Here is a 143066-nt window from a genome sequence, read left to right on the forward strand (position 1 = left end):
GAGCAGATACTGCTTACTGCGACGCATCAGGCGCTCGTTTTTTGTCCGATCAGTGTAACTGCTGCCATCTGTCAGGTACTTGATGAAAGGTACTCTCCAGTCAGGCTCATTAGTGGTCGAAGGTGGCTCGGTGGTGCTTGACGCTAGAACTGTAGCCACCAATAGCTGGTCTGGAGGCTTGTCGACCGTGGAATCTTCCTCTTTGATGGAAGGCGTGAGCAGGTCTTGAACGAATACGCCATGTGGGACTTTGGCTTGAGATGATCCTAACTTTGACAGTGCATCTGCTGCTTGATTTTTGTCCCGGACCATGTGTGTGTACTCGATGCCATAGAACTTGCCTTCCAGCTTTCTGATCGATTTGCAGTATGCATCCATCTTTTCGCTGGTCATGTCCTAGTCCTTATTGAGCTAGTTGATGACCAGAGCCGAGTCTCCGTAGACATACAGACATTTAACACCGAGCTCGACCACAATGCGCAAACCATGTAGGCATGCTTCGTACTCGGCGGCGTTATTAGATGCTGGGAAATAAATCCTAAGGACGTACCGGAGCTGCTCCTTAGATGGTGATACGAAAAGAACTCCTGCTCCTACACCGTCGATGTTGAGAGAGCCGTCGAAGTACATCTTCCAATACTCATCGGGCCCCTAAGAGGCAGGCGTGCTTAAGTCTGTCCACTCGACGATGAAATCGATGAGTGCCTGAGACTTGCTTGTAGTATGGCTTGCAAATTCCAAGGAGAAAGGGCATAGCTCCATTGCCCATTTGACGATGCGCCCGTTCGCATCCTTGTTGCGAATAATGTCTCCCAGAGGGTACTCGGTCATGACCACCACATGATATCCGTCGAAGTAATGTTTCAACTTTCGGGATGTTATCAGTATGGCGTAGATCAGTTTCTGAATCTGTGGGTACCTGGTCTTGGATTCATTGAGTACCTCACTGATGAAATAGATTGGTCACTGTACCTTGTAGGCGTGGCCAGCCTCGTCGCGCTCGACCACCATGGTAGTGGAGACCACCCGATTAGTTGTCGCAATGTAAAGTAGGAGAGTTTCATCTTCTTTGGGAGCAGCGAGGACCGGAGGTGATGTAAGGTATTGTTTCAGCTGTGTGAAGGCAGCGTCTGCTTCCTTCGACCACTCAAACTTTTCAGATGCTTTGAGCAGCTTGAAAAACGGTAGTCCTTTTTCTCCTAATCTTGATATGAAACGACTGAGAGCAGCCATGCATCTGGTAAGCTTCTGGACATCCTTCACCTATTTGGGCGGCTTCATGTCTAAGATAGCTTTGACTTTCTCTGGGTTAGGGCGTATGCCGTCATAACTGACAATGTTGCCAAGCAGTATACCAGAAGGAACACCAAAGATGCACTTCTTTGGGTATAATTTCCATTGGAATGTATTAAGGGCTGCAAAGGTGCGTTCCAGGTTGTCAACAAGGGTATGTGCTTCCTTGGTTTTAACAACTACATCATCAACATAAGCCTCGATGAGGTCGTCTTTTATCTCATCTTTGAGGCAGGCCTGTATGGCGTGTTGGTAGGTAGCCCTGGCGTTCTTGAGCCCAAACGACATGGTCGTGTAGCAGTAGGCGCCGAAGGGCGTGATAAAAGATGTCTTGATCTGATCGTCCTTTTTAAGAGCGATCTGGTGATAACCAGAGTAGCAATCAAGAAAGGAAAGCAGCTCACAACCGGCGGTTGAATCTATGACCTCGTCTATGCGAGGTAAGCCGAAGGGGTCCTTAGGGCAATGTTTGTTGAGATCAGTGTAATTAATGCACATTCTCCATTCGTTATTCTTTTTGCGTATAAGAACCGGGTTGGCTAACCACTCTGGATGATACACTTCTTTGATAAATCCGACTACCAAAAGCCATGTAACTTCTACCCTAATCGCCTCCTTCTTGTCACGAGCGAACCGTCGTAGCTTCTGCTTGATAGGTTTGGCCTTGCCGTTGACATTCAAGGAGTGCTCGATCAAGTTCCGAGGTACACCGGGCATGTCAGTAGGTTTCCATGCGAACACATCCACGTTGCTCCTCAAGAACCTGATGAGCGTGTCTTCCTATTTGGGATCCAGGTTGGCCCCGATAAGGGCCGTCTTGCTGGGATCACCGTCGACCAGCTAGATCACCTTGTGTTCCTTGGACTTGATGTTCTTGCGTGGAGCCTCGAGCTCTAGGATCTCTAGGTGGTCAGCTGTGGTCTTCTTGGCATCGAGCATGGTCTCAGCCATGCGAATAGAGAGGTCGTGAGCCTCTGCTATTTTGAAGCTATCGTCCTCATAGGTATAAGCTACGTATACGTTGCCCCTGAGAGTTAGAACTCCTTTCTCAGTAGGCATCTTAAGCACCAAATACCTGTAATGAGGTACGGCCATGAACTTGGTAAGCGATGGTTGACTAAGGATAGCATGGTAGGTGTCGTCGAAGTCAGCGACCACAAAGTTAACGTAGTCGGTGCAGAAGTGGTCCGAGGTCCCAAACTGCATAGGTAGCGTGATTTGCCCAAGAGGTGTAGAGCTCTGTCCAGGGAGAACACCCCAGAACTATGCCTCATATGGCTTGAGATTCGCCTGGGTTATCTTTAGGGCTAGCAGACTGTTCTTGAATAGTATATCGATGGAGCTGCCACCATCAATCAGCACTCTGTCGAACTAAACCTTGTTGATACAAGGATCGAGGACCAGGGGAAAATGTCCTGGTTCAGGTATTGCGGCCCATTGGTCCTTTCTACTGAAGGAGATCTCACGGTGAGACCAAGGAGGGAGCCGCGGATCGGTGATGAGGTTGTCGGTGTTGGCCACGTTCAAGCAAGCGCGGGCGAGCAGCTTACATTCTCGTTTGGTCTCGATGGACACTTTGCCTCCAATGATGGTGTGCACGCGATCGGTTGGCTTGACGTACTTGTGACAAGGATCTGCGTCTTCATCATCGTTGTCCTCGTTGCGCTCTTCCCCTGCGTCGTTAGGCTTGTCGGATGTATCCGAAGCCTGTTGATGCGTGTAGATAGACTTGAGAACGCGGCAATTCTCCGTGGTATGGTTTTACTTGGGATGGAGCTGGCAGGGCCCTTTCAATGCTTTGGCGTAGTCTTCTTCATAGTTACGACGTCCGCCACCTTTTTTAACGGTGTTGACCTTGCCGTCGTCTTCCCGAGCATGCTTGCCCCTGTAATCGTCACGGTGGTTACGCCGCTGATTACGTTGGTCGTGGGAGTCGTTGCGCTGGTTGCGGCGGTCAAAATTATCGTTCCGACCACGGTTGCCGTGGTAGTCGTCGTGGTGTGGGGGGTGGTCGAAGCGTGGAACCCTTGCTGCTTCTTCGATAATTATATTTTTAGCGTCGTCGATGTCTGCATATTTCTTAGCAGTGGCCAGGAGCGCTGTGACTGATTCAGGTCTCTTGCGGAGGAGCTTGTCCCTTAGGGCGTCGTGGAAGCGGAGGCCAGTGATGAAAGCCTCGATTGCCTCGTTGTCGGAGATCGATGGGACCTTGATGCGCATCTCCAAGAAACGCTGGACGTACTCGCATAGTGGCTCATCTTTCCGATCTCGAATCCACTGCAGATCATATTTGTTTCCCGGTTGCTCGCAAGTAGCAATGAAGTTGTCGATGAAAGCTTGCTTGAGCTCCTACCAAGAATCAAAGTAGTTCGCCGACAAGCTGACCAGCCATTGGTGGCCTGCATGGCCGACGGCGACTGGGAAGTAATTGGACATGATGTGCTCGTTAGCCATGGCTGATCTACACGCGGTTTCATAGAGCATAACCCATAATTCGGGGTTCTCCTTGCCATCGTACTTTTGAAGCTTCTCGAGCTTGAAGTTCTTGGGCCATATGACTTAGCGAAGGTGAGAAGTAAACTGCTTCAAACTCGGAGGGTCGTGTGTAGTATCGTATTCCATACGGCGATGACTTTCGTGGGATGCACGATCGTGGGCTCTCTGGTTGATGCGATCGCGCAGATCGCGTTCTCTAAGGTAATGGCAGAGATCGTTATTGCCATCACAGCGATCCCGGATGCCACCCTAGTTAACCCTGCGACCACGGATATCACGGCGATTGTCACGGTTATCTTGGCAGTTGTCGTCCCGGTAGTTGCGGCGGTTGTCGTCCCGACCACCATCATGGCCACCATTTCTGCCTTGACGGTTGTCTGAGGGGTCATCGTTGCGTGAGCCACGTTGGTTGAGTGGCTGTGAGCGACTTGAGTACTGGCGGCTGTGGCTTGACTCGACTGAGACGGATGGAGCCCGGGCTTGATTTACAATCTCTGCAGTCTGAGCCATAGCAGCCGTTAGATAAGCTTGTATATCATCGCGAACTGCCTGGGTTTTCAGGGTATTGGGTAGTCGTTGCATTGTCGCCATAGCAACAACTACGTTGGCGCTTGGAGTCCTGAAGACCTGTTTGTCCCCCACCCTATCAAAGGCATTGTTGAGGTCGCGTGGCTAGACCCTTATGCGTCGTGCCTCCTCTTCTGCTTCGGCTTCGATTTGTCGGCGATTAAATCAGTCGATATTGTGTGCTTTGCGTGTAAGCCTTTCTTGTTCTGTTTCGCCAACTGCCGGTGGTTTGTCATTACTGACAACATTGATCAAGTCCCCTCGCCTTGGAGGGAAAGACGGGAATTGTGGGAACCCTGGGGCGTGGTCTGGGATATCCATATCGTATTCAACGCCTTCATCATCATAATGCTGGAGCTCGGTGTGGACGGAGGCATTAGATGCGATGCCAGACAAGGAGCTAGAGCCACCCTCTTGGACTGTGTGGACGGATTCTTCTTGATAATCCTCAATCCGAACCATGTTGATGAAGTTGCGCAGGCCGTAGGGCTGTGCCTGGTAGTTCTCCATTGAGGCTTCGTACTCGGAGAGCTAGAGACCCATCGCGGAGGCTGGCCGGTGACGAGCGGAGTGCCCTTCAGGAGTAGATGTGACCACGAGATCCGTACCGAGTTGTGCAGGACGACTGGCCTAAGCTGGTCGGGTAGATCTGTTGTGGGTAGCGGTTACCTACTCGTTAGGTTGACTTTGAATTAAACTTACCAGAGCTAGGGTTTCAGCAAGTTTGGTGTCGACCCGATCGATGGAGTCGAGCAGGTCGGTGTTGTCGATCTGCTTCCCTTTGTAGCGAGGAAGCGGACGACCAATTGTCGACGTGGCTGAAGATGATGCGGGCGTGGTCGGAGCCAGATCTATCATGGTCGGAGGCAGATCCACCATGGTCGGAGCCGTATCCACCGTGGTCGAAGCTGTAGCCGATGCAGGTGAAGCAGTGGTCGATGCAGATTGAATCCGCGCCTCCTTCGTGATCATGGTGATGAAGTCGTCGAAGCCGGTGGTCCAGGTGATCTGGCCGACGGTGAACGTGAGGCCGTTCGGCGTAGCCATGGAGCCAGAGATGATGACCATCTTGTTCGCTTGGAGAGCAGTACGCACACCCCCTACCTGGCGCGCCACTGTCGATGAAATATGGTCGGCAGTCTACCTAGGGGTATGCCCAAGGTAGTAGATTGTCGGTAGACAGATGCGCAAGCCACAAATAAGATGGTGACGCAAGACAGACATGAGGTTTTATCCAGGTTCGGCCACCGCGAAGGCGTAATACCTACGTCCTGCGTCTGATTGTTTTGCTGTATGTCAATAAGAGATGTTTTTTAGAGAAGTCCCCTACCCGCCTTATATAGTCCGGGGGCAGGGTTACAGATCTGGAAACTAATCCTAGCCAGTTACAATTGCCATGTGTGGCCGGATAAGTATTCCTATTCTAACCGACCAGAATCTTGCTCGATCTCCAAATCTGTCTTGATTCCTTGCGTGAGATTCCGAATAGATCGGCCAGGCTGCGCATCATCTTCTAGTGGACCGGACCCCCTGATCCGGGCCGGCCCAAGCCTAGCCGTAAGGGTATAGGGGTTAATACCCCCACACCAGTCATAGATTCCCAATGAAGACCAGTGTCGGGTTCATAAACCTAGAGTCCCCAATGGACCTGCCCCCCTATAAAACCTGGCCCAGCAGGCGGTGCAACGACAACACGCGCCTGGGCCGGCCCAGATATATAATGACAGGCCGAGACAAACGATCTGGTCTCCAACCAGAAGGCCTAGCCAAGGTGGGACCGCAGTCCGACTCCGACCTCCTTCTCTGACCGAGGATATGCCAGACCTCTGCTCGTTGCTCTTTCCCGACCGACACGGTCGGGACCGACCGGGAACGACCGACCGGGGACGCACCGCTCGGTGTGGGCCCAGGGAGCAGGCGGAGCAGATAAGGTGAGGCGCTCAAGTAAACCACAATACCGAGGACTGTACCCTGCCATGCCCTACGTACCTGCAGGACGGTGCCATCGGGGCATGTCAGGCGAACGCGGTAGAGCCTGCCAGACGCGTCAGAGTATAAACAGTATTGTGGGCGTTGTCGTTTGCCGTACTAGGCGAACATGGTAGAGCCTACCAGACATGTCTGAACATAAACAGTATTGTGGGCCCCAACGGCCATCCCGTACCTGATGGTGTGGGCAACAAGACTAGACAACACACGTATACTCTCTCTCTCTTTTTCTGACTTGTAAGGCCATTCTCTTCAACTATAAAAGGGGATGAGCACTCTCCTAAAAGCCCCCCAAAGACTGGTCGACTTGACAGCTCAATAGCTCTAGGACTTGACAGCTACACAGTCTATACGCTCTCAACAGCTGATAAGCTCGGATACACAAAGCATACGTTTCAATACTTAGTGCACGTTTGAGCATCTGTCACTCTCTTCCACTCGGTTCAGAGTCTGACCGGGCCTCTAACACCCCATTTCTCATTCCTTACTCGTTTGTAACCCCACAGCAAATTTCGAGCACCTGGGCTTAGGAATAAAGTCACCGACCGACCTCAACTAGACGTAGGGCATGTTGTCTGAACCAGTATAAATCCTGTGTTATTGAGTGCTAGGCCACGTCCGATCATAACGCACGGCAAATTTATAAATATTTACGTGTTGGTCACTTTTCGCACCGACAACCAGAAATAGATCATTTTGAATAAAAAAATTCATTTTGTATTAATAAACTGTTTCTATATGTTACTTTTTTAGCGAGTTTCTATAAGTTACTAAGTTCATAGTAAGTTGGGTTATGAAATTGTGTGCCGAGAGCGGGTTGAACGTACAGCCTAGGTACTGCGAGCGCTACCACCAAGCTATGAGCTCGTTGCCAAACTTAATGTAATTTAGCTTAAGGACAAATATAATCCTTATTGTTTTCTGCGGACAGAGGACGTACGGCAGAGATTAACACTGGGTCAAACAAATGAACCATCATGAATAATGCATGATCCATCCATGCGCCATATGGCTGCACACTATACGACCGCACCGGCGATATATACGATTAGTTAATAAAATATACTACATACTCCAGCTATTTACTAGTACTCGCGCTTGCATCTGCATTCATGCTAGCTAAATATATAATTTGTTGCACGCCATGTCCAGAGACTCCACCACATGCAAGCATGATGCTGACCTGACCAGCATCATTTGCCTTGGCGTGTCAAGAGTCTATAGCTAGTTTCCTTGTGCAAGTTACATTACATTACTTAATTTCTATGCATGATCATTTTTTCATGAAAGTCTCTTGTATGATCATTACTTGTTTAACTAGTAAATTAGTCTCTTAGTTATATATTCTTGTATTACTTAAAAAAAACATCTACACGGCCGGCCACAAAATTATATTAAAGAAAACATCGATCGCACACTAGACATGTTGTTAACTATTGTTTGATGTTGCTTAGGGCACGTACAACCCATATGGACGTCTTAGCTTGCTATCTGTAAGTTCATTTCACCTTACACTTATACAATTAAACTTACGATAAATTGTCCATCTCAGTGTCTACAATCGGTTTAATGTTTTGTATATAGCTATGGTCAACCATAAATGTAATTTCTATATATCATTGTGTTGATTCTTGGTACAAAACAGATCAAACACAAATAATATGAACATAACTGCAATAAGATCAGCATGATTGCAATATATACCTAAGCAACAACATTCACGCTCTAAGGCCCTGTTTGGATAGGATTTTAAGTCATTTGACGATGGTTGGCGGCGAGAATCACGAAGAATCGAGCCAAACAGTTTATAGTGCCGACGATTCCTTCAACCGCCCGTGGCCCAACCACCGGGAGTTTTAACGAGGACCTCGATTTTACGTATCGCAGCTCCTCAGCTGCGGTACCACTACCGCACCATGCGGTCCGAAGGATCGAATCTAAACAGGGCCTAAAAACAGTAAATATTAATTCATGCTGTTGGATGCATGCATAACATTATTTAGTTTAAGCATCTTGTAGCAAGTAAAACATGAAGTGAAATGGCATGTAGTCTAGTAGTTACAAGAGTCTCAATAGCACCTAAGGGCCTTGGTTCAACTCTCCGTGAGAGCGAATATTCCTGGATTTAACGGCATTATGCTTCTCAGTGGTAGGTGACGTTCCCGTCGACAGCGAGGCACCTATGGTGACTTCGTCAATATCGTCTCGAGGATTTGTCGGCCCGGTCTTCGAGGGTGTTCATATGGGTAGGGCTTGAGTGCCTGCATTTATAGAGTGAGTGTGCGTACGTTGTGAGTATCTGTAAACGTAAAGATTAGTGCTACTACATTAAGATAACATTGTTCATTCTCTCGATGCTTGTGCAAGGCTGAGCTAAGGCAGTCGAGGCTCGCGTGCTCCTGCCAGCGGACACAGCCTAGGGGCCATGGGGTTCGCGACTGCTGCTGCGGGGAGAGGGTGGCGGCGCCACAGGGGAGGAGGGTCTCCATGGGAGAATGGGATGAACCCTCCTCCACTGAGCGGGTTCGGGAGCTTTTTGTAACTTTCTGCATTCGTGGCTTGATGGGTGATAGATTTGCGAAGACCTCAACAGAGAACGGTTGACGACATCGCTTGTTTGCCAAATGTAGTGGTTATCGGGCTATCGGGCGACGTGGCCCTATCTCCATGGTTCGCAATGTTTCATGCAAGTTGGTGTTAAGAAGATTATTTACCTTGAGTGCTTCTCCCACCCTGACCCACTGACTCAGATAGATGCATGGATACCAAACAAGACCTAGGCCTTGTTTAGATTGGGGTTAGGAATCAATATTTGGCACTGTAGCACGTTCGTTTGTATTTGACAATTATTGTCCAATCATGGCCTAACTAGGCTCAAAAGATTCGTCTCGTAATTTACAATCAAACTGTGTAATTAGTTATTTTTTATCTACATTTAATACTCCATGCATGTGTCCAAAGATTTGATGTGATGGAGAGAGAGTGAAAAAACTTGCAATCTAAACAAGGCCCTAACAAGAAGGGGGAAAGACGTTGCCAGAATAGGTGATCGACACACATCCACATCGACATCAACCGTCGAGTCGACAAAGATCCATCACATGCATGTTGTTGACATTCCACACATGATTGTTTTCGTATGTTTAGAGCGTGTTTAGGGTGTATTTGGTTGAGCTGTGGCTGTGGGAAAAAGTTGTTGTAGGCTGTGAGCTGTGAGAAAGCTGCTGTGGGCTGTGGGCTGTAGAAAAGCTGAAAGCTGTTTGGTTAAACAAGTATAAAATATACCTTCTATCTTTATCTCTCTTGAAACAACTATAGAAGAGCTTTTTATTCCACCAATTTTGAAAAACAGAAAGCCAAAAGCCAAAAGCAGGGTCAAACCAGCTTTCAAAATTGTACTACGAAAAAGCAACTGCTTCTGAAAAAGTCGCCTGAAAAAGCAGCCACTTTGGTTGGGCTTTTGGCTTTTGGGGCCAAAAGCCCAACCAAACGGACCCTTAGTTGTCTGAATTTGGGAATTTGGGCTACTGTAGCATTTTCGTTTTTATTTGTCAAATAATGTTCAATCGTGGACTAATTAGGCTCAAAACGTTCGTCTCGCAATTTTCAACCAAACTGTGTAATTAGTTTTTTTCGTCTACATTTAATGCTCTATGCACGTACCGCAAGATTCGATGTGATGAGTACTGTAGCATTTTTTTTGGAAGTTAGGGTGGAAACTAAACACGCGCTTAGTTGATAGATGCATCCATGCATGCAATGGACCAGTCAGTCACCAGTGCCTTTATTCATTCACACAAACGGACATACTCTCTCGCTCCCTAAATATCTGTCATTTCTGTCATTTTCGTTTCCCGATAAACAACTTTAACTAAGGCCTTATTTAGATTTAACCCTAAAACTTTACATCATATCCCATTAAATATTTGGACACATGCATAAAGGCCCTGTTTGTTTGTCTTATAATCCATATTTTTCAGCTTATCTTTTTAGCCGAAACAGTGTTTCAGCTTGTTTTTTCAGCGAAGCAAACGGGGCCAAAGTATTAAATATAGACTTAAAAAATAACTAATTGCACAGATTGTGACTACTTTACGAGACAAATCTTTTAAGCCTAATTAGTCCATGATTTGACAATAAAGTGCTACAGTAACACATATGCTAATGACAGATTAATTAAGCTTAATAAATTCGTCTCACGGTTTACTGACGGATTCTATAATTTGTTTTTTATTAGTATTCGAACACCCCATTTAACATCCGATGTGGCACTCAAAACTTTACAGCCTGGATCTAAACAAGGCCTAAATATATATTGAAATATTAATATTTATGATACATAATTAGTATTATTGGATAGATATTTGAATCTATTTTTTAATAAATTTATTTGGAGATAGAAATGTTGCACGTATTTTATATAAATCGAGTCAAAGTTATCAGTGATAAGTGTCGCGGAAATGCATATGTTGCGTTAAATTTGTGGTCATACAAAAAGGGATCGAGTTCGGAACGATGATATACATGATAGATTAGGGGAAGCACCAATTGAAGAAAAGCTTGTCCAACACCGGTTGAGATGGTTTGGACATGTCCAACGGAATTTCCACGAGACGGGATAGTAACGTGAAGAGAGACAGAGGAATCCTAAGCCAGAATAGTAACGTGAAGAGAGACAGAGGAAGATCAAAATTGACTTAGGTAGAGGCAATGAAAGAAGACTCTGAAAGGATAGAATATATCAAAGACTTAGTTTTAGATATGAGTGCTGGTAAAATAACTATTCACTTAGCATATCATAACTTGTTTAGGAAAGACTTTATTTTTGTTGTTGGTGTTGTCGAGTCAAAGTTATCGACATGGAATTCGTGACCGACAGAGGGAGTACATACACATCCACGCCGCACAGATGGCACACCAGCTCATCTGCATATGGATCAGGTGGAGAGGCTGCGCTGAGCATGCATCACCATCACCATGGGTCATGGCTTCGTTTTGTTTGCTCTCCTTGCACTGGGGAAGTGGGGAGTAGTGTCTGGCGCTGGGGAGCAAACATTTTGTTGTGGTGGGATGGCCGGGCTCGATCCCTCCGGATGCCATTTGTTCTCCATCTCTTTGCTGCCGCTGCCGGCTGTACTGCATGCCGCTGCCGTCCAACGCCATGCGGGCAGTCCAAGCGAGGAGCCAGAAGCCAGCAGGCAGCGACGGGTCAAACTTGACACCACGAGGCATGCATATATGCAAGGCCATGTAAGCACTAGTCCTATTGTTAGAGAGAGAGAGTGTGATAGATTGAGGAGGCAGAAGAAGCCAACTCAGGCTCATAGCCTCATACACGACGACGACGTACGGCAGCCGTGTCTACATGCTGAGCTGTGCTGTACTGCCAGGAGATTTTCAGCTGGCTGGCTGGCTGGTCTCCGGATTGTAATAATTATTATTATTTATATACTAGGCCTCGTTTAGATTGTGAATAATTTCAACCCGATGAATAGTAGCACTTTCGTCTTATTTGGTAAATATTGTCCAATCGTGGACCAACTAAGCTCAAAAGATTCATCTCGTGATTTCGAACTAAACTGTACAATTAGTTATTTTTTTTATCTATATTTAATGCTCCATGCAAGCGGCTAAAAATTGATGTGATGGAGAGAGAGTGAAAAAACTTGGAATTTAGAAGTGATCTAAACAAGGCCCTAGTAGCTGATGAAACAACACAGCCAGCTTCTCCTTATGATCAGTTCAACTGTACACGTAAGTTCGCGTGAATGATGACGGTGATCGATTCTGATTCACGGTGGGTGGGAGAATTTTTTGTTTGAATTTTTTTGGCACCGCCTGCAGCATCCGCCGTCCTCCGTCCTCCGTCCTCCGTCCTCGTCTCCGCTGCTGCAATCAGCAACCTCCATGTGATGTGCGCGAGGCCGCGTCGCGTCCTTCCTCGCCAACCCAAATCCGCGTCCCTGCCTTGCTTGCTCTCGCTCCCTCGCTTGCTGCTTCCTGTGGACTTCGTCTTCCAGCTTCCACTCTTCCACCCCCATTGTCTGTCCCCCACTCGGACGGACGGAGCTCACCAAACCACCTCCCCAAGCCCGTCCCCACGGCTGCCTACTAGTACTAGTACCCGGCGCTTCCCCTTCCGCTTCATTCATTTGCCACCGCCGCTCTCCCCTCCTCCTCGTCCCTTCGCTCCGTCCTTCCTACCGCTACTAGCTACTTCATTCAACTCCATTCCGTCCGTCCTTCACGGAGGAGGAAGGAGCTCGAGCTCACAGATTCCGACTCCACTCGCATCGCATCGGATGGTAAGAACCACAGCCCTCTGCTTCCTCCTGCTATGGCTTCCTCCCTCCCTGCTTCTCCGCCATCTGAATCTGTGTGCGACCCGCGCCGCTGCTTCTTGCTTTGAATCTTGGTCCGGGGATTCCGGCCTGATTTCTCGGTCCCTGTCGGATTTGCTTTCCATCCTTTCGCAATTAGCAAGGAAGAAAAATAAAGTTGCCATCTTTTCCCCCCACTTCCCCAGCAAAATCTGCCATTTTTGACTGACTGACTAATACTATTTGGTTGAGTTGATTGATTGATGCTCCTCCATTGCATCCGTCCCTGACGCTTCCGGTTCCTTCCCTCCTCCGCAGATCAGCCGCCATCACTGACGGATCCGTAGTTCGATCCAGCACCGTGCCCGGATCGGCCGCCATGGCCTCCAACGGCGGCGGCGGCGGGGGGCTCCGCCACAGCAACAGCAGCCGCCTGTCGCGGATGTCCTACTCCGGCGGCGGGGGCGACGACGCCCGCGCGCAGGCGGCCGTCCCCGGCGACCGTCCCATGGTCACCTTCGCCCGCCGCACGCACTCGGGCCGCTACGTGAGCTACTCCCGCGACGACCTCGACAGCGACCTCGGCATCGGCGGCGACATGTCGCCCGACCGCGAGGAGCAGCAGTACGCGAGCTACCACGTGCACATCCCGGCGACGCCCGACAACCAGCCCATGGACCCGGCCATCTCGGCGCGCGTGGAGGAGCAGTACGTCTCCAACTCGCTCTTCACGGGCGGCTTCAACAGCGTCACGCGCGCGCACCTCATGGACAAGGTCATCGACTCGGAGGCCTCCCACCCGCAGATGGCGGGAGCCAAGGGATCCTCCTGCGCCGTCAACGGATGCGACGCCAAGGTCATGAGCGACGAGCGCGGCGACGACATACTCCCCTGCGAGTGCGACTTCAAGATCTGCGCCGAGTGCTTCGCGGACGCCGTCAAGAACGCTGGCGCCGTCTGCCCGGGATGCAAGGAGCCCTACAAGAATACGGAGCTCGAGGACGTCGTCGGTGCCGCCGATGCTAATGCCGGGGCAGGTAGGCCCACGCTGTCGCTGCCCCCGCCGCCTGGCGCCGCCGCGTCCAGGATGGAGAGGCGGTTATCCATTATGCGCTCCCAGAAGGCCATGACCAGGAGCCAGACCGGAGACTGGGATCACAACCGCTGGCTCTTTGAGACCAAGGGGACGTATGGCTATGGCAATGCCATCTGGCCCAAGGAGAATGAGGTGGACGCCGGAGGCGTTGGCGGAGGCGGCCTCGGTGGAGGAGGAGCTGATGGCCAGCCGGCCGAGTTCACCACCAAGCCATGGAGACCGCTCACTCGGAAGCTTCCCATCCCTGCTGCCATACTCAGCCCATACAGGTAAATGCATTCCTTTTCCTACCTGACTGAAGTTTGTTTGTCTTTCTTTTTTCAATCGTTATTGCTGATCGGATTCATTATTCATGTGCACACACAAGGCTGGTTTGAATTTGAAATGCATTGTTCTATTTCTGATCCACTTGGTGGTTTTTATTTGCGTTCATATATAAAAAATGTTCCACCCTGATTCGGAGTCAAACTTTGGTTAGACCTGGTTGTGTAGATTAGCCCCCGTTGTTGTGATCTTTTGAACAAACTAGCAGGTTAGGTGAGTTGTTAGATGCTTAGATCTGTCCTGTACTTCTGATCTCTACCATGTTCCAAACATGTGAACTTAATAATGGTTACTACTACATTCAGACTTTTTTTTTTGTATGTATTTGCTGTTCAAATTGCAGAATGCTTCCCAACTTGTGCATTTTTATTACATCCTACTTCATCACATAGTCCAGACATCGTTTGGTTCTATCTAGCAAAATAGACGTGCAAATGTTTGTAGTAACAATGTCCTGTAGATTAACCTTGATGGTTCTGGTGCTTCCTGCAGGCTTCTCATTCTTATCCGCATGGCCGTCCTTGCTCTGTTCCTTATGTGGAGAATTAAGCACAAGAATGAGGATGCAATTTGGCTCTGGGGCATGTCTGTTGTCTGTGAACTCTGGTTTGGCTTTTCATGGCTACTTGACCAGCTGCCAAAGCTGTGCCCTGTGAACCGAGCAACCGACCTTGCTGTCCTGAAAGACAAGTTTGAGACCCCAACGCCGTCGAACCCTACTGGACGATCAGATTTACCAGGGCTTGATATATTTGTGTCCACTGCTGATCCAGAGAAAGAACCTCCACTGGTCACAGCAAACACCATCCTGTCCATCCTTGCTGCTGACTACCCTGTGGAGAAGCTTTCTTGCTATGTTTCTGATGATGGAGGGGCTCTCCTGACTTTTGAAGCCATGGCTGAAGCTGCTAGCTTTGCTAATATGTGGGTTCCTTTCTGTCGCAAGCACAACATTGAGCCTCGCAATCCTGAAAGCTACTTCAATCTTAAGAAGGACCCATACAAGAACAAGGTTCGCCAGGATTTTGTCAAGGACAGGAGGAGGGTTAAGAGGGAGTATGATGAGTTCAAGGTCAGGATCAATGCGCTGCCTGACTCGATACGCCGACGCTCTGATGCGTACCATGCCAGGGAGGAAATCAAGGCTATGAAGAGGCAGCGAGAGACTGCCCTTGATGATGCAGTGGAGCCTGTTAAGATCCCTAAAGCCACCTGGATGGCTGATGGCACTCACTGGCCTGGTACCTGGATTCAACCTTCTGCTGAGCATACCCGTGGTGATCATGCTGGAATAATTCAGGTATATATGCATTAGATGTTCTAATTCTACTCTGTTGCTTCTTCTGTACATAAAGAAAAACAGGCACCTAATTCATCGTTTTTCTGTGTTACAGGTGATGCTGAAACCTCCCAGTGATGATCCCTTGTATGGCAGCATTGGTGATGAAGGCAGACCTCTTGATTTCACTGAGGTCGACATCCGTTTGCCAATGTTGGTCTATGTGTCCCGAGAGAAGCGCCCTGGTTATGACCACAACAAGAAGGCTGGTGCGATGAATGCCCTAGTCCGTTCATCTGCTGTCATGTCAAATGGCCCCTTCATCCTCAACCTTGACTGTGATCACTATGTCTACAACTCGCAAGCTTTCCGTGAAGGCATGTGCTTCATGATGGACCGTGGTGGCGACCGTATTGGTTATGTTCAGTTCCCGCAGCGGTTTGAGGGCATTGATCCATCAGATCGCTATGCTAACCACAACACTGTCTTCTTTGATGTCAACATGCGCGCACTGGATGGTATCATGGGACCAGTCTATGTCGGCACTGGCTGTCTTTTCCGCCGTGTTGCCCTATATGGATTTGACCCTCCGCGCTCCAAGGAACATGGTGGCTGCTGCAGCTGTTGCTTCCCCCAGAGACGCAAGATCAAAGCTTCAGCTGCTGCACCGGAGGAGACCCGGGCTCTAAGAATGGCAGACTTTGATGAGGATGAAATGAACATGTCATCATTCCCCAAGAAGTTTGGTAACTCGAACTTCCTCATCAATTCCATTCCAATTGCTGAATTCCAAGGGCGCCCGCTAGCTGATCACCCTGGTGTCAAGAATGGCCGTCCTCCGGGTGCTCTCACTGTTCCCCGTGACCTTCTGGATGCATCCACAGTGGCTGAGGCCATCAGTGTCATCTCATGCTGGTACGAAGACAAGACTGAGTGGGGCCACCGTGTTGGTTGGATCTACGGCTCAGTCACAGAGGATGTGGTCACTGGGTACCGGATGCACAACCGTGGTTGGAAGTCGGTGTACTGTGTCACCAAGCGTGACGCCTTCCGCGGCACCGCACCCATCAATCTGACTGACCGTCTCCACCAGGTGCTCCGGTGGGCTACTGGTTCGGTGGAAATCTTCTTCTCCCGCAACAATGCTCTGCTCGCAAGCCGCAGGATGAAGTTCCTCCAGAGGATCGCCTACCTGAACGTTGGCATCTACCCATTCACGTCCATCTTCCTGATCGTCTACTGCTTCCTGCCGGCGCTGTCCCTGTTCTCGGGGCAGTTCATCGTGAAGACTCTCAACGTGGCATTCCTGACGTACCTGCTGGGGATCACGCTGATGCTGTGCCTGCTGGCAGTGCTGGAGATCAAGTGGTCGGGGATCAGCCTGGAGGAGTGGTGGCGGAACGAGCAGTTCTGGCTGATCGGCGGCACGAGCGCGCACCTCGCGGCTGTGCTGCAGGGCCTCCTGAAGGTGGTGGCAGGCATCGAGATCTCCTTCACCCTGACATCCAAGTCCGGAGGCGACGACGTGGACGACGAGTTCGCGGACCTGTACATCGTCAAGTGGACGTCGCTGATGATCCCGCCCATCGTGATCATGATGGTGAACCTGATCGCCATCGCGGTGGGCTTCAGCCGCACCATCTACAGCGAGATCCCGCAGTGGAGCAAGCTGCTGGGCGGCGTCTTCTTCAGCTTCTGGGTGCTGGCGCACCTGTACCCGTTCGCCAAGGGCCTGATGGGGCGCAGGGGCCGCACGCCAACCATCGTCTTCGTCTGGGCAGGACTCCTCTCCATCACCATCTCGCTGCTGTGGGTCGCCATCAACCCGCCGTCGTCGAACCAGCAGATTGGTGGATCGTTCACCTTCCCATGAAGCTCTCTCGGCCAATGCTGGATTCGTTGTTGCATGGAATGGAATGGAATTCTTGCTTTGTACCCAGCTCCAGCAGCGTTTCATCCTCAGACTCAGAGCTGCTGCGCTGCTGGGGAAAGGGGGATTCTGACTGTCGAAGTGGCTAGGGCCTTTTTGTCGAAGCTGATACTGTTATGATGAGCTATAGTAGTTCTTTTGTTCTTTTATTGTTGCTATATATAATATATATGTTCAGGTCTGAGAACTGGTTCTGTTGGACCGTTAAACGAGCACGAATTTCCAGTATTTTGGATGTTGCATGCAAGCCTTTGAAATGTCTCATGCTGGGTGATGTCTGATGTGCTGGGATGCATTACCTCTCGTTGGAGATATATAATATAGGTAGTGTAAAAGGTAGTAGTTGAAGAAGACAGTGAAACTAAGCGTGTAGGATTTTGGCGTTCGCTGGGTCTGCCCGCAAGACCTGGCAACTGGCGTTCCACGCGTTGCCTGACCGGCCTCCACATGGAGTCGTCTCGTCTCGTGCACCGCCATGAAAAGGGAAGAAGAGGTCAGATAGCTCGGGCTGTTTCTGTCGATGACCCATTCATGGTGGTACCGAGCCATGGAGGTTTCCAAGGCGATATGTGCCTGCTGTCATTTGTTATGCCTGCTATGATGATGCCAACAGCGACTGCTTTCTTGACGCGTATGCGTAGCAGGTAGATGCAAGTTGCCAAGGCTATTGTGGTCAGCAACTCTTTTTTTTTCTTTTTGTATTTTTACATTTTCTTCTGGAGAGGAACGCATTCTCATTTTATTTCCCCCTTTGTTATTCTTTACTATTCCGTAGACTAATCAATTAATCAATCATCCACGCAAAATGAATGCTTAGGCCATATTCGCTTTGAACTTATCTGCAGCTATTTTTCAGCGAAGAAACATTGTTTTCCTCTCACAACAAATCAGCATCAGCATTAGCCAAATTTCAGCGAGCGAGCGGGCTTATATTAAATTCGTCATGGAATGTATTATTATAATGTATTACTGTAGAATGTATATCTATTTAGTTGTCATAAATATTGGTACTTTTTTTTAAGATAATAGAAAGATATCCTGCTTCATCCTTCTTTAGAGGGAAAATATTGGTAATTATTTTTTGTAAAGTGAGTGTACCTTTAAATATTTTCACTAGGTATAGAAATATAGAATTAGAATTGTATTCTTTTCATTCAGAAGGTAGTATGTGCTAGGTGAATGACGAGCTTAATTAATTACTCTATCCATTCCAAATTATAAGTCATTTCAAGAATTTTGGAGAGTCAAAGTATCTTAAGTTTGATCAAAATTATAAAAAAAATTACAAAGATTTATAATATCACATAGGTACATTATGAAAATATAATTGATGAAGAATCTAATGATACTTAGTTGGTATCATAAGTATTATTATCTTATCATATAAAGTTGATCAAACTTGATATCCTTTGACTCTCCAAGATTTTTGGAATGACTTATAATTTAGGATGTTATAATTTAGGATGGAGGGAGTACTTAACTAAAAAATGATGAGTCCATATTACCTCCTCAACTATGACAAAAGTCTTTAGGTCTCCCACAACTATAAAAAAAACTTTTGTATCTTGTAATGCGGGCCTCTTTCGTTCTACGGGCTCGCTAGGGCCCGGACGGAGCCGTTTTCCATGCCGTTTCGCGCGTCCACGCGGGGCCCGCGCCTCACCAGCATCGAGAAAGAAGGGGGGATGGGGTGGCGGATGCCCAGCCGACGCCGGGGAAGAGGAGCAGGAGAAGACACCGAGGCGAGGTAGCAGAAAGCGAGGAGGGAGATGCAATACCTTATCTACTTTTAAAATATCCAAATGCAACACATGCAACATACTTCTAAAGGCAGATGAAACACTTGAAACATGCATATGAAACACTTACAAAAACACATAAAAACACTTGTAATGTATGTATGAAACATATGCAACATCCAAAATAACAACACTTGCAACATACGTTAGGAAAAAAGATGAAACATCGGGACACTGAAGCTTGCAACATACATGTACGACAATTGCAACATAAGCAGCATCCCGATCTACTTTTGCAACATCCGCATGAAACACTTGCAACATACCTCTGAAACACTTGAAACGTACGATTGCAACATGCGCTTTCAACGTAATGTCACATTTCTGCTTGAACGAATGGAGGCTTGTCGTTGCGGAGCTCGACGGCAGCACATGGAGCTCCGGTGTGGGCAACTCGCCAGCAGATAGAGCGCGGCCGCGGCAGGAGGCACGAGTCCGGCGGGGGCAGCGCACAAATCTCACGCAGCCCGCCACATGGAGCTCCGCCCTATCTGGATCTAACCCCAGCAGCGGTCTCTCGGCACTCACTATCGGCTCACTCCGGTGACGGTGAGACAGAAGGGTAGGAGGAGACGGGGTGGCAGCGCCGCGGGCGGTGCGGGCGGTGGTATGCGCCTTGTGGCACGCATCGCGGGCTGGGCAGTCCGGTCTGTCTGGACAAACGCCCTGTAGAAAAGTCCGGACAGACGCCCTGTAGAAAGTATTACCGTTCCTTCTAATAACTTGGTTCCGACAACGGTTTGTGCCACACTCTACTTCTGATCCGACTTAGCAGTAATAATGATGTAGTTTGGTTGACATCTTGATTGACAGTACAGTGTTATACCGACTTGGCAAGAATCATCGTTCAGAACTTCAGAGGGGAAAAACAAGAAGAAAAAAAAGGCAAAAAAAACCAAACCAACCATCGAAACTGGGTCCCACGTGCCAGTTCTTCTCAGCGTCTCCCTCCTGTAGTCTATAGAGACGCGGACTGCTAACGCACCCATTCCTTAGCCACTGACAACCTGGCCCAAACAAAGCAGTGGGTCCCACCGCCAGTGAGACGAAGGCCTCGCCCTTCTCCTCCTCCCCTCGTCGCTCCTCTCACTTTCCTTCCATCTCATCCGTTCACGGAGCTCGGTGGAGACCGTGGCGGCGCAGGACTATGCTCCAGCCCCACCTCCACCGCTGCCCCCAGCTTCTCCTAGTCCTGCCACCGCCGCGGCCCGCCGCTGCGTGCCGCCAGTCGGCCACCGCCTCCTCGCGGGGCCTCAGGAGCCCGCTCGCCGTCTTCTCCGTCCCCGTGGCCCGCGCTCCAGGCCCTCCTCGGTTAGCGGCGGCGGCGCGCGAGGAGCAGTGGGGGCACGTCGCGGCGGGTGATGACGACGGTGGCGAGGCGGACCTCGGGGAGGCACTCGCCAGGACGCGGGAGCTCGTCGAGTGCGCCATGTTCGCGGCCATCGCGGGGCTCGCCTACTTCCTCAGCAATTCCCTCGCCATTGAGGTTGCTCTGCCCTGCTCTGCTCCCCTTCCTTTCTTCCGCCTGCCGTCTGCATGTCGCGTTGTTACAATACTTAGCAAATGAAATACCTTGCCGGCCATTCGGCACAAATGTCATCGGACTGAACTGACAATAGGAAACGTTGAACGAGGATTGGGGGAGGGGTTTGCTTGTTCTGTGGTTACAATGTTTTCATGCTTAGCTCTGTTACATAAGAACCATTCATCCAGCAAATGTTACTGCCGTGCTGGTACTTGGGGTCTGATACGTCCTTCTATAATTGCTGTTCAAGATTCTTTACATGGAACGTACTAACTGATTCGATGTCAAATGATCGGCATATGTAATTTAGAAGCTCATATGCTTGTGCAACCAAGCCTCCTCTTTAGAGTTTTGTATCTAGCATGGGAGTCAGATATGTGTGTTTGTTGTGTGTGCGTGTGTGGTGGGTGAGGGGGAGGCGCGGAGATGAGACATCCAAGGATGAAGGATGGTGTGAGTAGTGAGTAGATACCTGTGAGCAGAGACATGAGAGAAGGGATGCATGCAGGAGTTGATTGCAATCCTATGCCTACGAAGCAAACTTATTCTTTTGTTTTATGCCGATGCAGAATTATTTCAGTTGCTTTTTCCCATTGCCGATACTCATTTCCTCATTAAGATGGGGACTAGAAGCCGGCAGGAAAACTATGGTAAGTCCAATTAAATTGTTCATTTTTTTCCCTTTTGCCAAATTTATATAGCTGTTTCTTGAAATGCCTCACCAGGTGGCCACTGTTTTACTGCTATTCACATTATCTGGCCCTGTAAAAGCATCAACTTATCTGGTATGTAAAGTTCTGCCTTATGAGTAAGTAGGATCAGTGCCAACTGTGTGGTTAAAATATCTAAGACTTTTTAACTATTGTCATATTTCCATGTTAACCATCAGTGCTGCTGTTGACTTGGGTGCTTTATTGGCAAAACCAACAATGAAATGAATAATAGCATTCCATTCAAGGAAAACAATTAGACAACGCTCTGTAAAAGATCATACTAGATTACATGTTTCCAGCAGTAACAGTTGGTTTATCTATCACCTAGTGGCAGTATCTCTTATACCATTGCAGTTATGATTTGTGTAGTCAATTTGTCCTTAACGTATGTTACATTTTAACTGCATGTGAGATTTAAAGAATATAATGATTCTGCACTCAGGCTGAATTGCACTCCTTGCACTTTTTTGCAGCTTATGCATGGAGTAGTTGGTCTCATCATGGGTACTGTTTGGAGGTGAGAAGTACAGAGGTTAAATATTGAAGCTTCTGCTTTCTCCATTGGCTTCTTTCACCAGCAAGCGATGACATTCTTTCCTCTATCATCAGATTGGAGACCAATTGGATTGTTTCCATCCTCATCTGCTCCATTGTAAATTCTCTATCTTTGTTTTAGTTATCTTGCTGACCCATATATAGATTATATATGGCATTTCAAACGTCATGACCTCTGGGTACAAACCTGTAACCTCACTACGAAATTTTTCAGTAGAGTTATTCAGGCATAAATTTACGGTTCTACATAAAAAACAGTAAGCTTAATGCATTGTTATAGTTGTGAATCTTATTAAACTTGGTGTTAGGTTCTTGTCATATCATTGCAAGGCCTTTTTAAAATGAGGAGTAGGTCCTTAAACTTGTCCCTGGATGTGATCAAGGTCCTCTTCAACACAAGGTCTATTGCTCATTACCATGAACATGCTTACACAGCATTGCTCAAGAACTGCCAAATCATCACAAACATATGAATGTAAATGCTAATTGTGGACATTAGGACCTCACACTTAACAACTTTAGGGGACCCAAGTCTGCATTTTAGGATTTAGGAATTTGGATGATACTTTGGGACAAGTTTAAGGACCACATTGATTTTACTCTTTAAAACAGAACCAAACCTTATAGTTTCATCAAGTGAAGTTGCAATTACATCTCATTCAAGGCCTACACGTGGCCACCTTTCTTTGTTTTAACTTAATTTCTCATTTGAGAATATGAACAGTGAAACTTTACAATTGTGTAAGGGTCGTGGTGGCCTGGTGGGAACTGATAATAGATGTCGGTACAAAAGTTCATGAGTCAATAAAGGAGAACTGGAGAAGGGTCAAAATTATATAAAAATTGCTGAGCATTGAGTAGAAATAAACTGCTACTTTTTAGAGCGTAAGAAATAAATTGATATTACCAGCCAGTTCCCCTTACCAGTTTCATAAGATCAAAGTCTGATTTTCTTAGGAAATTTAGTCAAGTGACCTCTGAAGTTGCATCGATCTATGTTTTTGTTGTACAGCATGGAACAAACTGAGTCTAATACTATAATCTGTCTTGTAGGTCCGTGCCCTGGGAGCTTGTGGTTATGTGCTAGTGTCATCGTTTCTGATAAGAGAAAATATTCTTGCATTGGTACCTGTACTCCCTTATTCAACATTAAGAGTAGATGGGAGAAAAAATGAATTGGTTTATTCAGTAACTTGTATTTAATTTCAGATAACGGTTAACATTCATGCTTCGTTGACATATATCCTGACGGCAGCTGGTGTGAACACTATTCCTTCCATGGATGCAATATATGTACTCTTTGGGACACTGGTAATTCCTGACCCGATAAGCTGGGCTTGTTAAACGTGCTGTTTTGAGCTTTTAACTCTCTTTTTTCTATTGCAGCTTCTACTTAATTGTGCGTTCTTCATCTTCCTCCTGCATATAATGTACACGGTATTCCTGATGAAGCTTGGGATAAAGTCGTCACTGAGACCACCGAGATGGCTGGACAAAGTGATATGAATTTAGGAGTAGGGCATCGTAGTCACTGTTTTTACTACTGATTTGTAGACGGAAGCTTTCTGTACGACCGACGGAACCTGGAAAATGAGCTCTGTTGTTTAACCTTTCTGGGTACATGATTCTTGTCGCCCCTACGTATACTGGATCTGTAAATATAGAGTGCGTGCATTTCTCTGTTCTGGATTTCCGAACACGGAGAGCGGATCGGCTTTCTAGTGTCTAGAAGATATAGAAAAGTCGTCGGAGGGTAGAAAAATACAAAGAGCCAATCGATGATTTAGAGAATAAGTTTAAAAGAAGAGTCTTGGAGATGCTCTTACTCGTAATCCATTAAAGATCTAATTGTTAAGGCAAATGCAAGTGATAGAATTCTTAGCTCCAGCTCTATTGTGTATTAACCGCCAGCTCAATTCTGTTTTACCCGCTTAGCTAGCTAGGAGCGATTCTTAATCTGGACTTAAGCCATAAGCGCTGCCAAATGGCCCCTAAATCCAAAGGGACATGCTGGCCGGATAGGATTCCGTTGGATGGCCGTTTCTCACGCGCGTCTGCACAGCCTGTCAATGTCCGCATGTGCATCGCGCCATCGTCACGTCCGTACGACTAGCTCGCAATCCGCCCCATCCGCCTCGATTTGACCATGCCCGCATGCGCATCGCGCTGTCGTCGCGTTCGTACGACTCGCTCGCGATCCACCCTATCCGCGGATTCGACCTGCCCCTATCTGATCACCCTGCCCCCATCCATTTGCCCTGCCCCGTCATGCACCCGACCGTCGGCCCCCAGCACGCTGCGTGCCACGTCTGCCGCCCACCAGATCGCCGCGCCCATTCCCCCATGCCACCATCACTCCCCCGCGCCCCTGACTCTCCGAACAGCATGAAACACATGCAACATGAAACACTTGAATGCAACATACATCTGAAACAGATGAAATATCTGGAATATACACTTGTAACAACATCCAGATAGAACACGTGCAACATGAAACACTTGCTGTGACAGAAGACTAGAACAGATGAAACATTTGGAACATACCATTGCAACATATGTGTGAAACATATGCAACATCTGGATCAAAACGCTTGCAACATACGTCTAGAACAGATGAAACAGTTTGAACAAACTCTTGCAACATGTCTCTGAAATACTTGCAACATATGCAACATTCCCGATCTACTTTTGCAACATCCATATGAAACAACTGCAACATACCTCTGAAACGCCTGAAACACTTGAAACACATATTTACAACATAGGGGAGGGGGAGCGCTGGTGCCGGTCAATTCCGATCGTCGGGGTGGGAGTCGGCCACGAGTTGAGTATCGAGCAGGCGACGCGCGCAATGGGAGGGGGTGAGAGGCGCGCCGACAGGGCGTGAGCGAGCGGTGGCGGATGGGGCACGCGGCAGCAGCGAGGGGAGTGCGTGTCCGTGTTCAGGACGGGGCAGCCGCATGGTGCTGCGACAGGGGAGGAGGAAGCGGAAGGGATAAGGATGGGTGATGTTTTAATAAACTCGCGGTCATAGCGAGCAAGTGGCGGGGTAAAAACGCAAGCAACGAGGCGGTGGCCTGCCAAAGCGTCCCATGATTTACAAGCTGTTCAGCTGATGGTTTTTCGACTGATAAGCCGGTTGATGATGTTTTATTGTGAGAGAAAAATATTGTACCATGGCTGATAAGTTCAAATGAACAGGACGTTAATTGTGTCGAACTTAAGATGCATAGCATTAACCGAGCGTCATGAATCTCTAATAATATAATATTGACATTTGACAGTGTCCCATGAAAAAAATGATAGTAATAGCAAATATAAAATCAGGAAGAATTAAAATCAAATACAAAATCAGGAAGAATAGAAAGAAAAAAAAGAATGAAGCCAGAAGAACGGCCCAGCCCAGGAAGAAACACGATACTACGGTACAGAGAAAAGAGAAAACCCCCGTCCCCCTCTGCCGAAACAGCCTCTGACCGCCGCCCGAGCCCGACGCCAGCTGCCCAGGTCTTCGCCGGCGACGAGCACCCACCAACTAGGCACTGCCGAAGGTATGCCCACCCCTTCCCTTGCTGCTGTGCGAAATCAACCACCCACACCCTCACTCGTGCTACTTGCTTACCTCCATGTCTTCGGATCTGATCTGATTGCCGGAGTATCCATGTAAAATTATGCCTACGAACTCCGATTTGCCTGCGAAAGTTGTTGATCCAAGCGAACTGATCTGATTATGACTTGCTCCTTTCTGGCTAGCGTCAAGTGGGAGAAGACGAGGGGATTCCAAGATGCCGAGGGCCACCAGCGATGCGAAGCTTCTGATCCAGTCCCTTGGCAAGGCGTATGCTGCCACACCAACAAATTTGAAGGTAGCCTCATTCGATTCGATCTCCCCTTCTCCCATTTCCCCTGCGGTCGTCCGCAGTCCCCTCTAACTCTGCCGTGTGGTGATACATCTGCAGATTATTGACCTCTACGTGGTTTTTGCGGTTGCCACTGCCCTTATTCAGGTATAAGTGTTTTTAACACTTATGTCTTCTTCTTATGTGCAAACATCTTGTTCAAATTGGTTTGAAATCCTCGAAATATGGTTAGGAAAGTTTATCTGAATAGCCTGGAGTGTATACTGTCCCACACCAGCCGATATTCCTTCCTCTGTGGTTTTCGATTTTCAACAACAACAAAGCCTAATATGGGGGACGCCAAAACACATTGCCTGGTTATTTGGTTGTGATATAGCAGTGGGTAGGTAGGTAGGCATCAGATACATGCACAAGAAATCTTATGAACAGGCTGCGCTGCTAAAGCTATCAACTGATATACTGTGTATGTAATTCTCAGTTGTTAGCTACAAGCTGTCAAACTTGCAAATTTATGCTATACATGGCTGCTGGGAACCTGATTACGTGGATAGTGTAGCACTGTACCTTTGAACTTTTGCAAACTCTGTATGCTCTTGAGTGTTTGGTTGGATAGATGAACTAATCACTAGTCATTTTCTTAAATTGTGGAACTTATTGTCCTCAAGCATGAACAAGTCATATTATGCCCTTTCTTTGTCAACTGTACATTCTTATTCAGTTTGTAACTCTTCACAGTTACTGGTTACAACAAAGCAGCCAGCTTACAAATCTCAGCTCTACCTAGCTGTTGGCAACCTGATTTTGTGGATGTTCTAGCACTGTATTTGTCATTGTGACTTTTGCAAACTGTATGTTCTTCAGTGGTTGATTGGGCAACTTGTTAGCTGTCATTTTCTGAAAACCATGGAATTTATTGTCCTCGAGCATGATTCTTAGGTTTAAGGACAGGCTATGTTTGTGCACTTGTATTGTGAACTGAACATTTTTATTTGGTTGGTAACTCTTCTCTTGAGTTGTTTCTGCAACATAGCTAGTAGCCCTTGGCATGCTAATACAAGCGAAACGCCACTTATTACTGGTATGCTATTAATGTGGATAAACAGGTTGCTTACATGGGATTGGTTGGGTCATTTCCCTTCAACTCCTTCCTCTCAGGAGTCCTTTCATGCATAGGAACTGCAGTTCTTGCTGGTAGGAGCTTCTTACCCTCGGTGGCCCTTTTACCTTGGTTGCATGATACGAGCTAACTGTCACATGGTCTTTTACCTTTTTCATTCAGTTTGCCTCCGCATTCAAGTGAACAAAGACAACAAAGAATTTAAGGTGTCACTTTGTTGTTTCATCTTCATATGCTAGGATCCGTTCTACTTTGAAAATCTGGCATGACGACATATGCCAAAACTTTTCCTGCAGGATCTGCCCCCAGAAAGGGCCTTTGCTGACTTCGTCCTGTGCAATCTAGTGCTCCACCTGGTGATCATGAACTTCCTCGGATAAGCAACTGCCGCACTATGTGTGGTTAGGATTCTGTAGCCCCAGATTGTGGTCGCTGATCGTCGCGTTTAAATGTTTGGAACTGTCGTAATGTCGGATATACATATGATCTGTTGAAGGATTACCTATGTAAGCTCAGTATTCCTGGAGGAACTATTAGTCAAATGTGATTTACCACAGGCATTTTCTTAATTTGAAGACATACTTCGTTTTCACTGAGGTATGTATTCTACAGATAAGCAATTGCTTGAAATTGGCGAGATACACACGTTCTGTCAGCATATACCATATAGGGGGCATGCGTTTTCCATTTCTAAGGCCTGAGTTTGACCCAGGGATCTTCCTTTTTGTTCCACAAAAAAAGTGAAATTTAGAAAAAGATGTAACTCAGACACTCAGGTAGGTTAAAGCATGAGAATGGTGAACTTTGCAGAGTAGGAAGGAACAGAAGTGCTATAGCCTGAGATAGACTCTGAATTTCTCTTTTGAGGAAACAGTTCAAGACAGAAAGGAGGAAGAAAATCACACGAAGTTGTCTGGACATGAACTAATGAGTTAGACTTTGAATTTCTTGTCTGAAACTCTGAATCAATGCAGCTACTGCTAGGAATAACCTTCATGGGCCAAAATTTTATGCGTTGCTGTCACGATTCTTGTTTAAATGGAACTAATAGGAGCGTCGTTCTGAAAGTACATACGCTTATTGTCCCTGAGCTCCGTTGCAGGCCCGCAAACAAGATTGAGAGTATTTGTGATGTGATTGGCAATCAAGATAACAAGAATCGGCAATCAAGATCCAGCAATTCCGATGCACAGACACAGACAGCAGAAAAAAGGAGGGGTAAAAGAATTTGAATCGACTCATCAGATCCAGATCATATCATAAAACAGAAGGAACAAACAAAACTTGGCGTAATTGGAAAGAAAACATGTAAAGAATGCGAGAACATTCAGATTCTCTCTCTTTCACCATCTACACGGGACACAGGAAGAGGATACCAGACCGACGACCGCTTGTGGCCTTGACCAGTCCGACCGGGAAGGAAGTTGAGACTCTTCCCCCAATTGATCAACAATTTCCAGAGCTGAAACCGGCCATCACGAAATGTACTGTCTCTTGTTCATTCCATCTGTACAACACGGGCGAGGCCGGTGCGCCATAGGTTCTCACCAGAGCTGCTGGGTCTTCTCCCTGATCATGTTCGAGATAGGTTGCCAGCCCACCATCCACGGCTTCCTGCTCGTGGGGACAGCAAAGTTGAGCTCGAACATCTCCTTGCTGATGTTGCCGCCCTCGCAGAAGCCCACCAGCCGGGCCACCAGGTCCGCGCTCTCCTCAATGTGTGCCGGGTCGTTGGGGTCCGTCCAGAGCTTGTTCACCAGCTGCAGCTTCCGCTGCTTCGCATCCAGGGGGACCTGCCACTTGATGAAGAGGCGCTCCCGCTCTTCGTCTGTTAGCCTTGATCCCATCCTTCTCGCTAGAAATTCGCGTTCGTTCCTCAATGCCTTCATACTGCGACATACAAAACACTGTTATACTAGCTAATGAACACAGCAATGCTTCACTATCTGAAAGGTATGTAAACACACTGTTTTCCTTTTTTCTTTTGGTTATATACTCTTCACTTCTTCAGCATTATTTTTTTTCTTAATGCTGGAACTACAATCAGTGAAACTCAGAGAACACAAGCAGCATTTTAGTTAGACACTATTGACTAGTTATTGAGTACCTGGAGACAAGTGAAACTGCAGGGTCATCAACAGCACCAGGGCTTGCATCACCGACCTCAGCAAAGTGTTGTTGCAACCATACCAGCCTTCTTACTTCAACTTCGATGTATATCTGATCAGCCTTGTCACCCTTGAATAACAGGTAGAACTGGGTCCTATGTATGATCGATACATGGCACTGATCCCACAGATGAATAATGCACTGCATCTGCTCCTTGAATAATCTGTCCCATGAATCAGGACCATCCTGTAGAGGCCCAGAATTATCCTCTCCATTCGACTTGCCTTCATTAGATTCCAACTCCAGGACCTGTAAAATAAAGTAATTGAACATATTTTAGTAGCAGGAAAGCAGACATTTCGTTTTGGAAGAAAGATCAAGTGAGTTCAAAACCTGGCAGACTAGCAGCTGCTTTTGGTACTGAAGTTTTGCAACTCGCTCCTTCAGTTCAGTCACGTAAGCCCTGATGCTCCTAACGTTTTCCTCTGCAGCATTTTGGAACATCCTCTGCATCTTTTTCATATTGACTGAACTGGTGCGCCTGTAGCGTGGTGTCTCATCACGAGATGATATATCTCCATCTTCACTCTTGGTGGGAGTAGCCTTTTCTGAACCCTCAACAGACATAGTGTCACCCTCTGGGGCCCTGTTCTCAACTTCTGATTCTGAAGGCCTACTAGAAGAATGGGGAGAGCAGGGTGCTCTGAGAAGATTTCCTCTGTTGATATTGTTGCTCACACCCAGAGGAAGAAGAAGCCTCTTCTTCTTCTTTGATCTGTTTGACTTTGGGGTAGTCTCATTACACGGCATGGCAACATTTGGAAGTGACATCACCAATCTGTCAATAGACCGTTGCACATTTTCTAACTTCGCCTCAAGTTTGGCAATATCATTGTCTTGCATATGAAGTCTAGAAATCTCATCTTTCAAATCAGATCCATTTCCTTCATCCGTAATCATCTCCACGTCTCTGTTCTCAGACCTAACAGATTGCATCTCCCTGATTTCTGCCTGAAGTTTAGCGATGGTTTCCGCAGCATTCTGGTTGCCATGCTTGTGGCATTCAACTTCTTTGTGAAGTACTTCAATGGCGCGGTTTGCTTCAACCTCAAGCTGTTGTTGTAGCTGCTCCAGCTTGCGGATTTCATGCTTCAACATAAATGGAGCAGTAGATGATTGCCTAATCGAGCTCCTCATCATCTTAATTTTGTTACTTGGCTCTAGTGATCCTGAAAATGTAAGGCACTTTCGTGTTTTTTGTGGCGAGTCAAAGGGATTCCACCCCTGCAAGAGTAAAGTGCAACCCAAAGGGTTAGTTAATGGTAATGAAGAGAAGTTCGGGACAAACAAAAGGCAGATTATTACTGGCTGGTGATCAATCTTCTTCTTCCGCAGTTCTTCGAGCTCTGACTGTGCAGTATCTCGCTGTTTCCTGAGCTCCTCTATTTCAATTTCCATCTACACAATTCATTGATTAGGTCATGTAAAACATGGTAATGATTTCAAGCATTTAGTGAACTCTTGAAAGTTAAAAGTGGACATGAAACCTTGGTCAGAGACTTTACCTGTCTAATCTTCCTGTCCTTTTCCATTATGAGGATATCAGAAGAGGAGCCACGGTCAGGGGTCCTCAGCTCTGATTCTAGCCTAGCAAGTTCTGTCTGAAGGTGCTTCACCAATTGCTTATCTGATATAACCTGCATGGGACATGTATTGTTGAGTTGTACATTGATGTATCTCAACAATTATTAAGGCACAAAGAAATGTTGTCTCAGTCACGACTCATGCCCTTACCATATTAACTTTTGCAGTATTTGTGACCTCCTTTGCACAGGTTGCAAAGAATAGAGTATTTCTAGATTGTTCTACATGTGTCAGAGCTGGGCTCATGGTACAGATAATTGCTGTTCTTGCATTTCCACCCAAAGAAAGCTGTAAAATGCGTGTCAGCTTTGAGTCCCGGTAGGGTATGTGTCCACTTCTTTTCCCCGAACTGCAATTGAAGTTTACAGTTAAGTTTCAATTACAAATAATGATGGATATTTGTCGCTTGAATTTTCTATTAAAACCTAGAAACAATGCATGTCTCTCTAGCTCATATAATCTGAATGCTTACAGCTTGCATTTCATCAAGTGTATGAATCGCAAAATAAGACTCGGGCAATTTTTCTGCAAGTAGGAATTTTGATATATGATTTTGTAATGCAGAATAGGAGAACACTCAAGAACACTGAGAGTCCTTTAAACCACACAGTAAGGTATTATCTATTTTTTCTACATGAAAAAATTCATGAAGGACTGGAAGCCACTCTCAATCAATTGCACTGATGCCAGATACATGTCATCTAGCTTCAGGGAGACCATACAAGCACTACAATTTCATTTATTAAGTGGACTACATTTCTACATCGTTGACAACCCACTGATACAAATAAGCTAATGAAACAACATATTTGTGGAACATTTATTTTAATGTGACAAATGCTTTAATGTGTGAGATATCCTATTTTGAAAACTGAATATAGCAACCATCTTTAATCGCCCATTTATCCAACACCAAACCAAAAGTTACGATCGTTGAAGGTCAAACTAGAACAAAATTTAATATAGCAGCAAAGCAATCAATTTGAGAATAAGTCATCTTAGAAGCTTTTGTTTAGCAAGATGAATTCATGGACCAGACATGTGCAAGTACTTGTTAGTCTTGGATTAACTTTTTAATGTGTCCACTACACATTTCAAAAGCCTTTATCCTCCAGTTTTGACTTTTAGTGATTTACGCCAAACAATTAAGGTAGACATTCCTAAAAAAGGAAAAAATTGCACTACCACGAGATGCAAACAGAACACCAGTGTGTTTCATACATGCTGACTGATTTGCTCAAAATGGTAAATGGCCAATGAGGATATGGCATCTCAGCAGAATGCATTTCATCTGATACATTTTCTTTAGCACATCGTCCATGTGTACTCACCTATGAATTTACTATGAGCTAAGTTACCAGCAATTAACTTGTACAAATCAAACAGGTAATAACTAGAACTAAGGCTAATGTAACAATAAACTAATACAGTTAATGAAGAGTTCATCTGATGCATTTCATTAGCAGAAATCTTAAATGTCACAATTTCTAGATGAATGCAGAGAACAGGTACTAAATAAACCTGACTGAGGCTTCTTACACACAAGTAGAACTTGAGTTTTGAATTTTACCTTAGCTTTCTGATGACAGTAGTCAAAGTCAACAGGCTGCGATTTATATGGCAACCCTCTTTCAACCTTGCACCTATGGCATGTGTTTGTGCAGCTCGTTCACTTCCAGCAAGGTCAACAAAGTTCTGCAAGCAAAGGAAGCAATTATTGAAATTATGAATATCAGCATTGCCAATGTACACATCCTTTGAGGATATAATGCTTACCAGGTTAGCAACGAAAGATTTAACACATCCTGAAACTTCACGGAGCCTGCTCTCGAGTGTCTGGATAAAGATATACACCACAAAAGATTAATACTTTCCTCACCATGTTTTTCCTGGAATGACTCAATGCAAACAGGATACGTACCAGCCTAATGATTTGGTGGGAACGTGAACTAGTGTCATTTAGTGCAGTCTCCCCAACCTGTCTTTGGTCTGCAATCATTTGAAAGGTTGTTAAAGTGATTAGCACTATTCATTTCTTCTTTTTTTGACAGCACTTAGTATTTACCTTCACAAATGCTGATTAGATGCCTCAGATGTTGGCTGTCCTTAGCAATTTCTTCTTGCAACTTCTCCACAATGGTTCCTTTCTGTCAAACAGAAAATATTTTCATTTAGTTCACTATAAGATCATAATTTTCTTGGGCCATTGTAATAACTGAAAAAGTTGTAAACAAACCTCAGGATCATCTAACAACCGAAGGGGAGCAGAGTCAGGTCGTAGAAGATCCTTCACAATCTCATTGTAAATTTCCATAGCGGATATTTTGATCACAAATTCCCTCTCAGGAGTCTAAACAAGAACAATTATGAGTTATAACACTTACATGCATCTTAGAAAGCAATATACCATAGCAGGAAAAAAGCAATGACTTCCTCAGATTTATGAAACTCACATTATCTATGTGTCTATAAATATCACTAACAGCACTCTCTGTAACGCCTCTCATCGTGAATGTTTTACCACTGCTGGTTTGCCCATATGCAAAAATGGTGGCTGCAAAACAAACACAAGGTAAGGGGTCACTTGCAGATGATCACTCCACTACCACAAATGTACAAACTGAGCATTAACCTACCATTAATGCCTGTCAATGCAGACATTGCAACATCCTTAGCTCCCTCTTCATAGACCACGTCTGTTTGGCAAGCTGGGCCAAACACTTTATCTGGAAGGAAAGGAATACAAAGACATCGATCAGTTGCAAACAGATTTTCTTGAGTTGCATTGCTCATGAACTGATCAAGCCACGCTACCAAAAGTGTAAGACATCGGTGCAGCTCGGTCCTGCGTGGAGCCCTTGTACAAGATTGTCTGGCTATCAGCGCATTCCCATGCCACATCATCCTTCACAGCCAGCTCCTTCTTGCTTAGTGGCCTCACCCTCACTGTAACAAAAATCTTCTCCTCCTTGGCCCTTGAACTGCCACCAGGAGTTGACATCGGTGTGTGCTCACCCTTTGATGCAGGGGTGCTTGGCGGTCTTGACGCGCCCATCTTTTTTTTTATTCCTCGCTTTATAATCTAAAAAAAAGATTTCAGGAATTGAATAAAAACTGGAAGTCTTGTCACAAGATTCTTGCTGAAAGAAGACACTGGATGTACCAAAATGCAACAACGGTCGAGTGTAATTTATTATATGCAATCACTTGAATATAGAACAAATTGCAGCATTCATCATAAACCGAATTGCTGGCAAACTAGTAAAGACATTTTCTAAAATGCCTTAACTTCGAATCCAAACAAACAAATGTTTAGTTTCTAGCAGCAGAAATAAACTACAGACGTTAGTAGTATTTTACAGGGATCTAAGCATCAACTTTCGAAATTTGAAATGCTGCAAAAGTTGACACCCAGCATGTTATGGAAAGAAAATACAGCTCTAGTTTCCACTGATTCATGCAAGCACAGACAAAGCAATTCCCATGTAAGCATAAATCCGTACTAAATTTAATGGTCGTGTCATGTCACGAGCAGCATTCGTTCTAGACTCCGCTGGACGCAGGCGAGGAATTGCTGATTCCAGGATCTCGCAATCCCCCCCACAACGGAATCTGCATCTCAAATTCGAGATGATGTCCGATCCGAACCCTTGTCAAAAGGGGGGGAGCAAACAAAACCAGTCGGCACTGAGACACCAGGGGACGCGTGGATGCTAGTAGCGAGTGGATCGGATTTATCAGCATAATATGGAAACCCGATCCGAAGAACTCGAGCTAACGAAAATACGAAATCCTGGAAGCGAGCAGCCACGGATAAACAAACTACCTTCCTTTCTAGAACGAATCCACCCAGAACGGAGCAAACCGGTTTCCTAATCTACCGCGCCACTGGGGAAACCGGGGGGCGCACTTGCCTGCCGGTCCGCGCGGACGCTGCCCGTGCCCGGCGGTCCGCGCCTCCGCGCCACAGCACAGGATCAGATCGGGCCCACCCACCCAGACCCAGCCGGGCGCGACACGCCGTCAACTCCGCCGCGCGGGGAGTGGGGAGGTGGCGAGCAGCAACCGCAGCCGCAACCGCCGCGCGCCGCGCAAGGAAACGAGGAGACGGAAGAGAGGAGGGAGGGAGGGAGCATGTACAGTACCGCGGAGAAGGCAGCCACGGCCGGGGAAGGAGGAGGAGCGCGATCCGGCCCAGCCGAGCAGGAGCAGTCGTCCCCGGGTGCGCGCACCCGAGGCGGAGCAGGGAGCCTCTCCTAGGAGGCAGGCGGTCGGGGAGCCCAGCCCAAGCGCCGGTGCGCGTGCACGTGCGAGGGAGGAGGAATCGCCCGCCCGGTCGCTCGCTTGCTTCGTAGTAGGATAGGAATAGGAGTATGATTTTTGAATTTCTCCGGCGGAGACGGAGACGGAGACGGAGACGGAGACGGAGGAGAGCGGAGAGCAGCGAGAGAAGGGGAGGGGGAGTGAAAAATGATAAATGAAGGGAGCGGCTGTGTGTGTGTGTTGGCGTGGAGCGAGCAACGGCTAGTTTTGGAAGGCGTTAACCAAAGCCCCCACTAGCTACGCCCACTAGCCATTTGTTTTTTTTCCCTCCCACTTATTTATGTCTCTCGTCAACACTAGAGACTCACTCAAACCACACTGCCAACCCAGCACAGCTGCACAGGGAAGAATGGTCCTTCGGCGACTGTGTGGCTGCAGGTGGGGCCATCAAGCAACTGAGCTTGGCTAGTGAAACAAGAGGAGGGTGGTGGTAGTAGTCATTAAATGCAAATTTCCACCGCTAATCTTGGTAAATAAATGGAGACATGGATATGATTTTATGTATTATATTAAACTAATATATTTGAATTGTGGTGGTTCTAATTGTTTTGCAGACTATGCTCGAGATATACACGAAAATATATTAACGGAGCATATGCGATTATGGTGCAAAGATGCACTCGACATGGAATCCAATCGTCACCAGTAAAAACAATCCCAAAATACTTCCTCCATCCAAACTAGAAGATGTTTTGTATTTTCTAGATACATAGATTTTGCTATAAACTTAGATGTAGACTTATCTAGATATATATTTAAAGTGATATATATATATCTAGAAAGCCAAAACACCTTTTAATTTGGAAAGGACGTAGTACCAAATTTGACTCTACCATGTCTAAGAGATTTGGACTTTGGGCTCAAATAACTTGAAGTCCCAAAAAATTTGCGACACGGGCCGGATACACGAGCTAAGGCTCGCGTCCCAAACACAAGTTGATTGACCCTCAATTCTGAACCAATTAAGGGCTCCTTATTGATCATAGGGCCCAAGGAAACTTGGGGCATAGCGGAGGCCTTAGGATGCTCTTGGCCCAAAACTGACGAGCTTCATGGAAACACAGAGAAAAAGATCGTGACATGTTGGATTGATGATGGTTTCATCTAATGACTCGGATTATCTTTAGTTGGATTCAAGAGCTTACCATTCTAGGATAACAACAAAATTAATTGCTAACAAGGCGAGCATGTAGAATCCAAGCGTTTATGTGTCGATGTGTCATCCTCACAATCTTCTTCTTGTTACTATTATATAGCATCACATGATTTCTCTTGATAGACATAATTTGAATCTAGGGCTTCCATATTCGGGCACTTCCAATGGCCACCTCTAAACTGGTATTAGATACCACGTGGAGAGAGGTCAACATTTTTTGAACTAGTGGAAAGAGAAGAGTGTGTGTCCCAATATACAAGAGGTAGGCCTGATAATGGGTTGGGTTGAAATAGGTTTGATGGGTTGGGTTCTCAAGTGGGAATAAGTTGATTTACTTTGTGGGTTTGGGTTGAAATAGGTTTATTGGGTGGGGTAGGGAAGAGAGTTAATTTTTTATGGGTTAAATTAGGTATGCGGTGGATTTTAACCCATTAGCTGACCTAACGAAAGGCACAACTCATCTATATCTCTCATGAAGGAGAGATTGTCAGGAGAGAGAATATAAAGAACAACTTATATGTAGGACATACAAGATAAGATGATATCTGAATGTCAGTAGCTGATTTTTACTATTGGAGATGCCCTTAGCACTATAATCATCACTCAATTAGTCAATTTGGAGCCATGGTCATTTGAGCCTTAGTGTTGCAATGCCATCGATATCAGTGGTCATATATACTTGTCATTGAGATTGTCTTTCTCATTGATATTGCATCTGTCTCGGTGATAATGGCTCACCGCTTTTCTATTTTTTTCCTGATCCTCTTTGGTTATCTTCCATCAAATATGTGAGGTGTTATATTCTCCTGATCAACATCACATTACGTTTTGTTACATCTTTAACGACTAACGCCATTGTTCTCCAACGTAATAATGCAAGCATGCAACCCATTACATTGCGCTGCTACGGAGTTCAAAAATAATGTTGGTCAATCCAGCTATCTACGTCATTTGGAAGAGGGGGGGAGGGAGAGTGACAGAGATAGAGATATATACACAGAGAGAGAGAGAATAGGTTACATTGCCTATTTTCATTTATTTTTCAATCCAGCTATCTTTGAAATGCATGTGTGCAATGAACTTATATACTCTTGACTAAATATGTTGTCTTCTTTTGTTGATATTGAGCTTCATTTTTCTAATAAATGGTAGATGCAAGAAGTAGAAAACCATGATTGGCAATGTATGTAATTTATAAATAAGTACAGGGCATTTTTGGTTATTTTTACCATGATGGCAGTGGCAATTTATAAATAAGGTATAGAGATATCTTGTATTAATTTTTTTTGTAATGCCAGTGATGCATAATTTTGGTTTTTTCCCTTTATTAACATGGTAATTTTTAGGCCTTATTAAGAGCAAGTAGAGCTTTTTTTTTTTCTTTAGCCAAATACAAAAATAACATATGCTCAAACCAAGACCCAGTCGAACTTTTAAAGCTTTGACCATCAATTGCTTTCATAATATATGCTCAATCCAGGGAGAGGTTTACTTTCATGATTCGTACAATTCATTGCACACTCCAAGTTTGTAACTAGGGGTGGATATCGAGCCAAGGACACTTTTTTTCGAGCTTTTTTTAACCATATTTTCTAATAAAAGCAGCGGTAAATTTTGCTTCTAAACACCATTAGAAAAAGGTCTGTTTTTAGGAAAGTTTGTAACCATAATGTTGCTTCTAAATAACCATAAGATCATTTTAGAAGAAAAACAGTAGAAAGTTTCCCTTCGCTAAAGAATAGTTATGAATGCAGGGATGCCCTCTGTCAATCAAATTGTTTTCCCATCTCCTGTATCCACCAAGAGTCAGTCAACTCCATAGCGGCATTAGTTCTATTTGATTAAAAAAGAAACTCTAAATTCACTTGATTTCACTCACTGAAGGTTGTGGTTGGAAGCAATCTGAAATCCACTTCGGCAAAGCATTTTATGCACTGACCTTTGATTGACATTTGTGATTTGAAACTAGAGCAAATGAAGGGGTTTGTATTGCCCATGAGATGCAGTCACAGGTCTATTGCATTTGCATAACACTACAACAGCATTGCTCCCTTACCATCACAACTTCCTTGTTAACTCCGGGCCAACCTATCAAGAAGACTAGCCCCTGCAGCCCTCTAGTAATACACCTGAAGAAAATCTGGATACAAAAGAAACAAATATGCTTGTTTAAAAAAAAATACATTAGTAGTACTAATATCGCGGAACAAGTTCACAAGAATCATTCATATACCAGAGTAGTGTTTAGTCAGCCATCAATTCAATACCGAAAAATCATTCATGTGATACATCGTGGGTATAAGAAGATAACACTCAAATACCTACAAGTTTCATCATGCTACCTAAGAAACTACATGAAGAAGAAGGATCATAAACATGAGCAATGCCCAGCTAGAGTTGGCAAATCAGACGCAGCCTCACACCATTTAAAAAAGGGCAGACCCAGTGCCGGAGGCTCCCACATGAGTGGGGTCTGAGGAAGGGAAAAACCGAGGCAAACCTTCCCCCCGCAAAATCTGCGGAGAGGCTGCTTCGAACCCGCGACCTGGTGACTCAGCGAGACGGCTCTCACCACTGCACCAGCCTCACACCATTTGACATGGCAAAACAAACCAACAGCCTCCCTCTGCTATTTATGTGCTATATGCACAGCCGATCCTATCAACTAAAACACCTGCAATAACCTTTTACACCACAACCAGATCATTCCCATGGTTCGATGCTTGGATGCGCAGCAACTCAGGAGGCAATGATGCAGGATCCAGTTCCCAGCAATCCCCAGGAGGCAGAGCCGATCCCTCGCCCTTGGGCAACTTCCAGGCCGGTATCTGATGCGAAAGCGCCCCAAGATCACCCTTGTGCAGGAAGTGGACAGCATGGCTTCCGACATCCCGGCGTGTGAAGATGCTCATGAAGCCTTCCACCTTCTCCAGGTACCCGAAGCTGGCACCATACCGATCATTGTAGCTGCTGAGCATCACCACAATGTCATACTTTGTCCTCCCGGCATCGTCACCATGGAGCGCCCAAACCGAGCCCTTCCAGGGATAAACCCGGTACACCGCCCTCGCCACCCTCTCACATACCAGAAGGTGGGAGAAGACGTTCACTGAATCCACGGTCTCTGCTCTCCCAACCTTGAACTGACCGCATGGCTTCCCCTCCTCGCCATCCAGCCACCGTATCTGCACGCGGAATTGGGCGCCTCGCTGGACCCCATCCACCAGCGCATAGTGCCGTGGCATGCCGTCGGCGTCGGCGTACAAAGCCCAGAGCTGGCCTCTCTTGAAGCACCTCTCGCCGCGGTCGGCGTCGAAGTTGTAGAAGTCAGAGTCCTCCACGGCCATCAGGTCCGAATGGTTGTTCTCCGCCTCAGCCTCCTCGGCGGCGTCCTCCTCCTCCTCATCTAACACCACCAAGTCTCGGGAAGAGCTCTCCGGAGCCTTTGCGCCCCTCCTCTTCTTGGCGAGATGGAGCTGCATCTCGGCGAGCGTCATCTCCAGCTTGTCCGACTTCTTCGCCGCCGCCGCCGGCCGCCGAGGCGAAGGCAAACAGGCAGGGCGTTCGGCCTCCGGCGGAGGTGGGACCTCGACGGCGAGGAAGGTCCGGCGGCAGGAGGGGCAGATGAGGCGGTATCCCACATACTTGCGCTCGAACTCGTGGAGGCGGCGGCATCCAGCGCAGGCGGTCCAGAAGGTCCCGGGGGGCGGGGCGGTGAGCGCCTCGTAGGCCTCGGTGGCGCGGCAGAGCGCCTCCTCGGCGGCGTCGGAGGAGGAGGGGTAGGCGGCGGCGTAGTCGGGGCCGACGCGGAGGGACTTGACGAGCGACTTGAAGTGGCGGCGGAGCTCGGAGGCGGAGAGCGGCGAGGCGTCGGGGTCGTCGGGCTCGGGCAGCAGGAGCGCGGCGTGGTGGGAGGAGGCGTTGGCGAGGAGCACGTTGGCGGCGGTGACCACCACCGAGGCTCGGGGGCAGGATGGGTACAGGCGGGCGGCGCGGAGGGCGTGCCTGCGCGCGGCCCGGAGCCGGCCCGCAGAGAGCTCCGACTCGGCCAGCGCCAGGAGGTGCTCGGCCTCGGCCGCGGATTTGGGCCCCGATGCCGCGTCGGCGCGCGGCGCGGGAGGTTCGCCGGCTGTCATCGGTGGGGAGGGTCGCCGGCGGTGGGTTTTGGTGGGTGGGCTGTTCAGTGAGAGGAATGGGCTTTTCGGTGCTTGGAGTTTGGGCCTTGATCAAAACAGTGAGTTTCTTGCCTGCTGCCTAGGGCAGTCCCAATGGTGCATTGATGATGGTTTCTATCCTCATTAAATGGCTTGTCACGTAGGCAAAATGCTGACATGGTAACGTAATTAATGAAGAAAGAGAGCAAAAATCATAGAAATAGTTTCTTCACGAAGAAATCAGGTCTACTCTTGACCCAATGCACCAAGAAACCATGAAATCGCTATTGGGGAGAAACCACCAGTTTCTAGGGAGCTCGTGTCGCACTCCCATTGGAGGAAGAAGATAGAGTTGGAAGAGAGAAAGAGAAAATAATTATTACTCATAGAAACCATGGGTTGAAAAACAATGTTTTTTTTTTGTGCGACATCCTATGTTATAGAAACTACCAGTTTCTTTCATTGGGACTGTCCTTAACATAAGCCTACGAGCTTTTAAAGTAAAGAAATATGTTTGGAAAAAAATTTAATTTATCTCCGCCAACTATCATGGCCGGCTAATCAGCCTGTTCGGGAGGCCGTATCGTATCGTGAATTATTTACTGCTGGCTGGTTTGGTGTGAGAGAAAAATACTATTTTCAGCTAGAAATTTACGATCATTTACGAGCAAGCGAACATGCTGAATTTTGCTCCCTGATGTACGGAACCAGTGTTTTTGCAGCCTGAACGATTTTGATGGTGACTCTGGTGATGTGACGCTACCGTACTAAGTTGGAAATTTAAGGAGGTAAATCGGACAGGAAATATTTTACAAAAAAGTATCCACAAATTCATTTAAAATAAATTTTAAAATTTTATCCAAATATATTTTTACTTGAAAAAAAGTAATGCAATTAAAAATCCTAAAATCTAGTTTATAATCTTAAGAATTCATAGAAATTTTGTTTTTGCTCGAAAAATTACGAAACTCATTTTGGGTAGTTTAAATGGGTAGTCCAAGTTTGAACAAAATAAGCGATGATGTCAGCCTGACATTGCAAGGTTGGCAAGCCGCGTTGCCCATATTTTGTGAAAGAAAAAAAAAAGAACAAACTCATTTGGTGACATCAAAGTGGTAGATTATGCATATGATAAGGCATATGTAGGGTATAGAACTGTAAGGTCGGGTGTTTGGATAATCCAATCGACGTTGTAATTAGTTGGTCACATGGGCTGGTTTTGCCCACAGCTCATGGATTGTCATTGTAGCTTGTAGAACTGTGTAGAACAAGTCTCAAGGATGATAGCCAATGCAAGCAAGGATCACTGCCCGGTGCAAGCGAAGCAGCAGCAGGTCCTCGTCGTCGAATGGCCGGCCGCGCGTGCCCCACCCACATCTCGACCCTCGATGCGTCCAGTCATCTCATCCACAGCCACGCCCTGTCCGCGCCTGTGCGTGCTCGCGTCTGACCGACCGGTCGCGCTGTGCTGTGCTTCGGCCTCGGCGCACCTGCTCGCCAACCACACGCTTGCCCCGTTAGAAAGTCGCGTCACCCAGCGGCCCCGCGCCCTCGCTTGTCGCTTCTACCACAGCGGCAGCCGCGAATTCTCCCGGTGCCTGCTGCTGCTGCCTGTGGGAAGAAGGATGTGGGAAGAAAAAAGGAAGAATACCAGGTTCCAGGTGGGGAAGCACAAGTTCACATGGTAGGAATCTTTTAGTGTCTAGTAATTTACTACTGCTAAGTTTTGTTACAACGTTTAGCTATTCTACCGTCCAGCAATGATAATAATGTTATATAGTTGCACATGCTATGTTTGCAAAGAAATATATTATGAACCTTTATTATACAGTGGCGGTACACAGTAATGAAGGCTGATAAAACTTTGCACTAACCAACAAAAGCAGTGGGTACTGTTTCAGTTTCAGTGCCATTTTTCTTACAGAACCCCTCTTTGAACAAGGAAAAATATATAAAACCCTAATGCAAAGAAAAACTTGTACTCCTAGAGAATAGTACATTTGTGGTGCAGGAAGCTGGATCGACTCGAACATTTCTTGGAGGACATTGTCCCTATCATAAACTCTTCTTAGGAAATAGTATAGATCTATGTGGAGCAATTTTTACAGTCTCTGCAAATCACTGGACATGGGTGGTCTTCCTATCAGTACCTTCCCTTAAGCCACCACCCATTCTCTGAAGGAACAGAGAGCAGCATGACTCACCAGCCTTGCAGGACAGTGGCAAAGGTTCCAGTCCACATGGGGTGAATGCAAATGCTGTAATGACAATGTGAGGTTGAAAGGTATCCACTCACTTGATCAATTAAATTTGCATCGCGATAGCAGGCTGAGGAAAGCTTCCCGTGCAGGCATGGAAAGCAATCATTGGAGATCCATATGCATCAGAGCTTCTGCCGAACTCATTCATGTCCTGTGTTGTGCCGCCGTGCACCTTGCCAATATGAAAGGCCCTTGTCACGGAAGACATGATCTCGGGCAGCAGGGCAAAGCCAGGCATGGACAAGTTATATCACCTCCAATAGAATCACTTGAAACTATGTGGTGATGGTGAGACAATGTAACCGATCATCTCTGCATCCAACAAATATGCGTCCACCGACCATCAAGGGAGAAGAGAATATGTCCCCTGGAAGATCAATGGACGCCACTCCTTGGACCAACTCCTCAGATTTAACACCTTCACCAGCTTGCTCCTGATTGTACCTAGCATCAGCTCTAATCCCGATGACATGGACCTTCCCGGAACTCGTGCAGATACAAGCAAATCTGAAGAGAAAAGGCAGCCATGTCATTTCCTTAACATCTAATAGCTAATGACTATGCTACGAGTAAGTTCGGTACCTCTCAGATGGTCCAGATGACTCTGATGTTAACAGCTCATCAACAAAAGCGGATGCAGTAATTGGATCCCCAGCCTTGTATACCCAAAGAAGGGCGCCAGAAACCTGCAGTAATTATATTAAGAGTTTATGCTACTAAGTTGTAAATGAAAAAATCACTTCACATAATCGATTTCTACCAAAATGCAAGAAAGGGAACCATTTTTGCATCTCTCATCAACTACTTGAATATCATTGTGAAAAACTGTCATTCTTATAGGACCTAACCAAACTTAATTTAAATTGCTAGGTAATACTCACTGTGAAGATAACCTTTTTTCTAACAGTTATTTAACAAGTACCATAGGCACAGCTTAATTGGCTAAGACTTACGAATGTTTTTGAAAACTATTACCGGCAAGGGCCAAGTTAACATCTGATAAGTAGTGCTACATATCTTTTAACAAAAACAATTACTACAAATTAAAATTTGGAGGCACCTTGTTAAAAAACATAGACTGGCAACACAAAGCAAACTCTTAAGCATGCATGATTGATTAGTCACTAAATTAAATGGTACAATGAAATCAAACTTACAGTATCGAAAGAGTATAAATTGCCATCACGGGAAGGTATAAGCACCTGCCAGTGACATAATGCGTAAGATTTTCTTAGTTTCCTCCAAACTGGGAGCACATTAAGTTATCGATGTACTCAAGCACAAGCGTACCTGATGAGGGAGGGTGGGTGACAAACATGCACCAGCAAAAATAGGACCACCAACAGTTGCCTGGATTTTTAATAGCAAGTTATGCATTTGGACACTAATAAATATGTTGAGACTGCACTACACAAGAAAAACTGGATCAAATGTATAACATCAGAGTGAAAAATGTGCATTTTTGCTCTCTTATTGAAACAATGTCATATAGGGCCAAACTAGTGCAGATTCTAAGCATCAATAGCTCTTTCTTTCTTACTCAACTATGCATATGCATTTCCTTTGCTACAAAAACAAGGTACAGAAGAAAAATTACCTTCCAAACAACAGAGCCTTGTGAGTTCAATGCCATAACTAGGCCATTCACTAAGCAACAAATAACTGCATGTAGCAAGTGAGATAATCAGCACAGCACATATAAAAGGAAAAGGTATGTAGCAAACCCTATATTGGCCCAGGTTGGCATGAGCCAAGAGGTATAAAATAAGATGGCATCTATATTCAAATTTTGTTATTATGCCATGCTTTTATATAGAGACTGATCAAATAAGATGTGATTGAGGGTAACTGTACCTACAATCATTGACCCTGCCACCTTAAACACGATGGCATATAACCAGCAAATGATGAATGGTTAGCACGGAGTTACACTATGGTATTCAATGTAACATGCATATTGAACCAAAGTATGACTTACTTTTGAAATATAACAGTATATGTATGTATATCCATATTCCAGATTATCCACATCAAATGGCTGGAGAAATACCTTTTCCACTTTGATAATCTATGGCGAGAGAACCAAAAATTGGTGCACCAGCTTCGTATTGCCAAAGAACTCTGAAGGATGGTTCCTGCTCCACCAAAAGAAACCAGTGAGACTCTAAACATTCAAATTCAATATTGAAAAGTTATTAGTGCATTCATTTATCAAGTTTTGCTCAAAAGTAAGGACATCCATGGAACCACAATTGAGAAATTAAAAAAAAGTGTGCTTTAGACATTTAAATTTCCCAAAGTAGATATTAAAATCACCTTAAATAATACTGCAGTCACAAGGCCACTTGTAGATGCGACATAGATTATGTTTTGTGCCTGCAAGGAGGTAATATAGATGACACAAAATTAATAGAGCCCATCTGTATATATATCTAATAAAATGATTTTTGTGAACCGGTGATGATACCATGTCAATAGCAGGAGAACCATAAATGCTTCCACCACAAGAAATTTTGTAGGTGCAGCAGTGATCTTTGTAATTTAATGCATACAAGTAATGGTCATAAGAGCCACACCTGCAAAATGTACACAGCACTGTTATTAATATAAAGATTTCTGATGCAGAAAATTAGAGTCATCTTTTGTGCACATGTTATGTTACATCTCTGATAGAAGAGGTCAAATTGGATAGAACATTGGTATCCACTGAAAACTAAAATTTTATATCGTGCGAACAAATATGTTTTCACCAAAAAGGATATATATACATACATACTATAGAAGACATGATGAATAATGCTCTTGTATAGCGGATGAAAGTAAAGAGGAAAAATATTACGGAGGTACCATATTAAGTTCCTCATCTTGTCCACAACTGGTTGCATTTTTACCTGAAAGGAGATACCCTAATTGAGACATGAGATGGTAACAGTATGGTTCGTTGTAAACATGAACATCTTTAAGGTGTTCTTCCTAAGTAAGTAGTAATCTTAACGTACCATTATACATATCTTATGTAATCAAAATAATCATACATAACCTTTGTAGCAGGTCAAATGTGTGATCAACACACACTCAAATCAGTCAGAGAACTATAACCATTTCAACAATCCAACGTGAACATAAATGAGAGAAATTCTCTGAAAACAGACAGGTTTCCAAGGTAAAGTACCTCCCCGTCAGTTTGAAAGGTCCAGGATAGTTTTCCCGTAGCTATATCAAGGAAGTAAATTTTCCCTTTATAGCATCCAACAACAACCTGTATGGAATATATGTGTGAACTGGATGCCAGAGTGTTTTAAAAATTAGTTATAATCTTTTCTTTGGGTGAAGTTCAAGAGTTGCTGTTACCTCCGAGAAATCACCAGTTATAGTGGCAGAACACTCAATACGACCTTCCAATTTGACACTCCACCTCACTGAACCACTGCAAATCCAATAGGAAACCAGTTCTAAGATATTCACACACCAGATGGTACTAATTTTCTCATCAAATATAATTTAAACAAATTACTGATAGAATAAGCTTAAATAAAAAAAATATATAGCATGAGGTACATTTGACTGTCCTAGTTTCAAAATTCATAGTAAATCAGAAAATCAAAAGAAGCATAGAATTCCATGTAACAGGCAATACTCACCTATAACCATCAATGCAAAGAAACAAATATGAATGAGAACCAATAAAGATGGTCATCATCCCATTGCTTATGACAAGCAAAGGTGAGGCATCAACACATGAATCCAGAAGAATGCCCCAAAGTTTCATGAGGTAACCCTTTTTGTTGTATGGAACATATGAGCAAATATCTTCAAGTTGAAGCATCCCTTCATAACCATGCATAAATCTATTGCAACGGCCAATAGACCACACCTTTTGTAAGTGAAAATTTAGTATCCATGGACTGCCACTGGAAATTTCATCATTTGAGCATATATCTGGGCACAGTTTTTTTGCTTGGTACGTATCGTAAGCCATACTTTTGCTAAGCTGGCCATCTGTTTCATTTATATGATTCCCTGCAAAGTGATCGTATGCACCCTCTTTACTTATCTGCCCTTGGCCATGAAAGTTATTGTCCAAATACTCAGAAACTGGATCAAAGGAATTTGATATGCTTGCAGATTTTCTCAACCTCTTTCTGTTGTGAAACTCCGGAGTTGGAGGAACTACATGACTGCGCTCCTCAAGTAAAGCATGAAAAAGTTTAGAAGGGGTGGTATAAATATAAAGTAATCTCATGTCAATCTCCAATTTGTGGGCCACATGAGCTGCAGTAATTGAGTTACCACCCAAGGTGAAGAAATCATCATACTCAGAAACTTCATCAACCAGTAGGGCATCAGAAAATGCCTATTTCAGAATAAGAATTATATCAATAACTCATTAACAAATAATATGCACAAAAACAATTAACTGGAACTAAACAGAAGAATTAAATAAGTTCCTCAGGAGAAAGGGTAATAATACAATATAGCAACAGTAATCAAGGATAAGTACAGACTTTTTTTATAACTTGCATAAGAGGATCAACTGGACTGCTTTCTGGCTCAATTTCACAAGGCTCCAATGCACAATCCAAGCTAGATAACTTGACATAGTCAATCTTTCCTGACGAAGTCAAAGGTAATGATTTCATGGGGATAAAAAGCCTTGGGACCATAGCTAGTGGAAGCTTCATGATGAGCCAATTTCGAAGTGGTGCAATGATATCTTGGGAAGAATTTAATCCACTGTAACCCTGAGTATATTTCGGAAGTTGATCATTACTCTTCAGCACCACGTATGCCTTAAAATCCAGAGATCCATTACTTTGAAAAGTAACAGCAGCGTCACTGACATCAGGATGTTCCCTCAATGTGGATTCTACCTCCTCCAGTGAGAAACGCTGCCCATAAATTTTAACAATACGGTCCTTTCTCCCAAGGAAAATAAGTTCGCCTGTCTTTATGCGTCGGGCAAAGTCACCTGTTCTGTAGTATGCTAAAATTTCACTGCCTTCAGGGCAGTTACTTGTCATGGGATCAGCTAAATATCCAGTAAACAAGCATGCTCCACTGACAGAGATTTCACCTTCATCTGCTAGTCCATCGTCTGTGACAAGAGAAACCTCACAATTTGAGATAGGAAATCCAATTGGTATACTGTTTAGTTTTTCTCGCTCCAAAATTGTAGGCAAATCTTTGCAATCAAAGAATGCACAGTCACCAGAAACCTGAAATATAAGTGCATCTGCAAACTCTTAAAATTGTTCTTGCAATATGATGGTATGATTCTGTGAACATGTAGTCTAATACAACAACAACAACAAAGCCTTTAAGTCCCAAACAAGTTGGGGTAGGCTAGAGTTGAAACCCAACAGAAACAATCAAGGTTCAGGCACGTGAATAGCTGTCTTCCAAGCACTCCTATCTAAGGCTAAGTCTTTAGGTATATTCCATCCTTTCAAGTCTCCTTTTATTGCCTCTACCCAAGTCAACTTCGGTCTTCCTCTGCCTCTCTTCACGTTACTATCCTGACTTAGGATTCCACTACGCACCGGTGCATCTGGAGGTCTCCGTTGCACATGTCCAAACCATCTCAACCGGTGTTGGACAAGCTTTTCTTCAATTGGCGCTACCCCTAATCTCTCACGTATATCATCGTTCCGAACTCGATCCCTTCTTGTATGACCGCAAATCCAACGCAACATACGCATTTCCGCGACACTTAGCTGTTGAATATGTCGTCTTTTCGTAGGCCAACATTCTGCACCATACAACATAGCAGAACATGTAGTCTAATAAAACTATGAAAATAAATTTCATTAAAACTAGATACTAGTGTTTTTAACGAAAATATTTATTACTGATTGACTTGTCAATCTAGACATGTTCTCATATTGGACTATTAGTAGTCTACTTGGAAAGTGGAAGTATCTTGTCCAAAATCACACAGATTTGTAAATGTAAGGGGCAAAATGGTTAATGGATGTAGTACTAAAACAAAACAAATAACCAAAGCACTCCTGGTCATAAGCCTAAAATTACAAGAAGATACTGCAAAAATGTATTTCATTAATAGTGATATTAAATAGAATCACCTCTGTTGTTCCATACAGATTTATGATAGTAGCCTCTGGCAGAACTTCATAGACTCTCTTCCACAGCGATACAGACAGAACTTCCCCACTAAATATTAGGATCTTAAGTGGGTTACAGCCATCAGAAAAATTTTCCGCCAGGGTAGGTAGTATTATCTCCATAAGTGATGGAACCAAAGTCATCCTTGATATCCGGTAAACCTAAGATGAACGAGTAAGGTGTGAATACAATGTCAATACGATGCCTAAAAGAATAAAGAGCTAGTTAGCATTATAATAAACAGTCATTATTCTTTGTACCAACCTAGTCAACAAACATGCTACAAGAATGTGTATCCTCACTTTCATTTTAGTTTAGAGCATTAAATGGAAATTCCAGATCTCAAAGGCAGCAATATTAGCAAAGTTCCTGTGAAAGACTATCCTTCTATACGCGTCAACGTAACAAAGACATGTAGGTATGCTAAGCATTGCATGAGACATTTTGTAACAAACCTAAATGGCGCAGAAAGCAGTATTTTCTTTTTGTTTCCCTAATATTTCCATAAAAATCATATCAGTGTCTCATTAGGATAAAGATCCATGTAACCTTAATCAAGTTGGCCAAGGATGCTGGATTAGCTCTCCACTCACTGGGAGGAGGAATGACAAGTGGTGTGCAAGTCAACACCGCAGAAAGGAACTCCTGTAGATGGTCAACAAAGCTGACCGATGTCTTAAACAACAACACATCATCTGAACACAAAGGATTCCTTCTTTGCATCCACAAAAAGCGATTCAGAAGACCTAGGCATGGTATCAAAAGAAACAAGTCTTCATAAGGTGGCTGCTCAAATCAAACCTAGGCATGCCATGGAAAACAAATAAACCCTATGCTCTGAGACATACAACTTCACCGCTGGTCACAAATATTATGTACTATAAATTTCTGGTATGTATATCTGTACCTGGTCCAACCAGACAATATGCTAGAACTTTTAGTACAATTGACTGAACAAGACATTGTTACCATAAGACAATCATGAATTCATGACTGAACAATAGTCGACTTATAATTTCAAGGTCTGATTAACAATAAACAATTAGAAACATAGTGGGACCAATTGATTCACGATGTCAAAATCACAACAGTGAGAAAGGGGTAAGGTATCTCAACATCTGCACAAGATTATACACTCTGCATATCTCAAGCAACCAGGCCCCAACAACAAAGGCACAGCTTACCTTTCTCGGTGCCGCAAACACCCTTCGGTTTTCCGGTAGAACCAGAGGTGAACATCACGTAGCAGAACTTCCGGCGCCACTCTCGCTCGCACGGCCAGGCAAGGTCCTCCCCGGCATCCCCACCGTTTTCATCCTGAAACCACCGCCGGATGCCACCGTCCAAGTGCAGAACACGGCAGGCGCTGCTCTCAAACAGCGTGGCTCCTCGCGAACCAACTGATGACACGACGAGCGCCGCGTTGGACGCCGAGACGGCCGACAAGACCCTCTCCTCCGGCCACGACGGGTCCAGCGGGAGGAACGCCGCGCCGCACCTGAGCACCGCGAGGACGGCGGCGACGTACTCCACCGACGGCGAGGCGTACACCCCGACAATCCTCGGCACCACGGCGCCAGCGGCCCGAAACCCTAGCGTTCGTTCCGAATTCGTCCCCGTCAGTCAGACACGAGACAACCGAGCGGGCACCGCGGTTGATTGACGCACCTGGGCCATGCTCGCGGTCGTGGCGGGTGTCGGTGGGGGTGCCGCCGAGCGCGGCGGCGATGCGGCGGGAGAGGGAGCCGACGGCGGCGAGGAGGTCGCCGCAGGTGAAGCGGCGCTCCTCGCCGTCGCTGCCTGAGGCCGCCGCGTGGATAACGGCGAGGCGGCCGGGTTCCCGGCGAGCGGCGCGCTCGAACACGTGCGAGATGCAGCACGGCCCCGCCGCCGCCTCCGCCATTCCGCAGCTGAAGGATTGGGGTTGGGGAACCGGCTTTTGAAACAGCGCAGCTGCACGAGCGGACCAAGCGCCTCTGCTGCTTCTATGCTTCGGAAAATACGCCTTCTACTTTGGTTAACGTACCAGAGACTTCGATCGGTGCTGGAGTAATGAGGCGCGCCACAGCCCACACCCTTCCGCTGCTGAGCAGGCTCCATTGCCAAAGCCCAAAGCTGAAGATGCTTTAGCTCCTCTGTTGCAGGCTTGATCAGTGCTCATCAACGGTCCAGATAATTCAACATTGTTTAGAGAGGGGAAGAAAACACTATTCGGCTTGTTACTTTGCAGCTGTCAATTTCCTCGGACATTTTGAGAGCATTTTGTTAACTTAACTCTTTCGCTGAGTCTGTAATAATATGCAAATCATTCAGACTTTTTCTAAACTCTGTACATTATCTTTGGAGTATAATGCATCGATCAAACAGAGAGGAGCAAAACAGAGGATACACCGAAGAACAGTGCGTTGTAAATTATCATATGCAAGTTGTAGACAGAAATAGATCGAATGGAGATGCGTGCAAATCAAATTATCCACAACATAGATACAGCTGTTCAGATGCTAGTCAAGGATTACTTAGGAAAAAAGTCTGTTATCAGGGTGAAGGAAATCAATAAACATAATAATAACGTCAAAATGCTTTATCCGTATAATAACAAACTTACTAACATGCCTGCAAAGAATGTTATCCAGATTCCAGAACCGACGGCATGAAGGAGTAGTGGAAGAACAGTGTTTTCGTAAGGCAAGATTGATCGACGAACAAAGCACGTCAAAATGCTTTCATTTATTCATATAACGAACTTATAAAGATCAATACAGAAGTTCCAAGAAACATCATTGCTCTCCATTCCAACCGCTTACACGGAAAGAACAGAAACAAATTCAACTTCCTGACCCAAATTAAGCACTGAGCGCGAAAAATCAAATTTAACCACAGTACCTCCCCTACAAGTAGTACATTACCGATTACTCAACACTGCGCAGCAATCAATCAAAGATGATGAAAATAGGAAAACCATGTCAACGTGGTGCCATGGCAAGCCATCCGTGGAGCAACTCAGTTCTTGGAGATGTTGCGCGCAATCTTGAACCACTCAGTGTGGAAAGAACCAGGCATGTCAACCCTCTCGTAGGTGTGAGCCCCGAAGTAGTCCCTCTGGGCCTGCACCAGGTTGGCAGGCAGCCTGTCCCTCCGGTAGGAGTCGAAGTAGGCCAGGCTAGCGGACATGCCCGGGGTGCTGACGCCATTGTGGATGGCAAGGCAGACCACCCTACGCCATGCCACTTGCCTGTCCATGATCTCCTGTGCGAACTCAGGGTCCACGAGAAGGTTGGCGAGGTCGGGGTTCCTATCGTAGGCCTTCTTGATGCGGTCGAGGAAGATGGCACGGATGATGCACCCGCCCTTCCAGATCCTGGCTAGCTCGCCGAGGTTGAGTCCCCACCCTTTCTCTGAGCTCTTGGCCTTGATGATGTTCATGCCCTGCGCGTAGCTGCAGATCTTGGAGGCATAGAGGGCCTGCCTCACGTCTTCGATCAGCTGTGCCTTGTCCACTGGTAGGCCAGTGGAGTAATCCCCTTGGAAGATTTTGGAAGCCTCGACCCGCTCGTCCTTCAGTCCGCTCAGGAACCTGGAGTCCAAGGAAGCCTCAATTGTAGGAGCAGCCACTGATAGCTCAGCAGCCTGCTGTACTGTCCATTTCCCTGTTCCTTTCATCCCGGTCTTGTCCAGGACTTTGTCGACCAAATAGCCGTCACCCTGCTCGTCCTTGATGCCAAATATGTCAGCCGTGATCTCAATCAAGAAACTAAGGAGCTCACCCTTGTTCCATTCAGAGAACACCTGGTGCAGCTCACTGTTGGTGAGCTTACCGACTGACTTGAGCACATCATATGCCTCAGAAATCAGCTGCATATCACCATACTCAATTCCATTGTGAACCATCTTGACAAAGTTGCCTGATCCACCTTTGCCAATATACGTGACACATGGGCCACTGTCAGGGACCTGAGCAGCCACCTTGAGAACAATGTCTTCAATGTACTTGTAAGCCTCAAATGAGCCTCCAGGCATCAAGGACGGGCCGTTGCGGGCACCCTCCTCTCCTCCAGAGACACCCATTCCAAGGTAGAGGAGGCCACGCTCCTCCATGGCCTTCTCCCTCCTCTCAGTGTTCTCATACCACTCGTTCCCTCCATCAATGATACAGTCGCCCTGCTCCAAGTGAGCTGCGAGCGTCGCAATGGTCTGGTCAACTGGTGCACCGGCCTTGACAAGCATGATGACGACACGCGGCTTCTGAATGGAGTTCACAAAGGACGCGGGGTCATGGAAGCCGTACACAGGAAGGTTTCCTTCTGCCTTGGCACGCTGCACGGTCTCATCAACCTTGGAGGTTGTCCTGTTGTAGACAGAGATGGGGAAGCCTTTCTCCGCAATGTTGAGGGCAAGGTTCTGGCCCATGACCGCAAGGCCAGCAAGACCAATTCTTGTGAGCGCCATCTCCTACACTGAAAAAATGCAGCAGACACATCAGGCATTGCAAAGTTTAGTCTGTGGAGATCTCACTCACCTCGAAAGGCTGAAAAAAAAAATTGCATGCATGTTAATTAAATGAAATCTTCAGAGGCCCAATGACATTGACCGTAACATAAATGATAAGGAGGAGGAAGCTTAAATACTCATTTGTTGGAAACAAATAACCGAGAAACTAAGACAGGAAATAGATTGAAAAAGTAGCCAGCATGACAGAAACAACTGTGTTTTTTGTTTCATTTTAAGCATATGGACTCATTGTGGTGTTAAATTTACTCCCAACAGCAACATAATTCGAAAGGAACTCGGCAAGTAGGACATCATACATGTTAAATCTTCAGAGACCCAATGACATTGACTGTGCATATAAGCGACAAGGACGAAGAAGCTTGAATACTCATTTGTCGGAAACAAAATACTGAGAAACTATGAAGACAGTAAAAAAAGATGGTAAATAACAAGCATGACGGAAATGACTGTATTCAGTAAAAAATGATGGTAAATAACAAGCATGACGGAAATGACTGTATTTGTTTTTTTCCTTAAGCGTATGGACAAACTGTGGTGGCAAACTGGCAAAGTTACTGCCACCAGCAACAAAGTTTAAAAGTAACCCGTCAGGTAAAGGACAACAAACTTTTAGCATATGCAAACGACATGAACCTGGTAGGATCCTGAAAACAAAATCTATTTTGAAGTACGAAGGATATGTGATCGATGAGGTGAATACATAAGCGTAGGATCAGGATCAAGATCATATACTGACCTGCGAGTTACAGGCTACATATAGGTCTATAGGATTACATTACAGCGCCTATTAACAACCAACCAGCTCATGAAACCATCTGAATTTCGCTGATACAAAGCAACTGAATACACATCACTGCTAGGCTAAAAAGAAAGTCGTAATTCGGGGGAGAAGAGAGCAAGAGGGCAAGGTAATGCCCTAATGCGTCTCTGTCCCCTGGCTGAGTTCACCGACTTGCTTCCATGGATCTGGAGCGGCAGGCAGCAGAACCGCCAGCGCAATCATCGCGATCGCTACACGAATTCAACCGGCCGGCCCCCTCCAGTCCCCATCATCTATCGGGAACACAAGAGAATACGACACCCCAAAAAAAAGGACAAAAAATCTCCGCGCGGTGGAACTGAAATCTGGGGATGACGGAGCAGCAGGCGGCAGCGAGACAGATGGATACGGAGCTGGGATCGGGCAGGCGGCAAACCAAGAGATCGGGAGGCGAAGGATCCGGAGCCTCACCTCTGGTGTTGCTGGCGTGCTGCCTTCCTCCGCCTGGGCGCCGCTGGGCGGTGTGAATCGCGCTGCCGATGCAGATGCGGAGTTGAATTGGCGATGCCACCACCACCGTCCACCTACCTCCCTTTCACTCGCCCAGTCACCTTCCCTCCCCCCGCTTAAATATCTTTCGCCAACCGGCCAGGGAAGAAGGTCCCTTTCGCCCTCGCGGTCGCGGAGCAGCCGCTTGGCGGCTTGGGGGTGGTTGTTGACGAGCAGGGGCAAGGGGCAGCCACGCCGACGGGTGGGCCCCCGCGTGGTCGCCTGCCCATCTCAAACCCGTCCCGTCCTCGCCCGTCGGCGGCCGCCGCCGAAGCAGCAGCCCGTGGTGATGGTGGGTTGGTTGGGTAGTTGGTGAGGCTGACGCGGTGGGCCCATCCCCCACCTGACCTTCCACTTACGCCCGGGGGCCCACGTCACGGCGGCTTCGATTCGTCTTGGAGCGTTTAGACGCCGTCAGCGTGAGGTCACGTGCATGTCATTATTTTGCGAGACAACTTGGTAATTAGTAGTAGTGCATCTGCATTATCGCACATCGGTTGAATCAATTGATTGACGATGGAGGATTACGGCGTCTTTGAAGAGTTCCACCTCCTGATTTTTTTATTTTGCGATCCTCCTGATCCTTGATTTTAGTTACTTGATTTTGTAATGAGGTGGATTTGCTGGAAGAACAAGCGTGAAGTGAATCTACAGTGAGAATTGATAGGGAGCAACGAGGGGCGTTTTTTAGCTATCAAATTTCAGCGCAAATGAAGAAATAATTTGTGTCTAATCCCTGTCAAAAATCTATATGGTTCGTTGTTTATTGGTTGAGCAGGAATGGTTTTCATAGAAAAAACTGCTCCAAACAACACTGACAAACGAAATGACCGGATTCCCGTTTTGATTCGAGACGCAGATCGATGAGAATGGTTTGGGCCAGATTTGAGAACACGTGTGCATGGTACTACTCAGTATTCACCGTACAAGTACAACTGATCGGCTCCGGTATACATTTGCACAGCATGTGAAGATCGTTGTGTTTCCAATTAAAAAAAGCGGTAATGCTTACGCTCGTCTATCAGGACGATTTCTCCATTAAAAAAAGTGGATGCATGTTCGCCCGTCACTACTATATCCACCGTGTCTAACTTCACCATGTCCGACTTCACTGCACTCGTCTTCCTCACCTATGCCCAGGCTTCGTGACCGTCGTCCTCCATCCTCGGTAGCTCCGGCGCCCGGTCTGCCATGGGTCTGGCCGGCGCAAGCTTCCATCGGTCGAATCGGGAGGTTTGCAGTGGCTGGTGACCCTCCTCCGCCCCGGCCGTCGCAACCTCCCATCTCCCCCACAGTCATTGTCGTCCTCCTGCTCACGCGCTTGTCTTCCTTGCCTCCACCCGCGCTTCGTGGTCGTCATCCTCCATCCTCAGCAGCTTCGGCCCCAGGGCCCGCCGCCGGCTTGGCTGACATGACCTCCCTTCGATCGGATCGGGAGGTCTGCAGCCGTCGATGGCTCTCATCCGCCCCGACCGGCGCGACCTCCCATCTCCCCCGCAGCCATCGTCATCCTCCTGCTCGCACGGTTCTCTTCCTTGCCTCCGCCCGTGCTTCATGGTCGTCATCCTCCATCCTCGCTAGCTTCGGCGCCAGGTCCGCCGTCGGCTTGGCCAACGTTGTACACCCATGGTGTTACGAGTTTGCTTAACACTGAGATTTAGGTCCGAGAAGGATTAGCCTAACAAGTTTCTAGGTTTTAAAAATTTATAACGCACGTGAGGCGAAAAACAATTTCTAGGAACAATGATCAAACATAACTTGTATTTAGTACTTAAATAAAAATTGAAGTACAAGTTTAGTAGATGGAAAATGCAACTTTAACTTTTGGAAAATAGATGTTGTTAACTAATGTTTTGGGAGCTCAAAAATCAAATTTGATGTTAAGGTAAGCTCTTTTCGTTAAGTCGGCAAACACTTGAACTATTGTTAAAATACCATTTTTGGTGAATTATATTGAGCAAAATAGTTAAATGGTGCTTAAATATTTTGCTCCTACGGGTTAGTATAAGGTATGGACTATTGCATGAAGTATTTGTTGGTTGAAGTTAACAAGGTTTAGATCTATTAAAAATTGCGACAAAAGAGTTAATGGTTACTTAGCCTCAATTGAAATCCTTAACTTTTCTAAGTATGGAAAAGTAGTAAGACAATGCTATTTAGGCATTTAATTTTTAACAAAAAAATGTTTAAACACAAGTTGCATATTTTGGTATTGTTGATTGCATCAAAGTGAGTGCTTGAGCATGGCATAGATCGACATTGTGTTGGATGTCACGTTGTCCGCTCTAAAATTGCCCTAACTTCACTAGAACGCGCTGTGAACCCTGATTCGATGCTCGGTTCGCGAACCGGCGTTCAGCATGACGAACTTCTGTTGGCACCTCTCTATCTCCCTCGATGCTCACTCTCCGGCCATGCTCGTTGCTCAGACGAGAAGCACTTAGTGGCTACTACAATCTTGAACTCTTGTTTTAATCTCAATTGGGCTCTAAGCGGTTGGTTTTGACACTTTAAAATTCGTGCTTCGCACGTGGTTCAGCCGTTCAGGCCCGGGGACACGGTCACCGCGTCCGATGTCGCGCCATCGCGGGCTACCTGCACCACTGACGGCCGCTGCTACCACGCGTTGCGCCGCGCGTTGGTTGGCGTACTCTATGGCCGTGGCCGCTGTCCCGCTGATCAGCCGAGTGGCGTCGGCTGCCCGCCGGGACAGGCGTGGCCGCATTCGTTCTCCGCCATGCGCGGGACGCTGCCGACCGTGGCGCTGTCCAAGCGCACCTATAGGGCTGCGTCTTGTCCTCTTGTTGTTTTGGTTACTGTAGCACTCGCCCTCAGCCGCACAACCCACCTACCGAACCCAAGCTCGACGTCGTACGTAGTTATTGCATCGCGACGCCGTGCTGCTGCGTGCGCGTGGCTGCACGCGGCACACCTCTTAGCTCTGTCTAGCGCTAACCGACGCGCTGCCTATCCTTTGCTCGAGCTGTCATATCCCCACGCTGCCGTGTCTCGTCGGGTCGTGGCCGAACCATCTCTACCGGGGCCACTTCCTGCGATGTGACGATGGCAGTGCACCGCTCTCCCTCTCCCTTTCTTAATCACCAGCCTGAGACTTCCCAGTCCAATTCCTCGCACCGGTGGGTAGCTTAGCAAGTTAGCTAGGTGTCGCATTCTCATCAAGCCCAGCCATGGTCTGTCAATGATCAATTTTGGTTTCTCCTCGCCGCCGGTCATGTGCGCCGCCATGACTAGAGGGTTGGGGGTAAGGCAGGTAGGAGTGGTAGCAGTTCAATTGCTCATAAACCTGAGCTCATCTTGACTCCCTCTATCCGGTGCTCGCACTATTTTGGCTAGGGTACTCGTCGTCGGTGGGGTGACGCGACGGTGTCCATCGTAGAGCGCCGCCGCCTCGCTCGGTCGCACGTGGCTAGACCGTCGCAACGCTCCCCTGCTTCAACTGTCAGTAGGGCGTACACCATGGTGAGCCACTAATGCTTATCCGCCACTTGTACTCTACCAAGCATACGCAGGTTCATCAGAACAGTCGCGCCGCCGCCGCGGATAGCCGCTCACCGCTGCAGCCCACGACAGTACGCCTCCGAGTCCCTAACCGCCACCCATCCTTGCACGTTTAGCTGTAAATGGTGGTCGGCCCCTTACTTCCGTCGTAGCAAGCCTAGTTTTCCCGGTGTAACCGCCGTTGCCGCCGGTGTGCCACGCCGCCATGTGCGGGTATGCCGAGGACCGCTCCATTGCAAAGGCAACACATTCCAGGGTCTTTAATGCAAAGCGTGAGTTTGTAGTAATAGTGTTTTGTTGCTCCACGTGATTTATCCAAAAACCCGAGCCCTCTTTTGCAAAAACACGAACGCACGTGGGCGTCCCGGCCTTGGGCCATGCTAGGTCGTCGCGGCGCACACGCAACCCGCGCTGGGCCAAAATGGGTTGCTGTCGGTCCTTTTTCCTTTTCTAAGCATTTTCTAATTTAGTTTCTAAGGTAAACTTGTAAATTCAATATAAAATTATGTAGTTAACCAAAAATTATGAAATCAATTTTGTTAAGTTCCTAAAATCATAATCTATCTGCTAGTATATTTTGTTCCCATAGTCTTATAATATTTTTCAGAGTTATCTAATTAATTTGAGATGCTTAATATTGTAAAATATAAACTTGTAGGAATTTTTGTGATAAATTGGTGATAGTGTTGGCTCTAAAACTTTCACGGTAAATCCCTAACATTATTAGTTGCTCACTGTAATTTTTGTAGCTCCATAATAATTAGTTTGCTAGGTAGCTTAATGAGCCCTAGTTCGAAAATATATGTTTAATCAATACTTGACGACGTAGAGACGTAGACTAGTACGTTAGTCATTTAAGCTAGCTCATTAGCTTGCGGAGCGTAATCGTATTTCTAAGAGTTGCGGTTACCATTGATTAATTACGCCTCTATGTTGTATCCACATATATCATAATAGGAACAACGATGGATCATGGAGTCGACAGAGGTAGCAGAAAATATGGTGCCTTGATGATCATGTCACCCTGATGGAATGCTAACTTTTGGTTATATCTTACCCAGACAAGCCCCGGTGCATAACCCTTATTATTCTGCACTTTATCTTATACTTGTGCATTAAGTTTTAAGGAGTTGAATGAAAACCACTTGCATATATATATATATCCTTATCCTATGAGTCCTACTAGTATGTTAGGATCGTGTAGATTGCTATGTTATAGGATTCGGTAGAAGTCAAGTGATTACCTGTCACTCGCGAGAGATAGGAAAGATATTATTGTTGTTATTATATTATTGCCACATGGAATATATATGAATAATAATTGAAGACCAGGCGGAATGATACTTTGGATCTGGACTTGGTTAGGCATTCGAGCGAGGCTCTGATTGCACTTGTTCTGCCTGTGTCGATCGAGGACCGCCCGTTGTTGTAGATGGTAGTCAGGTCACAAACTTATTATTCTGAGCACATACTTGCTTATGGGAGCGGGAAAGCTTGTTGCTCTCTTATCGTGGGTTCCGGCTCTTTCTGGACCGACTGATTGGAGGCGGGATGGTGAAGGTCTAAGCACCACACTGAGTCCAGGACTTAGGAGTGGGGGCTTGGAGTTCAAGTTTGGACGAGGACCTAGACCCCTTGATAGGAGAGTGGTGGGTTGGTCTTGCTTATGCCTGGGGTACAAGCATGTGTTTCGGGGTACCCAGCTGTGATACATTGGTTCACGAATCGTCGTGTGATATGATACGACTTGGCTATGGTCTAGCATCGTAGTAAGAACTGGAACTTGAAAGGTGATAAAATGATTCTAATTGTTTACCACCTGCTTGAAAGTAGCATAGGTGCTTACATAGAATGGTTAGTTAATGGACTAATGATGACTGCTAATAAAAATGGAATATAAGGACACACATTTAGTAATGCTTCCTGCAGCTGCAATAACCCACAAGCCAAATAAGCCTTGCATATCCTTGGAGTCCTTTAATTTCTTCCTGTCAGGTAAGTCTTGCTAAGTACAATCGAGTACTCATGGTTTTATTCCCCCTGTTACAGGTGATCAAAGGATTTATAGAGCTGACCCTTGTGTGTGGAAACCTCCTAGTGGACTCAGAGAGAATTCCTTTCATGCTACGACCATAGTGTTTATTTATAACCCTCACGAAAGGTTTTTTATAAGAAAAGATGTAAAATCTGCTAGCATCTCTTGTATTTCAATGACCACTATATTAATGCTCCAACATGTCATTAAATTAAACTTGTTTCCTCTGTAACTCTGATAACATTATTATAATAAATTGAGGTAATATTCGGGTACTGTAATAAAGTGATGTAAGAAATGACTTTAGAATGTTGTAAGCTTTATTCTTGCATTTATGATCCTGATGAAAAAATGTGGATTTTCAAGTTCTCCCTAGGGGTGTGCTCGATGGAACTGCGTAGTTTAGTGTCCTCTCTTGAGTACTTAGTGTCTAATAGAAGATAAGTACTTCTGGGAGGCATTAGATTAGGCGGTTCTGCCACAAACGTGACCTCCCATCGGTAGTCGTTCACCATCCTCGAGCGCCGGCTGGCCAGAGCCGGTAGTTCCCCCGCTCCGCGCGGCGTTGTATGGAAGAAGGGTGAAAACACATGTTGCAAGTCTATGTTTCAATTGTTTTAGATGTTTCATAGGTATGTTGCAAGTGTTTCATGTGGATATTGCAAAAGTAGATCAGCATGTTGCATATGTTGCAATGTTTATACACGTATGTTGCTGTCGGTACGGGACCCACAGGATACCCCGCAAGGAAGGAAGAAGACCTAGTCCAATTAGGATTCTCCTCCTATAATCTTAGTAGTAGTATTACTCTGTAATCCTACTAGGAACTCTCATTGTAAACCGACTAGGTTTCTGGCCTCCTGACTATATAAAGGAGGGAAAGGCACCTTGGATCGGGGTTGAACAGAACAACTACACAACACAACACTCCATAATCAATCCAACGCAAAGGCTAACGCCGACTGGACATAGGGTTATTACTCGATCCACGATCGAGGGCCTGAACTAGGATAAATCGACTGTCTTTTGCGTTAACCATCGAGTTCTGCATACGCCGAAGCCCGAACATACTACCTTGGGTACCCTCGTGGTAGACTATCGGTGGTCAAACATCGACAGCTGGCGCACCGGTGATCCCACAAAAACGGCAACTATCAGTGCCCACCTATCGGCAAAATAGGAACTCGCGCTCACCAACTTTCTTCGGGACAACAAGGATATCTTCGCTTGGAAGCCGGCCGACATGCCAGGGGTCCCAAGAGAGTTGGCTGAGCACGGAATTGATATCAATGAAGACTCCAAGCCTGTAAAGCAACGACTACGACGATTCTCTCCCGACAAGAAGGCAGCAATTAAAAAGGAAATTACAAAACTAATGGCAGCTGGATTCATCAGGGAAATTCTCCATCCAGATTGGCTAGCAAATCCAGTTCTGGTACAGAAAAAGAACACAGACGAGTGGCGCATGTGTGTTGACTACACAGATCTCAACAAACACTGCCCAAAAGATCCGTTCGGGCTACCACGCATTGATCAGATAGTTGATTCAACAGCAGGATCTGCCCTATTATCTTTTCTTGATTGCTATTTCGGGTATCACCAGATCGCATTAAAAGAACAAGACCAAAGCAAGACATCTTTCATCACTCCGTTCGGCACCTACTGCTATAAGACAATGTCGTTTGGACTTAAGAATGCTGGAGCCAGCGAAAACGTAGAAGCATACGTGGACGACGTGGTCGTAAAAACAAAGAACCCAGATACACTGATTGAAGACTTAAAACAAACCTTCGAGAACCTAAAGAGGTGGAGGTGGAAATTAAACCCAAACAAGTGTGTATTCGGAGTTCCCTCAGGACAACTACTCGGTTTCTTAGTCAGTCATCGTGGAATCGAAGCAAGCACCAAGCAAATTCGAGCAATAACCGAGATGGGCTCTCCTCGAAACATCAAAGAAGTACAAAAACTAACAGGCTGCATGGCGGCACTCAACCGTTTCATATCAAGACTCGGCGAAAAAGGGCTGCCTTTCTTTAAACTACTAAAGAAGATAGACAAGTTCGAGTGGACAGAAGAAGCCAATGAAGCTTTCAAGAAACTTAAGGCATACCTCACCTCCTCACCAGTCCTCACGCCTCCAAAGAAAGACGAAGACATGATGCTATACATTGCAGCAACTACTACTGTAGTCAGCACGACAATAGTAGTGGAAAGAGAAGAAGAAGGGCGCGTATATAAAGTACAACACCCAGTATACTATATCAGCGAAGTGCTATCAGAATCAAAAATCTGGTATCCGCATGTGCAAAAACTACTCTACGCCCTACTGATTACTTCACGCAAGCTTCGTTACTACTTTGAGAGCCACAAGATTACCGTGGTGACAGATTTCCCACTAGGAGACATCTTATGCAACAAAGACGTAACAGGACGCATATCCAAGTGGGCGGTTGAGCTCGGTGCTCTCCACATCGGTTTCACCCCGCGGAAAGCAATTAAATCTCAAGCCCTTGCTGATTTTGTTACCGAATGGACAGAAATCCAACAACCCGTATCAAGCGCTATCCTTGATCATTGGAAGATGTACTTTGATGGATCACTTAAGCTAGGAGGAGCAGGCGCAGGCGTCCTCCTAATTTCACCAGATGGAAGACAACTAAAGTATGTCCTTCAGATATTATGGCAAGCCACCAACAACGAAGCAGAATATGAAGCCCTCATACACGGGCTAAGAGTGGCTATTACACTCGGAATCAAGCGACTACTCGTATACGGCGATTCGGCAGTAGTCATCAACCAAGTCAACAAAGATTGGGATTGCACCAAAGAAAACATGGGTGCTTACTGTGCTGAAATCCGAAAACTCGAAAAACACTTCCAAGGACTAGAAATTCTACATGTCTTGCGGGATTCCAACATTGCAGCAGATGTTCTTGCCAAGCTTGGATCCGATAGGGCAGAGGTCCCACCCGGCGTATTCATAGAGGAGTTATCAGTTCCTTCTATCAAACAACCCGGTGAGACAACCACAGAACTCACAGCCAAAGGCAACCAGATTCTGGTGATCAACACATCATGGACATAGGTTTTTATTGATTACATCAAAGAAAATAAGTTGCCAGCGGAAAAACAGCAAGCCACACAAGTCGTCCGTAGAAGCAAGAATTATGTCCTAGTAGGAGACAAGCTATACAGAAGAGCCACATCATCAGGAGTACTCCTAAAATGTGTCTCATTTGAAGAAGGCAAACAAATCCTAGACGAAATACACTCAGGCTGTTGTGGAAATCACGCCGCTTCAAGAACACTAGTCAACAAAGCATTCCGCATGGGTTTCTACTGGCCAACCGCTTTGAAAGACGCAGAAGAACTCATCAGAAGATGCAAAAGTTGTCAGATGTTCGCAAGACAAGCTCATGTGCCAGCCCACAACCTCATCTGCATTCCACCCGCTTGGCCTTTCTCCTGCTGGGGGCTGGATCAAGTGGGACCTCTCAAGAAAGCAAAGGGCGGTTTCGAGTACATCTTTGTAGCAATCGACAAGTTCACCAAGTGGATCGAATACAAACCACTCGCAAAATACAGTGCAGCCAAAGCAGTCGAGTTCATCCAAGATATTATGCACCGCTTCGGCATACCAAATCAAATCATCACAGATTTGGGTTCTCCCTTCACAGCTATAGAATTCAAAAGTTGGGCACAGGATTGTGGCTTCAGTATAGATTACGCATCAGTCGCACATCCAGAAGCCAACGGACAGGTAGAAAGGGCCAATGGACTCATACTAGCCGGATAAAAACCAAGATTGTATGAAGAACTAGTAGACTATAGGTCAAAATGGATCGAAGAATTACCCAAAGTTGTATGGGGGCTAAGGACTCAAATAAGCAGAGCCACCGGATACTCACCTTTCTTCCTGGTATACGGATCAGAAGCCGTACTACCCATAGACCTGATCTGGATGTCACCAAGGATAGAACAATACGACGAAGGAGAAGCAGAACACATCCGAAGATTAGAACTCGACAGCACAGAAGAAGTCAGAGTAAATGCTACCGTGCAATCAGTAAAATACCTACAAGGACTAAGGCGCCACTACAACAAGAATACTCAGTCTCGATCATTACAAGTCGGAGACTTAGCACTAAGAAGAATACAAAAAACCGACAGGCACCACAAACTACTCAGTCCATGGGAAGGTCCTTTTATCATCGCAAAAGTCATCGGACCAGGCACATACAAGCTCATAACTGAAGACGGAAAAGAAGTCGACAATACATGGCACATCAGTCAGCTACGAAGATTCTACGCATAAAAATAACTCAAGGGAGAATATGTATACAAGACACAAGAGATCAACGTTAATGATCAACAAAGATACCGTAGTGTACCATTGTAACACATCAATATTCATGATCAATAAAGATGATTATTTCTTGACAAACATATATCCCATGGCTCTATCCTAGTTGTCTCTTAAAAAGCAAAATGGTTGAAAATACGCCTGAGCATCCCGGCCGAGAGCAAAATAGCTGAAAAAACGCTTGAGCCCGCCGATGAGGGTAGCTAACAAGCTAACACCCAAAATAAAATGCAAAATGGCTGAAAAGACGCCTGAGCATCCTGGCCGAGAGCAAAATAGCTGAAAAAACGCTTGAGCCCACCGATGAGGGTAGCTAACAAGCTGACACCCGAAATAAAATGCAAAATAGCTGAAAATACGCCTGAGCATCCCGGCCGAGAGCAAAATAGCTGAAAAGACGCTTGAGCCCGCCGATGAGGGTAGCTAACAAGCTAACACCCGAAATAAAATGCAAAATGGCTGAAAAGACGCCTGAGCATCTCGGCCGAGAGCAAAATAGCTGAAAAGACGCTTGAGCCCGCCGATGAGGGTAGCTAAACAAGCTAACACCCGAAATAATATGCAAAATAGCTGAAAAGACGCCTGAGCATCCCAGCCGAGAGCAAAATAGTTGGAAAGACACTTGAGCCCGCCGATGAGGGTAGCTAACAAGCTAACACCCGAAATAAAATACAAAATGGCTGAAAATACGCCTGAGCATCCCGATCGAGAGCAAAATAGTTGAAAAGACACTTGAGCCCGCCGATGAGGGTAGCTAACAAGCTAGAACCCAAAATAAAATCAAAACGACCGAAACTAAGCTTGGGCATAGACCAGAGCAATATCACGAGCAAGACCCTCCAGCTACTTGTACCAAATAGCAAGAGGCTCGGAGGCTACACTAGAGATACCCAAGAACGCAAAGATCTACATATAACCAGTTGTTTACAGGACACAAGACAAGGCCAGACAAGCACTCGACAGATCAAGAAAGGTCGTCAACACGAGTTGTTTACTTAAACAGAAAAGTACTCGACAAATCATCCGAGGGATAGGTAGGGCATTCAGGCAAAGAAGACATCAACAAAAAGGACCTTCATTCAAAAAAGAAGTATAATGTCATATTACAAGGCACGGGCATAAAAGTCAAATACATCAAGCTTCATCATCAGGAGAAGGGAGGACGATATTAAGATTATCTACTATCCTACTAGCTAAATCTTCAACTTCAGGCTCCATCCTCTCAACAGCATCGATGTATTCTTGACTATCAGATTCCTCTGCTATCTTGGACAAAGGAACCGCTGGAGCAAGAACCCGGACTTGGGCCAGAACATTCTTGGTACACAGTTGAGCGCACCTCTTCACGAACTCTTGGAAACGAGTTGGAATTCGAGGAATCAACTGAGCCCAAGATTGCCCATCATCCGCTGGAGTTCGAAGAACGTCGGCCACTGAACGAAAGGATTTCCACAAAGCCTTCCAGTTTTTAGTAGCCATCGTCAACCTGCCAGACAAGTCTTCAATGGTTTTCTGAGCCTGCACAAGATCTCTATCAGCTCCACGCCTGATCAACTTAGCAAGCACAAGTTCCTCTTCAGCATGAGTAATTACCTCCTCAGCCTTGTTGTGACTTGTACGAACAAGAGTCTTCATTTCTTCAACGCCCTCCGAGAGTTTTTGCTTTTCGACCCGGAGAGCTGGACGAAGCGGCATATAACAAGTCAGCAGAAAGGAAAAGTTTGAATACAAAAAGAAACAGAAATAACCCTCAATACCATTGCACTCTTTCTTCACGGCCTCCAAGTCTTTCACGGCCTCCGAGTTCTTTCGAGCCTCCTGAAGAGCAGCATCCCTCTGCTTCTCGATTTCAACAGCCCGGGCACGAAGAGATTTTTCTTCATCCTAATGCGTTTGACGCTCAGCCTCTAGCTCAGCCTGGAGGAGATCAAGATCAGCTTTCAGGGTGCTCACCTCTAAAGACAACTTTTTCTCGTTTTTAGACAAGAAAAAGAAGCCGATATGATCATGAGAGAAGGACTGAGCAAAAAGATACAAAGAAAAACAAAGAATAAGGACCAAAGAAAAGCAAACATCCAAAGAAGGAACGATGAAAGAGCTTACCTGGAGCTTTTCTCCAGAAGAAGTCGCAAGGGATGACAAGTCTCCCCAGGCAGCAGTTAATTCCGATAACCGATGAGTGGCATCGAACTGCTGCACCACATCATCAGTAAAAGGAGGACCACCGGAGGCAAGAGAAGGAGAAGGAGAGCCCGACCAAGGTGAAGAAGAAACGACCAGAACGACCTCCCGGGAAGCCGAGGCCAATCCCTCAGAAGGACCCGACGCAATGGCCACGGTCACCTCCAAGGTGGCCAAGTCTGCAGCAGCACCATCGCTAGAGAGCTTTGTAGCCCCCGTAGCCACTTCACCAGCAGTACGCTGTGAGTCCTGAGGCTCGGTACTCGGTGGCACGGTGGAGGGCTGAGAAGAAGTCAACGAAGAAGCGAGAGAAGACGAAGGACTAAAAATAGATAAAAGAAATCGCCGATGAGAACCAGGAAAAAGGAGAACAGAAGCAAAAGGATGAAGCCAGAATCTACTCACCCGGCCACCTTCTTCCTCGCAAAGCCAAAAGAAGACCTCGCAGGGGGGACCACGGTGGCAAAAACGTCCCCACCACTTGGCGACAGGAGCGGTATAGCCGATACCGGAGCCCCAGAAGAAGCCAGGGCTGGAGCCACAGAAAAACTCAACGCCGGAGGTGCGGAAGAGCTCGGTACCATGGCTACCAAAGAACTCAACACCAGAGTTTCAGAAGAAGCCGGCGCGGGAGCCACAGAAGAACTCGTACCCGATGTCCGGTTACTTCAAAAAAAAATCAAGACTGAAAGTCAAGACAACGAGGAGAAATTCAAATGGAAGGGGAATATGAAAACAACTCACCGCCGCATGATGAGAGGCACTTCATCATCCTCTTCCCCCTCGGTCTCAACCAAGGCCACCAGACCACCCGCTAAAAAAAGAATAAAAGTACTCGGTTCAAGATAAAAACAAGAAAACAAAGAGACAAAGAGTATTAAATATGCTCACCTAAGAGCATGCTAGCTACAATTGGAGTACCTGGAAGAGTACTTGGCTTGCGAGACTTCTTGGAAGCAGGCAGGCCAGATGAAGACCCATCCATTCGCCCCCTCTTCAAGACACTACGTGGACCACGGGGGACTAGACGAGGAACATATTCTTCATATACATCAACAAATCCAGAAGAAACTCCAGGAAGCGCTGTGGAGATTGGGAACTTACTGGTTGCGGAAGCTCCAGCAAGTTTCTCCCTAGTTTTCACCACGGCAGGGAGAACATCAAGAGGGATCGGGTCAACAAAGTTGCGCCCAAACTCCTACGAAAAAGAATAAAACAACAAGACAGGGAAAAGTTAAACAAAAATGGATACAGCAAGAGTACATAAACAAAGAGATAAACAACTTATAGCTAGAGACGGGTTGTTGGTAGAGAACTCGGAGACAGTAAGTGGGACAACGCTTGCTCCTTTCAGCATCTTCTGGAGATGCTCGAGTACCTCCTCATCGGTCAGCTCAAGAGCTAGGACCATGCGTGAAGGATCCTCAGCCCCAGAGTACTCGAAGCCAAGGTGGTCCCGCTCCTTCAAAGGCTGAACTCGACGACGAAGGAAACTCGAGACAATACCGAAACCGGTTAAACCCTACTGTTTCAGCATACTAATCCTATCAAGGAGTGGCTAGATTGCCTGGACCTCAGCGGGCGACACATGGTTCTTATCCCATCGGTCATTAACCACGAGACTAGATCTAGAGTGGACAGCAAGGGAAGGGATCAGATTGGCGACATAAAACCAGTTGGCACGCCAATCCCTTATAGAATCGACCAGGTCATAGTCAAAGAACTTGCTCTTAAGACCCTGGCGAAATTGAATCCCACAACCACCAAGAATGCTGGTTTCTTCACGGCGGGGTTGGGGTTTCAGGCGAAAGAAGTAATGAAACAGAGAAAGAGAAGGGGAAATTCCAAGGAAAGCTTCGCAAAGATGAACAAAAATAGAAAGGTGAAGAACTGCATTAGGAGCGAGATGGTTCAAGCAAATCCCAAAATAGCTGAGAAATTGATGAAGAAAAACAGAGGCGGGAAGGCAAAGTCCAGCGCGAATGAAAGAGACAAAAAGAACGATCTCACCGGGACCTAGAGCAGGAACCCGATGCTCGCCTAGAACTCTCCATTCAGCGAAAGCCTTGCTCTGGATCAAGCCGTCGCTGACAAGCTCGCAGAGCTGCTCTTCGGTGGTTGTCGGAGTCGGCCAAGACTTCTGGGTGGCCCTCATGGCAACAAACTCCTGATTCACGATCACGGAGAGTGACGACTCCTCATCCACGAAAGAAGACTGGGACTTACTTGCGGTTTTCTTCTTACCCATGTACTAACGGAGGCAAAAAGCAATTAGGGGAAAAGAAAGCCTAGATGGCGGCGCTAAAGACGGCGGCAACAATGGCGACGGCGAATGACTGAAGGCTAGGGTTTGAAGGCAAGAGAAAGGCAGTGAAGAAAAAGAAGATGAAGGGTCTTTAAATAGATTTTACAGCGTTAAAAACGGCCCACCAGGCCCGTTAAAGCACCATGTGAGAACGCAATGGTCCATTTACCGACACAGCTAAAATGACGGAGGGCACAAATCCACACAACGGTACAATTCAACGGGCAGATTTCAGACTTATCCATCCAACACTACTGTGGAGCTATCAGATAACTGCAAGAACAACCCGACAACAAAGAAGAAAAGAAGTGCAACTTCACAAGGAACATAAGAACTCGGTTCTTACGAGAAGAACTCGGGAATATCATGAGCAACCAGAACTACAGCAAAAAAGTAAATAACAACTCAGAAGACAAAGATTCTTTCCATTACAAGCGACTTCAAAAATAGAAGATTACAAATCTTACAAGACCCAATGTACTCGGTACCACGAAAAGCAAAGTAGCAAAGAAGAACACGGACACAGCTGGGCTCTGGAACGACTATGTGTCCCAAATTGCTACTCGGAAGGACAAACCGCCATCGGCTACACTGTTTTCTTCAAAGGACGGACGCAGTGCATCCAAGGCGAAAATCAGCAGCACGGCAGGACAACATGGAGCAGAGAAGGCCGGCAGGCATCTGTCTACCCAAGACCGATGTGATGCTGGATATGGTGTTGATATACACCGGACAGTCTTAAGACAGGCGATGAAGATCAACCCAGAACTGCCAGATGAAGGAACAAAGTCCACATCACAAGACTTCCTCCAACTACCGCCACGTACATCCTAGTACATTGCTGCCACGGGGTTAGCCTACCTCTAATCCCTATCATAAGACCTCCTCCAACTACAACAAGGCACACAGGAACTACGGAACCTGCCTGGGGGCTGCTCTACTTCACAAACTACCATGTTAGTGATCACAAAGATTTCAACAAAATGTTCAATGGATGAAAGCAAGCACTCCGGGAGGGTATTTATAGACCAAAGGAGCGGTGCACATAGACTAGGAGTACCAACAAAATAAGACTAACAAAGGACACAGTGAAAAGACAGGACTCAATAATGGAAGACTCAGGCGAGAGGGAACAGTACTCGAAGACAAGCATATTCGGAAGAATATACCGACACAGTACAACCCGTGAACAAAAGGCATTCAAACTCAACCACCACCATACAACTACATCTGACAACAGCAGACTACTAGAGAATATGCCAAAACCCTGCTTTCGAGTTCTTCCTAAACAAAACAACCCAGATATATGCTCAGGGGCTGCAAAAGGAGAGGTATACGGTTCTATCAAACAACTCAGATTCAAGACCCTCCAACTTTTTGTTCCAAATAGCAAGAGGCTCGGGGGCTATACTCAGTGAGTGCACTTTTTTCGAAAAAGCACACGTCACCAAGAAGACTTCTTCAAGACAAGACCCTCCAGCTCCTTGTTCCAAATAGCAAGAGGCTCGGGGGCTACACTCAGTGAGTGCACTTTTTTCAAAAAAGAGCACGTCACCAAGAAGACTTCTTCAAGACAAGACCCTCCAGCTCCTTATTCCAAATAGCAAGAGGCTCGGGGGCTACACCCAGATGGATGTATTTTTTCTTCAAAAAGCACACACCACTCGAAGATCTCAAGAAGCGCTATATGGTTTCACTCAAGAAAGCACTCGGACGATGCTTGTTCCTACTCGACAAGACCTGAAGGAACAAGACGAGGCTTCCAGAACTCAACCATGAAGTGCTCAGGGGCTTGTCGGTACGAGACCCACAGGATACCCCGCAAGGAAGGAAGAAGACCTAGTCTAATTAGGATTATCCTCCTATAATCTTAGTAGTAGTATTACTCTGTAATCCTACTAGGAACTCTCATTGTAAACCGACTAGGTTTCTGGCCTCCTGACTATATAAAGGAGGGCAAGGCACCTTGGATCGGGGTTGAACAGAACAACTGTACAACACAACACTCCATAATCAATCCAACGCAAAGGCTAACGCCGACTGGACGTAGGGTTATTACTCGATCCACGATCGAGGGCCTAAACCAGGATAAATCGACTGTCTTTTGCGTTAATCATCGAGTTCTGCATACGCCAAAGCCCGAACATACTGCCCCGAGTACCCCCATGGCAGGCTATCGGTGGTCAAACATCGACAGTTGCAAGCTTCTATTCCCGATGTTTTATCTATTTTTAGATGTATGTTGCAAGAATGTTTATTTTGGATGTAGCGTATGTTTCACACATATGTTGTAACTGTTTTATCCGGATGTTGCGTATGTTTTTGCAATTGTTTCAAGTGTTTTTCAGGTGTTTTTTCGCAAATGTTTTAGAGGCATGTTTCAAGTGTTTTATCTGCCTTCAGACGTATGTTGCAAGTGTTTTATCTGAATGTTTCAAAAGTAGATCGGATATTGCATCTCCCTCTTCACCTTCTGATGCCTCGCCTCGGTGTCTCCTCCACCTCCCGGTGCCAGCTAGGCATCCGCTGCCCTCTCCCCCCTCTTTCTTGAAATTGGTGACATTTGAGGCGGCATAGGCCCCATGTGGGTGCACAAAACAGCACATAAAAAGGACCATAGGTGCGGCCATCCGGACGCTAGCAAGCAAAAAAACAAAAAGCAAGCAAGATTGTTGCGTTACCATAGAACAGAAAACTTTTTTGGACTAGTTCTATACTTCATTCTCTACAAAGATACGAAAAGGTAGAGAACTTTACTGGACTTATTCACTGTCGAAATTGCATTAAAATATGACGATTAGATGCTAATGAACGGAGGGAAAAGGAAAAAAGGTTTTCTTTCTGCTTGTTCGGTGTTCCTCTCTTTCACATCGGTCACCTGTCTGAAACTGTGAACGTGTACGGGCTTGACTTGGTCAAAAACTTGACGGCCCGGGCCAGGGGGCGCTTTAGGTCCGACTAGTTGCTGACCACCAAATTTCCCTATTCCACGCTCTGCTCTCGCGCATGGGCCGATGAAAGGTGAAAGCTCTAGTTTGGTTTTGGTGAATTGATGAAACCCTAAGTGCTAACCTAGTATATCAAATGATCATGAGATAGGTTGCACATTTCAAGTGGTGAAGCAAATGAAGATCATGACATGATGATGGTGATGGCATGGTGATGATCAAGTGCTTGGACTTGAAAAGAAGAAAGAGAAAAACAAAAGGCTCAAGGCAAAGGTATAAATTGTAGGAGCCATTTTGTTTTAGTGATCAAGACACTTAGAGAGTGTGATCACATTTAGGATCGATAACCATACTATTAATAGGGGTGAAACTCGTATCGGAATGCGGTTATCAAAGTGCCACTAGATGCTCTAACTCATTGCATATGCATTTAGGATCTAGTGGAGTGCTAACACCCTTGAAAATGTTTGTGAAAATATGCTAACACATGTGCACAAGGTGATACACTTGTTGGTTGGCACATTTGAGCAAGGGTTAGGAACTTCATCGGCGGAGTGTCCGCCCGTAGAGTGCGGACAGTCTAACGGTGCCACCGACGCCCTAGACAGAAAAGACGGAGGTCACTGGAAGTGACCGGACGCTGGTCTCGGTTGGACCGGCACGTCCGGTCAGTGGCAGCAGAGGACGCGCAGTTTCAGTCTCATGACCGGACGCTAGCATGAAAACTAACTGGACGCTCAGGGCCTGAGTCCGGTCGTGCTGACATGGCAACATCAGTGATGAAGGTGACTGACCGGACGCTGGCTGGGTCCGATCAAGGGCGACCGGACACGTTCGGTCGAGAAAAATCATTTCTAGAACCTTACTGGAAATGACCGGACGCTGGAGGTTCAGCGTCCGGTCATTTTATACTACAGCGTCCAGTCACCTCACGACCGTTGAGATCGGGCGTATAGTATTTGAAGAGAGGGGACACGCGGCACGCATCACGTGACCGAACGATGAGGTCCAGCATCCGGTCAATATGACCGGAGCATCCGGTCACCCCATGTTGTGCCAGTGAAGGGGTACAACGACTCTATTTTGTGGGAGCTTCTATTTAAGCCCCATAGCCGGCTCAAGTTTAGTCTCTTGGCCATTTGCATTGACATAGCAACCTTGTGAGCTTAGCCAAAACCCTCCCACTCATCTCCATCATTGATTCATCATCTTTGTGAGATTGGGAGAGAATCCAAGTGCATTGCTTGAGTGTTTGCATCTAGAGGCACTTGGTGTTCGTGTTTCGCTACGGGATTCGCTTGTTACTCTTGGTGGTTGCCGCCACCTAGATGGCTTGGAGCAGTGAGGATCGTCGAGCGGAGGTTGGTGATTGTCTCCGGCTCCGATCATGGTGATTGTGAGGGGTTCTTGACCTTTCCCCGGCGGAGAGCCAAAAGGTACTCTAGTGGATTGCTCGTGGCTTGTGTGATCCTCATCTTGTGTTGGTTGTGCAGCACCCTATTGAGGGTTTGGCGTGTGATGCCAATTAGCGTGTGAACCTCCAAGTGAGTGAATCACCATAATGAGGAGTAGCTTGCCAACAAGCAAGTGAACCTCGGTAAAAAATCATTGTGTTCATCATTTGATTCCAAGGTGATTGGTCTTCATTGTTATCCATTCTTGTGATTGATTGGCTCCTTCCACGACATGGTGGTATAAACAAATTGCTCACTCTCTTTACATTACCGCAAACTAGTTGTCAAGCTCTTTAGTGTAGCTAGTTGTGAGAGCTTGTTAGTTTGGTTAGTGTGGCTCTTTAGTTAGCCTTTGAGAGCACACTAACTTAGTGTAGTGACATAGCTATTGTGTGGATAGAAACTATATAAACTAGAATTGTGGTAGGTGGCTTGCATTTTTAGTAGGCTAGCGCAACACTTGCTTCGCCTAATAATTGTCTAACCGGTTTGTTAAGTGTTGTTGTAGAAAATTTTTAATAGGCTATTCACCCCCTCTAGCCATTAGGACCTTACAAGTGGTATCAGAGCCGAGGTCACTGTGATTTGAGGCTTAACAACCTTCGGTGTAAAAATGGCTCAAATCAACAACACCAAGATGCCACCCTAATTTGATGGCACAAATTATCCCTATTGGAAAGCTAAGATGACAACTTATATCAAGTCAATCAATAGGAAAGTTTGGAAGGTGGTAGAGACAAAGATTGAGATTGAAGATGAAGAGGCTCCCACCATTGCTAAAGAAATGCTACTCCAAAATAATGACATTGCTCTTAGTGCCATCCATGATGCTTTGGATGAGAGAACTTTTGAGCAAATCAAGAACATTGAGAGAGCTCATGAGGCATGGAAGAAATTGGAGGAATCATTTGAGGGCACTCAAGCCATGAAGGGTGCAAAGGCATACATTCTCAAAGAGAAGTTAGCAAGCTTCAAGATGAAGGAGGATGAGAGTGTGCCGGAGATGTTCCATAGGCTTCAAGTGCTTGTCAATGATCTCAAAGCACTTGGAGAAGAGGTGAAGGACAAGCACTTCTCCCACAAGTTCTTGAGATGTTTGCCTTCAAGATTTGGCACATTGGTCACTATTCTAGTGAGGGGTGGTTTGGACACCATGACACCAAACCAAGTGTTGGGAGATATAATGACCGATGACACATATAGAGATGAAGATGAGAAGGAAGAAAAGAAGGAGAAGAAAGATAAGAAGAAGGATGATAAGAAGAAGAGTGTGGTATTCAAGGCCACATCATCCAAGGGTAAGGCAAAGCAAGAAACATCAAGTGAAGATGATGGTTCTTGGGATGATGATGATGATGAGAAGATGGCTCTCTTTGTCAAGAGATTTGGCAAGTTCATGGTGAAGAAGGGATACCGTGCTAGAAGGAAGAAATCTTCATCCAAGAACAAGGAAGAATCAAGAAGGTGCTTCAAGTGTGGAAGCAAAGATCATCTTGTTGCTTAATGCCCATACAATAGTGACAATGATGATGACAACAAGAAGAATAAGAAGAAGGACAAGAAAGAAAAGAAAGAGAAGAAGGACAAGATGACCTTCAAGAAGAAGAAGGGTGGTTCATATGTGGTCACTTGGGATAGTGATGCTTCCTCAAGTGATGATGATGATAGTGATGATGACAAGACCACCAAGAAGAAGGCACTTGCAAGCATTGCAACCAATGAGAAGCCTTCTCTCTTCGACACTCCATCATGCTTCATGGCTAAGGCCACTAAGGTATGAATTTGTGATGATGGAAGTGATGAAGAACATGAAAATGAAAGTGATAGTGATGATGATGAACCTACTAAGGATGAACTATTTGACATGCTAGAAGGTGCTAAAGAACACTTTGACATCAAGAGAAGGGAATACAAAAGCTTGCATAAGGAACTAAAAGCCCTTAAGCAAGCCTTTGATGAGCTCAATGCATCTCATAAGAGGCTAGAGGAAGCCCATGAGAAGCTTGGCAAGGCTCACAAAAAGCTTGAAAAGGCTCATTCCTCTTTGCTTGATGAGCAAAATAAAAAGAAGCGTGTTGAAACTTGCAATGTAGGCTTAACTTGTGATATAATTGATGAATCATTATCTATGCCTATCATTGTTGCTCCCGCTAACCCTTCTTGTAGTACTTCTACTTCCACCTCATCTAGTAGTGATGGTCTCACTTGTGATGCCTCACTAATGGTTGAGAATGAGAACCTCAAGAAGGAGGTCAATAAGCTCACTCACACCTTGGCTAAGGCCTATGGTGGTGAGGACCGCTTGCTTATGTGCTTGGGTAGCCAAAGAGCTTCTTTGTACAAAGAGGGATTGGGCTATATCCCCAAGAAAGGCAAGGCGGCCTTTGCTCCTCACAAGACTAGTTTTGTGAAGAACAATGGTCGGTTTTGCACTAGCTGCAAGCAAGTTGGTCATAAAGAGCATGAATGCAAGAACAAGAGCAAAAATGCTAATGTATCCTCCATTAAGCTTGATTCTTTCTATATGCTTACCAAGGGTGCAAATGGTGTAAAGGCTAAGTTCATTGGTAAACCATGGATGAGCTCAAAGAAGAAAGCCATTTGGGTGCCAAAGAGCTTGGTCACTAACCTTCAAGGACCCAAGCAAGTTTGGGTACCTAAAAAGAATTGATCTTCTTTTGTAGGTCAATTACAAAGCCGGAGGAAGGCATTGGGTTCTTGATAGTGGGTGCACTCAACACATGACCGGTGATGCAAGAATGTTCAACTCAATCAACACCAATGGCAATGATGGTTATGATAGTATCACATTTGGTGACAATGGTAAAGGCAAGGTCAAAGGGCTTGGTAAGATTGCAATATCCAATGACATGAGCATATCCAATGTATTGCTAGTAGAGAGCTTGAACTTCAATTTGCTATCCGTGGCTCAATTATGTGATCTTGGATTAAAATGCATATTTGGGGTAGATGATGTAGAGATCATAAGTGTAGATGGCTCTAACTTAATCTTCAAGGGCTTTAGATATGAGAATCTATACTTAGTTGATTTCAATGGTAGTGAAGCTAGATTATCTACATGCTTGTTCACTAAGTCTAGCATGGGTTGGTTATGGCATAGAAGGCTTGGTCATGTTGGAATGAAACAATTAAATAGATTGCTTAAGTATGACTTGGTTAGAGGCTTGAAAGATGTTGTGTTTGAAAAGGATAAGCTTTGTAGCTCTTGTCAAGCCAGTAAACAAGTTGGAAACACCCATCCTAAGAAAAGCATGATGAGCACTAGTAAAACATTTGAGTTATTGCACATGGACTTGTTTGGGCCAATACAATACACTAGCATTGGTGGTAACAAATATGGTTTTGTGATAGTGGATGACTACACTAGATACACATGGGTATTCTTTCTAGTGGACAAAAGTGATGTGTTTGCAACATTCAAATCATTTGTTAAGAGCATTCACAATGAATTTGAAACAACCATCAAGAGAGTTAGAAGTAACAATGGTAGTGAGTTCAAGAACACTAGAATTGATGAGTTATGTGATGAATTTGGAATTAGACATCAATTCTTGGCCAAATATATACCATAATCAAATGGCCTTGTTGAGAGGAAGAATAGAACACTCATTGATATGGCAAGGTCTATGCTTAGTGAGTACAATGTGAGTCAATCTTTTTGGGCCAAAGCTATCAACACGGCTTGCTATTGTAGCAACCGCCTCTATTGTCATCCATTGAAAGAGAAGACACCATATGAGCTCTTGAATGGTAGAAAGCCCAACATTGCATATTTTCGAGTCTTTGGTTGCAAATGTTACATCTTGAAGAAAGGCACTAGATTGGGTAAGTTTGACAAGAAATGTGATGAAGGATTCCTTCTTGGTTACTCCACTACAAGCAAAGCATATAGAGTTTGGAATTTGGATAGTGGTACTCTTGAGGAAGTTCATGATGTTGAATTTGATAAAACAAGGGTTCACAAGAAGAGAATGAGAACTTGGAAGATGTTAGAGGCATTCAACTTTCAAATGCCATGAAGAACATGGATGTTGGTGAATTGAGGCCTAGGCAAGTGAATGATGATGAAGATGATCAAGTGCAAGTGCTCTCCAACTCAAATGTGCAAGAAGATACACATCAATTTAGTGCAAGTAACTCTCATGATAATGAACAAGATCAAGTGGCTAGTACATCATCTCAACCCAATGATCAAGTAAGTGCAAGCAATCAAGTTTCAATCCTCCAACCAACAAGTATTGCAAGAGATCATCCTTTGGATACAATCATTGGAGATATTTCAAGAGGTGTGCAAACAAGATCAAGATTGGCATCATTTTGTGAACACTTCTCATTTGTGTCATCCATTAAACCAAATAAGATAGATGAAGCTTTGAAGGATGTTGATTGGGTCAATGCTATGCATGAAGAGCTAAACAACTTCACAAGAAATCAAGTATGGGAAATGGTAGAAAGACCAAAGAGACACAATGTGATTGGAACCAAATGGGTCTTTAGAAACAAGCAAGATCAAGATGGGATAGTAGTAAGGAACAAAGCAAGATTGGTAGCACAAGGCTATACTCAAGTTGAAGGTCTTGATTTTGGAGAAATATATGCCCCGGTTGCTAGATTGGAAGCAATAAGAATCTTGCTAGCCTATGCTTGTGCTCACAACATAAAGCTCTATCAAATGGATGTTAAGAGTGCATTTCTCAATAGCTACATCAATGAAGAAGTATATGTTGAGCAACCTCCCGGTTTTGAAGATGATAAGAAGCCCAACCATGTGTATAAGTTGAAGAAGGCATTGTATGGCTTGAAGCAAGCACCTAGAGCATGGTATGAGAGATTGAGGGACTTCCTACTCTCTAAAGGGTTCATGATGGGCAAGATTGACACCACTCTTTTCATCAAGAAGATTGGAAAAGATCTATTTGTATTGCAAATCTATGTTGATGACATCATATTTGGATCAACCAATCAAGACTTTTGTGATGAGTTTGGAAAGATGATGGCTAATGAGTTTGAGATGTCCATGATTGGAGAGTTAAGTTACTTCCTTGGTCTTCAAATCAAGCAATTGAAGAATAGTACATTTGTGAGTCAAGGCAAGTATATCAAGGACATGATTAAGAAGTTTGGCATGAGTGATAGCAAAGCCATTAGTACACCAATGGGTACAAATGGTAACTTGGATAGTGATGCAAGTGGAAATATGATGGATCAAAAATTGTATCGGTCTATGATTGGAAGCCTACTCTATGTGACCGCATCAAGGCCGGATGTCATGTTTAGTGTATGCATGTATGCAAGATTTCAAGTCTCACCAAGAGAAAGTCATTTGATGGCTACAAAGAGAATATTGAGGTACTTGAAGCATACACCAAAAGTTGGTTTATGGTATCCCAAAGGAGCAAAGTTTGAGCTAGTTGGTTACTCCAACTCGGATTATGCTGGATGCAAGGTTGAAAGGAAGAGCACATCGGGCACATGTCAATTGTTGGGAAGATCACTTGTTTCATGGTCATCAAAGAAGCAAAATAGTGTTGCATTATCAACCGCCGAAGCCAAATACATATCCGTCGGTAGTTGTTGTGCACAAATACTTTGGATGAAGGCCACTTTGAGTGACTTTAGAATCAAGTTCAAGAAAGTGCCATTGCTATGTGACAATGAGAGTGCAATCAAGTTAACCAACAATCCGGTTCAACATGCAAGAACAAAACATATTGATGTCCGCCACCATTTGATAAGAGATCATCAACAAAAGGGGACATTTGCATTGAGAGTGTAGGCACCGAAGATAAACTTGCGGATATATTCACCAAGCCATTGGATGAGAAAAGGTTTTGCAAGCTAAGGAATGAGTTGAACATATTGGATTTCTCAAATATGTGTTGATGCAACCCCCCACTTATATGACATGTCTCTCCTTCGAGCAATCCAAGGTAAAAGTTGATTGGCATGGCATACATCCTTGCTAAGGATATGTTTAGTGCATCTAGACATCTTTCACATTAAATAGGCTCATTCATGAAAATCAAATGAATTTGATGATTATATGGTACCACTATTGCTTCTATACTTGACTTGATCTAGTGGTAGCATATGACATATTTGTGGGCTTGTAAACCTAGTGTTTAATCTAGAAAATGAGCTATAAGTGTTTAACTCAACATGGTATAAGATAACCCTTATTTGGAGGTGTGAAGAAGCTTGTCCTTGGATCAAACCAAGTTAAATATCTTTAGCAAATAATCTAGATTGGACCACATTTGGGAAAATGATCCTCACCCCATTGATTGACATTGATAATCTCAACCTATCTATAATTTAAGTCTTTGTGGTCATTGATGACAAAGGGGGAGAAATAGTGTACAAAGATAGTGAAAATACAACAAAGGGGGAGAGAAATAAAGATATAAGTGATAGGGGGAGAATTTGACATAGGGGAGAGATATGACAAAGGAAAGGAATCAATTAAAATTTTGAGCACACAAGTAGGGGGAGCAAGCTCATGAACTTGTATGGTGCATTTGAATGTGCATTTCATATGTTTGCTTGCATGGCACAAGTTTTAAATTTCAATATCCATGCTTGTGTGGTGTATGCTAGTTGTAGGTTTGAATGATGAAATAAAAATCTAGCATGCATAGGTTATCTAGTGATTTCATTTTCAAGTATTTTCAAGTGCTATCAAGCTAATCATGGTGCTAAGGATGGTATAATGGTGCACTCTGATTGGTATCACGCTTCAAAGGTCCATCTTTTATACCTTATCATCATTTGGTAGACATTGTCTCCTATATTTCCTATCTAAGCATATGTGCAAGCTTCAATCCAAACTCTTGGCACATATGTAGGGGGAGCAATTGCTACCATTTTGGGTTCATGAAACTTGTCCATATCCTTTTACACATGGTAAATATGCTTGGGCAAGCAACATGGATTCAATTAAATTTCAATTCATATCTTTGTGAAAGGGTTGTCATCAATTACCAAAAAGGGGGAGATTGAAAGCTCTAGTTTGGTTTTGATGAATTGATGAAACCCTAAGTGCTAACCTAGTCTATCAAATGATCATGAGATAGGTAGCACATTCCAAGTGGTGAAGCAAATGAAGATCATGACATGATGATGGTGATGGCATGGTGATGATCAAGTGCTTGGACTTGAAAAGAAGAAAGAGAAAAACAAAAGGCTCAAGGCAAAGGTATAAATTGTAGGAGCCATTTTGTTTTAGTGATCAAGACACTTAGAGAGTGTGATCACATTTAGGATCGATAACCGTACTATTAAGAAGGGTGAAACTCGTATCGGAATGCAGTTATCAAAGTGCCACTAGATGTTCTAACTCATTACATATGCATTTAGGATCTAGTGGAGTGCTAACACCCTTGAAAATGTTTGTGAAAATATGCTAACACATGTGCACAAGGTGATACACTTGTTGGTTGGCACATTTGAGCAAGGGTTAGGAACTTCACCGGTGGAGTGTCCGCCCATAGAGTACGGACAGTCCGACGGTGCCACCGATGCCCTAGACAGAAAAGACGGAGGTCACTGGAAGTGACCGGACGCTGGTCTCGGTTGGACCGGAGCGTCCGGTTAGTGGCAGCAGAGGACGCGCAGTTTCGGTCTCATGACCGGACGCTGGCACGAAAACTGACCGGACGCTCAGGGCCTAAGTCCAGTCGTGCTGACGTGGCAACATCAGTGATGAAGGTCACTGACCGGACGCTACCTAGGTCCGATCAAGGGCGACCGGACGCGTCCGGTCGAGAAAAATCGTTTCTGGAACCTTACTAGAAATGACCGGACGCTGGAGGTCCAGCGTCCGGTCATTTTATACTATAGCGTCCGGTCACCTCACGACCGTTGAGATCAGGCGTATAGTATTTGAAGCGAGGGGACACACGGCACGCATCGCGTGACTGAACGCTGAGGTCCAGCGTCCGGTCACCCCGTGTTGTGCTAGTGAAGGGGTACAACGGCTCTATTTCATAGAAGCTTCTATTTAAGCCCCATAGCCGGCTCAAGTTCAGTCTCTTGGCCATTTGCATTGACATAGCAACCTTGTGAGCTTAGCCAAAACCCTCCCACTCATCTCCATCATTGATTCATCATCTTTGTGAGATTGGGAGAGAATCCAAGTGCATTGCTTGAGTGTTTGCATCTAGAGGCACTTGGTGTTCGTGTTTCGCTATGGGATTCGCTTGTTACTCTTGGTGGTTGCCACCACCTAGACGGCTTGGAGCAGCGAGGATCGTCGAGTGGAGGTTGGTGATTGTCTCTGGCTCCAATCGTGGTGATTGTGAGGGGTTCTTGACCTTTCCCCGGCGGAGAGCCAAAAGGTACTCTAGTGGATTGCTCGTGGCTTGTGTGATCCTCATCTTGTGTTGGTTGTACGGCACCCTATTGAGGGTTTGGCGTGTGATGCCAATTAGCGCATGAACCTCCAAGTGAGTGAATCACCACAACGAGGAGTAGCTTGCCGACAAGCAAGTGAACCTCGGTAAAAAATCATTGTGTTCATCATTTGATTCCGAGGTGATTGGTCTTCATTGGTATCCATTCTTGTGATTGATTGGCTCCTTCCACGACATGGTGGTATAAACAAATTGCTCACTCTCTTTACATTACCGCAAACTAGTTGTCAAGCTCTTTAGTGTAGCTAGTTGTGAGAGCTTGTTAGTTTGGTTAGTGTGGCTCTTTAGTTAGCCTTTGAGAGCATACTAACTTAGTGTAGTGACATAGCTATTGTGTGGATAGAAACTATATAAACTAGAATTGTGGTAGGTGGCTTGCATTTTTAGTAGGCTAGCGCAACACTTGCTTCACCTAATAATTGTCTAACCGGTTTGTTAAGTGTTGTTGTAGAAAATTTTTAATAGGCTATTCACCCCCCTCTAGCCATTAGGACCTTACAAATGGTCCTTGTGTGGTTTTGGTAATTGAGTGACAACCCTAGGTGGACTAATTGTGTTTATGCGAGATACACAAGTGATTAGTCCACAAGTACATGTGTGTGAGCAACATATGCCATGAAGGTGAAAATGGTTTGGAGATGTTGCAAAGCTCACACATGTGATGATGAAGGAGCTTATTGCACATGAGACATGACATTAAGTCATGTGATCAAGGTGGAGAAGATCAAGACAAGACTTGACATTGAGTCATGTGGCTTGTGTAGGAGTGCTTGGATGCCCTCTAACTCACTTGTGCTTGCAAGAGTGCAAATCGATTGCGAGTGAGTGTGATTCTAGTGCGTTGTATTGTGAGATTGCATCGAGTGGCACTAGGTGATCGAGTTGCAAGCTGGTGGTGCTTGTTACTCTTGGAGGTTGCCACTTCCTAGATGGCTTGGTGGTGGTCTCTGTCGAAGCCCGCAAGAAGCTTGTGTGGTGCTTCGGAGAAGAGCTTTGTGAGGGGCATTGTGCTCGCCCCACGGGAGCCGCGAAGAGCAACTCTAGTTGAGCATGTCATTGAGCTATCCTTACTTTTAGGGTAGGTTCTTGCGGTGCCCGACATCCGGGCTTGGCGGGTGATGCCAATTAGCCATCGAAGCACCAAGTGAGCGGTCGACACAACGGGGACATAGCGTGTTGGCAAACACGTGAACCTCGAGAGAAAATCACCGTGTCAACCTTGTTCTTCCCATTGGTTTGCAATCCCCTTACACAAGCTTGTGATTACTTTTATATACATTGTGCTTGTGTAGTTGCTCTTATAATTAGTTAGCTTGTATAGGTCACTAGTTACCTTCTTGCTCATGTAGCATAGAAGTAGCTCCCTTGCATGGCTAATTTGGTTTGTGTAACCTTGTTAGTCACTTTGCTTAGTTTGTATAGCTAAGTATTTGCACTCTCTAATTTGGCATTGGTTGCCTTGTTATTGAGCATTGCTAGTGAGCTTAGTTGACTTTGTGCTTTTGCTTACTAGCATGTGTAGGAGCTCCCTCATTGCTTGAAATACTAGTGGCATAGGTTTGTGTGACCTTGCTCCTAGAATTAGTTAGGTGAGCTCTAGTTAGCCCGGTGGAAGCTCTAGTTTGGTTTTGATTAATTGATGAAACCCTAAGTGCTAACCTAGTTTATCAAAGTGGTCATGAGATAGGTAGCACTATTCCAAGTGTTGAAGAAATGACGAAAATCATGACAATGGTGATGGCATGATTATGATCAAAGGCTTGAACTTGGAAAAGAAGAAAGAGAAAAACAAAAGGCTCAAGGCAAAGGTATAAAATATAGGAGCCATTTTGTTTTAGTGATCAAGACACTTAATGAGTGTGATCACATTTAGGATAGATAGCCATACTATTAAGAGGAGTGAAACTCATATCGAAATGTGGTTATCAAAGTGCCACTAGATGCTCTAATTCATTGCATATGTATTTAGGATCTAGTGGAATGCTAACACCCTTGAAAATGTTTATGAAAATATGCTAACACATGTGCACAAAGGGATACACTTGGTGGTTGGCACATTTGAGCAAGGGTGAAGAAGTTAGAGGTGAAATGGAGTTGGTCACAAAGATGCTGGTGTTGGTCAACTGACCGGACGCTGGGTCGCTCAGCGACCGGACGCTGAAGGGCTGCGTCCGGTCGTGTTGTCGGTCAGCACAGTAAGAAGTCACAAGTGTGACCGGACGCTGGCAGGGTCCAGTCGAGCATGACCGGACGTGTCCGATCGGCAAAAGTCGGTTTTGGAACCTTATTGTAAACGACCGGACGCTGGTGTTCAGCGTCCGGTCAACTCAAGCACAGTGTCTGGTCAAGACTGATGACCGTTGGAGTCAGGACACGTGGCTGACTGCGAGCGATCGGACGCTGGGGGCTCAGCGTCCGGTCAACTGACCGGAGCATCCGGTCAGCCCGCGTTGTGCCTAGTAAAGGGGTACAATGGCTCTATTTCATGGGGACGTCTATTTAAGCCCCATTGCCGGTTGAAGCTCATACTCTTGCATATTTTCATTGACATAGCAATCTTGTGAGCTTAGCCAAAGCACTCCCACTCATCTCCATCATTGATCCATCATCTTTGTGAGATTGAGAGAGAATCCAAGTGCATTGCTTGAGTGATTGCATCTAGAGGCACTTGGTATTCGTGTTGCGCTATAGATTTCGCTTGTTACTTTTGGTGGTTGCCACCACCTAGATGGCTTGGTGCAGTGGTGGAGGATCAGCACGAGTTGGTGATTGTTTGTGGCCGCCTTCTGTGATTGTGAGGGGAGTTGTACCTTCCCCGGCGGAGTGCCAAAAGGTAACTCTAGTAAATTGCTCGTGTCATTGAGCTACCTCACTTGTGGGGAGGTTCTTGCGGTGTCCAATCGTGTGGACGAGGTTTGTGAAACACCTCTTAGCCGCCGAACCACCAAGTGTTGGTCGACACAACGGGGACATAGCGTGTTGGCAAGCACGTGAACCTTAGGAGAAAATCGGTTGTCTCTTGTCATTTGCATTCTCCCGGTGATTGGCTTAATCTTCATCTTGTGATTGGTTCATTCCTCTACACGGAGGTATAATCATCCTACTCACTCATTTATATTTTTGTAAACTAGTTGTGACAAGCTCTTTAGTGTAATTAGAATTGAGAGCTTGCTTTGTTGTTTTAAGTTCATCTAGTGGAGCTCTTTAGAGTAGTAAGTTTGAGAGCTCTTAGTGAGTAGTAACTTTGCAAGTTATGTGCCTCATAATCATTGCAACTAGAATTGTTGGATAGGTGGCTTGCAATCCTTATAGAGCTAGAGCAAGTTTGCATTTTGCCTCTTGTCATACTAATCAAATTGCTCTAGTTGATTTATAGATTTTTAAATAGGCTATTCACCCCCCTCTAGCCATACTAGGACCTTTCACCCGACACCTTTGTTGCTTAATTAGAATCTTTGTAAGGCGCTAGAGAACATAGATAGAGAGGTGTAGTCTTGGCTAGACCGATAGTTTTAATTCGGCACTTGTTTCAGTTAGCCAACACGATTAAGTTTTAGAAATGACTATTCACCCCCACTCTAGTCGCCATCTCGACCCTACAGTGGTATCAGAGCTAGGTCTCTCATTTGTGGTCATTACCGACCTGAGAGGATGGCAAACTTTGGGCTACAAGTTGTTTGTGACTCACACATTTTTGATGGCACACACTATGCACGGTGGAAACGTCATATGCTTGATCATTTCCGTGAATTGGGTCCCAAGGCATGGTGGATCATTGTTGTTGTTTTTTCTCAAGATGCTTTGGATAAGGACAACCTAACCCAAGCGTAAGAGGATTGCTTACAACTTGATCATCGTGCTCTTTATTATCTAACGTGTGCTTTACATGATGATGTTTTTAGACGTGTGTAGGACTTGGAAAGTGCTCATGATATGTGGATGGCACTCCAAGCCTTCTACGATGACTCCTCCACAAATGATGATGGGAAATTCAAGAAGGAGGACGATCACAAGGTGGATGCACATGAGTGTGTTGAGTATAACCACAATTTGGTGATTGTGGAAGATTGCTCCTCCTCATGGTCAAGTGATGATGATGATGATCGATCCACTACAAGTTCACTTGACAAGGTTGATGATGATGCCACAAGTGTTGCACATAAAGATTCTACCTCAAGCACACTTGGTGGTGATCTTGACGATGTTGGTTCATGCTCAAGCCATGATGATGATGCTACTACAAGCTCTCCAACCACACCACATTGTTTCATGTCATAAGGTGACACTAAGGTATCAAATGCTAATGTGGTTAATCATGTTGATTCATATGATGAGCTTGTTAGTAGACTTGCTAGCATAACCATGTCTTTAGAAAATGAGAAAGCTAAAACATTGAAATTAGAAAATAAAAACTCATTTCTAAAGAACTCTTGTGAAGAACATAAGAAATTACTTGATGCTTTTAAATCTTCACATGATGAGCTAAAATTGAATCATGAGACACTTCTTGCATCTCATGATGAATTATTAGAACAACATGCTTCTCTCATTAAAATGTTTACAAAGAAACTTAAAAATAATGAGAGCTCATCACATGGATCAAATGATAAATCACAAATTGTTGCTAACCCTTGTGATGTAGGCAAGAAGCATGTATCCACCTCTTGTGATGATTTATTAGATATGCTATGCTCTTCACATATAGATGCTTGTTCTACTTCTATGTCTTGTGAAACTAACCTTTTGAAGGAGAACAATGAGCTCAATGAACAAGTGAAAAAATTGAGCAACAAGCTAGAGAGGTGCTACAACTCAAAAGTCACCTTTGAGCATATGTTGAAGACTCAAAGAAACTATGGTGACAAGTGTGGCCTTGGCTTCAAGAAGAAGATGACAAAGGGCGAAATAAAGAGAGAAAGAAAGATGAAGAAGATACAACAAAGAAAGCTCTCTCATACCATGTGTGAAAGCTCTAGTTTGGTTTTGGTGAATTGATGAAACCCTAAGTGCTAACCTAGTTTATCAAGTGATCATGACATAGGTAGCACACTTCAAGTAGAGAAGCTAATAAAGATCATAGCATGACAATGGTGATGGCATGGCGATGATCAAGGGCTTAAACTTGAAATGAAGAAAGAGAAAAACAAAAAGCTCAAGGCAAAGGTATAAACCATAGGAGCTATTTTATTTTGGTGATCAAGACACTTAGAGAGTGTGATCACATTTAGGTTTGATAGCCGTACTATTAAGAGGGGTGAAACTCGTATCGGAATACGGTTATCAAAGTGCCACTAGATGCTCTAACTCATTACATATGCATTTAGGATCTAGTGGAGTGCTAACACCCTTGATAATATTTGTAAAAATATGCTATCACATGTGCACAAGGTGTTTGCAGGGTTGAGATGGGTTTGGGTCCCTCTCTCCCTCCCGCTGAGCTTGCGAGGCGGGATTCGGCGCTTTCGGGAAAATGAAATGCCTATTTTCTATTGCGCCGGATGCAAATTCTTGGTGGTTGGCACATTGGAGCAAGGGTGGAGAAGATAGAAGTGAGAACAAAGCTGATACCAGCGTCGGTCCAGTGACCGGACGCTAGATCCAGAAGCACCGGACGCTGACTGCCTGCGTCCGGTCGCGTTGACTGTCGGGACAGTGGCTAGGGTTTACCACCGGACGCTGGCTGTGTCCGGTCGAGGTGGACCGGACGCGTCCGGTCGAGGAAAACCAGGTTTCGACCCTTACTGTACTCGACCGGACGCTGAGGTTCCAGCGTCCGGTCAGTTTATACCAGAGCATCCAGTCAGGTCAAGTGACCGTTGGAATCAGGACACGTGGTCGTCTGCGAGCGACCAGACGCTGGGGTCCAGCGTCCGGTCAACACGACCAGAGCGTCCGGTCAGAACACAGAGTACCCAGTGAAGGGGTACAACGGCTCTATTTGATGGGGGCTCTATTTATAGCCCCATGGCTGGCTCAAGGGAGCACTCTTGCACATTTTCATTGACATAGCAACCTTGTGAGCCTAGCCAAAGTACTCCCACTCATCTACATCATTGATTCATCATCATAGTGAGATTGGGAGTGATCCAAGTGCATTGCTTGAGTGATTGCATCTAGAGGCACTAAGTGATCGTGTTTCGCTGCGGATTTCGCTTGTTACTCTTGGTGGTTGCCGCCACCTAGACGGCTTGGAGCAGCGAGGATCGTCGAGCGGAGGTGGTGATTGTCTCCGGCTCCGATCGTGGTGATTGTGAGGGGTTCTTGACCTTGTCCCCGGCGGAGAGCCAAAAGGTACTTTAGTGAATTGCTCGTGGCTTGTGTGATCCTCATCTTGTGTTGGTTGTGTGGCACCCTATTGAGGGTTTGGCGTGTGAAGCCAATTAGCGCGTGAACCTCCAAGTGAGTGAATCGCCACAACGAGGACTAGCTTGCCGGCAAGCAAGTGAACCTCGGTAAAAATCATTGTGTTCATCCTTTGATTCCGAGGTGATTGGTCTCCATTGTTATTCATCTTTGTGATTGATTGGTACTTCATCTACACGGCGGTATAACTATCCTAATCACTCTCTTTACTTTACCGCAAACTAGTTGACAAGCTCTTTAGTGTAGCTAGTTGTGAGAGCTTGCTTGCTTGGTTGGTGTGGCTCTTTAGTTAGTCTTTGAGAGCACACTAACATAGGATAGTGTCTTTTCTATTGTGTGAATAGACACTATCTAAACTAGAATTGTGGTAGGTGGCTTGCATTTTAAGTAGGCTAGCGCAACACTCGCTTTGCCTCATAATTGTCTAACCACTTTGTTAAGTGTTGTTGTAGAAATTTTATTAGGCTATTCACCCCCCTCTAGCCATTAGGACCTTTCAATGTGCTACCAGTGTCATGAAGCGGGACACCTTGCAAATAGTTGCCCTAACATTGAGAAGCTCAAGAAGATAAAAGAAGAAGAGAGGCTCAAGCATGTGAAGTGCTTCAAGTGCCGTACTTGGGGTCACCTTACCTCAATGTGCCCAACCAAGCAATTGGTGAAGCAACTAGAAGAGCCTCAACCAAAGCCACAAGTTGAGCAAGAGAAGACACCCCAAGAGCAAATCAAGATCAACTATGAAGATGGTGGTGATTTGATGATAAAGAAGAAGAAAACTAGAAGGGGTGGAAAAGCAAGAGAAAGAGCATTGCGTCCAAGGATGAATCAAGATGCAAAGCAAATGAGCAAGAACAAAGAAGATAAAATAGAGAAGATTGCTCACATGAGATGCTATAGTTATGAAACATTGGGCCACCTAGCTTTGGGTTGTCCAAACAAGCTTGAGAAGAAGGCTCAAGCAAACAAGGAGAATCAAGGCAATGAGAAGCACAACATGAGCAAGGAAGAAAAGGCTCAAGCAAAGAGAAAGTGCTACTCATGCCGGGAAAGGGGACACATGGCACATTCATGTCCCCTAGGTAACACTCCTAAGCCTATTTCAATTGATGATGATTCTATGCTTAGGAAGAATGGTAATGGTACCTCTATGGTTGCTATTGCAAAACATCCCGCTGCTCATACTAAGGCATTGCCTAAGTATGTTGCTCCTAACTTGAGAGGACCCAAAATTGTTTAGGTACCATCAAAAAGTGGATGAATGTATGTAGGTACCATGGCATTAGAGGCTTGATTCAATTATTTTCATATTAATCACCATATGTTGAATCAAGCATTGAAGCTTAATGCAATTCTATCCCAATGCCAAGCCAAGAATTAGTGAAGTCCAAATGTGCTTCAACATACAAGTGTCTTGATCAAGTTGTGGTGATTTATTGGATTATTTGATGGCTTGCAAAAATACTTGAGTTAAAGCTTGCAAATTGGATGATCATGAGCTAACCAAGGTATATATCTTGTTGATCATTTTATTTGGGTGCATATGAGTTGATTGAATTGGATAAATATGCAATGTTGCTTGCTATAAGATGTTTGAATGGATAAATTGATTAGTAATCAAGTTTGGATTGATTTGTGTTGGATAAGTTCATATGATGACATATAGTAAGTGGATTGAATGGATTTATGTCTTGTGAAAGTATTCAAACAAGTTGATTTCAAGTTTGATTCACATTTGAAGTATAGCTCAAGTGATTGAAATCTGTCCTATATTGCAAAATTTGAGCTAGCTGTGATCTTAGCCATGTTTGAGTGATCAAAACTTATTGAATTGGCATAAAAATTAGTGTACATGCTCTAGACTTATGGTATAAGATGCTGTACAAATTTCATGAGAATTAGATAAGAGATGCTTCAGTTTTGGAGTGAATCTTGTCAGCTATAGTGCAGCAGTTTTCAGTATGTAGCAGTTATGGAAGAATTGAAATTTGGTAGCAATATAGAAGTCAAATGAATCTCAAATTTTTACATCTGCTAGATAACTTAGTTAAGCACATCTCCATCAAATTTCGTGGCATTTGGATTTGTACTTTGGGACATATGCATTTTTCTTTGAAGAGTACAAAATCTGCTAGAAAAGTGATAAATGTTGGATTGATCTAGAGTCACTTTGATTGAAAGGTCCTCAAGTTGGAAACATGTTTATAAGTAATTGAGGCACCTAAGTTTGGTATTAAGATGATCTTTAAGCATGACAATCAAAGAGTACAAGGTCATTTGATTGTGGAGTGTACTTTGCACACATTCGGTACTCAAATTGGAAGATCAAGATCAAACTTAAGATGAAGATGAAGTTTAAGTTCTAGTGACTATTGGAAATCATTTGGTAGAAACAAAAGGACTTAAACAAGTAGAAAGAAAAGGACTTAAAGAAGGAATCAAGGTTACTCATCAAGTTAAGTCCATCACTTGGATCAATCAATCATGCCATTTCAAGTGAGTATCAAGAATGGTTCTTGGAGAGAGGTCACTTCTCCCTAGTGTAGGGGCTTGCCGCCTATGAGTAGGTAAACCAATTGTGGTACTTGGAAGGCTAACATGGAAGTGGTGATCTGAGAAATATTTGAGATGCTTAGTTGAAGCAATCAAAAGGATTGATAAAGAAAAGCAAGCAACACCCAAAAGAGAGCTAATCATGATATTTCAAGTGGTATTCTCACGTTGATGCTCTCATGCAAGCATTGATCAAAAGATGAAGCAAGCCAACCACAACAAGAAAGTGCACTTGATCATAAGTGGTATTCATTTCATGTGGGTGAAGAATAGAATTCAAAATGGTATCTATTGGTCTTCAACAAGCTTATAATTGGACTTCACATTGCTATTAGAGTAATGAATTGGAATCTATGTGACTATCCCCTACTCCAACATAGCAAAGGTATCATTGTAATGTGCATGATCATTTCATTCTTTACTAGTATGCGGTTAGTGCATATAGTACATGCTTCATAGGATCATGCATAACAAATCAAATGTTTAAATTCATAGCCTACCACTATTGCTTGAATGATAAATTGATCTAGTGGTTAGTATATGAATTTGTTCATAAGCTAGTAAACCCAATTACTTGACTTAATTTGGATTGCTAACAAGTGACAAGTACAACATTGGCAAGATAACCCTAGCAAGAGGTGTGAAGAAGCTTGTCATTGGTTTAAACTGGACTTGGAAGCTTAAGCAAATCAATTTAGTTCCAGTCAACCATAGAAGCTCATGATAGTGATAAGAGTACAAGCACAAGACAACAATGCAAATAGATATCTAGTTTGTTTGTTACAAGTGGTATCTAGACTCAAGTATTTCATTAAGAATCAACAAGTGATGTCTAGATCAACTCACAAGTGATATCCTATAAGTGGTACTCATGAAGATAGCAAATGTTCAAGAAATAGTTTTTATTGATAAATCCAACAAGTGGTTCCATACTAGAAGATTCTTTCAAGTGGTATCACATCTACATATGGTATCAATCATGCAAGACGATGGTTCCACAAGTGATCCTCAACTTTAAGTGATCATCAAATGAAGAATGCATCCCTCACCTACAAGAGCTCAGGTGTATCAAATGGATGACCCATGCTATCACATAGGGGGAGGTGTCACACAAATTTATATCAAGATCAAAGATCCTATGTATGGTATCTCAAGAAGCCCTACACAAGATACAAGTGGTACAAGTTACAAGTGGTATCTACAAGTGGTGTTATTCCAACAATCAAGTGATGTCCATAAAAAATGCAAGATTCAAGTCTCAACCATCTACCCCAAATGCATACCTTTGCATCAATGAGAAGCACACCTTTTATGGAAATTGATGACAAAGGGAGAGAGATTGTACAAAGATATGAAAGCTTTAAGATTGAGATTGTACAAGGGGGAGAGATAAGATATGAAAGCTTTGGAAGAGATTGAAACAAAGAAGTAGAGGTTGGACATGGACATGGACAAAGAGGGAGCAATATTGAAGAAAAGAGATGGATCAAAATTCTTGGACAAGAGAAGCACATAAATAGGGGGAGCAAGCTCATGAACTTTGATTGATTGCATTTGATATGTGCATATTCATGTGCTTGCTTGCATTGCATAAGTTCTTAAATTCAATATGCATGCTTGTGTGAGGTATGCTAGTTGTAGAATTTGATTGATGAAATGAAAACTAGCATGCATAGGATGATAGCTAGACACTTGGTATGCTTTTTAAGTAATGCTAGTACCTTGGTTTTAATGTTGATCTCACGAGTTATCTAGTGATTTTATTTCTAAGTGATATCTAGCTAACCATGGTGCTAAGGATGAACTTAAAGGTGCAACTCCAATTGGTATCACGCTTCAAAGGTTTACTTTATACACCTTAGCATCATTTAGTAGTAATTACTCTCCCACAATTTCAATCTATGCATATGTGCGAGCTTCAAAACAAACACTCTAGCACATATGTAGGGGGAGCTAATACTACCATTTTGGGTTTGTGGTACTTGTCCAAAATCATTTACACATGGTAAAATTGCTTGGGCAAGCAACATGAATCCAAAAGAGCTTAATTTCAATATCTTTGTAGAGTTGTCATCAATTACCAAAAATGGGGAGATTGAAAGGTCCTTGCGTGGTTTTGGTAATTGAGTGACAACCCTAGGTGGACTAATTGTGTTTATGTGAGATACATAGGTGATTAGTCTATAAGTACATGTGTGTGAGCAACATATGCCGTGAAGATGAAAATGGTTTGGAGATGTTGTAAAGCTCACATATGTGATGATGAAGGAGCTTATTGCATATGAGACATGACATTGAGTCATGTGATCAAGGTGGAGAAGATCAAGACAAGACTTGACTTGATGGACCGGTTGCAAGCGTGAAGGGCAAGTCGGAGGCTTTGGAGCGATGGACCGCGTGGCGGTGAAGCTTGAGCAAGACTTGGCGCCGATGGACGAAGGCAACGATGAAAAGCAAGTGAAGTCAAGATCGATGAACCAATATGATCATGTGATGATATGAAGTGGATCATATCATTGTTGATTATGTTGGTGCATGTGTTGCATCGATATTGGAGGAGATGGAATAGAATGCGCAAGGCAAAGGTATAACCTAGGGCATTTCATTTCACCGGTCATAGGTGTGTAGAGAAGTTGATGACCAGGTTTAGGATAGATGGCCGTACTTTTAAGAGGGGCAAACTTATTTGCATATCGGTTATCTAGTGCCACTCGAGTGATCTAACTTTGCATCATCGCTAGGATCTAGTGGCATGGCAAGTTGAATGACTAATCCTTTGAAAAATGTTTGTGAAAAGCTAACACACATACACATGGTGGTGCATACTTGGTGGTGTTGGCACATTTGCAAAGAAGAAGTTAGAGTTGTTGTGAATCAACTTAGAGAAGAGAAAAAAAGTTTTTTCGGTGTACTCCGAACTATAGGATGGTCTTTGGATTGGAATACTATTTTGATCCATTGTGATTTGGATCAAGTATGCATGTGGAATGTGTAGCCCTCTGAGTAAGCTTTCCAAAATGTCCAAGATCATCGAAATTGGAGTTCGGAGCTAAGAGTTATAGCCGTTTTAGCGCTGAAAGGTCTATGACCGGACTCTACGACCTACGCGTCCGGTCAGCACCTGCGAGTTCGGTCACAGCATCCAGTCAGTGTTTTTAGCGTGTCCAGAAGCGACCGGGCGCACGGAGAGTCCGGTTAGTGATGACCAGACACGTCCGGTCGCTGGAAAACGTCTCTGGAACCTCTCTGTAAGTGACCGGACGCTGGGAGAGTCGAGTCCGGTCGTAGGAGAAAGGCGGGTCCGATCAGTTGTGCAGAAATGTGTTGGTAACCGGACTCGGCCTTGGCGCGTCTGGTCGTTGGACCTAGGCGCATCCGGTCAAAAGTATGCGCACGTGGAAGCTAGCCGTTGAAGCCCAACGGTTGGCTTCGAAAGGATGGGACGCGTGGCGTCATCCTAGCGACCGGACTCTACGACCTACGTGTCCGGTCGTTATGACCTGCGCGTCCGGTCAGTGCGCGTTTTGCCTAGTGAAGGGGTAACGGCTATTTTAGCCCTTGGGGCTATAAAAGGAGTGTGTGGTTGGCCTTGGGCCGGTTGCTGAGCACCCTCACGCCTATGTGGCTTGTGTAGGAGTGCTTGGATGCCCTCTAACACACTTGTGCTTGCAAGAGTGTGAATCGATTGCGAGTGAGTGTGATTCTAGTGCGTTGCATTATGAGATTGCATCGAGTGGCACTAGGTGATCGAGTTGCAAGCTGGTGGTGCTTGTTACTCTTGGTGGTTGCCACCTCCTAGATGGCTTGGTGGCGGTCTTCGTCGAAGCCTGCAAGAAACTTGTGCGGTGCTCTGGAGAAGAGCTTTGTGAGGGGCATTGTGCGCGCCCCGCGGAAGCCACGAATAGCAACTCTAGTTGAGCGTGTCATTGAGCTACCCTCACTTTCGGGGTAGGTTCTTGCGGTGCCTGACGTGCAGGCTTGGCGGGTGATGCCAATTAGCCATCGAACCACCAAGTGAGCGGTCGACACAACGAGGACGTAGCGTGTTGGCAAGCACGTGAACCTCGAGAGAAAATCACCGTGTCAACCTTGTTCTTCCCGTTGGTTTGCAATCTCCTTACACAAGCTTGTGATTACTTTTATATACATTGTGTTTGTGTAGTTGCTCTTATAATTAGTTAGCTTGTATAGCTCACTAGTTACCTTCTTGCTCGTATAGCATAGAAGTAGCTCCCTTGCATGGCTAATTTGGTTTGTGTAACCTTGTTAGTCACTTTGCTTAGTTTGTGTAGCTAAGTATTTGCGCTCTCTAATTTGACATTGGTTGCCTTGTTATTGAGTATTGCTAGTGAGCTTAGTTGGCTTTATACTTTTGCTTACTAGCATGTGTAGGAGCTTATAATTTAAAAAGGGAGTAATAGAAAAGAAGGCATTGCATTAGCGTGCATTTCAGGCTCCCCTCACCTGATAGGAATCGCAACAAAGGTATAATGTGGGCCTGCACCAGCAGCACCGCCGGTCGCGGTCGTTGGTTGCCTGGCCACGACCGCCGCTAGGAGGGGTTGTCTTGCCTTGCCTTTCTTCTCTTTGACCCGGCGTAGCCTTGGTTCGATTGGCCGTCGTCGAGGCCACTCCGTCCGGCGCTCGCCGCAGGGGGGTCGCGAATTCCCCGCCTTCTCTTCACTTACTTCCACACCTGCTGCCACTGCTGGTGCTGAAAATATCTGCCGCGGAAAAGTAGGCCCCCTCGCCCGCCGCCGATGCTGGACTAGTCACCCGCGCGCGCGCAAGATTGCTGCTGCACCGGGGCGGCCAGACAGGCAGGCATGGCGGGCGCGGCGGCGGGCCGGGCCGACTGGGAGGACCTGGTGCGCCGGATGTTCCCGCCGTGGACCACCATCCCGGAGGCGCCGCCCAACCTGGACTATTCCATCGCGCTGGAGTACGACGGGCCGGACGTCTCGTACGAGCTCCCGCGGATCGACCCCGTCTGTCTCCCCGCCATACCCACCGCCGAGCCGGTCTCGGGGCCGCTGGGGCTCGGCCTCGGCAGCAGCGGCGTCGCGCCCGTCATCGGCCCCGCTGCGGCCCGTGCCCGTGCCAACCCGCCGGCGCCGGGGGCGTCACGGGCTGGTGGTGCTGCTGCTCACCGTGCCGCGGCGCCGCCTGCGCGAGCGAGGAGGGGAAGCTCGCCGTCGGCCGGTTCGGCGGCGGCAGCGGCGCGGGATGAGGATGGCTGCTCCGATGACGAGGAGGAGGAGGACGGCTCCCGCCCGCCGCGGAGTTCCAGGACTGCTGCGCCGGAGGGAAGGCGGCCTCCGGTGGTCACCTTTGGGGAGCCGGAGGATAGCAGGTACGAGAGCAACGACTTCGACGCGGCGTCCGCCGAGCAGTACGTCGCGGTGACGAGGCCGGCGGTCGAGAGGAAGGGGAGGAGGACCTGCTGCCACCGGTGCGGGAAGAGCAAGTGGGAGAGCAAGGAGTCGTGCATCGTCTGCGACGCGTGCTACTGCGGCCACTGCCTGCTCCGCGCCATGGGGTCCATGCCCGAGGGCCGCAAGTGCGTCACCTGCATTGGCCAGCCCATCGACGAGGCCTAGCGTTCCAAGCTCGGCAAGGGCTCCAGGGTACTGGCGCGCCTGCTCAGCCCCCTGGAGGTCAGGCAGATCCTCAGGGTGGAGAAGGAATGCCAGGCGAACCAGCTCCGGCCTGAGCAGCTCGTGGTCAATGGTTTCCCTCTTCATGACGAGGAGGTGGCGGATTTGCTTAGCTGCCAACGGCCTCCTGGGAATCTCAAGCCTGGAAGATATTGGTATGATAAGGAATCAGGATTGTGGGGAAAGGTAATTTGCGATGAGCGCACCATTTCATGCAACCTCAGCAGCCTATTCTGATGATAACGATCTGTTTCTGCTGATATATGTCTGTAGGAAGGTGAAAAGCCAGACAGGATTATTAGCACTAACCTCAACTTTAACGGAAAGCTTCAGCCTGATGCTAGTAACGGCAACGCTCAAGTTTTCATTAATGGACGGGAAATTACAAAGATTGAACTGAGAATTCTAAAGGTGTCAATTTTTCCTTACCATTGGTTTTTTATGAATATGATTGAGAGTTGCTATTAAGTGTACATTGTAGTTCTGCTGTGTAGCTCCTCTAACCGAATCGGTCACAATCACCATCTTTCATGCAGATTGCAAAAGTCCAATGCCCCTGTGATACTCACTTTTGGGTTTACCATGATGGCGGCTACGAGGAAGAAGGGCAAAACAACATCAAAGGGAAAATATGGGAGTCAGTATGTATCTTGGTCAAACATTCCTTTTTTTTTTCCTAAACATTGTTCGTTTTTTTTAAATTAACGTGTATTGTCGTTTTGTTATTTTTAGCATGACTTGTTCATTCTCTTCTTTTAACAGCCTTTGACACGTTTTGCGTGCGCCTTGGTTTCACTACCGGTGCCTCCTACAAACCTTGATGCGACAAAAGATGAAGCCCCTTATTCATCAAGAACTGTACCTGACTACTTAGATCATAAAAGAATACAAAAGCTTCTTATTCTTGGATCACCTGGAGCTGGAACAAGCACCATATTTAAGCAGGTCTCACCAAAATTTACATCCATAACGCCTTCAGTTTCCCTATATGTTTCTGCAGCGTAGTGGCAGGGTGCCACGTGACATCACTTATAGGTTATAGCAGCATGGATCACTCTTCTATAGCTAGCTATTTAGAACCTTGGACGGACTCCAGATTTGTCATCAATTCTTCTATGAAACTCAGCTGAAAGTTTATTAATAAAGTTTGTCTGTTCAAGTAGTCCCAAATTCTGGTAAAGTAGAAACCCTTTGACTATTTTGGAGTGTCTGTTTCTGCAGTACTCCATAAAAACCTTACGCAAACTAGGTCTTATATACATTTATGTTTGGTAAAATCAACACTTTGAATCTTGGCTGTCAAAAAAGTTTGAGCAACAAAACAACAAAAGGGGCTCTCTTCAGGAAATTCCTATATGCTTTCTATTAAAGCCATTATTACCTGTCAAAAAAGGAGTCCCTTGTTTTGATAGTGTGAAAATACTATTATTGTTTTGGAGTGTCGATTTGTGTGGTTAAACACTGAAATCTTCTTTAAGATAGTGCTGATATATGTCTATGTGTCTAGTTTAGTAATTGTACATGCATCTAGATTTTAAATGAGAAATGGCGCCGTTTGAGTTCATATGCTGTTCACCTTAATGATTTATACTGTATACATTTGCATGACATTTGATTTACATAACAGGCTAAATTATCATTTATCTTGTATACATTTGCATGACATTTGGTTTACATAACAGGCTAAGTTGTTATACGGCAATAGATTTACCGAGGAGGAACTTGAGAATATCAAATTAATGATCCAAAGCAACATGTTCAAGTACCTGGGGATTCTGCTCGAGGGCCGTGAACGCTTTGAGGAAGAGGCTTTGGCTGTATCAAATCACCCAAGCTCAGAGGGTTATGATTCTCAGCAAGGTATCAGGACAGCTGATACTTGTTCTGCTATTTTTTTTTCAGGAGCTTATGCTGTATATTAAGTTGGTCTTTTCGATGCAGATGAAAGTACATCTTCAAGTTCTAATTCTTGCATCTACTTGATAAATGCAAAGCTGAAGAAGTTTTCTGATTGGCTTCTGGACATCATTGCAATGGGAGACCTAGATGCATTCTTTCCTGCAGCTACCCGTGAATATGCTCCAGTTGTTGATGAGCTGTGGAAAGATCCTGCCATTCAAGCAACATATAAAAGAAAGGATGAATTGCATTTTCTCCCTGATGCTGCTGAGTATTTCTTGAGCAGGGTATAAATCAAGCGTTTAACTTAAATTGATGCAGCCCATTTCATTGCTGATAACTTGCAATTAAGTACAGAGTTACCCTTGATGTATCTTGTTGACGACTTGCATTTCATAGATTCTACTAGATCAGCACTCCATATTATGACTGTTACTCTACTAGTGAATCCCTTTACCCACTAGTAATAAAAAAAGGGCGTACCCAGTGCTGAGAGCATCCCGCACTGTGTAGGGTCTGGGGAAGGATATTAGCAGCAAGCCTTACCCTTGCGATGTGCAAATGCAAGGAGGCTGTGGCTCGAACCCAGGACCTTCTGGTCACAGTCGGTAGTACTCTACCGCTTGCACCAGGCCCGCCCTTCTCTTTACCCACTAGTAATATTGTTGCTAATTTGCCTAGGGTATATCTTTGAAATTTAGGGAAATGGAATTGATTGTCCGCAGGTTTTGAATCATTTCAGAAACTTTATGTTTCCAGATTTTGCTGGCCTTCCCTCATTTGCAAACAATGATCTTCGGTTCCATGCTAACTGGATCTGCTGCTACTTATTTTTTTGCCTCCACTGTTATGGTATTTGATTACCTAAATTGACCTGTCCATTGTATGACAAATCCATGCAGGCTATTGAAGTATCAAGTAATGAATACGAACCGTCAGAGAAAGATGTGATATACGCTGAAGGAGTAACACAAGGGAATGGATTGGCCTTCATTGATTTCACTTTGGATGACCGGAGCCCTATGTCAGAACCCTTCGGTGACAATCATGATGCATACTCTCAACCAGTAAACAAGTAAAGTCTATCTTCATGCTCATGTCTAAAGCACATTGATACAGGGCTTCTTTCTTGTATCTTGTAGTCGTTTTGATGTGTTGGTATTGTGGAATCATATCTCTTGCTACTTTCTTAATTCAATAGCATAGTATGCAGGTTGCATTTTCTTTCCTCTCTTCATCTGTCAAATTCTTTCTCCTTGGTTGTCTCATCTGCTTCTATCTTCTCTCAGATACCAGCTGATTAGACTAGGCATGAATGAGGGCTGCAAGTGGGTGGAAATGTTTGAGGATGTTAGTATGGTGATCTTCTCCGTAGCGCTCAGCGATTATGACCAGCTTGGAGCACCAGCGAGCGGCAGTAGTAGGACACTCATGAATAAGATGATTCAAAGCAGGGACTTGTTTGAGGCTACGATCAGGTACAAGAACCTGTTCTTAGAATTAGTTGAGCTCGATTCCAGTATATATCAACTTAAGTTACTGAACCATATATATACACATTTACTTCCTACTATATACAGACAGCCGTGCTTCCGCGACACGCCGTTCGTGCTGGTGCTGAACAAGTACGACCTGTTCGAGGAGAAGATCGGTCGGTCGCCGCTGTCGTCGTGCGAGTGGTTCAGCGACTTCTGCCTGCTTCGGACGCACCACAACAACCAGTCGCTGGCGCAGCAGGCGTTCTACTACGTGGCCATGAGGTTCAAGGACCTGTACGCGGCGAGCACGGGGCGGAAGCTGTTCGTGTGGCGGGCAGCCGTACCGGCGCCTCCTCCGCGACAAGCAGGGGCGAAGCCACGTTGAAGTTACCTGGTGCACAGGCACCAGGGTTTTTTTTTTTTTTTGCCATTCAACGCCTTATTTTCATCATATGTGTCAATAAAGTTGTGTAAATTACTTAAGCAGTGCACCATGGTTCATTTGCCTGTAGCTTCGACACGCTGCGGTGGGTGCGCCGCACCACGGACCAGATGGCCCGGTACGTCGAGGACGACCGCGCAGGGCACGTGTACGGCCGCCACGTGGTCGCCGCCGACCCCACGGTGCGTGCCCCGGCGTCGCGCCCGTCCGCCGACATGCGCCAGGCCATGGCGTCGTTCGTGACCAGGCTCACCTTCCGGGAGATGTGCGTCGTACTCCGCGAGCAGCGCGGCTGGCGCCAGGCGCGCGACTTCTTCGCTTGGATGAAGCTTCAGGTGCGTGGCCACACACGCCGCCCAACTTACATTCTTACAAAGCTTGCTGCTTTCTTAGCCTTTGTTATACATAGAAATGTAAAAATTGCTGCATATTTTTGTCTGAATTATTGGGCGATTTGGCCCAATCGTGAACTGATTGGCGTCCCTGTCCGCCTGATTCTGCTGATCCCTGCAGCTGTGCTATGAACCAAGCGTTGTAGCCTACACCATCTGCTGTGGTTGTATGGCCGGGTTGGGAAGATCAAGCTTACTGAAGAGACGTTTCTTGAGATGCTGCAGGTTGGCTGCGAGCCTGATGCAGTGGCATGCGGGACCCTCTTGTGTGCATATGCTAGGTGGGGGCGACACAAGGACATGATGCTGTTCTACTCGGCGGTGCGCAGGCGCGAATTAGTTCCCCCAGTCTCGGTCTACAACTACATGATCTCGTCTTTGCAGAAGCAGAAGCTGCATGGCAAGGTCATCCATGTGTGGAAGCAGATGCTGGAAGCTGGCGCGCGGCCTAATCAGTTCACATATACAGTTGTCATCAGCTCCTTTGTCAAGGAAGATCTCTTGGAGGAGGCCATGGATGTGTTTGGTGAGATGAGGCGGTGTAGGTTTGTTCCGGAAGAGGCGACTTATAGCCTTTTGATCAGCGTGAGCTTGTTACGACCTCAGGTGAGTTCTGGTATGAAGAGTATCGGTAATACAGAGTTTCAGGCGAGTAGCAGGGATGGAGCAGAGGAGAGGCAGCAGAGCACGGGATTGGGGATCAGAGGAAGCTTGCAGGAGTAGGCAAGTGGTTACAATAATCTTTTCCTCCCTCTCATCTCACAACCATTCCGTATATATGATGCCGAGTTCACGCCTTGGCCCACGGCCCATAAGGCCCAGCAATACTTGCTTCCTGACATTCTCCCCTCCTTAAAAATTGGCTTGCCCCCAAGCCGATGTGATGGACTGATAATGATTGACTGTATCTCTCAACTAGAATGATCCTCCGCTGAATTCTGAGCTGAGAAGCAACCACCATTTGGCAGTCGTATCAGTGAAGATTGACACTCCATCCCAGCAACAATTGCTTCCTGGCCAGGCCTAGAAGTTGGGGCAACAGAAGAAGTGCAGGCCAACCAGTTGTGTGACTGTTCACCAGCGCACACTGAAAGCAACCTCCTGGATCCCAAAGCATGTGTACTAGCTGTATAGCAAGGAGCTTTGTAGCAAGGAACAGCATACTGAACTGAGCAGTTGCAGGATTGCCAGCATTGTAATCTGCTTTATGCTGCAACAATAGCTTCAACATTTTAGCATGTCCATTTTCAGTATCAATATGTATCAGTGCCCCACCCTTGTTGCCGATAATGACAACCTTAGTTTCAGACTCGCTGCTGCGATCAACCAGTGGCTCATTTGGTCCTCCAATTGGTTGTCGACCATGCTCTGTATTCCCAGGGTTAAACCTCTCAAGCAAAGAAGTCTGACAAACACCACCACGTTGCTGTTCTGTGTTCGCTTGAATTAGTAGAATAGAGTTGATAGGTTCATCAGATTCTAAGTGTACAGAAAACCATAGCAGCAAGCATATCGAACCTTCCACGAGCTTGGGAATAGAGTTGGGGCCATGATTCGAACCCCGGAATAGCAGTAATGTGGACTTCTTGGCAGCACCATAGCAGCAGAAGGACGGCCATTGTATCTTCTGCAGACCAGCACCAGCAAGAGGGAGATGCAAAAGCACAGGTGGCGGCCATGGGTGCTTCAATAGCAGAACATAAGGATAGTCTCCTGCGTCCATTGCATCTATACTGAAACAAATGATGGGACGTGCAAATATTGTACCATCAACTCCACCAACCAAGGGCTTACCATTACTAAAACCAAGCAGCTGGGGCTCCTTTTGAACTGTAATCTGCATAATATGAGTCCAGGTTCCAGTTTTCATATTTGAGACCACCAGAGATACTCTTTTTGAGCATGGATGCATGTAGTATAATCAGGCCCCATTGACTAACACTAAGTAGCAGCATAGCTCTCCTATCATTGATGAGATGCAAGAGAATTATAGCAGCACAAAATGATTGAAGCCAGTGAACTGTCTCCCTACAATTGAGTTCATCTTGCACTGCACCTTGGAGTAACTCAAGCCAATGTTTCCAACCCTCTTGATATTTCATGCAATGGATGAATGTGACCCTACACTGGTGCACTGCACAGTGAAGCACATAACTCACTGATAACTGAAACCATATCCCTTTGCTTTGGGGAGGTGGCCAAGGAAGCATTGGCCAGAGGCTACCAGGTTCAGGTGCAAGCAAATTTCCAACCACTACTCTAGTCATATCTTGTTCAGTAAGCACTTGGACTTGAGATGGTGGTAGCCATGGTTGCTGCTCAGCCCAATCCAGTGAAAATAACAGCCACAAGCTCACCACATTCACATCACAGCTTCTCACATACACTACCGGCGCACCAATCAAGTTGAAGTCACAGGGATTAGTGAAATCACCTCCACAGCTGAGAAGCTCCTCAGCTTGTAACGCCGAAGTGTCGTGGATGATAGCAAGACCCTGGCGCCCCACAGCAGACAGCGCAGCGCCTCGGACAGCAGTGCGAGCATGGAGCACCGCAGCAGATGGCAAGGCAGCACACTGGAAGGTGAACACTGGTGCAGGCATGCTTGCTGACAGAGGTTGGTGACAGAGCGACATTTCAACGAACACCCTTGCTGCCTGAACGGAGTGAGCACCTGACTGGTTGCAAGCAGCAGCCAGGGCCAGCAATGACCCTTCTCGTGGTGGAGTAGGGATTGGCGAAGTCGTTGCCGCATCCGGTGGTGGTAGGAGAGTTGGCGCTGTGGCGTGGCGGCGAGCTCGGCGAGGAAGTAGGGGGTGCCGAGGTCGGCGTGGTTGAGGTTGACGGAGGCGACGACGGTGAGGTCGGGGTCCTGCGGCGAGGGAGCACAGAAGCCGCCGTGGTAGGCGCACGCGTCGGGGCCCGACCACGAGCCCGTCACGTTGTGTGGGTCGGAGAGGATGGCACGCCTCCACGCCTGCAGTGCGACGCCTTCGTCGAGCACGCCGAGGCGGACGAGGAAGGGCACTCCGCGTTCGGGGAAGCCAAGGCGGGCGCGGAGGAGCACGCCGCGGTCCGCGAAGCCGAGGCAGGCGCGAACGAGCACGCCGCGGTTGGCGAAGTGGAGGAGCACGTCGCGGCCGTGGACGTGGCGGTGGAGGCGCACGACGAGCGAGCCGCGGTCGGGGAAGCCGAAGAGGACCCACAGGCGCAGCCGGAGGAGGTGAGGTCGCCCTGGGAAACTAGTACTGGACCGACAGCCTGGGCACACCCGGGGTGAAGAGCACAGGTGCGGCCGTGATGAGCGTGGCGGCGTGGTGGCGAGGAGTATCTGCGGCGTCGGACTGGGCGCGGGCCGCCGCGGAAACGGGGCTGAGTTCGACCGTGTGGAGGCCGAAGAGGTCTTCGGAGACCGCGGGGTGCAGCGCAGGGGTGTTGAGCGCGTCAACGAACCACTGGTCGGTGAAGGCGCCCTCGCCGGCGGAGAAGTCGTGGATGCGCTCCTCCAGGACGCGGGCAGGCTCCTCGAGCAATCCGCCCCAGTTGTCGACCACGATGTGTTGCGACGCGCTGAACTGCTCGGAAGCGGCGGTGGAAGCGGTGGGCGCGGGCGTGACGCAGGCGTGCGCGTCGGGGTCGGTGTAGGTGATGCAGCTCTCGATGCGGATCTGGTCGGTGGACTCGAAATCGCGCTCCTCCAGGATGTGGGCAGGCTGCTCGAACAGCCCACCCCAGTTGTCGGCGACGATGGATCGTGCCCCGCAGTGCTGCTCGTCAGAGTCGTCGCATTCGTTGAAGAGGCCGCCCCAGTTGTCGGCGACTACGCCGGCTCCGAGGGCAGCGGACTGGGTCGGAACGGTGACGCCCCGGGAGGTCTCCCGCATGGCGTCCTGCTTGACCCACCTCGCGTCGAACTTGTCGAACAGCGTGTGGAGTTTGCGGAGTTCGTCGAGGATGAGTTGGGTGGAAGGAGAGATCTCGGAGGTGGGATTCATGGTGCTAGCAACCGAGAATCGACGGCTCTGGTACCAATTTGTTACGACCTCAGGTGAGTTCTGGTATGAAGAGTATCGGTAATACAGAGTTTCAGGCGAGTAGCAGGGACGGAGCAGAGGAGAGGCAGCAGAGCACGGGATTGGGGATCAGAGGAAGCTTGCAGGAGTAGGCAAGTGGTTACAATAATCTTTCATGCCCTCTCATCTCACAACCATTCCGTATATATGATGCTGAGTTCACGCCTTGGCCCACGGCCCATAAGGCCCAGCAATACTTGCTTCCTGACAGAGCTCCAGACATGGCAAAGGAGAACAGGCATTGCGGCTTTTTGAAGAGATGAAGGCTCAGGGAATTGCCCCCAGTAACTACACCTGTGCATCTCTCTTGGCCCTGTATTATAAGAATGAAGACTACTCAAAGGCTCTTTTGCTCTTTTCTGAGATGGAAAATAGTAAGATCATTCCTGATGAGGTTATCTATGGAATTTTTATTAGGATATATGGTAAGCTTGGGCTTTATGAGGTGGCAGAGCAAACGTTTGAGGAAATTGAGAAGGCGGGTCTTCTGAGCGACGAGCAGACTTATGTGGCAATGGCTCAAGTTCACTTGAATATTGGAGATCATGATAGAGCATTGGAGGTGTTAGAATCTATGACTACTAGAAATGTGAAGCCTTCGCACTTTTCTTATAGCGCTCTTCTCAGATGTTATGTTGCAAAGGAAGACATAGCTGCTGCAGAAGCTACCTTCAGAGCTCTCTCCCAACATGGCCTGCCTGATGCGTTTTGCTGTAATGATCTGCTCAGATTGTATATGAGGCTGGGACATCTAGAGAAGGCCAGGGCACTAGTTTTAAAGATGAGGCAAGACGATTTCCAGCTTGATGAGGACCTCTCTATGACAGTGATGGAATTTTATTGCAAAAGCAGTATGATTAAGGATGCAGACAAATTATTCAAAGATATTCAGAGAAACAGAAAAACCGTGAAGATTCCAACAATGCTTTTGCTTATAGAGATGTATGCTAGAAACAGATCCTGTGTGATTCTGAAAGAGCACAGCTCGTCAAAGGCACTCGATGAAACTGACAGTTCAGCAGCTAGCGTGGTGTTGAAATCCTTGTTGGACATGCCTGGGGGCTTGTCCAGTGTGTCTCTACTGATCAGCAAATTGGCTAGGGAAGGTGAGCAAGCTAGGAGCAACTGAGAACAGGGCACTCACACCTAATAATAGCAATCTCTGACAGCTGTCTATACATGTATTTGCTGCAGGGAGCACAGATGAGGCAAAATTCATTTATGATCAGCTGACTGAATTGGGAATCAAGCCTGATGATTCAGCAATCTCTACTTTGATTGTCCAGTATGGCCAGGCCAAGCAGTTAGAGCAAGCACAAGAACTATTCAAGTCAGCATCAGCATTCTTTCCAGAAGGAGCAAATGTTTACAATGCCATGGTTGATGCATTCTGTAAATGTGGCAAAACTGAAGACGCATATCATCTTTTCATGGAAATGGCTAAAGGCAGTAATAGAGATGCTGTGACAGTTAGCATTCTTGTCACTCACCTAACTAAACATGGTAAAGGTTTTTTTTTAATTTAATTTAATTTTTTATTTTTATATATCTGTACTTGTTCTATCGCTTTATTCAGCTGCTTCCTGCTATGTATCCAATTCTTTTTAAATGGCCATGGTTACTGCCACCGCCAGGGAAATTTCAAGAGGTTGAAAACATCATACATGGCTGTTTCCAAGATGAAGTTCAGCTCGACACTGTCTTGCACAATATTTTTATCAAGTCAATGCTTGAGTCAGGTCTGGCTAACATATTCTCCTATTCATCAGATAGGCAAGCAAAATTTCTGGTTGCAGGGCATCATAGCTAACTTCTGCATTTTTAGTTTCCAAGCAGGTAAACTGCATTCAGCCATCAGCATCTATGATCGTATGATATCCTCTGGCATTTCTCAGTCTATGCAGACATTTAATTTAATGATAAGGTAGATAAGTTTACAGAAACCCCTGGAAAATGGGAGCCCAAATTCGGAATTGCATTCTTTTTCTTGAATATGTTGTTTGTAGCACCACGTCATCACTCATCAGCTTCAATCTTCTATTCAGTGTTTATGGCAAAGGAGGAAAGCTGGACAAGGCTGTTGAAATGTTTGCTGCTGCACAGGAGCTAGGCTTGCCGATTGATGAAAAGATGTACACAAACATGCTTAGCTTATATGGAAAAGCCGGTCAGGTTCTTGTGCCCTGTAAACAAATCAACTAAAGATCTTCTGATTGATTATTTTTGCCCACTGCTTCAGTTTTCCTTCTATCCAGTTCTAAGACTATGGATTTTTCATATTTTCAGGTAGGCATCAGGAGGCGTCTTTAATGTTCAAAAGAATGAAGGAAGATGGCATCAGGCCTGGAAAGGTTCTCTTTCATTGAATGTAACTTTTGAAATTGCTTTCAGAAAACAAGGAGTGCTGTAGTTCCCCCTTGATCATCTAAAGCAAACATGGCTAATCTGGACCAAACTTGCAATGTGTAGATCAGCTTCAATTCCATGATCAATGCCTATGCGACTTCAGGACTGTATAGCGAGGCGAAAAGCATATTCCAGGGGATGCAGGACTGTGGTCACGCTCCCGACTCGTTCTCCTATCTCGCGCTGATCAGAGCATACACGGAGGCTAAACTGTACACTGACGCAGAAGAAGCCATCCAGATGATGCTGAACAGCAACACAACCCCTTCCTGCCCTCATTTCAGCCAACTGATTTTCGCCTTTCTGAAGGAAGGCCAGATTGGTGAAGCCCAGAGGATCTACAACCAAATGAAGGAGGCAAGTGTGGCTCCTGATCTGGCCTGCTGTAGGACCATGATGAGGGTGTACATGGAGCACGGTCTCATGGACGAAGGCATCTCTCTCTATGAGATGATGCGCGGCTCGCTGAAACCTGACAGCTTCATCTTGAGCGCTGCGTTTCATCTGTATGAGCATGCAGGCAGGGAGTCTGAAGCCCAGGATGTCCTGGATGCCATCAGTGTGAGTGGTACCTCCTTCCTGAGGAATATGAAGATTGGATCGAAGCTTTGATGAACCTGAAGGACTACCCGTGATGTGTACATAATCTAAAAGAAGTTAAGTTAGGGCACTTAAACATGCATTTTTTTCCCTTTCATTCCCTTCGGGGGGAGAGCACAAGTGCAACTGCTTCAGAATTCAGGAACACATATACCACAATGGTACAGAGCCAAGAATGAATGGTGTGACCCATGACTATTTTAGAAATTACTACCCCCTGTTTATGATTTCAGGGCATGCTAATTAGTTCAAATAAAGCAATTAGTTTGTCCTAAATATCTCCCTCGTAACTCAGCCATGTTCTTGGCCAAGAACGTAACCTGCAACCATGCTAGCTGTGTTCTTGGCAAACAACGTAACCCCAACTTCTGCCCATCTACCTACGTGGCATCCTTTAGCTGCTAGTCATGGACGTTGTCGAACAGCTCGTCCCTTAGCAGACATCTGAAAACGGCCGCCCACTTGTACCACACCATTGCCAGATGACGAGATGATGAGCACAATAGCTCATTGAGATTGTGGCGTACCATGAGCGATTGGGGTGTACAGTAGACAGTGAGTGACGCTGTAAATTTCATGGCTTGTGCAATACAATGTTTTTACTTTCAAAACAGAGTTCAAACCTTGGGAACTTCAAGCTTAAAGTTGGTAAAAACTTCATCATGAGTGCCAAACAAACAAGTGCCAATAAGTCACCCAGCTGCATCACTGAAATAACAGTGCTTCCAGTACTTAGTTCATAAAAACGCATAAGTATAAAGCTGGCTCAGAACATGAAAAATGTAACGAATGCTAACACAAAACATAAAGTCATCATACTCCAATTGCATAACTAGACATACCCAGGTTCCAACAGCAAATTCGTACAGTTTTTAGATCTCTAAGAAAACCAGTGGTAAATTTTTACAGCAGAAATCATTGACCGTCACAGCACTAAGAGAACATACTGGGAACAACCCATGTAGGTTGCACCATGCCCATGTGGTCGTCATGTAAGCGAGTTACATAAATAAAAGCTCGAAGCCTGGTGGCATCATCTCCAAGCAGTGGCTTGCCCAACTCAAATGCAACCAAATGGCCAGAACGAGAATCATAGCAGTATACACAGTTGCTTCTCCCTCCCCACCTCTCTGGGTTCATGCACGATAGAGCCTCAACTCTAAGGTAATTGCTGATGAATATCGCCCATTTCTCCAACCTCTCCACCTTTACCCACTTTGCAGGTTCAGTCAAAGTGTCCAGATGATAAGCTTCAAATGAAGGCCCAGTTCCTAAGGAATCGCTTCGGCAGCCAACCACAACAAGCATGTCACCGCACACCACCAGCCAAGCGAATCTAGGATGCCATTTGGTCATGCTATTTCTTCCACCCCAGGAAATTGGTATCTCCTGTAAGTGGATCTGGGGAGTCAAGTGAACCATGAACAGCCTACGATCAGAACCCATGCCAAAGACCTGATCTTTGAAGACTACAAATTTGGTGAGTGGCCTATTGCGAGGAGAGCATTTTGACCAAGAGTTACTACCAATAGGCCAAAAGAAGTTGGAGGACTTAGTATAGACAATAAGATGTGGGTTGGGAGATGCTAGAGGACCTGTGTGGGCAGCACCATTGCAGAACTTAGTGTTTCCAACAACTGGCAGTGGCAGTCCTGGCAGTGGTGGAGGTGCTATGAGGTCAATACCATAGCAGAACCTAGCGTTTTCATCAACTGGCAGTGGTGGAGATGAAACCTCAATACCAGTGAACACATAAAAAAGAAAACATGTTTTGTTGCTGCAGAAGATCATATGGCCAAATGAAGCACCCTTAAAACCAAAATCAAAATCAAACTCATCCAAAGCACTTGGTAGGCGGTTATTTCTATAGTCGATAGAAAGCAGAGGAATCTGAGAGCAAAGTAACGTATCTTGGCTGGCTAGATCAACGACGTAACATGGGCATTTGGGTACAGAGGTGTTTCTTGTAACATTTGGAAAAGGGCGAGGGGAGCAGAAAGAGACATTAGGGTCGAGGAGAAGAGGTGGAAAGAGCGCGTATAAGGTAGATTTAGACGGGTAAGATGAGAAGGCAGAGCGCCAGGCGGGGCAGTGGCTGCAAAGGCAAGACAGTCAGGGAAGGACCCCAATAGGCCATCTGGGAGGCCTGCCCAATCTCGAAGCTTGGACATAACTTGTAGGTGAAAGCAGCTTCTCTCTGACAAATCGTAAACCCAAAGCAAATGTTAGCAGATTGAACTGGAGAGAATAAAGGGAACAAAACTGGTAAAAATTTATAGAAAACATGGCTAGCACATATGTTTTCTCAAAATGTCAAATTGTAAGCACAAGAATGTGGGAAAATATTGGGTGCAAACCACCCTCTTGGTGCAATCGTGAAAACCCTTCAAAAAACCGTACTTAGATGTTTTCAAAAATTATAAAACGATGCACATCCATAGTTCATCCATAGATGTACGTTGTAGCAAAAGTTGGGAGGCAAACTTATTGTGTAAACATCCATACAAAATTGACAAATTTCAGGTGCAAGTGCACTAGAAGACAAAATTCCTGGGAATTTGTCTTCTAGTGCAAATACACATGAAATTTGTCATTTCCATATGAGTTTTTCTAGATTGATTTTGTTTTCCAACTTTTACTACAACGCACATCTGTGGTTTGTGAACTTTTTTCCAATGTTATGGGTTTCCGCTTGATATTTCTCATGCATAGAACTTCCCCCCCCCCTTAAAGCATACAGATTGCATTGCATAGCACAGTAAACAAAAGCACAAATGCAATCACACCAAAGCGATTGCATCTCCACATCTGTGGTTTGTGAACCAGGGCAAATAGCAGGCTTAAATGAAGCTTAGACCTGGCCTAATACCAAACTTGTCTTATTGATATTTCAGAATTTCTAAACAACAACGGACTATTTTGATATTTATTTACATGATTTATGTCGGTTATCCAATGTTTTTTATACTTTCAAAACAGAAGTTCAAACCTTGGGAACTTGAAGCTTAAGGGGGCGTTTGGTAGCGCTCCCAAAACGGCTTCGGGAGCAGCTTCGCCTCGGTGCCAACCAAACGGGGGCAGCTTCGTCGGCTCCGCTCGTGAAGTCCTGAGAAACGTGCTTTCACAGAAGGTGAGCGCACGATGAAGCTAAAAAAGCAGCTTCGACCAGCTCCCTGGGCGAGGTGCGGGGGCGTAGACATGGATGCCCCACACCAACGCCTCCAGCGAGCTCCTACAAACGTTGAAGGACGAAGCTGCAGCGGCGGCGGCACGGTTGGCTGAGGCAGGGATGGGCCTCCTCCGTGGCTCCGTTCGCAGGTGAGGGAGGCGGGAGAAGAAAGAGACGACGGAGTCGATCGAAGAAGCGGAGGCGAAGCCGCGAAAAAGCTGAGGAGGATTCGTGCGGCGTGCGGTGGATGGATGGAGGCGATAAGGTGCGTGCGGTTGTTGGGGGTGGAGAGAGAATAGGGGAAAAAATAAAATAAGTAAAGGGAAATTAAGAAAAGAAACAAAATAGTAAAAGAGTATTATAGACCTTTTACAATCTTCAACAATCAAGAAAAGTTGTTCTACCAAAAGTTTTTCTCAAACAGCTTCAACTTTATCAATATAAAGCTGCTTCATCAGCTGAAGTTAAAAAAAAACTGCTTCCAAACGGCCGGCCCCTAAAGCTGGCTTAGCTTTCACATGAGTGCCCAATACAATGTTTTTACTTTCAAAATAGAGTTCAAACCTTGGGAACTTCAAGCTTAAAGCTGGCTTAACTTCAGCATGAGTGCCAAACAAACAAGTGCTAAAAAGTCACCCAGCTGCAGAACTGAAACAATAGTGCTTCTAGTACCAGTACTCATCAGTTCATAAAAACGCACGACCACAACAATCCTGGCTCAGAACATGAAAAATGCGATGAATGCTATACAGAGCACAAACGTCGTCATGCTCCAGTTACATAATTAGACTAAGAAAAAAAACTAGTGGCAAATTATTACATTGGAAATCATTGGCCATCACAGCACAAAGAGAACATACTAGGGACAATCCATATAGGTTGCACCATGCTGCCGTAACATGAGAAACTAAAGACATCAGATTTGGGGGCATCATCTCCATGTAGTGGCTTGCCCAACTCAAATGCAACCAAATGGCCAGAACTAGAATCATAGCAGTATACACGGTTGCTCCTCCCTCCCCACCTCTCTGGGTTCATCCATGGTAGTGGCTGAGCTCTTGAGTCATTGCTGATGAATATCGCCCATTTCTCCAACCTCTCCACCTTCACCCACTTTGCAAGTTCAGTCGAAGTGTCAAGGCGGTAAGCTTCAAATACAGACCCTATCACATGGAAATCCTTTCGGCAGCCAACCATGAGAAGCATGTCGCCGCACACCACCAGCCTAGGGTTGCAAAGATGCCATTTGGTCATGCTATTTTTCCACCCCAGGAAACTGGTATCTCCTATAAGCGGATCTGGGGAGTCAAGTGAACCATGAACAAACTACGATCAGAACGCACCATGCCAATGACTTGGCCTTTGAAGACTACAATTTTGGTGAGTGACCCATTGCGAGGAGACCATTTTGACCAAGAGTCACTACCATCACGCCAAAAGAAGTTGGAGTACTCAGTGTAGACAATGAGATGTGAGTTGGGAGATGCTAGAGGACCTGTGAGGGCAGCACCATACCAAAACTTAGTGTTTGTAACAGCTGGAAGTGGTGGAGGTGTCGACACAGAATTTTCGTCTCCGTGCCGAGGACACACGCAGCAAGCCGGAAGGGTCTGCTCGATGGAGCAGATCCACCTAGCTTCAGCGCAAGGGTGGTCGATCCTGTGCAATCCTCCCGAGACGTGCCAGTCAATTTGACCCTGCAATTGACAAGGAGAGAAAGCTTATCAGTAATTAAGGGCGGAACGTGCCGGTATTGCCAAACAGTCCTGAATGTGCGGCTCTGAGAGCCGATATGAGAGGAGATCGACTAAATAGTCGATTCCAGCATATTCATAAGAATAAATCGGTTAAAGCTCATGGGGTTGTATAAGAAGAATCGGTTATCATCCAAGATAAACATAATTTGAGCAAAAATTAATCAATGTCAATAAGATGTTGACAACGATTGGTTTATACTGAGCCAATGATTGTAAGTAACCGAACCCCTTTTTATATAAAGAAACAATTCAACACCACTTAACCATTTAATAAAGATAAATCTAATGAACATGTTAGATCTTATCTATCGCCATGACCAGTGGGGCATGAGGCAGAATCATGCAGGCCGTAGAAACAACAATAGACTCGACGACCCTAACTCATTACTAATATCAGTGGGGGCATGAGGCAGAATCATGCAGGCTGTAATACAATAACAAGATCATGGGGCTAACATATCTTTCAACTTATCTCTACTTCAATGGTCTCATGATGTGAACTGTTCGTGAAAGCGCTTGATATCGGCTAAACAGCCGATTCAGGCATAGCGCACAGTTAAGGTCATGCCTTCTCAGGAACGGATCTACCAACTAACGATCCCCACTCCACGGTGCTAACAGTGGGGTGAGAGGCAGAATCCCACAGGCCGTGATAACGGGCCATGAGGCGGTTCTCGCTAACCAATAGATCTACTCCAGATCGAACATGCCTTAACCGCACGCTATGCATGATTAAGATTGATATAAAACAACCGATAAAAACATAACTCGCTTAAGATGTAGATTATATCAACTTTAGATTAGCAAACAATGTGTTAAATAAGATATAAGGCCGATCCAGATCAATCTCAATCGGGCAGAGTGATATTGCTGTAATTAGATAAACAATGAGAGCAATAAGCAATATCGGTAACTTAATGAATCTACCAAAGACTGCCATCCTAAGGTAGAGCCGATAACTTGACCTTGATCTAATTCAAGCAGTGGGGTGTGAGGCAGAATCACACAAGCCATACTTGAATTAGACAAGAGTCGATAACTAGCTTATACTAGAGTCGCAGTGGGGGTCGACCGGATCGATGCAGCCATACGAACAGAGGTATAAACCATGACGGTACTTACAGACAAGCAGTGGAGGTCGACCGGATCGATGCAGCCATACTCGCTGAAGAACTCGCCGAGATCTACTCTACTCCTACTCCTAAGGGGTGGCCAGAGCCAAAAAAAGTAATTGACTTGTATTTGATTGGTTGTGTCCTTTACAATAGCCGGGGCTTGGTATTTATACCCGGAGCCTAAAAATGAACCCTACTCGAGTACGACTTAATACAATCTTTGGTATGAAGGAAATATTTCTATCTTAAGATAACTTGGACTCTAATCTTTCCCCTTTTGTAGAGTCCGATATGTATCTTCTTGACGCCAATCATATCCTGTCATCGTTATCTGCTGACATCATTCGGAGAGAATCGATCCAGTGTCACATTCGATCCAGCAGACATCAATCTCTACTCCATCGACTCCTTGATTGGCATAATTCTGGAAGCCTACGAGTTCCCGTGCTCTTCTCCCAAATTTTGGTGTAAACACATGCCCCCCAATTTTGGGATAAAATGATTTTATCCCGAAATTCTAGTTCACTGGTTTACCACGCTGCAACTACATTATCCGAGATATACGCGCGACTCCTGACTCCCTGGCTTGAGTTCCATATAACATCCCAACAGTATCTCTTGCAACTCACACGGCCTGTTCGCTTTCTCCGTCTTCCTTAAGCCAACTTTCGACAGCCGACGTCGTCATCGCCGAGGCCCCAAACCCTAGCAGATCATCTGTTCCAAAGAGCCATCGTCCAGGCGATCCTTGCTAGATCCAAACCAATTTTTGACCATGATGGCGACCGTCGACCACGTCCCTGAGGTATATTTCCAAGTTTCCATTTTCCAAGTATCGGCCGCCACCCCATGTCTTCTTTCTTTTCTTCTAAATTTATTTTGTTCGATTTCTCAGGAAATAAGGAACGAAATTTTGATTCCATCAGTTGTTTCTCCCAATATCTATTTTCTTGGGCCTATGGGTGATCCCGATCCATCTGATTTCATTCACCAAGAAACCAACCAAATCCCCTTCAAACAATCTACAGTGGATTTGTCCTCTTGGAATACCAAAACTCTCTTCAGAAATTGGCTGAAGATGCCTAAGGGATGGAGGAATTGGTTCCGTAGGGTATCCGAGAAAAAGGGTGCAGATTGAGAACTTTATGATCTAAACCAATGCTTGACTCTTTCATTGTCTGGGATGGAGAGAAACGACTCACTTCTGATTGCCGCATCTTATTTCTGGTCCAATGCCCTGAATGCCTTCATCTTTGGTCATGGTCCAATGACTATCACTCTGGCAGATGTTTACATGTTGACCGGCCTCATAATAACTGGATCAATGCAGCCTTTCGAGTACTTGAGTGCTGGCTCCAAGAAATTAGTCAAAATAGCAGTCTGCACAGGATGGACCGGTTACATTCTGAACCACGTTGAAGATGGACCAGCTGTTAGTGAAAAGGGAATACGTGGCCTTTCTGAACATGTGGTTGGAAAGATTCATTTTCTGCAGGTCATCTTGTGGTCCAACCTACAATCACAAACTCATGGCGGAACACCTAGCATCAGGCAAGGATGTCCCTCTTGGAAAATATCTGCTAGGAGCCGCTTATCATCTAATGTATCAGGTGGCTGCCCAATTATTGAAGAATGAACCAGTGCATACTGTCAGCGGCCCTTGGTGGTTGATACAATTGTGGCTCAACATGTATATGCATAAGCTTGTGAGACCTGATCTCAAAAACCTGAGTTTCCCTTCTTCCAACTTCGATGAGGAATATAGGGGTGAAGAAGGAAGAACTCGGCAGTGCATGAGTTATGGTGAGGTTGCATCGGCCATAACAATTGATTTTGGTATCGGCCATTTCTTCAAGAAGTTCTACAGAGGTTTGAAAGGATCAAGATGCCCAAGAGGGGGGGGGGGGTGAATTGGGCTAATTCTAAATTCTCTTACAATAATCAAATCCTACGGATAGCCCAATTAACCCCTTGTGCCTAGAAAAGTGTTCTTATCAAATTAATGCACAACGAACTCACAACCTATGTTCCAAACTTACTCTAGTAAGCAATTCTATGGATGTAAAACAAGTATTGAATTGCTCAAGGTAAATACTCAAAGTAAGTGCTCAAAGTAAATAGAGAGAGAAAGGAACGCGACGATGTTTTGCCGAGGTATCGGAGAGTCGCCACTCCCCACTAGTCCTCGTTGGAGCACCCGCGCAAGGGTGTAGCTCCCCCTTGATCCGCGTAAGGATCAAGTGCTCTCTACGGGTTGATTCTTCGACACTCCGTCACGGCGAATCACCCAAAGCCGCTCACAACTTGAGTTGGATCACCCACAAGCTCCACCGGGTGAACACCAAACTCCCAATCACCACCAAGCCATCTAGGTGATGGCGATCACCAAGAGTAACAAGCATGAACTCTCACTTGACTACGGGAAGCCTAATGAGAAGATGGATGCACACTTTGCTACTCTTGATTTGCTAGTGAGGCTACTCTCTTGGATTCTCAAATCACAAACACCTTACTAGGACCTTGCTCTTCTTGGCACTCACAAACGTGTTTCTCAGCTGTTGGAATGAGCAAAAGTAACTCCACTCACGAGTGGAGCTTCTATTTATAAGGCAGCCTGAAAAACTAACCGTTATGAGCTTCTGCGGGACAACCGGACGCTCCGATCGTTTTGACCGGACGCTCTGGTCAGTTCAACCCGCGCAACAGTTTTCACGTGATGACCGGACGCTGTCAGGGTCCGGTCAGCAATGACCGGACGCGTCCGGTCGCTCTTGGATGCTTACTATACTCGACCGGACGCTGGATACTCAGGGTCCGGTCAGTATCGACCGGACGCGTCCGGTCGCACTTTCTCAAGTCTAGACCCTTACTGGAGTCGACCGGACGCTGGTCCTCAGCATCCGGTCACTTGACCTTCCAGCGTCCGGTCACACCAGACTTGATCTCCTCGGTCAAATAAACTGACCGGACCCTGCGGCCAGCGTCCGTCGCACCGGAGCCAGCGTCCGGTCAGTATTTGACCCTCCATTCACTTCCAACTTTCGAACATATGTGAATGAAGTTTGCTCCAAAGGATCTTAGGCATTCATAGGAGCTACCTAGAGCTAGTTTAAACAAGTGTGCACCACACCTAACTCATTAGACTCAACTAGGTCAAGCTACCCGTTTATACCCCCCTTCATAGTACGGCCAAAGGAAAAACAAAGTCCTAAACTACTCTAAGTGTCTCTCCAACTCCAATCGACACTTAGAACTAGTTATCCTTAACCTTGTCGTCCATCTTTTGAAAACCGAAATGATTTCCATCGTAGGGACATGACAACCTCGATTGCCCAATCGATCTCCATTACCATGACCTAACTTAATTGCCTCTGCAAAACACACGTTAGTCATAGTAATCTTGTATTGACATTAATCACCGAAATCCAACTAGGGGCCTATATGCTTTCAAGGTTTTGATGTAGACATCTTGATTTGGCTTCCATATGATGATGAGAATGATGAGATGACTTTCCCATTCAAGTTTCGATTTGAGTCAGGTTGTTCGAACGATGTGGCGACTGCAATCTTCAATTGTTTCGTCAGGCCCTGTGTTCTTCCAGCCGAGTTTCATCATGGCCGTGGCAAAATGGCCACAAGCTCTTTTATTCCAGGCAACCTTCCAACGTATGAGTTTTACAACCCATCCTTTGTAGCTCGTCAGTTTGGTGTTGGCCAATTGCCTCCTTAGCTATTCTTCAAGGACACACTGAAGCCTCGGGAAGATATCAGTGAAATACTGGAGGCCGGAAGAGTTTTTCAACTGGGATCAAATCTTCCTTTCCTCTGTTTGCATGATTGGATTAAAGTCAGCCTTGTTTCTACTCTCTTCGACTCCTAGTGGCAAGAATGGCGTTCCCATCTTTTCTGTGGATTGGTCCACCCTTTGTGCATAGCTCTGGATGGAAAATTTGCTTCTGACGGAGAGGTAATCTTTTATCCCTTCCTCAGAAAAATTACTTGGTGAATTCTCTTGCCAACCGTTTCTAACTGACCTTTTCAGGATACTGAATTCGATCCCCCAAGCTTGGATAGGAAGAGGCGTCCCATAAATTACCGGCCACCATGTCCGGTTGCAAGAATGGGATCAACCGCTCCGTCATTGAAGAAACTCATGAGAACCCCTGCTGCCCCCATAATTGTGACATCAATCTTCAAAGCGCAAGGCGGTCCAAGGGGCAACCCAAAAAACCACTTCTAGGAAGAGACTCCGTAGAACGAGACCAACAGCTGCTCAGGTAAACAATTCATCTCCTTCTCAAAAATGAGATTCAATTATTGATTTCGCTCCTTCACAGCTATCGAGCATTGCGTCCCAACCTGTCCTGGGTGCGGAACTGCTATCTCAGGCGTTCGACTCGGCACTAGCTGAACCTCCATCGGCTGGTCCGCGAAAGGAGCCGATCTCGGTTGAAACAACTGATATTTCCATAACAGCAGAAAACATGAGTTCCATCCTTGATACTTGTTGGAGTATTTTTTCCTTCAACTCCTTGATTCACTCAGTTTTCCACTCTTTATTCGACTATTCATCATGTCAGATACTCTCCGAGGAAACACCTATGCAAGAACAGGAACCTGGCAGTTCACCTACCAACAACAATCTCGTTGATGCTGGGAACAACCTTGTCGTTGATACCCAGACTGCTGATTCTCCGATTCGACATACACTTGATGGTAAGGAAACCATACGCTTTGTCCATTTTCTGCAGCAAGCATAAATTAAAAAACAAAAATCCTTCCGATGTTGCAGATGCCGATGTTGAGATTTCCGAGCCGATTCAACCAGATATTACTAGTGTATCGTCAGCTGCTCCCCCTCTTCTGATAAAGGCTACTACAGAGAAGGTACTGTATCTTTCCACCATCCATTTTGTGACAAACCGATTCAAACCCCTTAATCAAGATTTACATATAGGCACTCGACCCTCCTGCCCAGAGTTGTTCTTTCAATCTTGAGGAATATTTTGATGAAGATGAAATTAGATCATTAGCCACTTCCTCTGCTGAATCCTTGTCAGAGGAGACCAGAAATTGGCTAAGAAGCATATTGCCTATATTTGAGAAGAACATAGCCGATTTGGTCCAAGATACTGAATCAATACAGAGAGTCTTCTTGACCATTAAAGGTGATCCATTCCCAGCTCTCTCCAAGGTCTTGTCATATTTACCCATTTTCGAAGATCAGGCCTTGATGGCGAAAATGATCCAGAGAAATTTGTCCAATCGTGAAGCCTTGCTGGCCAAAAGGGACTCCAACAGGCAAGAGGTCAAAGAGCTGACGTAGTCGATTGATGCTTTGAAGAATTCTTCCCTCGGGACTGATCCAGAGTTGTCCCAACTGGAAGTCAAGCGTGCAGAACTTGAGAGGGAGCTGAACAACGTGAAGGCTACCATTGATCATCGCAAGTCCATTTTGGCCCAAATACCCGACGCCATCAGACAGAAGAAACAGGAACTGTTGGCCAAAGTAAAAGAAAGCAGAACCATCCGTGGTAGCTTGGAGAACGTCCCTGGAACAACCGAAGAATACGAGCACAAGATTGCAGAAGCTGATGCTGTTCGGCTTGCAATATTGAAAGTCATTCAAGATGTTCCGAACTTGTAATCTGTAGGCTAACATTCACATCTTGTGTACGATAACCACATTTGTCTTATTGTATTTCTTTCTTCGGTTGAAGAGCCGATTGAAAACAACCGATTCCAGATTTATGATTTCGATCCAACTGAATATGAAAACGTGGCTTTCACTAAGAGAACCTTTTGATCTTCTGCCTTCAAACGCCTGACGCCGCATTTCCTTCGGTATTAGTGAGGTGGCGCTTCGCCTTCTATTAATTGCGGTTACCCTTTGCACTTTCCTGAGGCGTCCACCTCTTCGCTTCGTGGCTTCAAATACCGGCCGAGGGCTCCGGCCTCGAACACATCTATACTTGCAACTGCTCCTATTCCTTTGCACTTCTCCACCTTCAAGCCCCTGTAGCAGTTTTCTCCCCTTCCTATATATCCAATCGATTCCATGGTCGACGAGGATAACCACGGCAAGCGTGCGGCGAGGGAGACCATGGAGGAGAACATGCCGGTGAGCCAGCACCTCCGACGCATGAGGTGAGATTGATGTCTTCTGCTCATGGTGACAATCTGTAACTTTCTGTTCATAGGGATGAACTCTTGTTTGTAGGTTTGTTGTGAACGACAGAATTCGTCCTCTTCCTAGGGCTGGTGAACCCTCCGATGCTATGTCTTCCATGCCAGCCTCATCGTCAGATTCCTCCGATTCGTATAATGGCGATGATGCTCGGCGCTTCCTCCGGGAGTGGAGGGCGGCCTAGAACCGCTACTCCGAGGCGACCCGAGAGAACGGCCAACTCGAGATTCGTCTCGGGGCTTCTTAGGCCACTCTTCATGCGGCCGAGGAGGAGGCCAGCGCTGTTTGAGCATGGCTGGCCGAGTCTGATGCCGTGGTGATAGGTAAGATGGGCTTCAGGGATATCTTTATTCTGATTTCAACAGTCTTTATCTTGATAGTTCCCCCATTTCTGTGATCATCAGCCTTAACGATGCAGCTGGAGTCTCTCCAACTAGCGGCAAACGTGGCTGTGGACGCCGTCAATGCCCACAGCTCCATCATCGATGCTCGCCTCCACGACATTTCGGCCTGTGTTCAGGAGATCACCCTCCACGGCGTTTGTCACGGCGTGGCGGTGGCGCTGACCGCGGCGCAAGTTCAGACCGGGTACGTGCTCCATGCCATGGAAACCGGTTTCCCAATGGGCGATGGCCCTGAAGAATATGAAGACTTGCTCGAAGAGTTCGTCATGGCAGCGGAGGCCATAGTGGACATCACATCCACCCAAGATGTGGTGAACAAGGTCTTCGATTAGTTTGTATTTTAGGATAAACCAATGAATGAAGACTCCTATTCTTTTATGATTGTGCTTCAATGCAATGTCTTCGTGTATGACTGTGAATGTTTCTTGCTCTTTTTGTTTTTTGCTCTATAGGCGATACATATCGTATCGGCTTTTACTATCTTTGAAGATGTTTGTTTTTTGAACTAGAGGCGATACCCTCTTGGTACCGGCTATTAGAGCCGAGAATGAATCGGCTACCAAGTGTTGATCAGATGCTAGGATAATGTCCCGTAGAACCTTCAATATAAAAGGTCAGGCGAGTAATCAACTCAGGTCAAGCATCCTATTAAGCGAAACAGAACTTCTCTTAAGAAATCCATTAACTCTGAATCGCATTTACACTTTAACTCAGCATTTACATATGTCGGCCTAAGTTCATTTCAACGCTTATTTTCCCTTTAATCCAATGGCCGACGTGAAGCTTTGACTTTTCTACTAAAACAAACTCTCAGAGCCGATCGCTTGCATCGGCTGTTGGCTTTCATTGCTGATTTTAACGAAGCCTCCTTCCCATGTTTTGCCAGAGAATCATTCGAACTCTCCTAGTTCCCAAAAGACTAGATCGGCTATTGCAATACTCACAGACTCATCAGTGCGAACCACGTCGACGACATCTCCATGCAATTGAATCAAACCCTGATGCATGGTCGATGGCACACAACAGTTTGCATGAATCCAGTCACGACCGAGGAGTAAACTGTATGATCCTTTTCCATCGATGACAAAGAACGTGGTGAGCAGAGTTTTACTCCCAATTGTCAGTTCGACGTTTATTGCCCCCCGGGTCTTGGATGTATTTCCTCCAAAGTCTCTGAGCATCATGTTAGTTTCAAGCAAATCTCCTGGTCCCTTGCCAAGCTTACAGAAAGTGGTGTATGGCATAAGATTGACAGAAGCACCTCCGTCCACTAACATTTTGTTCATCGGCTTTCCATCAACAAGACCTTTCATATATAACGCTTTTAAGTGCCGATGTTTGACTGGTCTATCAAATATTGCTTGCTGTACATCTGTTAACTTGGCAACTACTTCCTCATACTCTGATTCATCGAAATCCGAATAAACTTCTTGATCTACCGGAGCTCTAAATTCCGATGGCAACAGAAAAGCCATTTGGATATTAGCCGATGGTTGCTTTCTATCGGCTGTTTGTTTAGCATGCCATGCTTGAGTTTTACCGGATGCCTGAGCCTGTTCCATCTCTCTATTCCTTAGGCGCTGCACCCTTCTCTTCTGGCTTCTCGTCAATCCTCCAGGGCACCATTGGCCTTCCTGCCAAATGTATTCTTTCTTGTCACTTTCTTCATGATCAACCCAGTCTTGGTCCACAACTCTTTTTCCCAGCCGATCATGAACACTTTCACTTTTTACACGCCGGTCCATGTTATTACGATGATGTGTATCCTGGACATGGATAGACCGGCGGTTGATTTGAGATTGCCTAAACTCCCAATATTGATTGCTACATTCTGGACAGTTATGTCTGGTAGGCAATTTCAATCTTTCGTTCCAGCAATATCTAAAGAAAAGACAATTCCAATGTGATTTGGCTTGTCTCCTTTCATACCTCTCCTCTTCTAGTTGACGCTGGTGTTCTTGATCCTCTACCCATCGCTGATAATCCTTTTTCCTTCTGCCGCTGCCATTTATTCAACAAGATCCGAGATGTAACTCGCGGCTTTGTCGCTCCATCCTTTGACGTTCCCCCCTGCTCATATCGGCTCTTTCGCTGATCACGATGTTTTCTAACCTCCCTGTATTCATCAGCCGATATTTGCATCTTGGGATCAACTGTTCCATCTTCTCTTGATCTGGCCGATGTCAGGACCTTAGTTTTTCCTTTGAATAGCCCAACATCAACCATATTTTGATCTCCTAGAAAAGGATTATCATCAACTTTCATCTTCCGAGGCGTATCAAACTTGAGCCTCCCTTGCTGAATAGCCCTTTGTATATGCTGCCGGAAAATCCTACACTCATTAGTGGAATGAGAAGTAGCATTATGAAACTTGTAGAACTTCTTATTCTTCAACTGTTTAGGGGGCAACATAACATGATCGTCCGACAATTTGATCTGGCCCTTCTCAAGTAAGAAATCAAAGAGCTTGTCTGATTTTATGATGTCGAAGTCATAGCTTTCTTCAATTTCTTTTCCCCAAGGATTTGGCACCATTATCGTCTTTTTACCCAAATTCCATTGAGCTGCAACAACCTCTTCTTCTTCATCTTCATAGCCATTATCTACTAAATATGGATCATAAGCTTCGGCTATGGTGGTACTCTTCTGGAATCGGGTATCCCTGCGCATACTCTGGAATTGGCTATTGAGTACTGCTACTCGTTGAGCCAATTGACCCAAGTTGTAAAACTCTTGCCCTAGCAACTTTTCTTTCAATATTGGTAACATTCCCTGGACGGCTAAAGCAGCTAACTGATCATCTGCCAAGCTCAATGAGAAACACAAGTTCCTAGTCTCTCGGAATCTCTAAAGAAACTCAGTGTCTGATTCATTAGTCCTCTGTCTCATGGTTGTCAAATCGGTTATCTTCTTTTCTCTAGTCCCAGTGTAGAAATATGTGTGAAACTTCTTCTCTAGGTCAGCCCAATTGGCAATGGAGTTGACTGGTAGTGACAAAAACCAAGTGAAGGCTGGTCCTGATAGGGATAAGGAGAAGAATCAAACTCGATGGGCATCCTCAACCGATGCTTCACCCAATTGCGTAAGATACCGACTGACATGTTCTATTGTGCTTGTGCTGTCTTGACCAGTGAACTTAGCAAACTCTAGGAGCCTATAATTTGTAGGAAGGGCGACCAAGTAATACCATTCTGGATATGGGCATTTGTACGAAAAGGTCAGCCCTTTTGGCTTCAGACCGAACTGATTCTTCATCATCTCGGTCACCTTCAGCAGCAACTCGTCAGCTTGCAGATTTGGATTTCTCGGTATTTGCTGACCCATCTATGGATTGAAATCCCATGTGCCTTGATATCCTGGATTCGGTATCATGTGGAGAGTGTTATAATCTATGCCATAGTGATACCCTTGTGGAATCTCAATCTGCTGGGTCCTCTGCTGGCTTGCTGCTTGAAGTCTCTGATTGTAGACATAAGGATTTATATCTCTACGGATCCTTTGAATCAATGGTGCTATTTTTTGAGCCGACGACGGTATGTGGCCTGATGTGCCAAAATTGATCATCTGGTTCTGACTTTGCCCCGTCGGCTGTTGCACATGCTGTGCTGACGATCCAGGATTGTACTATATCTGATTCGTAGTAGTACCTAGAGTTTGTTCAGACAAACCTTGAAGCACCTAGATGTCACCATTACCAGCTGGTGCTGCTTCTTGATGGCTGGTGCTGACTTGATTAGTCCCTTGGGTCGACGGATCTAGAATGTTCTAACAAGTCGATCCAACCTGACCAACTGGAATTCCATGAATCGCCTCTTTCATGGCATTGTGAAATGCGTCGATGAAAGCTCCATAACGACTTGATATGGCATCACGGACAGATTTGTCTATAGCTTCTGTAAAGAAACGCCTGTCTTCAGCTTCAACTGTATCCGTCTGTCCATGTAGCAGAACTCTTAGTAGTGGAAATTTCTGAATAATTGTGCTGTCACGTGTTTTGGTATAGGACAACAAACACTTCTTCTGAAATTCTTCCATAGCTTTGTTGATGGTATCCTTATCTTCATCAGGTAGGTCTTCATAATGTACCATAAGGATGTTGTCGTTGTTGTGAACCGCCATGATGATTGTGGGGTCCCATCAGGCGTGCCAGAAACGTGTGTCGACACAGAATTTTCATCTCCGTGCCGAGGACACACGCAGCAAGCCGGAAGGGTCCGCTCGATGGAGCAGATCCACCTAGCTTCAGCGCAAGGGTGGTCGATCCAGCGCAATCCTCCCAAGACGTGCCAGTCAATTTGACCCTGCAATTGACAAGGAGAGAAAGCCTATCAGTAATTAAGGGCGGAACGTGCCGGTATTGCCAGACAGTCCCGAATGTGCGGCTCTGAGAACCGATATGAGAGGAGATCGACTAAATAGTCGATTCCAGCATATTCATAAGAATAAATCGGTTAAAGCTTATGGGGTTGTGTAAGAAGAATCGGTTATCATCCAAGATAAACATAATTCGAGCAAAAATTAATCAATGGCAATAAGATGTTGACGATGATTGGTTTATACTGAGCCAATGATTGCAAGTAACCGAACCCCTTTTTATATAAAGAAACAATTCAACACCACTTAACCATTTAATAAAGATAAATCTAATGAACATGTTAGATCTTATCTATCGCCATGACCAGTGGGGCATGAGGCAGAATCATGCAGGCCGTAGAAACAACAATAGACTCGACGACCCTAACTCATTACTAATATCAGTGGGGCATGAGGCAAAATCATGCAGGCCGTAATACAATAACAAGATCATGGGGCTAACATATCTTTCAACTTATCTCTACTTCAATGGTCTCGTGATGTGAACTGTTTGTGAAAGCGCTCGATATCGGCTAAACAGCCGATTCAGGCATAGCGCATAGTTAAGGTCATGCCTTCTCAGGAACGGATCTACCAACTAACGATCGCCACTCCACGGTGCTAACAGTGGGGTGAGAGGCAGAATCCCACAGGCCGTGATAACAGGCCATGAGGCGGTTCTCACTAACCAATAGATCTACTCCAGATCGAACATGCCTTAACCGCACGCTATGCATGATTAAGATTGATATAAAACAGTCGATAAAAAACATAACTCATCGCTTAAGATGTAGATTAGATCAACTTTAGATTAGCAAACGATGTGTTAAATAAGATATAAGGCCGATCCAGATCAATCTTGATCGGGCAGAGTGATATTGCTGTAATTACATAAACAATGAGAGCAATAAGCAATATCGGTAACTTAATGAATCTACCAAAGACTGCCATCCTAAGGTAGAGCCGATAACTTGACCTTGATCTAATTCAAGCAGTGGGGTGTGAGGCAGAATCACACAGGCCATACTTGAATTCGACAAGAGTCGATAACTAGCTTATACCAGAGTCGTAGTGGGGGTCGACCGGATCGATGCAGTGTCGACACAGAATTTCATCCCGTGCCGAGGACACACGCAGCAAGCTAGAAGGGTCCGCTCGATGGAGCAGATCCGCCTAGCTTCAGCGCAAGGGTGGTCGATCCTATGCAATCCTCCCGAGACGTGCCAGTCAATTTGACCCTGCAATTGACAAGGAGAGAAAGCTTATCAGTAATTAAGGGCGGAACGCGCCGGTGTTGCCAGACAGTCCCGAATGTGCGGCTCTGAGAGCCGACATGAGAGGAAATCGACTAAATAGTCGATTCCATCATATTCATAAGAATAAATTGATTAAAGCTCATGGGGTGGTGTAAGAAGAATCGGTCATCATTCAGGATAAACATAATTCGAGCAAAAATTAATCAAAGGCAATAAGATATCAACGATGATTGGTTTAAACTGAACCAATGATTACAAGTAACTGAACCCCTTTTTATATAAAGAAACAATTCAACACCACTTAACCTTTTAATAAAGATAAATCTAATGAATATGTTAGATCTTATCTATCGCCATGACTAGTGGGGCATGAGGCAGAATCATGCAGGCCGTAGAAACAACAATAGACTCGACGACCCTAACTCATTACTAATATCAGTGGGGCATGAGGCAGAATCATGCAGGCCATAATACAATAATAAGATCATGGGGCTAACATATCTTTCAACTTATCTCTACTTCAATGGTCTCGTAATGTGAACTGTTAGTGAAAGCGCTCGATATCGGCTAAACAGCCGATTCAGGCATAGCGCACAGTGAAGGTCATGCCTTCTCAGGAACGGATCTATCAACTAACGGTCCCCACTCCACAGTACTAACAGTGGGGTGAGAGGCAGAATCCCATAGGCCATGATAGCGGGCCATGGAACGGTTCTCGCTAACCGATAGATCTACTCAAGATTGAATATGCCTTAACCGCACGCTATGCACGATTAAGTTTGATATAAAACAGCCGTTAAAAACATAACTCATCGTTTAAGATGTAGATTAGATCAGTTTTAGATTAGCAAACGATGGGTTAAATAAGATATAAGGCCGATCCAGATCAATCCCAATTGGGCAGAGTGATATTGCTATAATTAGATAAACAATGAAAGCAATAAGCAATATCGGTAACTTAATGAATCTACCAGAGACTGCCATTGAAAGGTAGAGCCGATAACTTGACCTTGATCTAGTTCAAGCAGTGGGGTGTGAGGCAGAATCACATAGACCATACTTGAACTAGGCAAAAGTCGATAACTAGCCTATACTAGAGTCGCAGTGGGGGTCGACCGGATCGATGTAGCCATACGAACAGAGGTATAAACCATGACGGTACTTACAGACAAGCAGTGGAGGTCGATTGGATCGATGCAGCCGTACTCGCTGAAGAACTCGCTGAGATCTACTCTACTCCTACTCCTAAGGGGTGGCCGGAGCCGAAAAAGTAAATTGACTTGTATTTGATTGATTGTTGTCTCTACAATAGTCGGGGTTTGATATTTATACCCGGAGCCTAGACATGAATCCTACTCGATCACAATTTGTTACAATCTTTGGCATAAAAACAAAACATTCCTAATTTAAGATAACTGGGCTCTAATCTTTCCATTTTTGTAGAGTCCGACATGTCTCGTCCCAGCGCCAATCATAGCTTTCGTCGTTACCTGCTGGCGCTATCTGAAGAAAGCCGATTCTAGTGCTGTATTTGAATCAGCTGTGTTTGATCTACACGCAATTGATCCCTTGCTGACATGATTCTGGGAGCTCTCGAGCCTCTGAAATCCTTCTTCCAAATTCTGGTGTAAACACATGCCCCCCAATTTTGGGATAAAAGTAATTTTATTCCAAAATTATCCTGTCTGCATCCCTGATTGGTCCACAGTCACGGGTAGAGAACCTTGATCTAGATTCCACCGTCTATCACCGCTTGCGTCCATTCACGAGCCTATGCCCCAAAACTTTTGCAAGAGCACCACTGTTTCACAGGCATTTGGATTCATCTTCCCGGGCCGGCTATAAAACGCTCATCCGACCCTAGCGAGAGCAACTCACTACTTCAGCCATGTGTCTCTTCCATCCGTCTTTTTGAGTGCTCCCAACTCCACTAGACCCTCCATGGTCTATCCTTTTGTTATGATGAGCTTGAGCGGTCAGAAGAATTCTTGTGTATAGAGCGATTGTGTCGCTCATCTTAGCTTCTTGTTGAGCAAGAGAATCAGTCACTGCGGTTAGAAGAACCCTTGTGATATCACCTGGGTCTTCTCTCCATGTTCGCAGAGCTGTTCTAGTGTTTGCAAGGGCTAGAATGTGCGGACACTCTCCTCTTTTTTGCTCAGTTAAGTGCCCATTGGGCAAGCCGCGAGCTTCTTTCCAGCGGTTTCCCAGTCACTGAGGGATCGGCTGGGTATCCATTAGGTAGGCGGCCTTCCCTTTTTCTGGTGTAACCTTATCGACGGGCCGACATGACTCGGTTCACGATGATCCTCGGCCTTGTGGGGATCCAGACTCTCTTCAATCCAAAGAAACCTTGGTAGGCTGATCTCTGGCTAATGCAAACTCTTCGTATCTGTCCCACGATGCTTCATAATTTGGGGAGGCGATAAATCCGAATCTATCGCCTTTCCGTCCCCTGAGTTCTCGGAGCGTCGGTCCATTTCCGTCTCTGATTTTGATTTCATATCTCTGGCGAAACTGATTCCGCCTTCCCGGGCTATATATACGGGCCACGACTGAGGATCGAGAAGTAACCCGCTTCATCTCAATCCCTCTGCATCCTTAGCGTAGTCCCCATTCTTCCGTAAGCTTGTGATCATGGAGAACAACAAGAGGTCTGCTTAGGGGACTCTCGACGGATCTGCATCATCACGCCAGCGTCTTCATCGTCAAGAGGGTGCAACCCATGATGCGCCCACTACTTTGGATGTGGTGAACAAGGTCTTCGATTAGTCTATACTTAGGGTAATCTGATGAATGAAGACTCTTGTTCTTTTATGATTGTGCTTCAGTGTGGCCTCCTTGCGTATGATTGTTTTTGCTTTTCATTTTTGCTCTGTAGGCGACACATATCGTATCGGCTTTTACTGTCTTTGAAGATGTTTATTTTTTGAACTAGAGGCGATACCCTCCTGGTACCGGCTATTAGAGCCGAGAACGAATCGGCTGCCAAGTGTTGATCAAATGCTAGGATGACGTCCCATAGAATTTTAACATAAGAGATCAGACGAGTAATCAACCTAGGTCAAGCATCCTATCAAGCGAAACAGAACTTCTCTTAAGAAATCCATCAATTCTGAATCGCACTTACACTTTAACTCAGCATTCACACGCGTCGGCCTAAGTTTATTTCAACGTTTATTTCTCCCTTAATCCATCGGCCGACGTGAAGCTGTGACTTTTCTACTAAAACAAACTTTCAGAGCCGATCGCTTGCATCGGCTGTTGGCTTTCATTGCTGATTTTAATGAAGCCTCCTTCCCATGTCTTGCCAGAGAAACATTCGAAATCTCATAGTTCCCAAAAGACTGGATCAGCTGTTGCAATACTCATAGATTCATCAGCATGAACCAATTCGACATCATCTCCATGCCATTGAATCAAACACTGATGCATGGTCGATGGTATGCAGCAGTTTGTGTGGATTCAATCACGACCAAGGAGCAAACTATATGACCCTTTTCCATCATTGACGAAGAATGTGGTGAGCAGAGTCTTACTCCCGATTGTTAGCTCAACGTTTATTGCCCCCCGGGTCTTGGATGTATTTCCCCCGAAGTCTCTGAGCATCATGTCGGTTTCCAACAGATCTTCTGGTCCTTTGCCAAGCTTACGAAAAGTAGTGTAAGGCATAAGATTGACGGAAGCACCCCCGTCTACTAACATCTTGCTCATTGGCTTTCTATCAACAAGACCTTTCATATATAACGCTTTCAAGTGCCGATGCTTGACTGGTCTATCAAATATTGCTTGCTGCACAACCGTTAACTTGGCAACCATTTCTTCATACTCTGATTCATCAAAGTCTAAATAAACTTCCTGACCTACTGGAGCTCTAAATTCTGATGGCAACAGAAAAACCATCTGGATATTAGCCGATGGTTGCTTTCTATCGGCTGTTTGCTTGGTACGCCACTTTTGGGTTTTACTGGATGCCTGAGCCTGTTCCATCTCTTTGTTCCTTAGGCGCTGCACCCTTCTCTTCTGGCCTCTCGTTAATCCTCCAGGACACCATTGGCCTTCCTGCCAGACATGCTCCCTTTGGTTGCCTCCTTCTTCATGATCAGCCCAGTCTTGGTCAACAACTCTTTTTCCCAGCCGATCATGAATACTTTTATTTTTTAAGCGCCGATCCATGTTATTATGATGATATGCATCCTGGGCATGGATAGATCGGCGGTTGATTTGAGATTGCCTAAACTCCCAATATTGATTGCTGCATTCTGGACGGTCATGCCTAGTAGGCAATTTCAAACCTTCGTTCCAGCAGTATCTGAAGAAAGGACAATTCCAATGTGATTCGGCTTGTCTTCTTTCATACCTCTCTTCTTCCAGTTGGCGCTGGTATTCTTGATCCTCAAACCATCGCTGATAATTCCTTTCCTTCTGCTGCTGCCACTTATTCAACAAAATTCAGGATGTAACTCGCGGCTTTGTCGCTCCATCCTTTGACGCTTCCCCCTGTTCATATCGGCTCTTTTGCTGATCACGATGTTTTCTAATCTCTCTATACTCATCAGCCGATATTTGCATCTTGGGATCAACTGTTCCAGCTTCTCTTGATTTGGCCGATGTTAGAACCTTAGTTTTTCCTTTGAATAGCCCGCCATCAACCATATTTTGATGTCCTGGGAAAGGATTATCATCAATTTTCATCTTCCAAGGCATATCGAACTTGAGCCTCCCTTGCTGAATAGCCCTCTCTATATGCTGCCGGAAAATTCTGCACTCATTAGTGGAATGAGAAGTGGCATTATGGAACTTGCATAACTTTTTATTCTTCAACTGTTCAGGGGGCAACATGACATGACCATCGGGCAACTTGATCTGCCCCTTCTCAAGTAAGAAATCAAAGAGCTTGTCCAATTTGGTGACATCAAAGTCATAGCTCTCCTCGACTCCTCTTCCCCAAGGATTTGACACCATCACTGTCTTCTTACCCCAATTCCATTTAGCTGCAGCAACCTCTTCTTCATCTTCATAGCCGTTGTCAATCGAGTATGGATTATAAGCTTTGGCTACTGTGGTACTCTTCTGGAATCGGGTATCTCTGCGTATACTCTAGAATTGGCTATTGAGCGCTGCTACTCATTGAGCCAATTGACCCAAGTTGTCAAATTCTTGTCCTAGCAGCTTTTCTTTCCACATTGGCAGCATTCCTTGGACAGCTAAAGTGGCTAACTGATCATCGGCCGAGCTCAATGAGAAGCACAAGTTCCTAGTCTCTCAGAATCTCTGAAGAAACTCAGTGCCCGATTCGTTAGTCCTCTATCTCATGGTTGTCAAATCGGTTATCTTCCTTTCTCCAGTCCCAGTGTAAAAATATGTATGAAACTTCTTCTCTAGGTCAGCCCAATTGGCAATGGAGTTGACTGACAGCGACGAAAACCAAGTGAAGGCTAGCCCTGACAGGGACAAGGAGAAGAAACGAACTCGATGGGCATCCTCAACTGATGCTTCGCCCAATTGTGTAAGATACCGACTGACATGTTCTATTGTGTTTATACTGTCCTAACCAGTGAACTTGGCAAACTCTGGGAGCCTGTAATTCATAGGAAGAGCGACTAAATCATACCACTCTGGATATGGGCATTTGTACGAAAAGGTTAGCCCTTTTGGCTTCAGGCCGAACTGATTTTTCATCATCTCGGTCACCTTCAGCAACAACTCGTCAGCTTGCGGATTTGGATTCCTCGGTATTTGCTGACCCATCTGTGGATTGAAATCCCATGTGCCTTGATATCCTGGATTTGGTATCATGTGGAGAGTGTTATAATCTGTGCCATAGTGATACCCTTGTGGAATCTCAATCTATTGGGTCCTTTGCTGGCTTGCTGCTTGAAGTCTCTGATTATAGACATAAGGATCTATATCTCTACGGATCCTTTAAATTGATGGTGCTATTTTTTGAGCCGACGACGATATGTGGCCTGATGTGCCGAAATTGACCATCTGGTTCTGACTCTGCCCCACCGGCTGTTGCACATGCTGTATCAACGGTCCAGGATTGTACTGTATCTGATTCGTAGTGGTACCTAAAGTTTGTTCAGACGAACCCTGAAGTGCCTGGACGTCACCATTACCAGCTGGTGCTGCTTCTTAATGGCTGGTACCGACTTGATCAGTCCCTTGGGTTAATGGATCTGGAATGTTATCACAAGTCGATCCAACCTGACCAATTGGGATTCCGTGAATCGCCTCCTTCATGGCGTTGTGAAATGCGTCGATGAAAGCTCCATTACAACTTGATATGGCATCTCGAACAGATTTGTCTATAGCTTCTGTAAAGAAACATTTGTCTTCAGCTTCGACTATATCCGTCTGTCCATGTAGCAGAACTCTTGGTAGTGGAAATTTCTGAATAATTGTGCTGTCACGTGTTTTGGTGTAGGACAACAAACACTTCTTCTGAAATTCTTCTGTAGCTTTGTTGAGGGTATCCTTATCTTCATCAGGTAGGTCTTCATAATGTACCATAAGGATGCTATCGTTGTTGTGAACTGCCATGACGATTGTGGGGTCCCACCAGGCGTGCCAGAAACGTGTGTCGACACAGAATTTTGTCCCGTGCTGAGGACACACGCAGCAAGCCGGAAGGGTCCGATCGATGGAGCAGATCCGCCTAGCTTCAGCGCAAGGGTGGTCGATCCTGCGTAATCCTCCCGAGACGTGCCAGTTAATTTGACTCTGCAATTGACAAGGAGAGAAAGCTTATCAATAATTAAGGGCGAAACGTGCCGGTGTTGCCAGACAGTCCCGAATGTGCGGCTGTGAGAGCCGATATGAGAGGAAATCGACTAAATAATCGATTCCAGCATATTCATAAGAATAAATTGATTAAAGCTCATGGGGTGGTGTAAGAAGAATCGGTCATCATTCAGGATAAACATAATTCGAGCAAAAATTAATCAAAGGCAATAAGATATCAACGATAATCGGTTTAAACTAAGCCAATGATTACAAGTAACCGAACCCCTTTTTATATAAAGAAACAATTCAACACCACTTAACCTTTTAATAAAGATAAATCTAATGAATATGTTAGATCTTATCTATCGCCATGACCAGTGGGGCATGAGGTAGAATCTTGCAGGCCGTAGAAACAACAATAGACTCGACGACCCTAACTCATTACTAATATCAGTGGGGCATGAGGTAGAATCATGCAGGCCGTAATACAATAATAAGATCATGGGGCTAAAATATCTTTCAACTTATCTCTACTTCAATGGTCTCGTAATGTGAACTGTTCGTGAAAGCGCTCGATATCGGCTAAACAGTCAATTCAGGCATAACGCACAGTTAAGGTCATGCCTTCTCAGGAACAGATCTATCAACTAACGATCCCCACTCCATAGTGCTAACAGTGGGGAGAGAGAGGTAGAATCCCACAGGCCATGATAGCGGGCCATGGAACGGTTCTCGCTAACCGATAGATCTACTCAAGATCGAACATGCCTTAACCGCATGCTATGCACGATTAAGATTGATATAAAACAGCCGATAAAAACATAACTCATCATTTAAGATGTAGATTAGTTCAGTTTTAGATTAGCAAACGATGGGTTAAATAAGACATAAGGCCGATCCAGATCAATCCCAATCGGGCAGAGTGATATTGCTATAATTAGATAAACAATGAAAGCAATAAGCAATATCGGTAACTTAATGAATCTACCAGAGACTGCCATTCAAAGGTAGAGCCAATAACTTGACCTTGATCTAGTTCAAGCAATGGGGTGTGAGGCAGAATCACACATGCCATACTTGAACTAGGCAAGAGTCGATAACTAGCCTATACTAGAGTCGCAGTAGGGGTCGACCGGATCGATGCAGCCATACGAACAGAGGTATAAATCATAACGGTACTTCCAGACAAGCAGTGGAGGTCGACCGAATTGATGCAGCCGTACTCACTAAAGAACTCACCGAGATCTACTCTACTCCTACTCCTAATGGATGGCCGGAGCCGAAAAAGTAAATTTACTTGTATTTGATTGATTGTTGTCTCTACAATAGCCGGGGTTTGATATTTATACCCAGAGTCTAGACATGAATCCTACTCGATCATGATTTGTTACAATCTTTGGCATAAAAACAAAACATTCCTAATTTAAGATAACTTGGACTCTAATCTTTCCCTTTTTGTAGAGTCCGACATGTCTCGTCCCAGCGCTGATCATAGCTTTCGTCGTTACCTGCTGGCGCTATCTGAAGAAAGCCGATTCTAGTGCCGTATTCGAATCAGCTGTTTTTGATCTACACGCAATTGATCCCTTGCTGACATGATTCTGGGAGCTCTCGAGCCTCTGAAATCCTTCTTCCAATTTCTGGTGTAAACATGCAGCCATACGAACAGAGGTATAAACCATGACGGTACTTACAGACAAGAAGTGGAGGTCGACCGGATCGATGTAGCCGTACTCGCTGAAGAACTCGCCGAGATCTACTCTACTCCTACTCTTAAGGGGTGGCCGGAGCCGAAAAAAGTAATTGACTTGTATTTGATTGGTTGTGTCCTTTACAATAGCCGAGGCTTGGTATTTATACCTGGAGCCTAAAAACGAACCCTACTCGAGTACGACTTAATACAATCTTTGGTATGAAGGAAATATTTCTATCTTAAGATAACTTGGACTCTAATCTTTCCCCTTTTGTAGAGTTCGATATGTATCTTCTTGACGCCAATCATATCCCGTCATCGTTATCTGCTGACGTCATTTGGAGAGAATCGATCCAGTGTCACATTCGATTCAGCAGACATCAATCTCTACTCCATCGACTCCTTGATTGGCATAATTCTAGAAGCCTATGAGTTCCCGCGCTCTTCTCCCAAATTTTGGTGTAAACAGGAGGTAACACCCCAATACTAGTGAACACATAAAAAATAAAACATGTTTTGTGTCACACCCAGCGACCACCAGTGAAGGGCATGCCATGAAGAGGAAGACATATACCTCATTAGCTTTACGTATTTCGTTGCATTACATTTTCATTATTGAACTGTATTATGGGGCAGAATGTCCAATGACTGTAATGGCACATAAGTGCCCAAATCCTGTGCCATGTCTGGCAATGACTCTTCGAATTGGTAATCCAATTCGCCAAGGCAGTGGGGTTTGCCCTGCCGACATCCTTGTTCCGTACTTGCTTGAGTGCTCATGTCGACGGTGATCCACCGGCGGCCACGGGTGTGATAGCTAGTATCGGAGCCGACCTATCCTAGGCATGGGGGGCATTTGCCGCACTTCATCTTCGCTTCTACCTCAACTCTGACCTCACTCAGCAGCGGATCCAGCGCACCGGCAACACCACCACCATCGCAACCACCACCACCACCACCACCGGTGCTCCGCCTACCTCGGTAATGTTTCGACTCCGATCGCTTAGATCACAGTTCGTAAATCTGGTCAGCAGGTGACCTCTGTCCACACCCTAGAGGTGTTCGACATGAGGTCCTAGAAGTCCCTCCTTTGGTTGAACTGGGTCAGCGGTGGCGTTGGGGTAACCTAGCTTGAGCACCACCACACCCACTTCCACAACACCCTAAATCCCCATCCACACTGACAGTCTGCTACATCTATGGATCGCCAAACAACTGGGGGACCACACCAACAATTCTAAGTTTGGCGGCGAAAACTATCGTGAGCATATTCAATTCTGTTCCTTTACATTCATTTAGCACATTTGGATGAATGACGAGGGTTGCAGGACATTTGTTCTTGCATAAAATTCCGTAGTTGGTTCATTCAAATTGGTGCGGAGAAGTTGGCGGGGGAGTGTCCTTGAGTTTGGGTTGCGGGGCAAGTGTTCCCGTGTCAAATTCCTTAGCTCAGCCTCACTCCCAGGCGACGGTGAACATGACAGACAACACCAAGGGGAGGAGCAATCTGAACCTATTGTTTGATCACCTGTTGGCTCAGTTCTATTCCGATCAGTCACCATGGCTCCAATCAAGCCATCAAAGCAGACACAGCTTCTCTTGGACAATATGTCTAAAAACACTGAAGAGGAGAACACACGGTGGGATCAGGTTATGGAACACTTTGATCTCCTGTTCATAAGGGTCAATGACATTGGTGAAGTCCAGCAGCAGATGAAAACTCAAATGGATATCAGGGGACATGCAATGGATAATTACACGGCTGAGCAGCACTTAATAGCCCAACAAGTCAAGGCCAATGGTGCAGCAGTTGCCCAGCTCACGCTACGGCACTTTGAACATGAAGGACCATTTGAGGATGATTCTTCAGTGTCTGTCATCTTCGACGAAGAACAACAGTTTGAGAATGTCTTTGCTAAGGACAAGGGTCGTCACAAGCCTGAAACGTCCAAGACCAAGAAGCCACCCCCAAGCACAACAAGAAGACAACCCTGCCGACACAAGCGATGCCAAAAATGCAGTTCCCAAAGTTCGATGGTCACAATCCTAAAATCTGGAAAGACAACTGCAAGAGCTATTTTGAGTTATACCAGCTGCCCGAAGGCATGTGGATCACAGTGGCACACCTCCACTTTGAAGGTAATGCTGCCAAATGGTATCAAGCTTATAAGCAAAATCACACCTTCAAGGATTGGGATCATTTCTGCTCGGCAGTGGAAGAGGAATTTGGGTCTGATGATTTTTGAACTGCTATGAATGCTTTGTTTGACCTCAAACAAACTGGCACCGTGGAAGATTACACCACCCAATTCCAGTCCCTTCAATATGATGTCACAATGCACAATTCCAGTTATGATGAAATGTTCTTCACACCATAGTACATAAGAGGACTTAAGGAGGAGATCAAGGCGACAGTAGAACCTCAGATGCCAACAACAGTACAGAAGGCTTCTACCATTGCCAGAATTCAGCATGGCATGCTGGAACACAGTAAATCTTGCTATCACAAACCAGCTAATCAGGTTAGACCTTATGCTCCTCCAAAGGCTGACTACAAACCTCCTCAACTAGCCACTTCACTATGGAAAGATCGCCAATTAAGAGATTATTGCAAAGCCAATGGTCTATGTTTTTCCTGTGGCAAGAAATTTGTGCCTGGACACCTCAAGGTCTGTTCCAAAAGGTAAAAACCACAGGTTAATGCTATGTTGCTCAATGACCTGGACAGGGAATTGTCAGATGATGTCCTTAACGAACTGGCAGTGGAAGATCAGCTGCATGAGGAGTTTTGCTAGCTATCTCTCAATGCACTGTCTAGTTAGGACAACAGCAGCTGCATCAAACTAAAAGCTAGGGTCCAAGATAAAGTTTTACTCATACTGGTTGATAGTGGAAGTCTGCACAGTTTCATCAGCTCCAAGTTTGTTGAAATGGCTCAGTTACAAACCATGCCCACTGTTCCTAGAACAGTGAAACTCGCTAATGGGGAATGGCTGGTGACAGATAGACTGGTACCTCAACTCCACTGCTATTGTCAAGGCCAAAGCTTTGCTACAGACATGGTGGTTCTAGAAATGCAACCCTATGATGCCATATTAGGGTGTGATTGGCTCCAAGCCCATAGCCCTATGGAATGTGACTAGAGGAACCGCACTCTCAAGTTCTCAGAAAAAGGCAAGACTGTGACACTTCAAGGATTACAAGATCCACCCCTTCAAATATCCTCTATTTCAGCAACAAAAGTATACAATTCCACCAAAGGTAATGACATATGGGCCTTTGTCCTTGTAGACCACATATCAGATCCCTCCCTAATCAAACAACATGATACCTCCCAAACCCCAGAAGCCATCCAACATATTCTCACAGCATACAAAGATGTTTTCAATGACCCCCAAACACTACCACCCCAAAGAGCCTATGACCATGCTATTCCACTTATTCCTGGCTCTATTCCCATTAACTCCAAACCCTACAACTACTCTCCTTTGCACAAAACTGAAATAGAGAATCAGGTACAGCAGCTCTTGCAAGCAGGCCTCATTACTCACAGCCACAACCCCTTTGCCTCTCTAGTGCTCTTGGTGAAGAAGAAGGATGGGTCTTGGTGATTCTGTGTAGATTACAGAAAGTTAAATGACATCACAATCAAGAATAGATTCCCAATGCCTGTGATTGAAGAAATATTGGATGAACTTTCAGGAGCTAAGGTGTTTACAAAGCTAGACATGAGGTCTAGGTACCACCAAGTCAGAATGCTGCCTGAGGATGAACACAAAACTGCATTCAAGACACATCAAGGTCATTATCAGTTCAAAGTAATGCCTTTTGGCTTGACTAATGCACCTGCTACCTTCCAGTGTGTCATGAATCAAATTCTTCACCCATTTTGCGGCAATTTGTATTGGTGTTCTTAGATGACATACTAATATATAACACTTCATTGGAGGACCATGCTCAGCACTTAGAGCAAGTATTGGATACTCTCAGGAAACATCAGTTATATCTGAAGGAATCCAAGTGCACATTTGCTAAGGATAGCTTAGAATACTTGGGCCACATTATTTCTTCTAAGGGAGTAGCCACTGATCCAAGCAAGATACATGATATGCTACAATGGCCTGTGCCTACTTCCATGACTGAATTTAGGGCTTTCCTTGGATTAACAGGCTATTATAGGAAATTTGTCAAAAATTATGGGCTCATGAAAAAACCCTTGACAGCCATCCTTAGGCTCAAACAATTTGCCTGGAACCCTACAGCATAGTCAGCTTTTGATGATTAAAAAGTGGCCATGACAAGAACTCTAGTATTGGCCTTACCTAATTTCAAAGAACCCTTTACTGTGGAAACAGATGCATGCCAAGATGGCATTGGATCTATCCTCATGTAGAAGGGACAACCAATAGCATATCTCAACAAGGCTTTGGGAGAAAAGCATAGATCATTATCTATCTATGAAAAGGAGTTCCTAGCCCTAATCATGGTGGTGGAAAGATGGAGGCACTATCTGCAGAGAGGAGAATTCTTCATTCAAACTGACCATAAGTCAATAGCTTACCTCAAGGAGCAGAACCTTCATTCAGACATGCAGAGAAAAGCAATGACAAGACTAATGGGCTTACAATTCAAAATTATCTACTAAAAGGGCAAAGACAACATAGCAGCAAATGCTCTCTCTCGGGTTGGACACATGATGGCACTTCAGGCAGTATCAGTAGTTCAACCGGCATGGGTCCAGGAGGTTCTTAACTCTTACACAACTGACTCACAAGCACAGCAACTATTGCAAAGGTTAGCTATTACCAGTCTAGACACTTAGTGCTACAGTTTGGATAAGGGCATCATATGGTACCAAGGCAAAGTATGGATTGGGAGCAATTCAGCTCTCCAGACAAAACTCATATCTACCTGTCATTCCAGTGCCCTTGGGGGTCACTTAGGCATTGCTGCGACTTACTACAGGCTCAAGAAGCATTTTGCCTGGAAAGGGATGAAACAAGATGTGGATAATTTTGTAAAACAGTGCAACATCTGTCAGCATGCAAAGCATTCTCTTCAACATCCTATGGGTCTTCTACAGCCTCTACCCATACGAGAAGGCGTTTGGCAAAATTTGATAATGGACTTTATAGAGGGTCTTCCAAAGTCTGAAGGGTGCACTGTCATATTGGTCATTGTGGACAGGCTGACAAAATATGCCCATTTCTTACCAGTCAAACATCCTTATACTGCTGCTACCATTGCCCAATTATTCATGGATCATGTGTGTAGCACCCGGTTTTAAGAACAAAACCAGATACACACCATATGTGAGCCCAGGAAGTCAAATCTCACATATAGCTACAAATAAGGGTAATATCAATAGACAATGCTTAAATACATAACATATTAGTATAAAGAATATAACCTCAGAGTATAGACAGCGTAAAGACAACTCCGTTCTTCAGGCGAAGACTCCAAATCCACAGGGACAACTGACTGGTTGATCACAAGCCTAATTCCTCCAAACTCTAGCAATCTGGTACCCATCCGGGATTTTTATCCAAATAATTGAAAATAAAGCAAGCGTAAGTACATGTCGTACTCAACAAATATAACATGGGGTTCATGAGGCTCGAAAGGCTGACACTGGTTTAACTGCGATTAGCTTTTAATGAGTCATGATTTTAGCATAGGAGTAGCAACAAGTTTATCTCAAGCCCATAAACACATGATCAGGTAAACATGAATAATGAATAGCATAAACAATTAACCATTAGTGAGCATCTTCATCATCCATATAATTAGTGTCCATCATCTATTCCGTAAGGGTTCCAAGGCCGCTCGTGACCGTGAGCACGGCTGATATACCAGTTTTACACTCTGCAGAGGTTGTACACTTTCACTGTGAGTCGTGATTTACCCTTTCGCCCGAGGTAGCTAATCTCTTGACCCACTTCCAAGGAAGGTCGGCAGGGTTCACTATGAAGCCTTTCAAAGGTTCGTCTAACAAGTTAGGGCCGCTAGGTTTCTGTGGCCTACGAATGTAGGGCTCCCCTTCCGACAGGCACAATGACGCGCAGCCTATACACTGACGGACAGAGGCCGCACTATATCCGACCCGGAACACACCCCTCTTGCGCCATAAAGGTAACCACTAACAAGCTAGAAAAGGTCCTCATACTGAGCTAAAGCCAGAGCCATGTAGCCCTCACAGCTGTACTGTAAGTCCCGGATGATCACTTACAGATAAGTCCTTAGGGAGAGGAATCTAGAGCACCATAAAAACAGCCCAATGCTCTAGCCCCCTGATTCCATGTTGCTAATATTTATTGCATATTACATTAGTCAAGTTGCAAGATCATGGTTGTAGTTGAGCACTAGCATCATACTACCCAATGCAATACCCCAAAGGTATCAAGGTACAAGTACAAAAGACTAGGATATCCTTAGTGGCAGTCAAGGTAGACACATGCAACATGAATTAAATGATTAAAGGTGTATAGGACAACAAGGATGATCCCATGCTATACTTGCCTTAAAACACCGATCCTTCGGTAAGCTTTAATCTTCAACGTTCTTCTTCTTCTTGATCACCACGTATACCTCACCGACTGGACATGATCATATAGCACCACACAAGTATCCATACAATCATACACGAAGCAAACAATAGATCTAAATTAGAACAATACACCAAACATCAAATTAAGATGAAAAGTTTGTAAAACGAATCTACGTCTCGCTACGAACACACAGATGCGAAAAACACGCTAATCGAAACTACGGTTGTAAAGAAGCGACCGCAGGGTTTTATAAAAGAAAAGAGAAGACTATAAGCTTGATTTATGTCAATTAGGAAAAACTATGTGAGTAGCATTAATTTAGATTAGACAAATTATATTTTAATATAAAAACCAAATTGAGGTTAATCATATTTTATCATATAAATATTATCACATAATTTGTTAAACAAGTTAAACTTTATCTTTGCGAAAGAAAAGAAACACGTGAGAACATCTAAATGAGTGTATTTGACCATGTTTAGCCTAAACAAAAACATATTTAATCTGACGTTAATCAAGTTAACAGTTACTTACAAAAGATTGATACTATCCTATTTTGCTTTTATTTTAAAAAAAAACGTGTTTGCATAAACATTAACCAATTTAATATTTTAAATTATAAAATTCACAAGTGTAGCACATGAAGACGTCGGTACTAATACGTAGATTAAGCCAACAAAAATCTAACGTAATTTGGATGGACTGACATGAGGCCACGTCCAATTAAGATCAGTGCTTGTGAGTAGAAAAAGTACGTCCAATACTTGGATAAATATAGCAAGAAAAAGTGTTGAGCTTGTACGGAGCTGGAATAAGCGGACTAAAAATTGCTAACAAATAATATGATCACGATCTTCTCTAGGAATAGATTATAAGGATGCAGACGGCGATTGAGTATATGATTTGTAGATAGCTAGTACACTCACATGTAAACGGTGGGCAGTTGTGCTCCGCTCATATGCAGATTTGCACGTAAGCATGCATCTGCATGTGTGCTTGCTATGGCGAGAATAGAGGCATGAGCCTGGCTTGCTCGAGGATGGCAGCAGCTGGCAAGGACGACGCTGGTGCCCAGAGGTAGATGGCCGGCGTGCAGCATAGCAAGCAACGGCGACATGCAGGAGCTGATTCTCGGAGGCAGATGTACGTGCGGCAGATGAAACAGTGGTGACCGTTCTGCCTGGAGGCCGGTCGGACTCCATGCCGGCAGCGAACTCGATCGGGTGCAAAGGAGATTAGAACGACAGCTTGACGGTGCTTCTTCTCGACATGGTTTTCTCAGGCTTGGGTTTGGGCGTTGCTGCAGCAAGGTTCAGGGTCAGCAACGAGAGAACACGGAGGCAAACATGAATACAGGGCTGAACAACAATATAGGATCACTTTGAGCAGGACTAGTCTCACCTCGCCAGCAACGAACGGCAGCGGCTCGGTCAGGGGCAGGGCTTGGAGAAACATAGAAGACAGATGGAACAAGAGTGCTGCGTGGGGTACTTACCGATGGCCAAGAAGCAGCGAGGATGACCGGGCTGGGCAGCGCGGCGGCAAAGGCGACGGCGAGAGAAGGATGAGAAAAATCTGATTTACTACACGAGGGATTTCCCAAACTAGGGGCTCCCCATACGGTAGTTTTGGTGTGCTTTGTTCAAGGGGTTGGTAGATATATATAGGGAGAAAAACTCCCCACATCCCCGTCAACTAGCGATATGGTACTAATTAACGTTGCACCATCCGCCTGTACTAATGGGCCTTTAGGATTTATTAGGATTATTGCACATGGGCTTTGAGCGTTGGGATAAATGAGAGATTTATTATTTTCGGAATTAATTAATTTCATGGATAAAATAATTCTAGAAAAGTCCAGAATTGATATTTAAGCCACGAAAAATACTCCGAGACCTCCGAAAATTTGGGGAAAATTCCCGGAGACACTTTGGAACCTGATGAACCCAAATAAAGTATTTGGAGCACATAAAAAGATTGTTGGGAACTTGGAACATAAAGATTAAGGTGAAGAAGATAGGAATTAAATTCCAGAAAGAAGCTGGAAAATTTCTAGAGATAGATATTCGTCTCCTAAATGTATAAAAACACACATTTTGCACATAGAAACACGAGATGCGACCGGCATGAATGCAACAAACACGTTTCTACCTTATGATAAATTTTAAATTAATGAAAATTTTTATTTTCCTATGTTTTCATGTGCACGAAAATTCATAAATAAATCATTTTAACTCTATTTTCAAAAGTGACAAATTTTGGGGTGTTACAATTCTACCCCCCTTAAGATGAATCTCGTCCTCGAGA

General features: G+C 45.4%; 7 protein-coding genes and 2 pseudogenes across 14 annotated transcripts; 5 read left to right on the forward strand and 4 right to left on the reverse strand.

Annotated features, from left to right (window-relative positions):
* Positions 1 to 12285: 12285 nt before the first annotated feature.
* LOC136527051 (cellulose synthase-like protein D2) lies at positions 12286 to 17532 on the forward strand. The gene is made up of 4 exons (XM_066519662.1): positions 12286 to 12650; positions 12984 to 14030; positions 14578 to 15385; positions 15480 to 17532. Exons 2-4 carry the CDS (start codon positions 13045 to 13047, stop codon positions 17235 to 17237), a joined length of 3552 nt encoding a protein of 1183 aa, XP_066375759.1. The 5' UTR covers positions 12286 to 12650; positions 12984 to 13044; the 3' UTR covers positions 17238 to 17532.
* Positions 17533 to 20153: 2621 nt separating this feature from the next.
* LOC136527846 (uncharacterized) lies at positions 20154 to 23567 on the forward strand. Of its 2 annotated transcripts, XM_066520694.1 has the most exons (8): positions 20158 to 20579; positions 21188 to 21268; positions 21344 to 21403; positions 21805 to 21848; positions 21941 to 21983; positions 22940 to 23011; positions 23096 to 23197; positions 23273 to 23567. In XM_066520694.1, exons 1-8 carry the CDS (start codon positions 20241 to 20243, stop codon positions 23390 to 23392), a joined length of 861 nt encoding a protein of 286 aa, XP_066376791.1. In that variant the 5' UTR covers positions 20158 to 20240; the 3' UTR covers positions 23393 to 23567. The 2 variants fall into 2 exon arrangements, with proteins under 2 accessions (XP_066376792.1, XP_066376791.1); XM_066520695.1 differs by lacking the exon at positions 21344 to 21403 and having other exon boundaries at positions 20154 to 20579.
* Positions 23568 to 25277: 1710 nt separating this feature from the next.
* On the forward strand, positions 25278 to 27432 carry LOC136528407 (dolichyl-diphosphooligosaccharide--protein glycosyltransferase subunit DAD1). Of its 2 annotated transcripts, none has more exons than XM_066521361.1 (6): positions 25278 to 25437; positions 25640 to 25752; positions 25846 to 25893; positions 26850 to 26937; positions 27026 to 27069; positions 27160 to 27432. In XM_066521361.1, the coding sequence occupies exons 2-6, from the start codon at positions 25672 to 25674 to the stop codon at positions 27241 to 27243; spliced, it is 345 nt and encodes a 114-aa protein (XP_066377458.1). In that variant the 5' UTR covers positions 25278 to 25437; positions 25640 to 25671; the 3' UTR covers positions 27244 to 27432. The 2 variants fall into 2 exon arrangements, with proteins under 2 accessions (XP_066377458.1, XP_066377459.1); XM_066521362.1 differs by having other exon boundaries at positions 25283 to 25437; positions 25647 to 25752.
* A 650-nt stretch (positions 27433 to 28082) lies between these two features.
* On the reverse strand, positions 28083 to 35033 carry LOC136527687 (kinesin-like protein KIN-7A). The gene is made up of 15 exons (XM_066520482.1): positions 34762 to 35033; positions 33431 to 33698; positions 33253 to 33342; positions 33070 to 33170; positions 32853 to 32966; positions 32682 to 32763; positions 32538 to 32605; positions 32393 to 32452; positions 32187 to 32311; positions 30767 to 30965; positions 30538 to 30669; positions 30338 to 30430; positions 29366 to 30256; positions 28971 to 29281; positions 28083 to 28753 (listed from the first exon to the last, which is right to left on the reverse strand). Exons 2-15 carry the CDS (start codon positions 33669 to 33671, stop codon positions 28408 to 28410), a joined length of 2853 nt encoding a protein of 950 aa, XP_066376579.1. The 5' UTR covers positions 33672 to 33698; positions 34762 to 35033; the 3' UTR covers positions 28083 to 28407.
* A 3267-nt stretch (positions 35034 to 38300) lies between these two features.
* Positions 38301 to 40345, reverse strand: LOC136529028 (uncharacterized). Its single transcript, XM_066522057.1, has one exon. It carries the CDS (start codon positions 40229 to 40231, stop codon positions 38783 to 38785), a length of 1449 nt encoding a protein of 482 aa, XP_066378154.1. The 5' UTR covers positions 40232 to 40345; the 3' UTR covers positions 38301 to 38782.
* Positions 40346 to 41951: 1606 nt separating this feature from the next.
* Positions 41952 to 50895, reverse strand: LOC136527091 (putative acyl-activating enzyme 19). 6 transcript variants are annotated; one of them, XM_066519708.1, is made up of 17 exons: positions 50302 to 50890; positions 49818 to 50225; positions 49183 to 49379; positions 48594 to 48794; positions 47016 to 47726; positions 46152 to 46864; positions 45862 to 45937; positions 45683 to 45769; positions 45283 to 45401; positions 44978 to 45086; positions 44827 to 44886; positions 44561 to 44645; positions 44108 to 44172; positions 43801 to 43860; positions 43668 to 43712; positions 43093 to 43196; positions 41958 to 43017 (listed from the first exon to the last, which is right to left on the reverse strand). In XM_066519708.1, exons 1-17 carry the CDS (start codon positions 50534 to 50536, stop codon positions 42786 to 42788), a joined length of 3507 nt encoding a protein of 1168 aa, XP_066375805.1. In that variant the 5' UTR covers positions 50537 to 50890; the 3' UTR covers positions 41958 to 42785. The 6 variants fall into 6 exon arrangements, 5 of the variants coding, with proteins under 5 accessions (XP_066375806.1, XP_066375805.1, XP_066375809.1 ...); XM_066519710.1 differs by having other exon boundaries at positions 41970 to 43017; positions 45358 to 45401; positions 50302 to 50888; XM_066519709.1 differs by lacking the exon at positions 43668 to 43712 and having other exon boundaries at positions 41952 to 43017; positions 50302 to 50891.
* A 429-nt stretch (positions 50896 to 51324) lies between these two features.
* On the reverse strand, positions 51325 to 54704 carry LOC136527092 (6-phosphogluconate dehydrogenase, decarboxylating 1-like). Its single transcript, XM_066519713.1, has 2 exons — positions 54374 to 54704; positions 51325 to 53087 (listed from the first exon to the last, which is right to left on the reverse strand). Exon 2 carries the CDS (start codon positions 53077 to 53079, stop codon positions 51634 to 51636), a length of 1446 nt encoding a protein of 481 aa, XP_066375810.1. The 5' UTR covers positions 53080 to 53087; positions 54374 to 54704; the 3' UTR covers positions 51325 to 51633.
* Positions 54705 to 95122: 40418 nt separating this feature from the next.
* Positions 95123 to 100153, forward strand: LOC136527922 (extra-large guanine nucleotide-binding protein 3-like; annotated as a pseudogene).
* On the forward strand, positions 100088 to 107814 carry LOC136525488 (pentatricopeptide repeat-containing protein At5g27270-like; annotated as a pseudogene).
* The last annotated feature ends 35252 nt before the right edge of the window (positions 107815 to 143066 follow it).

The sequence above is a fragment of the Miscanthus floridulus genome, chromosome 19 (genome assembly GCF_019320115.1).
Source record: "Miscanthus floridulus cultivar M001 chromosome 19, ASM1932011v1, whole genome shotgun sequence".
Lineage (NCBI taxonomy): Eukaryota > Viridiplantae > Streptophyta > Magnoliopsida > Poales > Poaceae > Miscanthus > Miscanthus floridulus.

Excerpts from the sequence above, each read along its gene's own strand:
- LOC136527092 (XM_066519713.1), bottom strand. The coding sequence starts at position 53,079 with ATGGCGCTCACAAGAATTGGTCTTGCTGGCCTTGCGGTCATGGGCCAG.
- LOC136527687 (XM_066520482.1), bottom strand. The coding sequence starts at position 33,671 with ATGGGCGCGTCAAGACCGCCAAGCACCCCTGCATCAAAGGGTGAGCAC. Across the intron at positions 32,764-32,852 it reads GGTTGTTAGATGATCCTGAG|AAAGGAACCATTGTGGAGAA; the intron begins GTTTGTTTACAA and ends TCTGTTTGACAG. Across the intron at positions 28,754-28,970 it reads GCAGTTTCACTTGTCTCCAG|TATGAAGGCATTGAGGAACG; the intron begins GTACTCAATAAC and ends TGTATGTCGCAG.
- LOC136528407 (XM_066521361.1), top strand. The coding sequence starts at position 25,672 with ATGCCGAGGGCCACCAGCGATGCGAAGCTTCTGATCCAGTCCCTTGGC. Across the intron at positions 25,753-25,845 it reads CCACACCAACAAATTTGAAG|ATTATTGACCTCTACGTGGT; the intron begins GTAGCCTCATTC and ends ATACATCTGCAG. Across the intron at positions 26,938-27,025 it reads AGGAACTGCAGTTCTTGCTG|TTTGCCTCCGCATTCAAGTG; the intron begins GTAGGAGCTTCT and ends TTTTTCATTCAG.
- LOC136527091 (XM_066519708.1), bottom strand. The coding sequence starts at position 50,536 with ATGGCGGAGGCGGCGGCGGGGCCGTGCTGCATCTCGCACGTGTTCGAG. Across the intron at positions 46,865-47,015 it reads TTATGCAAGTTATAAAAAAA|GCATTTTCTGATGCCCTACT; the intron begins GTCTGTACTTAT and ends ATTCTGAAATAG. Across the intron at positions 43,197-43,667 it reads ATTTATACTCTTTCGATACT|GTTTCTGGCGCCCTTCTTTG; the intron begins GTAAGTTTGATT and ends TAATTACTGCAG.
- LOC136527051 (XM_066519662.1), top strand. The coding sequence starts at position 13,045 with ATGGCCTCCAACGGCGGCGGCGGCGGGGGGCTCCGCCACAGCAACAGC. Across the intron at positions 14,031-14,577 it reads GCCATACTCAGCCCATACAG|GCTTCTCATTCTTATCCGCA; the intron begins GTAAATGCATTC and ends TGCTTCCTGCAG. Across the intron at positions 15,386-15,479 it reads ATCATGCTGGAATAATTCAG|GTGATGCTGAAACCTCCCAG; the intron begins GTATATATGCAT and ends TCTGTGTTACAG.
- LOC136529028 (XM_066522057.1), bottom strand. The coding sequence starts at position 40,231 with ATGACAGCCGGCGAACCTCCCGCGCCGCGCGCCGACGCGGCATCGGGG.
- LOC136527846 (XM_066520694.1), top strand. The coding sequence starts at position 20,241 with ATGCTCCAGCCCCACCTCCACCGCTGCCCCCAGCTTCTCCTAGTCCTG. Across the intron at positions 21,849-21,940 it reads ATCATGGGTACTGTTTGGAG|ATTGGAGACCAATTGGATTG; the intron begins GTGAGAAGTACA and ends CTCTATCATCAG. Across the intron at positions 23,198-23,272 it reads ATGTACTCTTTGGGACACTG|CTTCTACTTAATTGTGCGTT; the intron begins GTAATTCCTGAC and ends TTTCTATTGCAG.